At 39.3% G+C, this 139,194-nt stretch overlaps 1 protein-coding gene, 1 long non-coding RNA gene and 67 other non-coding genes across 69 annotated transcripts; 23 read left to right on the top strand and 46 right to left on the bottom strand.

The window, feature by feature from the left end:
- Window positions 1–29,653: 29,653 nt before the first annotated feature.
- On the top strand, window positions 29,654–55,037 carry LOC116714062 (uncharacterized). Its single transcript, XR_004337990.1, has 4 exons — window positions 29,654–29,796; window positions 31,967–31,972; window positions 45,840–45,847; window positions 55,027–55,037. It is a non-coding gene; the product is annotated as an uncharacterized LOC116714062 (long non-coding RNA).
- A 7,171-nt stretch (window positions 55,038–62,208) lies between these two features.
- Window positions 62,209–62,281, bottom strand: trnaa-agc (transfer RNA alanine (anticodon AGC)). Its single transcript has one exon. It is a non-coding gene; the product is annotated as a tRNA-Ala (tRNA).
- Window positions 62,282–62,651: 370 nt separating this feature from the next.
- Window positions 62,652–62,724, bottom strand: trnaa-ugc (transfer RNA alanine (anticodon UGC)). The gene has a single exon. It is a non-coding gene; the product is annotated as a tRNA-Ala (tRNA).
- Window positions 62,725–62,851: 127 nt separating this feature from the next.
- On the top strand, window positions 62,852–62,933 carry trnas-gcu (transfer RNA serine (anticodon GCU)). The gene has a single exon. It is a non-coding gene; the product is annotated as a tRNA-Ser (tRNA).
- A 317-nt stretch (window positions 62,934–63,250) lies between these two features.
- On the bottom strand, window positions 63,251–63,323 carry trnaa-cgc (transfer RNA alanine (anticodon CGC)). The gene has a single exon. It is a non-coding gene; the product is annotated as a tRNA-Ala (tRNA).
- A 143-nt stretch (window positions 63,324–63,466) lies between these two features.
- On the bottom strand, window positions 63,467–63,539 carry trnaa-agc (transfer RNA alanine (anticodon AGC)). The gene has a single exon. It is a non-coding gene; the product is annotated as a tRNA-Ala (tRNA).
- Window positions 63,540–63,910: 371 nt separating this feature from the next.
- Window positions 63,911–63,983, bottom strand: trnaa-ugc (transfer RNA alanine (anticodon UGC)). The gene has a single exon. It is a non-coding gene; the product is annotated as a tRNA-Ala (tRNA).
- Window positions 63,984–64,106: 123 nt separating this feature from the next.
- trnas-gcu (transfer RNA serine (anticodon GCU)) lies at window positions 64,107–64,188 on the top strand. The gene has a single exon. It is a non-coding gene; the product is annotated as a tRNA-Ser (tRNA).
- Window positions 64,189–64,504: 316 nt separating this feature from the next.
- trnaa-cgc (transfer RNA alanine (anticodon CGC)) lies at window positions 64,505–64,577 on the bottom strand. Its single transcript has one exon. It is a non-coding gene; the product is annotated as a tRNA-Ala (tRNA).
- A 143-nt stretch (window positions 64,578–64,720) lies between these two features.
- On the bottom strand, window positions 64,721–64,793 carry trnaa-agc (transfer RNA alanine (anticodon AGC)). The gene has a single exon. It is a non-coding gene; the product is annotated as a tRNA-Ala (tRNA).
- Window positions 64,794–65,378: 585 nt separating this feature from the next.
- trnaa-ugc (transfer RNA alanine (anticodon UGC)) lies at window positions 65,379–65,451 on the bottom strand. Its single transcript has one exon. It is a non-coding gene; the product is annotated as a tRNA-Ala (tRNA).
- Window positions 65,452–65,573: 122 nt separating this feature from the next.
- trnas-gcu (transfer RNA serine (anticodon GCU)) lies at window positions 65,574–65,655 on the top strand. Its single transcript has one exon. It is a non-coding gene; the product is annotated as a tRNA-Ser (tRNA).
- Window positions 65,656–65,971: 316 nt separating this feature from the next.
- trnaa-agc (transfer RNA alanine (anticodon AGC)) lies at window positions 65,972–66,044 on the bottom strand. Its single transcript has one exon. It is a non-coding gene; the product is annotated as a tRNA-Ala (tRNA).
- Window positions 66,045–66,415: 371 nt separating this feature from the next.
- trnaa-ugc (transfer RNA alanine (anticodon UGC)) lies at window positions 66,416–66,488 on the bottom strand. The gene has a single exon. It is a non-coding gene; the product is annotated as a tRNA-Ala (tRNA).
- A 124-nt stretch (window positions 66,489–66,612) lies between these two features.
- On the top strand, window positions 66,613–66,694 carry trnas-gcu (transfer RNA serine (anticodon GCU)). The gene has a single exon. It is a non-coding gene; the product is annotated as a tRNA-Ser (tRNA).
- A 319-nt stretch (window positions 66,695–67,013) lies between these two features.
- On the bottom strand, window positions 67,014–67,086 carry trnaa-cgc (transfer RNA alanine (anticodon CGC)). Its single transcript has one exon. It is a non-coding gene; the product is annotated as a tRNA-Ala (tRNA).
- Window positions 67,087–67,229: 143 nt separating this feature from the next.
- Window positions 67,230–67,302, bottom strand: trnaa-agc (transfer RNA alanine (anticodon AGC)). Its single transcript has one exon. It is a non-coding gene; the product is annotated as a tRNA-Ala (tRNA).
- A 598-nt stretch (window positions 67,303–67,900) lies between these two features.
- On the top strand, window positions 67,901–67,982 carry trnas-gcu (transfer RNA serine (anticodon GCU)). The gene has a single exon. It is a non-coding gene; the product is annotated as a tRNA-Ser (tRNA).
- Window positions 67,983–68,938: 956 nt separating this feature from the next.
- trnas-gcu (transfer RNA serine (anticodon GCU)) lies at window positions 68,939–69,020 on the top strand. Its single transcript has one exon. It is a non-coding gene; the product is annotated as a tRNA-Ser (tRNA).
- A 972-nt stretch (window positions 69,021–69,992) lies between these two features.
- Window positions 69,993–70,065, bottom strand: trnaa-ugc (transfer RNA alanine (anticodon UGC)). Its single transcript has one exon. It is a non-coding gene; the product is annotated as a tRNA-Ala (tRNA).
- A 122-nt stretch (window positions 70,066–70,187) lies between these two features.
- Window positions 70,188–70,269, top strand: trnas-gcu (transfer RNA serine (anticodon GCU)). Its single transcript has one exon. It is a non-coding gene; the product is annotated as a tRNA-Ser (tRNA).
- Window positions 70,270–70,585: 316 nt separating this feature from the next.
- Window positions 70,586–70,658, bottom strand: trnaa-agc (transfer RNA alanine (anticodon AGC)). The gene has a single exon. It is a non-coding gene; the product is annotated as a tRNA-Ala (tRNA).
- A 371-nt stretch (window positions 70,659–71,029) lies between these two features.
- Window positions 71,030–71,102, bottom strand: trnaa-ugc (transfer RNA alanine (anticodon UGC)). Its single transcript has one exon. It is a non-coding gene; the product is annotated as a tRNA-Ala (tRNA).
- A 123-nt stretch (window positions 71,103–71,225) lies between these two features.
- Window positions 71,226–71,307, top strand: trnas-gcu (transfer RNA serine (anticodon GCU)). Its single transcript has one exon. It is a non-coding gene; the product is annotated as a tRNA-Ser (tRNA).
- A 319-nt stretch (window positions 71,308–71,626) lies between these two features.
- trnaa-cgc (transfer RNA alanine (anticodon CGC)) lies at window positions 71,627–71,699 on the bottom strand. Its single transcript has one exon. It is a non-coding gene; the product is annotated as a tRNA-Ala (tRNA).
- Window positions 71,700–71,842: 143 nt separating this feature from the next.
- Window positions 71,843–71,915, bottom strand: trnaa-agc (transfer RNA alanine (anticodon AGC)). Its single transcript has one exon. It is a non-coding gene; the product is annotated as a tRNA-Ala (tRNA).
- Window positions 71,916–72,286: 371 nt separating this feature from the next.
- trnaa-ugc (transfer RNA alanine (anticodon UGC)) lies at window positions 72,287–72,359 on the bottom strand. Its single transcript has one exon. It is a non-coding gene; the product is annotated as a tRNA-Ala (tRNA).
- Window positions 72,360–72,481: 122 nt separating this feature from the next.
- trnas-gcu (transfer RNA serine (anticodon GCU)) lies at window positions 72,482–72,563 on the top strand. Its single transcript has one exon. It is a non-coding gene; the product is annotated as a tRNA-Ser (tRNA).
- A 532-nt stretch (window positions 72,564–73,095) lies between these two features.
- On the bottom strand, window positions 73,096–73,168 carry trnaa-agc (transfer RNA alanine (anticodon AGC)). Its single transcript has one exon. It is a non-coding gene; the product is annotated as a tRNA-Ala (tRNA).
- A 371-nt stretch (window positions 73,169–73,539) lies between these two features.
- Window positions 73,540–73,612, bottom strand: trnaa-agc (transfer RNA alanine (anticodon AGC)). The gene has a single exon. It is a non-coding gene; the product is annotated as a tRNA-Ala (tRNA).
- A 139-nt stretch (window positions 73,613–73,751) lies between these two features.
- Window positions 73,752–73,824, bottom strand: trnaa-ugc (transfer RNA alanine (anticodon UGC)). The gene has a single exon. It is a non-coding gene; the product is annotated as a tRNA-Ala (tRNA).
- Window positions 73,825–73,946: 122 nt separating this feature from the next.
- trnas-gcu (transfer RNA serine (anticodon GCU)) lies at window positions 73,947–74,028 on the top strand. The gene has a single exon. It is a non-coding gene; the product is annotated as a tRNA-Ser (tRNA).
- A 319-nt stretch (window positions 74,029–74,347) lies between these two features.
- Window positions 74,348–74,420, bottom strand: trnaa-cgc (transfer RNA alanine (anticodon CGC)). Its single transcript has one exon. It is a non-coding gene; the product is annotated as a tRNA-Ala (tRNA).
- A 143-nt stretch (window positions 74,421–74,563) lies between these two features.
- trnaa-agc (transfer RNA alanine (anticodon AGC)) lies at window positions 74,564–74,636 on the bottom strand. Its single transcript has one exon. It is a non-coding gene; the product is annotated as a tRNA-Ala (tRNA).
- Window positions 74,637–75,007: 371 nt separating this feature from the next.
- Window positions 75,008–75,080, bottom strand: trnaa-ugc (transfer RNA alanine (anticodon UGC)). Its single transcript has one exon. It is a non-coding gene; the product is annotated as a tRNA-Ala (tRNA).
- Window positions 75,081–75,202: 122 nt separating this feature from the next.
- Window positions 75,203–75,284, top strand: trnas-gcu (transfer RNA serine (anticodon GCU)). The gene has a single exon. It is a non-coding gene; the product is annotated as a tRNA-Ser (tRNA).
- Window positions 75,285–76,047: 763 nt separating this feature from the next.
- trnaa-ugc (transfer RNA alanine (anticodon UGC)) lies at window positions 76,048–76,120 on the bottom strand. Its single transcript has one exon. It is a non-coding gene; the product is annotated as a tRNA-Ala (tRNA).
- A 123-nt stretch (window positions 76,121–76,243) lies between these two features.
- Window positions 76,244–76,325, top strand: trnas-gcu (transfer RNA serine (anticodon GCU)). Its single transcript has one exon. It is a non-coding gene; the product is annotated as a tRNA-Ser (tRNA).
- A 319-nt stretch (window positions 76,326–76,644) lies between these two features.
- On the bottom strand, window positions 76,645–76,717 carry trnaa-cgc (transfer RNA alanine (anticodon CGC)). Its single transcript has one exon. It is a non-coding gene; the product is annotated as a tRNA-Ala (tRNA).
- Window positions 76,718–76,860: 143 nt separating this feature from the next.
- On the bottom strand, window positions 76,861–76,933 carry trnaa-agc (transfer RNA alanine (anticodon AGC)). Its single transcript has one exon. It is a non-coding gene; the product is annotated as a tRNA-Ala (tRNA).
- A 371-nt stretch (window positions 76,934–77,304) lies between these two features.
- On the bottom strand, window positions 77,305–77,377 carry trnaa-ugc (transfer RNA alanine (anticodon UGC)). Its single transcript has one exon. It is a non-coding gene; the product is annotated as a tRNA-Ala (tRNA).
- A 123-nt stretch (window positions 77,378–77,500) lies between these two features.
- Window positions 77,501–77,582, top strand: trnas-gcu (transfer RNA serine (anticodon GCU)). Its single transcript has one exon. It is a non-coding gene; the product is annotated as a tRNA-Ser (tRNA).
- Window positions 77,583–77,901: 319 nt separating this feature from the next.
- Window positions 77,902–77,974, bottom strand: trnaa-cgc (transfer RNA alanine (anticodon CGC)). Its single transcript has one exon. It is a non-coding gene; the product is annotated as a tRNA-Ala (tRNA).
- A 143-nt stretch (window positions 77,975–78,117) lies between these two features.
- On the bottom strand, window positions 78,118–78,190 carry trnaa-agc (transfer RNA alanine (anticodon AGC)). The gene has a single exon. It is a non-coding gene; the product is annotated as a tRNA-Ala (tRNA).
- Window positions 78,191–78,561: 371 nt separating this feature from the next.
- On the bottom strand, window positions 78,562–78,634 carry trnaa-ugc (transfer RNA alanine (anticodon UGC)). Its single transcript has one exon. It is a non-coding gene; the product is annotated as a tRNA-Ala (tRNA).
- Window positions 78,635–78,757: 123 nt separating this feature from the next.
- On the top strand, window positions 78,758–78,839 carry trnas-gcu (transfer RNA serine (anticodon GCU)). The gene has a single exon. It is a non-coding gene; the product is annotated as a tRNA-Ser (tRNA).
- Window positions 78,840–79,158: 319 nt separating this feature from the next.
- trnaa-cgc (transfer RNA alanine (anticodon CGC)) lies at window positions 79,159–79,231 on the bottom strand. The gene has a single exon. It is a non-coding gene; the product is annotated as a tRNA-Ala (tRNA).
- Window positions 79,232–79,374: 143 nt separating this feature from the next.
- On the bottom strand, window positions 79,375–79,447 carry trnaa-agc (transfer RNA alanine (anticodon AGC)). The gene has a single exon. It is a non-coding gene; the product is annotated as a tRNA-Ala (tRNA).
- A 371-nt stretch (window positions 79,448–79,818) lies between these two features.
- Window positions 79,819–79,891, bottom strand: trnaa-ugc (transfer RNA alanine (anticodon UGC)). Its single transcript has one exon. It is a non-coding gene; the product is annotated as a tRNA-Ala (tRNA).
- A 123-nt stretch (window positions 79,892–80,014) lies between these two features.
- trnas-gcu (transfer RNA serine (anticodon GCU)) lies at window positions 80,015–80,096 on the top strand. The gene has a single exon. It is a non-coding gene; the product is annotated as a tRNA-Ser (tRNA).
- A 532-nt stretch (window positions 80,097–80,628) lies between these two features.
- trnaa-agc (transfer RNA alanine (anticodon AGC)) lies at window positions 80,629–80,701 on the bottom strand. Its single transcript has one exon. It is a non-coding gene; the product is annotated as a tRNA-Ala (tRNA).
- A 368-nt stretch (window positions 80,702–81,069) lies between these two features.
- On the bottom strand, window positions 81,070–81,142 carry trnaa-ugc (transfer RNA alanine (anticodon UGC)). Its single transcript has one exon. It is a non-coding gene; the product is annotated as a tRNA-Ala (tRNA).
- A 123-nt stretch (window positions 81,143–81,265) lies between these two features.
- Window positions 81,266–81,347, top strand: trnas-gcu (transfer RNA serine (anticodon GCU)). Its single transcript has one exon. It is a non-coding gene; the product is annotated as a tRNA-Ser (tRNA).
- A 316-nt stretch (window positions 81,348–81,663) lies between these two features.
- trnaa-cgc (transfer RNA alanine (anticodon CGC)) lies at window positions 81,664–81,736 on the bottom strand. Its single transcript has one exon. It is a non-coding gene; the product is annotated as a tRNA-Ala (tRNA).
- A 355-nt stretch (window positions 81,737–82,091) lies between these two features.
- Window positions 82,092–82,164, bottom strand: trnaa-ugc (transfer RNA alanine (anticodon UGC)). The gene has a single exon. It is a non-coding gene; the product is annotated as a tRNA-Ala (tRNA).
- Window positions 82,165–82,303: 139 nt separating this feature from the next.
- On the bottom strand, window positions 82,304–82,376 carry trnaa-ugc (transfer RNA alanine (anticodon UGC)). Its single transcript has one exon. It is a non-coding gene; the product is annotated as a tRNA-Ala (tRNA).
- Window positions 82,377–82,498: 122 nt separating this feature from the next.
- Window positions 82,499–82,580, top strand: trnas-gcu (transfer RNA serine (anticodon GCU)). Its single transcript has one exon. It is a non-coding gene; the product is annotated as a tRNA-Ser (tRNA).
- A 316-nt stretch (window positions 82,581–82,896) lies between these two features.
- On the bottom strand, window positions 82,897–82,969 carry trnaa-agc (transfer RNA alanine (anticodon AGC)). Its single transcript has one exon. It is a non-coding gene; the product is annotated as a tRNA-Ala (tRNA).
- A 371-nt stretch (window positions 82,970–83,340) lies between these two features.
- Window positions 83,341–83,413, bottom strand: trnaa-ugc (transfer RNA alanine (anticodon UGC)). The gene has a single exon. It is a non-coding gene; the product is annotated as a tRNA-Ala (tRNA).
- Window positions 83,414–83,536: 123 nt separating this feature from the next.
- Window positions 83,537–83,618, top strand: trnas-gcu (transfer RNA serine (anticodon GCU)). The gene has a single exon. It is a non-coding gene; the product is annotated as a tRNA-Ser (tRNA).
- A 316-nt stretch (window positions 83,619–83,934) lies between these two features.
- trnaa-cgc (transfer RNA alanine (anticodon CGC)) lies at window positions 83,935–84,007 on the bottom strand. The gene has a single exon. It is a non-coding gene; the product is annotated as a tRNA-Ala (tRNA).
- Window positions 84,008–84,150: 143 nt separating this feature from the next.
- On the bottom strand, window positions 84,151–84,223 carry trnaa-agc (transfer RNA alanine (anticodon AGC)). Its single transcript has one exon. It is a non-coding gene; the product is annotated as a tRNA-Ala (tRNA).
- A 139-nt stretch (window positions 84,224–84,362) lies between these two features.
- On the bottom strand, window positions 84,363–84,435 carry trnaa-ugc (transfer RNA alanine (anticodon UGC)). The gene has a single exon. It is a non-coding gene; the product is annotated as a tRNA-Ala (tRNA).
- A 122-nt stretch (window positions 84,436–84,557) lies between these two features.
- trnas-gcu (transfer RNA serine (anticodon GCU)) lies at window positions 84,558–84,639 on the top strand. The gene has a single exon. It is a non-coding gene; the product is annotated as a tRNA-Ser (tRNA).
- A 316-nt stretch (window positions 84,640–84,955) lies between these two features.
- Window positions 84,956–85,028, bottom strand: trnaa-agc (transfer RNA alanine (anticodon AGC)). The gene has a single exon. It is a non-coding gene; the product is annotated as a tRNA-Ala (tRNA).
- A 584-nt stretch (window positions 85,029–85,612) lies between these two features.
- trnaa-ugc (transfer RNA alanine (anticodon UGC)) lies at window positions 85,613–85,685 on the bottom strand. The gene has a single exon. It is a non-coding gene; the product is annotated as a tRNA-Ala (tRNA).
- A 122-nt stretch (window positions 85,686–85,807) lies between these two features.
- On the top strand, window positions 85,808–85,889 carry trnas-gcu (transfer RNA serine (anticodon GCU)). Its single transcript has one exon. It is a non-coding gene; the product is annotated as a tRNA-Ser (tRNA).
- Window positions 85,890–86,869: 980 nt separating this feature from the next.
- On the top strand, window positions 86,870–86,951 carry trnas-gcu (transfer RNA serine (anticodon GCU)). The gene has a single exon. It is a non-coding gene; the product is annotated as a tRNA-Ser (tRNA).
- Window positions 86,952–131,806: 44,855 nt separating this feature from the next.
- LOC116713888 (tripartite motif-containing protein 16-like) lies at window positions 131,807–134,199 on the top strand. The gene has a single exon (XM_032554162.1). It carries the CDS (start codon window positions 131,865–131,867, stop codon window positions 133,518–133,520), a length of 1,656 nt encoding a protein of 551 aa, XP_032410053.1. The 5' UTR covers window positions 131,807–131,864; the 3' UTR covers window positions 133,521–134,199.
- Window positions 134,200–139,194: the final 4,995 nt, after the last annotated feature.

Genomic DNA, 139,194 nt, shown 5'->3' with positions numbered 1-139,194 from the left:
AGCAGCGTGTTATAAATGTTGTGTTTGCTTTTGAAGGAGACAGCGGTGTAAATAAATCACTGACCGGAGAACTTCAGAAGTACCGTCCGCACCTTCTTCAAAGACAGCCAGAAGTCTCTGGAGCTGAGACATTTCTGCTGGCCGTGATATTAAATCTAAAATGTTCCAGATGCAACACATGGTCTGGTGTTGCGTGTTGTACAAAAGTAAAAATATGTCTTGCTGAAATTTGCTGAAGGTTTTGTACTAGTCTTTTTGCCACAAAAAGACAAAGGCAACATATTCCACAACCTGAGGGTTGTAGAAGATTTATCCCCTCTTGCCTTCAAATGTGTATGTGGACCCATCTACAGCCTTTAACTAGAAGACCTCAGACGTTTAGAAGGGTCGAAAAGGTCAGCGATATATAGGCCGCAGCTTAACAACACAGAGCTCTGAATGGGAGGACTAAGATTTCTGAAACAGCCCAGTGGCCAATGCAGAGGGATTAAAACAGGAGTAATGTGTGTATGTTTTGCTTGTTAGTTAAAAGCCTGGCTTGCTGGTTGCCGGGCAATGTAATGGTTCGATAAATTCACCTTTTTTCTGTGTGCTGTGATTCTGAGTCTCACCGATAACATTTTTTTTCTTCTGAGCTGTTTTCTTCTCTCCCTTTTTCTCTCTTTTCTGAAACGTCTGCAGCTGTTCCTTGTGTTCAGCCAGTGCTTCTGATAACAAGCCGTCTAAATGACAATGACTTGTTGTGATTCTGCTCGACATTTTATTTAAAATTACAATTAAACCTGATTTTTAGTTTTCAATAAATATTTAATAAGGCACTGATGAGGACAGCTAAGCTTTCTCCAATTAGCATGAGGCATGGCATCTATGATGGCTGTCCCTGATTCACACAAAACAACATATAAAGTCTAAATATTCTAAATATTCTTGCAACCTTTTGCTCTTTCAAATGGCTCAATTATCTCCTCAGCATGTGACTGAGTTTTACAGAATCCTAGAAATGACCTAATAATTTTACTCAAGTCTTTGGAAAAATAATAAAAGTCGCAGTACTTCCTTCAAGGGCACCTATGTCTTAGAAAAAGAATCAGTCTGAGACAGAAGAGTTTCAAATACCTTAAAAGGATAAAATTAGCTAAGTGGTTATAGCGCAGATGTTTTTTCAATAGTACAAATTAGTGTCCTGACCCACTCAGTTCCAGCTGTTGTTGGTAAATCCAGATGGATGAAAGACTCGGATCAATGAAAAGCTAAAACAAACTGAGTAAGAAGTGGATGTCTGTTTATTTTGTCTATTTTGTCGACCAGTTCCAATTTAAGTTTAATTTCTCCTTTTATGTTTGTTGTGTGCGAAATCGTCCATGCCAAAGGTTGAGCTTTCATTAAATCCCAAACTATAAGGCAGGAAGCATCTCTATCTGGAGTCGTTTGATCGTCAGATGCCATAGATCAGTGCCTATCATTTGTGCCTGGGTTCCTCTGAGCGGTATGGTACGGTTCATTATGGTCCGGCATATTCAGGAGAGCATTTCCACCGCTGGTGTGACTGTCACTGGAACCCAAATGCCTACCATATCTTCTATTATTTCTCATGCTTGTTGAGAGCAGTGGCATTTTTCTGTACTCCAAAGGACTGTGTCATGTGAAGCCAGTAACTCCACCCTATGGACCAACAAGGACTATTTTATTTTGTTGGTCCATAGTCCAACAAGGTCCCATAGGACACCTTCACATTCCTGGGATGGTCAGTTGAATTGGCTGCTTTCGCAATAGAAACAGACGAAATAGCGATACCAAACCGCACCAACCCTCAGCAGAAGCATTATTCAAGACAAAATAACAATTCATCCATTTGATGTGACATTATGCTATACAAGCATACCATTAGAACATAGATTGTTTAAGTTAAACAAAAACCTTCTTTCTCTTCTCTAGTCCATTGAAAGGTTAAGGCCCTTAGTAATGGTGAAATCCTATAAAAACAGTCTATTGTTGCTGGTCTCAGTCCTGATGTATTCTGGGAAATCTGTGGTTTTGATACACTCCCATCTTCTACCAAGATTGAAAGAGAGTTCAAAGAAAGACTTCAGTGAGTTAGCTGCTTTTTTAGACATACAGCTCTGGAAACAATGAAGTGACCACTGCACCGAACTGCATTGATAGCCTTCTGCTTCTTCCACTAAATATTGATTTCTGAACTCTTCCTGAGTTCAAACATTTATGTTGTTGTTTCTGAATGAATATGAAATTGTTTTCTTTGCATTATTTGAGGTCTGAAAGCACTGCACCGTTTTTTTGTTAATTTCACCATTTCTCATTTTCTAATAAATTTTTGCTTGGAGTTTCAGAGACATGTTGTCAGCAATTCATAGAATAAAAAAACAATGGTCATTTTACTCAAACATATATCTATAAAAAGTAAAGATCATTTTACGTGGTCTCTTATTTGTTTCCAGAGGTATACATTGCATTCTCTTATAACAACAGAAGGCAACATAGATACTTTATTCTATAAGTGGCACAACGTGCCTGGAAAATACTTCATACTGTCCCTTAAGACACTACATCAAAACAAAGCTTTTGTGCTCTACAATGGTATTTATAGACTTGATGCCACGTTTACATGACCAGTTATAGTTTTCAGAGTTATTCTTCTCCCTCTCAGTTCTTGTTAGGATACTTTTTACTTCAGTGAGTCTGTTTAGAAGACCTTGGACGTGGCGACAAACAGGATAATGAAACAGCTCACCTGATTATGTAGCGGAATTCAAAATGTTGTAGAAATACATTAACTGAAGCGCAGCTGAAGAGAAGCGAGAGCAAACACACAATTTAAGTGTTAATTCAGGAGTCCGTCGAGGAGACTGTTAATTAGAGTTTGATTAAATCCAATAGGAAACACAGATTTTGTCCACATTAAACATGCAGAGGGTTGCCATGGAAATCTGTTAACATCCACCAGAGGGGAATATCCAGATGCAAATGAGTCTCAAAGGTGGATGGGGGATTTTTTTCTTCCAATTCCACTTAAAAGGGGTTTGTGTGAAGTTGACTTGAGATAATAACATAAAGTTCCACTGCAAGAGTCCCTGAGGATCTCGTAATCTGAGCAAACCGTTCAGATGATTCCAGGCAGAAAGCACGATCACGTACCGGAAATGGATTACATCAATTATCAGGCAGAAGCAACATTAATCAGATTAAAGGAGTGGAGTTTTGACTCCTTTTAAATCGTAACAGGGTGACTTTTAATTGGACGTTACAGAGCCAACTTTGAAGAGCAGACAAACCACTCATTTAATACGAGCACGATTTAAAAACTACGCTACCAACATGCTGTTCGTGTTTCCTGTGAGGATGGAGATTTCAAGGTCATTTCGTCTGACCAGAGAAAGACTTTCAACACGTTTACCCCAAAAAGATCTATGCAGCTGTTAAAGTTTTATTCTTTACATGGTTTAAAGTTAAAACATACATTAAGACAAAATGCAACCAGAACGTTTTCACTTTTTCCATATTTTGCCATGTTACAGCCGTATTCCAAACTGTATTAAGTTAAGCTCTTTCCACAATTTTACACATTAATACCTCATTATACCAATGTGGAAAATAAAGGTTTTTGAGACTTTTGCAAATTTATTAAAAATAGAAAAATAACAACAAAAAACATTTCCATCTACATAAGTATTCACAGCCTTTGGCAGCTTTTGAAGTGTGTGTTTGTATCATGCCACGATGCAAAAAGGTTCAATTTGTGTGAGTAGACTGAGATTTCACGTTGCATGGGATCATTCTGAAGCTCTACTGCACCCACACTCATTTCACCTGCTAATTTATTTTTATCAAACAAAAGTCGTTTTCGTAAAACTCTTTCACTCTGATGCGTCCTGCTTTTGTCATTAGACTCCAAACGTTTTCTGTGTGCAGTGTTTAAACACAACAGGAAGCTTGGTCTTCGCTGTATCGAGGGTGAGCGCCGGGAATAATTAGCAGCAGAACTAAATGCAGGGAAATGATCTGGATATTTAAACAGTCAATGCCCCGACTACGCAGGGGGACTGCACTGCATTACCTTCCTACACTCCCTTAATGCAACGTAAATTTTACACTCAGTGGAATCCCTAAATCACAGTTCAGTGTAAGGCCTGACAAATAAAAAAGTTATATTATTGCTCTATTTTATATATATATTTACTCATCCGCAACAAACTTTTCCATCATTGTTGAAGTAAGACTAGATTTTTTGTTGTTGTTGAAAAGGGAAAATATGGCATGTTTGAGCAAAGAACTTAAGAGCAAGTTAAATAATTTACTCCCTACAAATCTGTTTACCCAAGCTGGATGTGTCTTCCATTCCAGGGAGCCTCGAGGCTCTAAAATGTTAATTTGGCAAAACGTGGCAGAAAAAAAATCTGATTAGTGCTGGTTTGTGTTTGAAGATGAGGATCCAAGTAGACGCTGCAGCGAGGGAAGAGGACGTTAGGTTTATTTCAGAAACCTGAGCTGACTGAGGAAGACCGAGGCAGTAAGGTTATTATTCACATATAAAGTCACACCACTGGTTATAGAGCTTTGAAGTTTAATGAGTTTCTTTATTTGTTTTTTTTGTTTTTTCAAATTCTCTGCTGAGCAGAGCACAAGTTCTGCACTGAAGTTTTTGTGAAAACTGTGTCTCAGCAAATTACTACACGTCATCAGATAAATGGAAAAAAACGCAATTTTATTTTAAACATGACTGTCAGGCCTCTTAAAAGCATGCTCATTTGTCTGCAGTCAGTACTCGGTCTGGGCTCCTTTTGCATGAATTACTGCATTAATGCGGCGTGGCATGGAGGGAATCAGCCTGTGGTTCTGCTGAAGTGCAATAAAAATACGACTAAAAAACAAAAACAAGCCTTACATCCAGATTTGTAAGGCTGGATACAGTCATATTTATTCACATTTGCATACAGATGACAAAACACTTTTTACACATTTTAATAATCTTAATTTTTTTTTTTTTTTTGGGTGTATAACAGTTTCTATTATAGTAAAGGTTTGACAACTATCTGTAACGTTTCTGCAGAAAAAGTAAAATGTGTTGAGAGGAACCAAGTCATTGTGACCTGACAGTGAAGATAAAACTGCCTTCATTATTATTTTTTTACATCCGCAAATGAGAATTTATGTATCAGTTATTTTTAACCTTTTCATACACAGGTAAAAAAAACACACACACACACACACCCACACACACACACCCCAACACACGCACACACATCCCCCCCCCCCCCCCCCACACACACACAAGGCCAAAAACAACAAAGCGAAAGAAGCAAATTGAAAAAAAAAAGAAGACAAAACTAGTGCAGAAATAGATGAACAATATTTCAATTCCTGTCAATGACAAGAACACAAAGTGTAGGTGGAAGCATTAGCGTATCACAACTTCGTTGTTTTATACATACAGCATCATCAAAAACAAAACAGCAACATTTTTCCTGGTTATTTTTCTAAAACTTTCTTAATATCTGGGATTATAGTTGTGCCCACAGTCAGGATGATATCTGAAGTAAGTGGGGAAAAACAGGTTGTGAACAAGTACACAACTTCTAGTCCTGGATTCATTTTTTTGCAGTCCAGTGGATCAACATGAACGGGAGGGGAAGATCCAATCCTGTTGTGAGAATGAATCTGTGAAGAGTGGCCGTTCTTAACCCTGGCAGGTTTATGGTAGTTTGTCCGGTTTCCTGATGGCTAATGGTTCAGCTTGAAGGGACAGACAGTGGATGACATCAGCTGCCTTTCCATTGACCATATAATAGTGGAAATTGGAATTATGAAAAAAAATCCTATAAATGGAAACACTGCAATTTTGAAAAAGAAAAAAAGTCACATTTTTCAATAAAAAGCTTTTGTGCTAGGATGAGCAGATTTTTCGGCCGAATCAAAACTATTTTCGAATCACAAAGGTAAACATGACCTCAGCAACTACAACAGCATGGACTGTCTAGTAAAGCTTACTGATGTTTTGTTTCAAGATTCAAGAGTTTAAAAAAAAAGATGCAGATGGGAAGGACTGAAACTGAAATGATTTTGAGCTTTAGACAATGGAGCTAGGAAGACTAAGGAGAAAAGACAAACTGTGTGTTCATATAGTACAAAATGCATCTGCTGGTTTGACAGTTAAGTTTGTCTGTAGAAAACAAAGTTATGTTTTGTTTTGTTGTCATTTAAAATTCTAAAACAAACACAGATCATCTGCATATGACAAAAAAAAAAACACTGAAACCTTTCCGCATAGCTCAGGCAACATCTGTATGTCTGTCTTCGTATGTGCCTGCATAAAAATATAAAGAACTTCCAAACCAAAAGCGCCCGGGAAATAAAAAGAAGCATGTGAGGGCTTACATTCTATTGCGAAATGCGGGCAGCATCCATGGATTAGATCCACATTTGAGAGTGTCGCAGGTTGATGTAATTTCCTCATTAAAGCCCATCTTTGATTTAAGAAAAGCCTCAGGCGCAGGGTTGAACATCAGGTGCATTCCTAAATTGGCCCCTGGAGCACTCGTCTGCTCTGGCACCACTTTAAACCTTTTTTATTATCTCAGAGCGGCGCCTCAAGCTGCTTTCAATGCGCTCATTCGAAGCCAGCAGAATTGGACCTACACCCATCCTCACCCGTTTGATGAAGCCGATTACCATTGCCATGATCTCTTAGCGTGGCAATCGGCCAGCTAAGAGATCAACAATATGAAGAAATGTACAGGTAGAAGAATACAAGATGTTTTTAAGGATTATTAATCAGGCATCAATGCTTTAGCAAAAACATCTGGACACATAACTTTAAATAAATATTCCTATGAGGAACCTGTATACTCATCTTTATAGCCCCTAATGAGATAGGGGAAATAAAGATGTTTAGCTACAAAAAAAAAAACCCCATCAACGTCACTACATCAACTACTAGTCAGATCTGATACAGGATGTTTAAGAGAGGAGAATTCATTCAATTAGTAATCTGAAGGCAGAGTAAAGGAGGGAGGTAGCAGAAGTATTCCCTCTCCATGTTGGTAGCTGGTCAGCCTGGGGGCATAACCGGTCTTCCTTCTGAAAGAACATAAATCGCTTTATATAATGTTTATTCTTTGGGTTTACTCACTACATCCAAAGAGAACAAGGCTCAGTTTAATGGATTCCAGTAATTTCAGACTTCCCCCACTCCCGACATTGCTGTCAAAAAAGAAAATCCTAGATGATCAAAACAATGTAAAAATCTATAAGTTCAAACTTTCTGTTAAAGTTTAATCACAGGGGTTGCCTCAGCTTATACACTTCAAAGAAAACTTTACAGAAATCCATTAATTATTCACCTCCTGACAAACTTTGTTTTTGATTTTTAAAACAAGGAAAAGTCAATGGTAAAGAAAAGCTTACAAAAAACTATTTCTATCCACCTGTAGTTGAAAGGTAGAATCTGAGGCTAGATCTTTAGCTAGGTCATATCGCCTGCCTGGACAAAAGGTAATGTTGTATCCAGTAGGGAGCTGGTGTTTGGCCTGCTAGATCCTTTTGTAGAAGTGCCTCTCCAAAGCTTCTTGATCTTGATTGACACATTTTCTTGAAGATCCGGTGGGATGTGGTTGGAGGGTCACTGCAAAACAGACTGGATTAGATATCAAAGTCTGGCTTGTTGTTTCACCTCCAGGTCTTCTGAGTCAATGCCTGACTCCGGTTCGTTCAGTGCTTTTTGTTCATGCTTGGTAGCTTTATCACTCCGTCTCTACTCCTCTGTCTCTTACTGGAACACACCCGATCAGCTGCCTACTCTCTTCTGGGCTTCCCAAAGTACGAGTCTTGTGTGAGTTTCCATTCCAGCTTGTCCGACTGGTACAGAAAAACTAAGACATTGTGCCTCATCCTGTCTTTTGTGTGTGCAGCTTTCTCCTGAGCCTGCCACTCCTCGTGTCTTCACAACCCTAACAACGCAAGAAAACACACAGTCTCTCTGAAGAAGCAATCCCCTGACTGTCGCAACTTTGTTTGGAAAATGGAGCTTGTTGGTCTGCCTATAAATTGCAACACAGCTGAGAATATTAGGCAGACCAAGGTACCTATGATGGTACCTATGATGGCCTCCTACATATAATGTTGTTTTTAAGTTATTTAAGTGCCCAAAGGTCTGTATTATTATTATTATTATTATTATTGTTGTTGTTTTCATTTCCATGATGGCCTATGATTTAGGCCATCATGGATGATGTAATATTACATCATCCATGATGGCCTAAATCCAACCTGGTGAAATCCAGATCTAGTGCAGGGCACTCAAAATGTCACCTCAGTTGTCTTGACAATAAATAACTGTTCATTTCTACAGTTATCAGTATAACTCAAATGTTACAACTATTGATAAGACCTTTCTACAGGAGACGATGTGACATAAGAAAATCTCAAAATGAAACTACAGTTGCAGTTCCTAATAGGGCCAAAGACATTCCCAGGTACATGGTGTTTCGCAAAGGCTGACCAGTGCAACAGTTTCTAAGGAGATACTCTGTGAGTTGATTGGTCATGACCTTGGAAAAGATTGTTCCTCCTACAAGAGATGGTATTGTGTGATGTGATTCACATTGTCCTCCTTTAGAATTTAAACACCTTCTACATTGTACTGCTGCTTCGTTACCCTGATAATTATTCAGAGCTTCTGCAGCATTCACTGAAACTTTTTGTAGACATCGTTTGACATTCCACCTGGTATTGGAGCAGCCCTAGCTCATGAAGTTTTAACTTCTCCAACTCCAGTTGAGGCGGGCTCATCGATGTTGATTTGGGTGGAGGTTTTTGATGAAGTCACATGTTCTGAGATGAGGTCAGATCTTCTCTCTGCCTGAGGGTTGGAGAAGATCTGACACCAGATCTTCAGGGGGAGATTAAATTCTGTAAAACAGAATTACAAACATATTCCTAAGAGTTTTAATAACTCTAAAAATTCAATTTGATCATGTACTTGATCATTCTAATGTGATTTTCAGCAATACTGAGCTGCCGCAGATAAAATCTGTGTCAAAAACACAATCCCTTAAGTGTAGCAATGTAAGAGTCTCTTTTAGGTCTGCACAGATGTCAAGATGTCTAATGCCCACCTTTTATATATGAAAGGTTTTCAACCCCATCTAGAGGCACAAAAACGGCATAGTGTTGAACTTTCATGCTCAGATGGTCAGAATTCCATGTATCTGTTCAGGAATAGGTTCTGAATAGTCCTTCCTTCTTCAAACTCCAACATTCTGGGTTGGATCAAAGCCAAACACCACAAAATCTCAAAACAACAACAACAAAAAAAACAGAAACAAAATCAAGACAAGCAAACCGGGTGACACCCGATGGACATACAATATGGAAGACATAGATGTAATGTGAATGGTACTTATGCATCACAGACACGACAAGTCTTGATGTTTCACTAAATGTGTTTCATTTCCACACATTTAGAGGACTGTAAAGAACCTCTTAAAGATAAGCCAACAAATATGGCAAGAAAACAGAGAGCGTGAGCCGCCTTAAGCTGAAAACACTGGGACGTCTGTGCTGTGGAGCCAGATGCCTCCAGCGTGTGGTATCTATGAAATTAAAACAAACACCATTTTCGGAGAACAGTATGCACACCGATGTGTTTTGCCCTTAAGTCGTCCACCTCCACAATGAGATAAAATCGATCCACACTAGTGATAAGATGGGAGCTGTACCAGAAACACAACCAGCTTCACTCTGTTCTATTCTGAGTCTTTTCACACCAGATTTGGTTCTAAAATAAACTCCTCTAATTGGCAATCCTTTGTATACTCGAGCAGGAGGCAAATGGATTTCTTTCCTAATTACTTAAAGACATTTCACCGCTCATCAGGAAGACGTGTTCTGTTCTGGTTTGGTTACATGAGTCACTCCGAAACCTCAAGACTCACTCCAACACAGCAGGTTGTCTACATCTTAGACAAACGGGACTTTCTTCTGGGAACAAATAGCTACATTAAACAGACAAGACACCTTTGAGAGGGGAGAGAAGAAAGTCAATTTCTACAAAAAGAAGAAAACTAAATGAATTTGAGGAAGTGGCATCAAGTTCCATCTACCAAACATTTTTCATTCATTAACATAATACTGTATATAAAAGTAATATAAAACCTTTTACTCAACTTACCACATCTGCTGTCAGTCGTCTCCAGTTGGTCCAGAATGCCGCAGAGAGGCTTTTAATGGAAATAACAGAAGGTCACACAATACGTCAGATTTATATTCACTATTATAATCTGAAAGTTACATTTAAAATACATAGCAGTATGTCACCACCACATTTGAAAAAAAGTTATAATAAAAGAGAGAGTAACAGATAAAACAACAACAGAAAACAAAGTCAGAACTAGGCAAACCGAATGCTGTATTTCTGTTTATGGAACAAATCTGTCCAAAGAAACCAAGGATCAATTTTTAAGTTTAAGAAAAATAATAAAATCCAACAATTAAAGCATTGTGAGGTATATGGATTCAGAAGAGTGTTGTGTCATTACAAAGATCTATATGGATGGTTGATTGATGCTTATTTGCTTATAGTAAAATAACTTTTGAGAGAGTAGGTAGACTATAGAAAACTGTTCTTCTACCTGCTCCTCATTCAAAACTTTTAAGTCAAAAGTTTTGACACATTCACTTTATACTAAAAATGAACAAAATATTAGCTGCTGTCACCGATTCTGTTTAATTTATGCCTGATAAAAATCACCATATTTTATCTGTATAATACAGATAAAATATGGTGAAGGTACTATATATATTGCAGTATCCCCTGTTAGTTGATCACATAAAACCTCATCATAATACATTAAAATTTGTGTTTGTAAATTGCCACTAATATATCATCAGTTCTCTGAAGTACACTTTGTTTTATTATTAATATTCTTGACCAGACCAACAGTGCGTCTTTACATAGATCAACCTATTTAAAGACAGGGTTCATTCAATATTTCCTGGTGACCTTTCATCTGAAAAATGAATAACAAGAGCAGATGCATGTTTTTATTCGGATCAAATCAGGAGCCTCTGGAAAATCAGGGGCTTCAAGGTTTAAGATTTTCTTCGTGAAACCAGGCTCCAAGGTTTATCCGTTGGGATCCGGTGCTACCATGACTGCCAAATGAGTCGATCAAAGCTGACTGGGATTTCTCTGAATGATCTCTGAGCTAATTTTAGTCAGTGCCTTAAGTCTTTACACCTGCTGGTGCAGACATCCGGGTTTTTTTTTTTTTACATGTACCACTGTCAGCTGTCTGGATATGCAAAGATGGCGTAATGAGATGTTTTGTTCATTGTCAAGCTGAGGCACCCAGTGAATAGAACACTAGCCAGAGTCCATCTAAACTGAGACGAGTTTGGGAAGAGAAACAACTGACCAATATCCCCACGATGTCCTGAACAGAATGTGTACGTCTGAATGAATGCTATGTTACAGAAAACGAATGAAATCATCATTACTCAGTTCCTGAGAGTTAAAATTAGAAAAATGAGATGACAAGCAATAATAAATAGAATTCAAAGTGTTTCAGGACTCTCTACCTGTGTTTCCTTCCAAGTTTGAGCACATTTGCAATGGAAAAGTAGCTTATGTTGATGGTGATAAACTGATAGTTGGAAGAACTAAATGGTTAATACAGTCCCAGTGTTAGAAAACCTACCTCTGAAGAGTTGGCCTTTTTTGCTGGTTAACATGCTACAAGCCATCTGCTCTAAAGAAGGTGTCATAGTTTTTACTGATTTTTTGCTACACCTCCTTTATTGACCAAGAAAACAATAGTTGAATCAGTAGGCAATCTTTGCATAAATTCAGAAAAAATATCAGGTACCAACAACTTCACAGCTGTGAACGCTTCACAATGGTTTGAAGCGGACTGGGCTTCCAAAACACACTGATACTTTGTTTTGGTTTCGCAATCCAGTGAATGACCAAATTAACTAAGCACTTAGCATTTGAGAGTAGAATTTGTGCACAGCCCACTGTCATATAAATGGTTACCTTAGTTTGTTAAAGAATCCAATCATGTAGAATAGAACTGCTGAGTTGCTTTCCCTGGAGCCAAATAGAGCTTTAATTGCGAACGAGCAACCTATTGTCCGTAAAGAAGTATTTATCCATTCAGCTAGCTCTCTAAGGTTTCATTGACCAAGTGAGTGGGTTTGTATTGAGCCAACTGGATATATAACACACTTCCACAGTCATGAGCATTGCCTTGTAATTAGCACAGATCCAAATGGCTTTGAGAGGGTGTTTCCTCACCTGAAAGCTTTCTACATGGCTTCCTAATGGGAACCATAAACCTGTAGATGCTGTCGGCATACACTCCTTCTGAAAAACCCGGGACTGTCACTGATGTGTCAAAGATGTACTTCCAGGTGTGTGAGGCACGAGCCGTATTGATCCAGGCCTTTTATGGAATCATTAAAGCAAAACAAACATGTCAATACCAATACCTGTGGAAGTGGAAAGAGCAGTCAATAATCTCAGCAGTGCTCTTAGCTGCTTGTTTAGACAGAGCTTCACTGCTTTTTTATGGAGTTTTTTTTTTTTTTTTTTACATGGCTCCTATAGTTGTGGAGCATGGTGAGACCTTAGAGATGAATTTCTAAGGTCAACTGTATCGATGTGGAAGGAAAAGAGAATAAAAGCAATAGCTTTTTGTCACACAAAGCGCACAATCAAAATCATGTCTACTTTTTCATTCTCTTTTACTGCCTATTTTCAAATTCAATATCCACTTCTGTTAATGTGTCAATCTTTATGACCTTTCAAAAAAAAAGATCCTTTTCCATGACCTAATCATGGAACTTCCATGATCTAATAACTGTGATGTTGTAGCTGTAGCATAGCTATGCTACAGCTACAACATCACAGTTATTTTAGTGAGATTTTTATGTGATATGTCCAAGCAGAAGAGAAATGATACATATCATGCACGTTTCCAAAAAATTGATTAAGTAAATAGAGACGAACCGTTCAACATAAATATTTGTTGTAATTAAACTGTTATTCAGGTTCTTTAACCATCAGGTAAGAGAAAGTGCTATTTTAGTCATTCAGTTTCCCAGTGTTTCAGGAAGCCCTGATTATTCATGGAACATTTTTGAACAAATCCTTAAATAATGTGGACTGTGAACGCTGGCATTAGCATTTAGGTGCTAAACTTCTCAATGTTTAGCATCATGATAGGCTAACTCCTTTTAGCACAACTTGAACACAACAATATTTTTTCCAGCATCCCAGCAGATCTTTTTTTTTTTTTTGGAAGAAAAAATTAACCCTCAGTGGTCCAATAGAGTCAGCTGATGTTGTTTAGGTCCTTGGTTCTTCATCCCAGTAGCTACGGCTACACATAGCTCATATACTGTATCTCTAGCTAGGTGAGATTATAGCTATCATATTTTCGGATTGTGGCAAATATCAAAGCTCAGTTTGTCATGAGAGGCATTAACAGTGACATTTGTTATATAAGTAACTCTCTCGGTCAACTTAAGGTTTTCAGCCGCAGCAAGCTCATGTGTTAGCCAGGAACACTCATGGTTCACAAGTTAGGTTGGATAACATGCAAGATCATTTCAGTAAAAAGACCTGGTCTCTCCTGTACTCAGTACCTGTCAATGGATCGGTACTGAAATGTGTCACTACACTGCGCATTACCTGAAATATTCTGGAAGAAATTCCATGTTACCGTAATGCCCTTTAGCAAGTTCTCCTCCATCAAACACATCATCAGAAGCAAGAGGTGAGTTCATGACAAAACTTTGTAGTTGCCTTGTGGAGTCACTGACTTTAATCTGTCAAAAAATAATGAAGCTTTGTCATTTTAGGAAAAGCTTTCCCAGAAAACAACAGCCACAGTCAAATTGTGTGCCTTTATAAAACGGAAAGCAAGCCAAGAATATTTTTTATATTTTAAAAGAAAGGCATTGTGGTGTTTTCTTTAATCAGTTTATGCAGTTGTCTTATTTATATTCCGATTTATCTGAATAATGCCTTCAAATTACAATTTTCTCTTTCAATTCATACAGTTCTGAAAAAAACACCTCTACTCTCTCCCTTGCCTGTATTAAAATAAATATAAAATCTTTCACTCCGACTGATGAAATAAGGAACATCCGGCAAGCCCTGTCCCGGCGTCTTTCTACCAAACCCTTCTATTGTTGCGGCTGCCTTTTAGCCATGCTGCCACTCCATCAATGGAAGCAGAGCTGGGAAGTTTTGCCTGCCAAGGTTTCTTAAAGTGGTTGGGAATTTGAAAGTGTGAAATGACGCTGCTAATCACAGCACCATCTGGGCTTTGACAATGACAAATGGAATGGCATTCTCCTCAGGCAGAACGCGACCGGCTTGTGTTCTACAGACCAGGACTGCTCTTGGGTTTTTTGTGGTATTTTGAAAAACTCTTTTTTGATTTTTACTTCAGTTTTGAAGGGAAGGACTGTAGCCTTTTGGTGCTCACGTAGCAGTGAATTCATGTACATCGGTATCTTACTGTAAGCCTGACAATACAATTATGAAGAACCTCGTCTCTATAGAGGAAGATAGTTGTGTTTCCTATACTAAACACTAGAAGTCATGATGAAGTGATGAAAACCTTTAGAGGAACATCGTCTACCACAGAAGGTCCACAGAGACTCTGTGCTTTCCCATGGATCAACGCATCCACACCAGTTAGCTAGCAGCTGAATTCTTAAAGGGGCCGGATTCTGTTATCTAGGTACAATGTGCCACTTTATAGGTTAATCGAGTAATTACGTTACCTTCAATTACAAGGTAATTGATTTACATTTTAGATATAAAAATGTTTTCTATCTATCTATCTATCTATCTATCTATCTATCTATCTATCTATCTATCTATCTATCTATCTATCTATGTGTGTGTGTGTGTGTGTAAAATATAACTTAAATGAAATTTGACTGAAATTTAATGCCTTGAAATTGTGCCTCTGTCTTTTTAAAAACCTCCTGCTCTTTCTGAAACTCAGCCTTCAGGAAGTCATCACAAAATGGCTCCTCTATTAACCTTTTAACAATGTTTTCACCAGTGTTTAACTGAGAAATACCTAGTACAATAAAATCAGTAGATGCGCAGTTCCATTGGGTGTTTGCTAATTACTGCTGGCTAGTCTGAAGGAGTTGAGTGGGGGAGTCCCCGGGAAAGGTTGCTTTTTGAGGCGGAAGATTGGAACTGGCGCTCTGTTCACACAGTTGAACGGTTTCCATGGTGATTAAATAATTTCTGAAACATGAATGAACGGATCAAAGCAACACTCCAGGTGTGTTTTTGATGAGGGAATAACATTAAAATAATGATGTGAAGCTCAGAAAAGTGACAGAAATATTGAACTTTTCCACAATATTGAAATTTCATGAGCTGTACTTTTACTTCAAACACTTTCTGGTAGAATAGCTGTGGCTTTGTAAACACAACATCACCAAGGTGTCGTCCACAACGAAAGGGTGGAAAACTTCACCAGCCGACAGGTGAAAAACTCTATTAACCTAAACAGACTGTTGCTTAAAACACCATCAGGCTGATAATGACAGCAGCTCTTCTGCTTTAGTCTCCTCCCCTTCTGCCACATTGCTATTTGATCAACTTGATGCCTCCTGGCTTCAGAGTGGAAAAATGCTAAGGATGGAGAGCTCACCAATGAGTTTCTAGACACTGGGCGACACGGTTCCAGGGTTAAATTCCTCGTGCTTAGCAGAAAGTGTGCCTACAGACAGGTCTTTAAGAATGCACTCATCCTCATAAATGGTAATCTTAACCTCTCATTAGTGGGTGGCATTTTTAGAGACCCGCCAGACTTGGGCAGCACCTCTGCTATTGTAATTGGCATGCGGCGAGCTCAGTGGTGGCCGACTTTATGCGGGTGACAGCTGACAGTAAATCATTCGCTAAACTGGAAACACTGATTTGCCCATTTCTCACTAAATATGGAGCTAAGTTTGGGGCCCCGTTAATGATGGCAGGTCAGTCTAATGAGAGCAGGGGCCGTTTTCTCGGCGCTGTGTTTCCATGGAGGTATGAACGCCGCTGCCCGTGCCTACAGCATGCTGTCAAAGCAAAAAAAAACAAAAGAAAACTGTGAAAACTCATTACTTTCACGCAGAAAAGACGCTTTGATCACAGTTTGGATTTTTGTTTGACGTGTTGAGCTGCGCGGGGAACAACGTCCCGCGTTGGCTGTAGCTGAGCGCCACGGCTCGGAGCTGGACGCATGGCCGTCATCACGGGGAGCCCGGTCCCTCACGTAGAGGCGCCATCTGCTACAAAAAGGGAATTATGTTAATTATTGGCTGTGACATGACAGGAGTTTGGAAGGGAGAGGTTGAGATCAGATGGACGGAGAAACCGAGGAGTGTTCACGAAGAATGACAGAAGCAAAGAGAAAGCCAAGTTTAAGCAGGTGATTGTGAAATGCTGCTTAATTTTAGACCCCAGAACTGCCAGAATTATACTGCCTGAACATCTTTAGCTCTTTGTAGTTGTTTTAAATTGATCACCTTGAATCTCATGGCTTTTTTTTTTTAAGGGTTTATACAACACTCATGTACAGTTCTCACCTTATACTCACACAAGGACTAGAACATGGAAGTTTCTGTCTATTGAAAATCATCAATCTTCAAAAGCTGCAGTAAAGAAGAAAAGCAGCTATTTGAATGTGTGCGATCATCTGATCATCTGAAAGTTGCTCAGATGTTGTCCTGGTGTTGTGCTGTGGTAATACGTAGCATCCACGATGCCTCCAGAGAAGCAACTGTTGCTATCCATCAGTCTTGATGACGATTGTAATAAAAGCATGAAAAGGAGGAAGGGTGCTGCTGTCTGCAGGAAGGATTAGCATTGGGAACAGATTAAGATACAGAAAAAATGATTTTCAAGAACCAGTAATCTTCCACCAAAATACTGAAGATTCTGTGCTAAAGTGAATGAACATTTCAGTTCTAAATGTTGACGATTACAAAGTCAGGAAATTTTAGATTGCTGTGGAAACTACTGAAACATGGAATCCAGCTCTGTAGATTAGAACACCCTTGAACGAGATTGTGTTCTCTACAATTCTTAAAAAACACATTTTTTCTTATTTTATGGATTGACATGTTCTTTTTTTATCACTTCTCAACTTATTCGACCAGCGAAGGAAAAGAACTACCAGTCCTGACCTTGATGCATTGAATTTCTTTATCTTCCCACTGCTAATATCTTACAGGAGAATAAATGTCATCATAGTTTTGGGGTTTCTTCATGTTGGTTAATTGACTATTTTGTTGAACAAATAAAACGTTTTATTTGTTCAACAAATCTAGGGGTTAATCAGTTTAACCCCTAAAGGCTGATTCTGGAACAACCTGAAAACTCAATACTTTGATACTGTTACAATGTTGACAGTAAACATGAAAAAACAACAAAAAAGTACATTTAAAATGTTTGTATTTAGGTTTACAGTAAAATTAGTTTTTTGACTCATATGCACAATGATTTATTTCTCGCATTGAATTCAATTCATTTTGTTTATTAAGGCTTACAAGCTAACAAAAACTAAAAAGTTTATCAGAAAATAAGAACATTACATAAGAGCAGTAAAAAAGGTAAATGCTTTTGCCCCGAGGCACATTCTAGAGACATCTGGAGGCTCTTGAAAAACACCAAATCTAGTCCCAGTTTTCTCACTCCCTGCTACTTTTTTCCTTCCACTCAACTTTAATTAAAATAAGTGGAAACAACCCTCTGTATATAACCCTCATTTTGGAAATTAACAGCCTTCCCCATGATGTGTAGGCAAAAATAATGCCATAAGATTTCTGTTTTAAAAATCAGTTTTACTGGTCTTATACATGATCCACATTTAGAAACTGAGTTTGTTCATAAGCTGTAAGTCATAATCACAGCAATATTCAGAAATGACTGAATTATGTTGCTCCGTGCGGAAATGAATGTATTTAATAAGCACTTTTCACCTGTGCTGCTGAATTACAGGATTTAACGACGACATGATTTTAACCTACTGATGTTTCTGCACATTAAAACCTGATTTTTATTGGACGACAACACAAATATCAGGATGTCATAAACAAAGGCACATTTACAGCAACCTGAAATATTCATGAATACTTTTGCGAGTTACAAAATAAAAATAAAATTGAAAAAAATCATGAGACTCAAACAAATAGTAAAAGTGTTCTCCGCTGTGGCCTGTATTATACAGCGAGGATAACCATCTGTCATAGCGCTGCTCCTTAAAACCTGCTGGAGACGACGTTCCAGCCACACGTTATTTTCCAAAGCTCACATGTTCCCCGCAGACACAACTCCTGCTCATCACATCCACTTTCTCTACTGAATCATTTCTGCTGCTTCAAAATTTTTCCGTCATAACCTGACACAGATGAGTCTATAGGTATGAGGCGTATGAGGATATTTTTCTTTTTCTCGGTGCCATTGGTTTCATACGTCCCTAAATGGGCCTTGAAGATCCCCCTCCCCACCCTCCCTCCTCCAAGCCTCTGCATGCAGTAAGATACGGGGGACAGAATGCACAGCCCTCATTAAACGCACAGATGTACTCGGCAGTCTGGCTGAGGCTCATGTGAAGCTCCACCGGTCCCACTAAAGCTAAACTAGGTCAGGAAAGTTACAGTAAGTTATTTACTTCAAAGTTCAGTGTGTAGTTTTCACAAGCAACTTGCTGTGGGTGTAGTCTGTGTCATACTCTTGGCATTTTTAGTGACAGTGTGTGGGTGGAACCAATCAGGGCAGGGAGAGCAATCACACTGGAAACATTTGACATGGCACAAGAAAGGAAGATGGAAGGTGGGGATAGCACACTTCATCTTGCTCTACCGCTCCATCTCTGCTGTACGTTTACGTCAGTTTTGATGTTTGTGGATTTGATGGTAGCAACTTGCAAGTAAAAAACATATATATATATAGCGGAACGTCTTTTTGACCATCAAGGATGGTCAAAACGACGGAAAGTTTTTAAAGACGGATGAGGGATAAGACGGATCTGTGGCAGCATGGAGGACAAACTGAACTGGCTTGAGATGTCGTAACACTCCAGCTGCCAGATCTTTACAGAGCAGCTCAGTTCAAAAGTGAGTAAGTACTGCGATATTGTTTCTTAATGACTTAATCAAGCTAATAGAAAGATTTGCAACAATTGAACATTAGATCCTGATGTGCCCCAGCCAGACGACTACATTCTGAGATCCTGTTCACAAACAATCCTAGTCTAGTAAGAACAAATCCCGTCTTCTACACTTTGCTTCGTTCACAGGCTCTGGAACCTTGGTTTAGAAACGTTTGCTTGCTGGAGGTGTGGACTGTGTTGAAGTAAAATTTGGGTAAAAAAAATTGGGTAAAATTTGATCAGATTTTACCCAATCACTAACGTTTGGCCATGATGTAATACACCAGCTTGACCGCTAAGGAAGCTAGGTTATGAAGTTAAGGCATGCGCCTTAAACACCCATCCCAATGTAATGTCTTAAACATTCCTGTTGCTGTGAATTTAATTGCGTAATATTTGGAAGCCTGGCCAACACGGACTGAACAGCTGAATTCACCTCCTCTGTTGACACTGCCAACGACCCTAGACAGGCAGACTACAATGCTGAAACAGCTCTGAAACTTTTGAAAGGTCAAGATGAGAACTAAAACCGAACCATTTGAGACTGAGGCAGAATATTTAGAGTTTGACAAAAATTTCAGGACTTTGTTGTTTTTGTACAACACAAAATACAAAAATTAACAGTTATAATACAATCTAACCTGAATACATCAGCTTACTCTGCATGATATTGTATAGTACATTTAAAATATGGCTAAATGTTTAATGGCCTGTACTTGCACAGCGCTTTACCAAGCCCAGAGGACTCCAAAGCGTTTCACATTACATTCAGCCATTAACACAAATTCATACTATCAGGAACTCTAACCTCAACCAGCAGGCAAGGCAGGTGAAGAGTCTTGTGCAAAAACACAACAAATGAGGTGGATGGAGTGAGAAACGAACCAGCAACACACCAACTGAGGAACAAACTCCTACAATGGTTGCCACCAATGTGATGAAAAACATTAAGAAAGTAATAAAGACTTTTCATGCGTCTCCTGAGACCAAGAAAGAGACGGCACACTCCAAGGCCAAGACCAGGAAAAACAGCTGGAGGCCTCCATCCCTGGTCACCATTCCCAACCTGAAGAAAACCCACTTGGATCAAAACCACCATCGATTCCCACGTTCATTGTGCATAAAGGTTTTGATCTTGTATGACTGTCTCCTCAGAGTGTCTTGAAGTTTAGTGAAAGCTACCACAGCTGCATGCAATCCTTTTCATGTTTAGCCTATGTTTTCTCCACTTAAAAAAACTGGAGAAAGTTGAAGCATAAATAAATAGTTTTATAAAAGTCTATCAAATCCAACATGCAGAACATTATACTTTTTCTATAATAGATGACGCTGCTGTTTCTAAAGGTCTCTAACTTAACTCCTGGTCACGAGGTGTTAAATATCCGGGTCAGACAGCAGGTAGAAAGCATATAAAAACCATCTCTGGGAACCTCATTTCTTTGAAACTACTAAAACATCCATTTCAAACCGAGATCCCTCTGAAGGTTGAAATATTCTGAGCTAACTTTGAGCAGCCCCGACTCTGAAAGCATTGCAAAAAGTCCTACCTTTGCAGCAAAAGAGTCCGCAATCCTAATAATGACAGAGGGAAGAAGAAGGGCTAACTCCCCCGTGGATCCTCCAGCCTTTGAGCGAGAGAGGAAGAAGGAAGAAGACGGAATGCGTGAGGAGAAGGAGGCATGCAGGAGACAAATGAGCGGCGAGGAAGAAGGGAACGAAATTTATGGGAAAGGAAAAACAAATAGCGGGGGTTAAATTGGAGGCTTTGCTGCGCGCCGGGGAGCCGGACAAGATGGATGGAGCGACTGGAGGATAAAATGGCACTTGGGCAGCTAAGGGTGACTCAGCAGGGAAGTTGGAGTCTCACTTCTACTGCATGGCAGGTGTGGAAAACAAATTACACAGCGGTGAAGAAGAACTTCGACACCGTAATCTATGGCAGCTGTTGGTAACACGGTAAAAATAACTAAACAAATGTTTCATTTACTACTGCGGAGGCAGGAACTGGAAATGCAATTCATAGTTAACATTATATCACTGAAATTAAGACTTTTATTGCTAGATTTTAAAAGGCTAATAAATAAATAAAAATGCTGCATTACAGATGAGTGGCAAAATCTTGTGGCAGAAATATTTGGACATTTTAATATGGCTATATTTTCAGGACTACAAACCACTGACAACTTTAGAGTAGCACATTATACCAGGAAGTAAAGTAACAGTATGAGCTATTAATATGGAAACACAAACTGGAACTAAAATGGAACTACAAAGCTAAAACCAAGAGAGAAAGTTCTACTGAATCACTTTGTAGCATATTTGTAAGAATAACAATATTCTATATTGTTACTCAATATAATTGGATTTTGACCAATAAGGTTAACGGCTAGTTTTTTCCTCAGAAGATAAGTACGACTCAAAAAGAGCAGGTAGGCTGGAAATTGTAGTTGCGAGTTGTTTATATTTGCAATGTGAATAATATATATACATATTTACAATAGCATTGGGAACATCCAAATGGCCAATAACAAAACATAAGGGAAAAAAAATAAAAAACCCAACAACAAAACAACAAAGGAAACTAAATCAATCAATTGTTTCCAAAGTTCCACAATTAAGAGGCCACACCTGTTAGTCCATTCATCCCAAATTGGGATTAATTAGGGCTCTCAACAAGATAATTATCCTTTGCTTGGTTCAAGTCCTGGGTTAACAAAAAGTCAGATCAAAATAGGAACAGAATCATTCATTGGCTGCAAGATTTCTCCTACCAGCCTGGTAGGAAACAGAAGTCTTCAATCACCCAAAAAGTGAATTCTTTCCTTGGCTCTATGCCTGGTCTTCTACCTCGCCATCAACCTGGCCTGAATAACAAAACAGGACCATTTCTTTTATATATGCAGTACAGACCAAAAGTTTGGACACACCTTTGTGTCCAAACTTTTGGTCTGTACTGCATATATATATACTAAACATTCCTAGTGTATACACAATTCAATAAATAGCACTCTTTATACTATAAATAATTCTAAACAATCATGTTTAGTCAATTGCAATAAATCTAAAATTCAGTTTACATTCATGAAATATTCAATAAATATACACAATATAACCAATAAACATGAAATGTAAAAATCTAATTTAAACCAGTGCTTAATAAATATTTAAGCCACCTTTCTGCTTATCAAAAGGAGTGTACAATCAATAATTTAGCGGCTACACAATAGCAGTGATTATAAGCCAACGCTAAGTCACTGACGAAAACACTCACCAGTCCCTCAGTTTTATCTCACACTACTGGGTTTTTTTCATCTCCCTTCTGGCTCACACCAGTTGGCTCCTATGGTTTAGCACATTAAGTGAGCATCGCACTTCGCGGGAAATGAATAACAAACGCTTAACTGACCTCTGCTCCTTCCAACATGTTCTAACCTTCATGCCTCCCCGCTCCAGCTAATATACCTAGCAAGTAACACTGCGGCGGTACACGTGACCCCAATACTCAATTGCAATTGGCTAATTAATAGTCTCGCGAGAATCGCTAATCATTCTATTAAAAGCATTGCGAGGTTTGAGATATAAAAGGTTAAAAGACTGGAAAATCGGAGAAGGAGGAAATAAAGGTTAAAATTTATACCTGGGTTACAACTTTCTCAAGGGCCAACCGTACTAGTAGGTGTCCAATAAAAGAACTGACCCTGTTTGAGGTCAGTGTAGTTTGTTGTAACACATTTTGTGTCATTGGTTAGTGCTTTAGCATTAGCTTCTGGTTAATAGCATGTTGGTGTAGTTCTTTAGCATTAGCTAATGTTTATGATTATTGTTTCAAGGTTACCGAAACTAATTTATTTAGTTAGCGACACCCATTTACTTCATTCATACGTTGGTGACCCTTTGTGAATTACCGTATTTTCCGCACGATAAGGCGCCCCTAAAAACCTTCAATTTTCTCAAAAGCCAAGAGTGCGCCTTATAATCCGGTACGCTTTATATATGGACCAACATTGAGCCACAACAGGTCTCGCAACTACGGTAAGCAGCCGCCGACTTCATTTTCTCCTGTAGAAGAAGAAGCGTGCGGTGCATGCTGGGATATATGACTGTGCGAAGCGTGTCGTTTCATTTCCATTTGTGTGTTTGTGTAAAGACCCCAAAATGGCTCCTATTAAGAGACACGCTTACGACTCAAAGTTTAAGCTCAAGGCGATCAGTCACGCAGTAGAACACGGGAATAGAGCAGCAGCGAGAGAATTTAACATGAACGAATCAATGGTGCAGAAGTGGAGGAAGCAACAGCTGTTTATTCATTTTGGGAATGAACGGAGTTTTCAGAACGCTGGTTTGTAATCTATTAATAAAGTTTGACTGACCTATCCGACTGTTTTGTTGACATTCCCTTTAGCGCAGTTCCATCTAATGGATGCATAACGTAACCCCAGCCTCTACTGTAGCGTCTATTCTATGCGCCTTATACATGAAAAAAGTTTTAAAATAGGCCATTCATTGAAGGTGCGCCTTATGATGTGGTGCGCCTTATAGTGCGGAAAATACGGTAGCTGTCAGCTGAAAGCAAATTTATTGAAAGTAAACAGCTTCTAGTCATGAAGAGTATTAGAAAAGCTTGGAGACCTGTCAGTGTTTCAAGCACTATGAGTTTAAATTATCGTGAGGTGGTTTAGGTCTAATTGATGGGCTATAAAAATCTTTATCATTACAAAGGCATCAAGGAAGTTTCTCATGATGGATAAAAGAAAAAAAACACCTCTGTAGCACAACCTTATTGTTGAAAACCCAATGACAGAATTGGTTATAGATGTATTCTGAACTTGTGAATGTTAAAGTGAGAGCCGCTGGGTTTATTGAACCAGCCACCACTGAGCGCTTCTCAAAGGATTTCTGACAAAAGAGACAGAAAGCTAAATGATTGGAAGAATTGTCCAAGAGCCAAGGACCACTTACAGAGAGCTTCACGAGGATTTGAAGTTACAGCTCCAGTTTTTTTTTTCTTTTTTCTTTTCCCCCCTCAATGCTATCGACCCTATGACCTCTCTACAAACTCACAGTTAAGGAATTCTCAGCTGAAAAAAAAATTATGGCAAGCCTATATAGTTGGTTCAGACAGGACCAAAAGTAACCAAATCAGTATCATATATGTTTCATTACTGGGGGGAAAAAATCTCTAAGTATGTAATAAGTTTCAGTTACTGGATCCCATATTTACCCCGTGTCATTCCAACTCAATTTATGACAAATTGTTCAGGTTGTGTGAATGTAAATATTCCCTGTTAATGATCTTGTGACACCGATCCCTAAGTTCTTAAAACCAGAGGAGCTCAACTTGAACGGAGAGCTTTAATGCAGTGCGTTGATAGGATAGCATTCACTTTTAGCAATATTTACTCTATAGCCTGAAAAAAATCAAAATCTCTGAAAACCAGATAAAATTAACAAAATGGAGAGAGTGGGATTTGAGACATAAAGCAATAAATCTTTAGCATAAAGTGATAGTTTGAATTCTGTGCCTAATCGGGAAATTCCAGTAAAAGTGTTGGAGGACCTTAGAAAGATTGATAAAGGCTCTATGGCCAGTGCAAACAATATGTTCTTGTTATAATGAGAACTTTCTCATTAAACAAAGTTTCTCGTTTTGACGTTCTTATTGTATTAACTTTGTCCAGCTTATGAGGCGAGTTTTAAATCTTATTTAACGAGACGAAATCATTCTCAGTGAAGCAAATAACTTTAGTTGTAACAATATAAAAAATATGCTCTTCTGTAAACAACTCTATTCTTTACTGTTATGACCTTTCTTATTTAAAAGATAAGATATTTTGGTTTTAATGAGATGTAAGTCTCGATATAATAAGAACTTTATATTGAGATGCCGCTCCTGAGTTTATTTCCAAGTTCTGTCAGATAAACGCTTCCAATATTTTTGGAAAACTGCTGATGAACTCAGATTTTCATTCAGAATGCTTTCTTAAAGTAAAGGTTCCCTGTTGAGCCTATTCTTTGAAGAATTAAGACAGTTCTGAAGACATAAAGTAGTCTAACCCAGTACTAGCAAGGTGTAGGTAATAAAGTGATTGTTGAGGGTGAATATGTGGATATTAGGGTGCTCTGATCAGGTTTTTTGCTGAAGATTCCAATCATCCATGAGGGTTGATCACCGATCACTGCCGATCACCTGGACTGGCTGTTCATTTATCACTTTAGGTTTAAAGGCTAGTGATCTGGCAAAATGGACAAATGATCTGGCAATGAATTCACCTAATTTAAGACATAAAAAATGCAAAATACTTGCAGGTACAATGCAGCAGCTATTCAGTCAAAAGGACAACTGAAAACCTTCAGTCAGTAAAATAATATTTAACAGTAAGGCTCTCAGCCTAAATTATACATAAAACAAATAAATCTCATAACACTGCCTACATCAAATAATATCAAGTAAAAAGGAGACATTCAAAGTCAAATGCAGGTGGCATCAAAATAAACAATCCTGAGTTACTGAATCAAAACTTCCTGAGAGCATGGCTAGCTAATGAATGCTGGTTCTGATTGGCTAGCTGATGAATGCTGGTTCTGATTGGTTAGCTGATGAATGCTGGTTCTGATTGGTTAGCTGATGAATGCTGGTTCTGATTGGCCGTTTCTGACTGAGCTGAAAATTCTGCCGAATGCCAGGAGGAGGCAGAGGAGATTGATTATTTTTCAGACATTATCTGTCTTATTGTCTTATGTCAGGAGGACAGCGAAAGTTTTAATACATATGTAAAAAATATTTTTTTTTTAAGTTACATTCTGCAGCTTTAAGCAGACATTCGGTGTGAGATTTGACTGTCAGGTGGAGGTTGAGCGGCGCTACGTCTGTGAAATATTACCACAGCAGCGCAGCGCGTCTTTCCCACCGCTAGCCCGAAGACTTAAATTGTTTTTTTGGTTTATTTGTTTAGCTTTCTGACCGTCAAACTCATCCGAGTGGGTGTTGGTAGTTGTGCGCTGCTTTACCTGCTATCTGGCTGCTCTGGATGTCTTTTTTTTTCCTGCAGTGAGCCTTGATATAGTCATACTCCGTTTGGTGCTTGTTCTTTAAATGTCATATTAGGTTTGTTGTGTTTATGCATTTTGACGTGGTATGAGGTATTTCTCCGTCGCAACACGCAAACTTCCCCATTCACCCTCAGAGCGTTAAAGTTCCTCACCACTTTGCTTTGGATTTGTTGCCACGCGCTTGCGCAGTGTGAAGGAAAGAGGAGATGAGCTGCACATGTGAGATAAATGTGATCAGTTTCGGTGATCGGCAATAAGAGACAGTGATTTGCGATCACTGATCAAACACTTTTTCACGGAAATCGGTCGATTATGATCGGTGGCCGATTGATCGCCACAGTGGATATAGCTGTTTATGTGTTAATATTTTTCTCTGCTGTGTATCTGCTACTGTACATTTAATTTATCATAGCTGTGAGGTGGTGAAGAATCATGTCTTACACGCTGGAATGTGTAAAAAGATTGTAAAACTGATTAAAAACATGCTTGACAATAAAAAGGTCAACGAAAGACAACCATTTCAACATAGTTTGTTTCCCGAGTACAGAAAAATCACTGAATGTCTTAAAGCAACGTACTGCTATAAATACTAATTTAATTATTTTATTCTTAGAGGCTACAATTAAAAACCTGTAACTGTGGGTTTCACATAACCAAAAAATAAAACAACAAAAGATCTTTGAAACTTTAATTATGAAAGCCACCGAGTTAAAAAAAATAAATAAATCTTTCCATCTCTTAGCTCTGTTTCTGTTAGCCTTAATGAATAGTTTCTGTGCGGAGCGTTGTGTTCGGGTAAACGAAGGAGTCACTTCAGGTTCACGTTCCATCTCACACAAAAGTGTTTGGAAGCACTTGAAGTAATACCCAGCTCTTTGCTAAATTGCAGAGAAGGATGGAGAGCGCTCTCACAGGAGGCTGGTCAACTCAGGATTTAATCAGGTAAAGAATCCACCTGTGAGGGTCCACACTTTTCAGACACAGTCTGATGAAAGCAACGAACAGCAAACACGGTGTGATGACACAAAATGTCTACTAGCAAAACACTGATGTGTAAAACTAGCACTACAATGTGTGCACAATTACGCGAGTCTACGGCTTGGGAGATGGAAAATATGAATAAAAATTATGATATAATCAAAACTGAAACTTGCCTAATAATCATGCACACGGTGTACATTAGCTTGGTAGCAACAGACCTGTTGTTCTACGCTTCACTTCGTTCAGAGGTTGTAGACCTTCGGCTATTGAGAAACGATTGTTTCCTTTAGGCGCTGAGTCTGTTGAAGTTTGGTCTGATTTTACCCCATCGCTAACGTCTAGCTGTGATGTATGTAATATGTTTACATACTGTATGTGCTTTGTAAGCAACCATCCTCTAAGAAGAGAGGCAAACAACATCCTTGCCTGCAATAAAATCTATTCCTCTTACTTCGACTTTAATTGTTCAGTATTTTGAACCATAAAGGTTCAAAATGCAAAACCTTGAACCATTTATTCAATTTGAACCTTGAGTAAAGGTCAACTTCGTTCACCTTTATTCTTCATTCCAGTCTTCAACTCTAGACAGACCACAATTCTCTATATATATTTATACAGTATATATATATGTGTGTTTCTTAATAACACGTTACTAATGTAAAATATTATAGTTTCTTGATTGTGTTATAAAGTGCCACTATGTGCCTTTATAGCAACTCAGGATTTAATCAGGTAAAGAAGAGTATCGCCCATTTAAAAGCGACTGCTTACCAAAGCTCTCCCTCTGATCTGACTGAACCAACATTTTACATCCTACTTCACAATTTTCTCTGACCCTAAATAACAGCAAAATGCATCAGATGCTGTCGATGCATTGAGACAAAGTGCAATAAAAATAAATTAATGCAATATTCAAAATGTCCAGTTAAAACACCGTGCTGGTTTTTCGGGAAAGCGTCTCATCTTTGGTGTTTACTGGCGCACACAGATTTCCTTACATTTCCCTGCCTGACTTCAGGCGGCGTGAATGCCTCGTTAAAACCGGCAGCGACTTCTTACGCCCCTTCAGTTCTTCAGAACGCCTTTCATCCACAGGAGCCCCAAGGTTGTTAATATTGGCTTCCCAGTTGTGGAGCAGCTGCTGGCAGAATGTGGGGGAGGCTTCCTGCGGCGGAGGACACAAACCGAGAGGCTGCCTTCGCTCGCCGACCGCACGCTCATCCAGACGGTCCAATACACAACCCCGGACGGGGACTTGTGTGTTTGTGGCACGCTAATGCGCCCGGCTGTTGCACGTTTGCCTGCATGTGCGCTCAGGTCAAACTGTGTGCGTGTGTGCGTGTGTGAGGCAGAGATTGTAGGACCGGGAGTCCAGGTGGAGCTATAACTCTGGAAACTAGGCTCTCAAAAGAACAATAATCGTTTATAAACGCTACATGTGCCCGACTGTGAGAGAGGGTGTGTGTGGGGGTGTGTGTGTGTGTGTGTGCCCCATTCCCATCCATGGATCTGATTTATGAACTGTACCGTATTGTGTGTGCATCTGCAGTTGGCTTCAACATCATCATTTATCCAGCACCATTCTTTGTGTCTCTGGCATTGGTATTTAAACCATTTTGGCTGGGTGTGCTGGGGTGTGTGTGTGTGTGTGTCCAGATTATGTAGCATCTGCCTTCCTCCAAAGGCCACTCTGCAGGAGCTGTTCCGTTTGAAATGAAGACAAGCGGTTTGCACTCTCGTGAACTTTATAAAACAATCCCCCTCCCCTCCGCCGTCACACAGTGGGAAAATGTCACATCCTTGAGAAGGTGGCTTTGCAATAAATCATATTTCCGTATCAAAAGATTTAAAAGCAGAGTAGATCTGAAGATAGAATAAAGAATTAAACACCTGCTGCTAAACACTAGATGATATTGATAGTAGTGGCGATAAAGTTTATACAGTGGCACGTCGCGCCACAAGGACACTACGTGAAAATTAATATCAAGTCAAAGGGAAAAGGGTTAGAACAGCAGCAGTGATTTAAAAATGAAAACAAAACAAAAAAACACCAAAGAGACAATAAAATATACAGGTGCACTGATACGTTAGTCGGCCAATAAATCAGCCCCAATTTCATTTATTTTGGAATGAATGAGGTATCTGAAACTGATATATTTTTATTAACTGAACTAAATAAAAATGAAAATTAATGAGGGAGAGCTATAACTAACTGCAACTATATTGTGAGTTTATAAACTAAAATACTGAAATCATAGATATAATTGTATTTGTGTTTATGAATCTATTTACTAGCATTTCAAACTGATGTGAAATTGATTTTTTTTTTTTTCTTCCCCCACACGAGAAGTTTATGTCAGCTGTCAGCAAATTGTGGCACTTCATTTTCCTCCTGGGGGCGCTAGAATCTTTTTTTTTTTAAACTCCTGCTCTTTCTGAAATTTCGCCTTCAGGAAGTCATCACAACATGGCTCCTCTATTGACCCTTTAAAAACGTTTTTCCCGCCCTTTCACAGAGAAGTAGCTCCTATAATGAGCTCAACAGATGCGCAGCTCCACCAGGTATTTGCTATTTGTAGCTTTGAGGCAGAGCTGCGTCTTAAAGGCGGAGCTAGGTCCACCCAGGTGTTTAGCACAGCAGAATGGAGTTTAAAAGATTTTTCAAACATGGATGAAAGAGTCAAAGCAACACCCCAGGTGTGTTTTCAATGAGGGACATAACACTTTGACACGATGAAAAGGTGAACAAAATAGAATTTACGTAATACTGCCTCTTTAATGAAAGGGATCATTTGTTTTAAACATAACTGTATGATGGTGGATGGGATGAAAGACTATATTAAACAGGCCTTTAACTCATTAAATAAGTTCTTTACGACCCTTTAAGATTTGTATTGAGGACCCCTGATTTACTGTCTCCCGTACCAACAGAAGTTGAGGAACTGCACGAGATAACAGAAACTCCACAGCGTTTTACTATAGGTAGGCCGGTTTTATTTTTATAGGCTTCATTTCATTGCCTATAAACAAACTGAAGCACTCCTCCACGCGCTCCACATTCATACTGGTCAGCCCAAAGCTCTTCTTTTTTTCATTCAATCAGCACTACAAGTTTCTTTTATTTTCTTCTGGGCGCGCTAACAGTTTTATCACCTTGTTTACAACATTATCGCAAGAAAACAGGCCTTCATGATTTCTGTGTTTAGCTTGCAGCCTTTTGGCATTTTATTTCTTTTGTATCAGGTCTGCTGTTCACTCTGTCATTGTATGAAGAATGTCAAATAAACAAGAGCCAGATAGTTTTTAGTCAAGCAAATCTTACAATTTAATATGACCATAAGATAATCTGAAATATTTACAAGGAATCCTGCTTATATATATTTATGAGAAATAAACAATTTGTTAAAAATAGCTGTACGTTGGGGGGGGGGGAAAGCACTTCAAAACTATGTTCCTGTGACCACAATGTTAATAAAAAGGCAGTGGGTTCATTAGACTGCAGCCAGTCTCCCATCACCTGAATGCAATAGGAAATGCAACCCCAGGTCAATCAGATGTGCACTGTGGATGGCAGCAAATTAGTCAAGGAAACCATTCAGGCTGAACTCAGAGGTCAAGGTACATAACTTTTCTGATTGCACCATCCGTCACATTTTGAATCCTGATGGAAGAAGACCCAGGAAGGTTTCACTGTTGGTGGATAAAAACAGACTGGAATTCATCAAAATGCATGTCCACATGGCCGAAAGTTTCTGGAAAAAGTTCCGTCGGAGAAACAAACTGTGGATTGTGGTCAGTCACGTACAGACTGTTTGACCTTACGGTGGATTATGACCGTTGCAGGAGGAAGCCTCCATCAGCAATTTTCTGATTTACAACATTTAAACAAAAATGAAGTAGCATCAGATTTTAATGGTTGTAGGATTTCTCTTTTGTCTTTGGTAAAAGACCACTGCTAGTGCTAGACTTGCGCGTTTGTTGTATTTACCCAGAATGCTCTGCGTTGCTGCCCACTTCCTGTGTTTGGAACTGACTCCTGTCCGCTTGGCATTCGCACTCGAACTGCACCAGAGTTCACTTCAACTGAACCGAGACCGAAGTTTGTAGATGCACCACAGATCAAATCTTTGGCCCTTGTCAGAGTTGAATTACGCATTCACACCTCCCTAATCAAACCAGACTTAATGCATAAACAAACTAGAGTTCAATTAAAGCGGACTAAACAGGGCTGGTGTGAATGCACACTTAGTGTCAGTTAATGTGTGCCTCGTTTCTACAGTAAGAAACTCCACATGGTTTAAATGGAGTTAACTGGCTAGCTTCAGGAGGACGCATATAGTACAAAACTAAACTCAATTTCAAATTAAGTACTACTTCTCATTGATTTTCCATGAGCGATCCACTTTTGCTCTGTGTACATTTATATCAATTTAATCCACCATCCTCCCATGTCTCCAAGTCTCATTGTGAGCTTTCCTTTACTTTCTTAAGGTCTTTCCATTACCAACTAATCTTCTCAGTCTAAACACCAACATTGCTCATTTTCAAATCTAAAAATGAGCAACAAATCCAGGGACGAGAGGCTTCCGAATGTTGGGCTCCATCTTTATTTATTTATTTATTATCTTGAAAAGTGTGTGGAGATTAATCTGCACAATTTCAAAGTTTCTCTGCTGTTATTTGTTCGGTATTTGTAGACATCTAGGTCATGCAGGACATCCTGAAATGCGGAAAAGGCAGCACAGGGTTCTGTCTCTGGGTAATGAGGGGAGGCACAAGACAGGGACATTATTAGATAGAAGATGAAAGCAGCACTGCTGATTTAGTAAACATCCATATCATAAATAAACACAAAGAGAGATTAGGCTGAATGCAAACAGATCAAAACCAACAGCAGCAGGTACATCACTGCAGTGCAAAGTAGAAAACAAAAGTGGAGCAGGAGTTACTTCCTGAGAGCCTGAAGGCAACAACAAATCACCTCCATCAGAGTGCTTCTACTGAGGGTGTGTGCGTGTGTTGGTTTGTGTGACTAAGAAAAAGGAGTGAGTTGCACAGAAAGCAGGTTTATCGAGTTCAGACTGCAAGAACATATTTATCATCCCGCTGCCCAGACCAGAAATTAAAAAGGTTGAGGTGGCAGAATAGAAACGCTCATTAACCACAGGAACCCCTTCTGCTTCTTGGCCAATTAAAATGGTTCCAGTCCGAGCTGGCCCAGCATTGAAAGGGGCCCAGAGCAGAACTTAATTTGGGGCCCCTCTTCCTGTTTGGAACATCAACCACTACTAATGGTCTTTACAGGACAGAGTTGGAGGAATCTGGAAGAGGAGGGACGATTTTGATTGCCTGGGTGTAAACGCCATGATTTGCTAACCCAACAATCAATGGAAATTATTGCTTGCATTTTCTAAAGTAAACTTGCTAATGCATTACATTAAATATCTGCTGTTGTTGTATCAACTTTGCAGGCCTCTCAGATCTTGTGCTGGTCTGCTCTGCATCCCCAGAACCAAACCAAATTCAGCTTCTATGCACCACGAATCTGGAACAGAGTTCTGGAAAACTGTCGAAACACTGAATTCCTTTAAATCAAGACTAGAAACACACCTGTTTAGAGCTGCTTAATAAACAATATAAATAAAACATTAGTCAACATATTGATGTGATGGCACTTGACAAATGTAAGGCTTCAATTGTTGACAGTGTGTTTATATGACTTTGTATTTTTTGTGTTTTTATGATGTAAACCACTTTGACTGGCTCTGGTTCCAGTTGGCTGGTCTTCAAAACCTGAGATACCACACACATGGCAATTATAAAAACCTTAGGTATTACAGGTTTGGTTGTGTAGTATGTGATGTCAACCCATCCTGTGTGCAGGAGCAATGCAACACACATGAACCGATTTTACTCAACATTCATATGTTGGATGGGAAATTTTGTAAAACCTCTGGAGAACCAATGGGAGTTCAGAGTAAACAAACATGGCAGACTAGGAAGAAGCAATGGAGACAGTTTGTAGCCCATGTTTGACAGAGAAAAAAATGATTCTAAGATAACGTCTGTGACGTCCGTCTGACTTTCTGGTGCGCCATGACAGTTATTTTGTCTTCTTTGTTTAAAATTTCCCTCAGTATTTCTGTCAACTAGCTTTCTGATTGGCTATACATCATATTCAACAGGCCATGTTGTCATTTGTCCTCAGGGGAAGACCACACATTCTACAATATCATGCCAAGACAATCAAACATGTGGAATATCCCACTCCAAAGCGCTCCAGATGTCTTTCCTAGTGGACCAGATCTCTTCACGCACCGCACATGGCAGAAATATCTCGTCTCTTTATGTTAAGAGCCGTCATAATATTTGGAGCATTCTTAAGATTGTCAGAAGGGGAACCACCATATCCCCAAAGACACCAAACGCTGTTTCATGTTTGTCATACAGTAGGTCGCCTTTGGTTGAACTGGCTGTTGTTGCAAACAACCAAAAACCAAGGCGCCAGATTTTCTTTTGGTTGTTTCATAACAAGCAATTTTGCCGAAGCTGGCTGATACTCATACAGCCTGAACCTGTGTGGCAGCTTGAGTTCTAATCTAAAACATGCAGAAGTGGAGACGCATTCTTAAACACTTCCTGCTGTTGGATGTAGGGAATTATTTAAAAGTAACTCCAAATAAGAATTCTTATTTATTGGACTTCATTAACTTACTAAGACTATTGGTCAATAAAATATTGCTAGCCACAACCTTTTAATGTTGGTAAAGAGAAAATACTATGAGTCGATAACAGGCATTGGCCTCATGAAGATGACAGACTTTAGCATTCCTTTTGTAACACTTTTTTTTAGATATTTGCAAATCTACACATTTATGTCTGAGTCTGCATGTACCTGTGGATTATAGAAAATCTATAATAATTTTAAAACTCGTGCAACTCAAATTCTTGTTTTGTCACATCGCTGCAGCCGCATGTTCCATAGCTACTTCACCCTACAAGAGGAATGGCTCTAACAAACCCCAAAAAAGTTCCTAAAGAATGACAGGTCAAGAGCGCGCAACATAAATAAGTTCTGTCTGGGATTCAGCACTACTGAAGACAAATGAAAGCAACTAGGAGCTGTACTGGGCCAGGTTTGGTCATTTCTGCAACTTCTTAATGACAAAACAAAGAAGCAGTTTAGCTGGGCAGCACTTCTGAACGGCAACAGCAATTAAAGCAGTGATGGTGAAATAACTACCTAAACCAGAGGGACTGTGTGTGAGCTCTCCAGGGTAGATGTTCAGTTTTTACTCTGATTGGTTGCACTTTCCTGCCGGACCTTTAAAAGACCCCAAAGTACCGTCTGTTAGCATGCTTGCTTCTTTCTCTGCTGGAATTCATATATATATATATATTTATATATATACTGTATGTGTGTGTGTGTGGTGTGTGTGAGTGTGTGTTTATGCTGCTCTCCAGTGCAGAGAGCAGCCAGCAATCCAGGCTAAAGATCCCTGGCTTTGAGGATCGATCTGTCCCTTTGCCTCCATCGGTCTGCCTTTAATACTTAATGAGAAAAGCTGTTTGATGAATGTGAGCCACCGTGCTCCCAGAGTGATCTATTAATGCTGCTTTACATTCTTCTATAGGGCTCACAGCAAACCACACACACACACACACCTTATCTCTCCCTTTGCATCATATGTGGAGTTATGTAAGTCGTCATTATTAAAGGCTGCTTGGTTGGATCTTATTCTGTCGCACTACCAGGACTACAGAAATGTCCAGCTGCTAGATCTTCAAGACTCCAGGTTATAGTAACTAATTGTGACTTTGTTGGAAATTTTTTCCCACTCAGAAAAGACAAACAAACCAAAAAATTACCTCTCTCTTTCTAATTAGCATGCCAACTTTGCATTGGAAATGACTGTTTCAGTAAGGTGCACGGCGTCTGGGTTCATTCCCGACTGTCTCACATCTGACTGGTCAGCCGACAGCAAAGGGGTGGGGGGCGCACGTCCATGTCATCAACTTTTCAGAAGATGTCAAGGCTGTCACGGCTCATATTATCATAATTGGTAGTTCCCACTCAGAGGAAAGAAGGGACAAAGAGGCTAAGGGCGCAAGAGGAGACAGACAGCCCAGGGAGCTGGGGAGTGTTAGACAGGAGAGGACAGGCAGAGGGGGGAAGAAAGAAAGCCAAAAGGAGAACAGGAGCGAGGCTTTTTCCTCCGCACTGAGAAAGTGAGGAGAAAAAAAAAAGATTCTTAAGACAACACGAGAAGAGTTGGCCTGACATTTAGATTGTCAGTTTTCTAAAAGATTTATAAGGGGTCTCACATTAGAGAGGAGGATCACATCCCACTGCAGAGTGCCCCCAGCCCGAACATTCTGCCCTGAGGGGCAAATACCAGGTTAGACATATTTATATGGCGGCCCCCGTTCATACTGTAGGACTCACTGAGAATTCTGCAGTGATTACATTTCAGATTTGCTCTTGGAAAATGTCAGGTGACTTTTGACAGGATGTGTAGAAGAAATCAGAGCACTATGAGGAAACAATCTGCAGACATTCCTAATGGTTTTTATGGTTGGCACAAACAAACAAAAACTGAATTAACCACTTAACACTAACAGCTAAGGGCAAAGATTTCTATCACTTGACATATTACAATTTACATTTACATATTTTATTTACAATACAGGTTTCCACAAGAATTAGAATCTTCATTTGCAAACATCAGCAGGAATGTCGTTCATTTTGTATTTAAACAAATACTTTCAGTAGCTCTTTTCTCCTTCATCACTCTTCACAAACAAGAATGTGGTTCACAATTTTCAATGTATTATGGTTTTTGCAGTCAGAATTATGCATGACATACGCCACACAAATATTACCAATCCTAGCCCACTAGCTTTAAAGCAAATGTTATTTTGCTTTAATAATGGTCATATGTTAGTAGAATTTCTGCCAGTTTAACAGAGATGAGGATTTGGGTCATGTGATTTCGAGTCAAATGAGCCTCGTGTCACAAACGTGATGACTCAATAAAATCCCAAGCGATTTGGACTTTCACACCAATGATTCAGGATTTCAGTTAAACTTGACTTGATAAGAAAAGAAAACTTGTGCACAACGATAGAACCGTGCAGGGCGTTCAATCCAAGACGACATTTGCCCTCCTCCAGTCAACGAACCGGTGAAATTTGCAAATGTGAAATATTGAGCTTAAATAAAAAGCTTTAAAGGTAGGCATGCGCACATAGAATAGCAACGCAACACAAGAAAGTGGAAATAAAATTAAACTTTTGTCACTGTCTTCGCTGTTGCATCCTGTGTGTTGGGTTTGGGCCAGAAGTTTTCGCCTGTTTGGTTCATCATTCCCTGTGTAGTGAGGCCATAAGACCAATTCTCAATTGCCAGCTTGGAAACAGTAGCTGTGTTTTGATTGACCATATAATTGCACAATTTGACATTTAAAAAATAAATCTGCTTAATGGAAAAATGGCAATTTTGAAAAAACAAACAAACAAAGAAAACATGTTTTTCAATGCGCTAGGCTGAGGTGGTTTTTTGGTTGTATCAAAATTGGTTTATTTTGCAAAACTGCAATGGAAACACATTTCTGTCACATGATCAACAATTAGATGTTTCCATGGTGCAAACCATGAAGAAGAAGATGGCAAGATGTAGTTGGAGGATGATGGCATAGTTTGTTTTTAATGACTTATTCTTGTGTGATTTTAGTTGCATTTCCTATGCATTGGAAACACCTCAATCGTAAAATTGTGCTCATCGACAAAGTTTTGTGCACATTTGTAAAGGAAGCACAGCTGGTGAGTGAGCATTGCCAGAGGTCTCATCAGCATCATGTCAATGTTGTGAGAATGTGTGGATGTTGTGTTGGGTGAAGGCCTGGCACATAGGGAGCACCCCATGTTCTCCCACACAGAAACACTTATTAATTAAAAATAAACGTTTTATTGTCTCCTCTTCATCAATCTGCTGGGTCACCATCAGAAAATGCTTTGTTAATATTTTGTCACAAATTCATTTCTATTTTGTTTCAGGTTGAATTAAAATGTTTTTAACTACTTATACATTTTTGAACATGCAAATTTATAAGAAATGAGTTTCACAAGTGTTCCTTAAACATTTACTGAATCATTATTGATTTTTGAGCATTTTATTGTAACTTGTCATAATCCCCAGACTTAGCAAAGAAGAAAAGAATATATTGTTAAATCTGTTTTCATAGTATACAAGTAGATCAAGAAGAAATGAAATTTAGTTGGTAACATATGGCTAAAAGAAAACTCCAGCAGAGAGGCAGCAACATTTAGCCTTATTTAGACAAAGAATGAAGAGTCAACGCTAATAAAGCAGCTAATACATGGTTAGCCTCAGCTTAACATCTAAGTTTGTCTTTTCATTGCTCTCTAATTTAATCATTAAGCCTGGAAAGTCACATGTTCTAACTCTAAAGTAAATACTAAAAAGATTGGAAGCTGGCTTTAAAATCAAATACTTGGTTAATGCAGTCTGCTAAGCTTGTGATAGACTTTTAAATCACAGAGTTGCTATAGTTTACAATAACAAAACTCGTTATGCTACGTGCTAACATTATGTTATGATCTCTGATTGTTTGTGGTTCCGACTCAAAGCACAGAGACTTTGGCCTGCATACATAATAAGAAGCAGAGCATCTAAGCTGCACCATAATCACATCCAACAAAACAAACGTCATTACAAAATTAACTTCTGTGCAGGAATGCAAATAATTTCATTTGTCATTCTAATGCTCTGATTTTACCCTATTTACACCTTAAAAGCAGGTTGGGACTGTTGCAGGTTTTTTTTTATTGTGGAGATAAGTTTCAATTTGCTTACAGATACTTTTTGTTTCAGGTTTTGTTTCACTTTGCTGATTATTTTCCTCATTTACTGTTTAGTTTTGTTACTGCAAAAAGCAACATTTTCACATGATTTTTATTCTGTAATGATTCTACAACATGTGGGAAGTTAAAGACACAATGTAATAATACATTGTCTGGCAGTTCATATATATTTTTCATTGGAATGTAATCACTGTTACTTTTAGGTACAAGAAACACAGACTGTTTCAGAAGGCGTAACTGGCTGTATGTCTAAAACGAACATATCACACGTATGTATTGAACTCGGGTTTATCCGGGTTGATTCTGACACGCAGGCGGCCCTGAAGGACCAGAGCATTGGGCTTCAGTCGAGTCTTGGACTGATTGCTGCTGCTGGTTTTGATCTCCATGCAGGTTCTCTCCTCCGTCCTCCTCCTCCTCTCCTAGCAGAATGTTATCTGCCGTCACACAGACGTGATGGAGGACTCAGCAGGCCTTGAGTGCCTGCAGAAACAGAGCGCCAGCATATTCTGTGCATGCCAAAGGTTTTGCTTCAGGCCTTTGCATGGCACCTGCTAAACATTTGTTCCATGTGGCCTACATACGAACTAGAATGAAGGAGTCACAGGGAATTATGTAACAGTGTCTGATTGTTGGTGAAGTAGGTTGAAAAGGGCTCTATAGATAAGAGTTTGCAGTGGTTGTGCAGGAAGGAGAACGTTAGGAAACAGCAAGGTGTGGAAAACAACGTGGAAGAGTTAAACTAGGAGTAGATACAAATCAAAAAGTATTTCACACTAGAATCGAGAATCTAATTTATTTCTAATCAACCAATATCTACGACTGATTAAGTAAAGCAAACACCAAAGGAAAAAAAAAAACAATTAATGAACTAAGCAAACGCATAAATGCAAATTCACACACTTTGGATTAAAGAGGGATTAATACCCAGTAAACAAGCACTCAGAGCTGCAATGTTTAAACTGATTAAAAGTCTGAGATCTACAAGCTCCTGATCGGGTTCACAAGAAAACATGACCTCACTCAGAACTCTGGTACTGAACTTCCCTTTATCCAATAAATATTCAAATTTAGTGAATAAAGGGAAAAGGAGACAAATCCTGCTGTCAGGAACGTTTTGATAAATAAGAAAGTGATGGAGCTGAAACTGTAATAAAATTCTTAGTGTATAGCCGTACTACCATCATGTAAAATTGATTTTATGAGCTTTACATCATGTTATAAAGTTATTCAATCATCAAAAACATCTGAGTGGACCTAGCCCCGCCTTCGAGGAGGAAGCTCCTCCTCAGAGCTGAATCTTCACAGTTTTTTCAAAATTCACTTGACAGCTGATTGGAAACATCTGATATCTTACAGTATTACAGGCTGATTATGACTTTAATCATTTCAAAATGCTGTAAATGTTCTCAGCTGCTATTATGTTTATTGTGACCATGTTTGTTGATCAGACCTCACTGAGTCTTTGATCGTTCATGGACATTGAGTTAGCATTAACACGTTGATCCAACAGTTGCATTAATTCACTGGAAACAGACATGAATCAATGAAAACAATTTGAAATTCTGCTCATCGTTTATGTTTCACTCCAACATGGGGACGTGCTCACCGAATGTGTTTCCATCTCCCCTTTAGCACATTAACACACTTGTTAATGTGCTAAAGACCATTAAGCAAACACCACGGTAAGAAAGGCCAACCTTTTTGCAAAGTTAAGGAAATTATTTCAAATATTACCGGTCCAGTCAACTGTTTGTAATATAATACTTCAAAAAGTGCATATAAAATAATGGAAATGTGTGCTTAAACATCGGCAAGCTAAAATATGAGTCACAGACAGTAAACTGAAACTAAAAAAAGACTAAATTTTACCTTCTTTCAAAATACAATATTTTAATGTTTCTGTCAAACTGAATCTTCCTGGTAGCAAACCAGGAAATGTGTAAAGGGAACAAAATATTCTGTTAGTGTGTGATGGGAGTTATCTCTAGTGAGTTTCATTTGATTTCACATGAATGGATTCTTAAGAGGCCTTAAGCAAAGACAGCAGGAGCCAGAGAGACGAGGGGGAACAGAGACATGGGACAGACAGAGGACAAATAGACACTTCGGTCCCACAGCAGATGGTTACAGAACTCAACATGATGTCACAATGTTCCCAACAGCCACTCACTCAGAGGAGTAATATGTGGAGTTATTGTTCCCACAGCGGCTAACTGTACAAATTAAATATGTGTCGGCCTCTATAGAGGCTCACCACACAGGGCGTCAGGGGCCGGGGGCGTTCAGATGTAGTTTATATTGTTTGCTTGTAATGTAAAACAAAACATATTTTAGCCTTACTTTCAACAACTGTTTTTCCATTGATAATATAGTAGAGTAATTTTTAATGGAAACACGGCAATTTTGAAAAAACTCACTTTTTTCAATAAAAACTTTTGGCACTAGGATGAGTTTGTTATTTTTGACCATACCAAAACGGATTTATTTTTGCTAAACTGCAATGGGAACATTCAGGAGTCACATGATCAACAACAGAATGTTGCCACTGGCGCAAACAACGAAGAAGAAGACGACAGGAAGTGGCGGGGGGATAATGGATTATTGAGATCTGGATTAAACGGTTCTAACATGTGAGATATTTCAGAACCAGACACAACTTCTCATTCCTTCTCTGTTTCGCCATATTTCAGGATGTTTCAATTGGCTGATTCTTCTGATTCTGTTGTTAAATACTTTGAGAAAACTCACAGTCTCCATTAGGGTTTAGCAACATGTTGCCAGCTGTAGCAAATTAATCACTGCAGAACTCCTCCAAAGGGATTCTCTGACCTATTTGCTTAGTTAAATCCAGGTGGCAATTTTATTTTTTATTTTTTGGCTCAGCAGCGCAAATGTGTTTCTGTCACAGTTTTACATTTGGTCCATTTCTGCACAAGAAAACAAGAGTTGTCAATGTTTTCTGGCTGGAATCTAACGGGGTGAATATATTGATTACAAACTGTTAATTGCAAAACTAAAAGTAAGTAAGTATTAAATGAATAAAATATACATCAAATTAAAAGAACAGCCTGTAAATAATTACGGAGCAGCGTTAGAAAGCCAACAATGTTTAGAACAAACATCTGGAATGATCTCACTTAGGATGTATTTCAGTCACTTGGGATGTAAAAGGTTGAAAGGGTCATTATAACATCTTGTGTCTCAAAAATATACATAAATATAGTTATAAAAATATATCTATCTCCCGACATATGTGTTCTAGTTTTTCTGTTTTTTTATCAGTTTTGTGCAGAAACAATCAAATTAACTGGTTTTACCATTTTTGGACGGAACAACAGTCATTCGGATAGCTAGGATTAGTATTTTGCATCAGTGTGGAGCAACAATCTTCTCAGCAAGTTTATCATACATTTTGCTCATTGGAAGATTATCAAGCATATTTACCACAAAGAAACTCAATTTAAACTCCAAACTTTGACTTGGCCACTCCACAAGGTTCTTCTTACATTTTGAGGGCTTATGGATTTGCTCAAGTCAGTTTTAGGCTTGCAGTCACAAACTGAAGTATTGCAAGGAGTTCTGGTGGAGAGCAAAACTCAGTTCTGTCAGGGAGACCAGTTGGTCCAGTTCCTCTAGTGGGAAATGAACCTCCAGATTTCCTTCTCTGCTTCTATGGTTTCTCTGGGATTTTTGTGTCTTTTCTCTCTTTCTGCAGGTGTAGAAGCAGACTTCTACAATGTTGTCTTGTATTCTCTCTATCCTTCTCTTCTTTTCCTTTAAATATCTAAGACAAAACAAAGGAAAGCATTCCAGACTATCACCCTACCACTGTCTGACGTTAGTTTTTTGGATTGGAAGAAGATATACATTGTCACTTTGTCAAACTGAAGTATGACAAAGTGACAACAGAAGAACATGTGAAGATAAACTGCAAAATTTTACAAAGCTCAAAGTTTGTAAAATTCTGCTGAGCTTGAAAGTCAATATCTAGTCTGACCACCTTTAGTTCTTCACACTGAAAAGTTTTGTTTTTTTTATCAGACATTTTTAGGACAATTTCTCCAAACTTCTTGATGAATACTCCAAAGCTTTTTGGACGGTAGCCACTATTCGTTCCGTTCTGTGTTGTAAATGATCCCAAGGCGCTTGAAGGAAGTTTAACGTTCAGACTCGCTGGAGAGGACAATCCATGACAGATGGGCTTCCACAGTGGATTTTTCGATCCAGTTATGCTTTCACATCACTGGCAGCAGGTTAGGGAGCAGTCGCGCTGGAAAATGAAGCCGTTGCCAATCGGTGCTGCACGGTGTTTTCTGTCTGATTGTGCTTTTCTCCGAACTAATCCCATTGATTTTGACAAGATTTCAAGCACAACTGGATGAAATGCATTCATTAACAGTAAGTTGCTTCATTTCTGTGGAGAATCAGATCCCTTTGGCAAAAAAAAAAGTTATAAAAAAATCCATCTAACTATGGTTAGTTTCAAAACAGTCTTTAAAATGGTTGCATTAGTCAATAAATGACAGTTAAAGTGAATACTTTTCATGAGTTTCAGGTGGATCAGTCGGAAGGATCATCACTTTTATAAACAAATGCTGTTGAATTATTTGAGAAGAATGAAATTTGGCCGCTCCAGTCTGCCTCAGTCCTCTTCATGACCTGCTTCAATCAGTTCTCAAGTACAGAAATACAAGAAATTACGTCTGAAAGATGAATCTCACTAAAACAGCAGCAATGAATACCGATGAAGAGACTCAGTGCTCTGATCAGTTAATATTCGCCTGTTGCCTGTTTTGGAAAAGGAGATTTCCTCCAAATAAATAAGCTCCGATAACATCATACAGCAAAACTAATGGAAAATAATGAGTTGAGACCAGAAGTTTGCATATACCAAAGTTCTGGTCTCAGACAGACATCGTTGTCTGAAGTTAAACCAGACCAGCGAAGGTTGGTTGGAATTACCAAAATAATTTCTCTTTGTACTGTTGTCTTTGGGTTGTTGGGTCAACCTCGGTTTCCTTCCACAAGCTTCTAACAAGAGCTGCATTTCCATCAACAATAGAGTTGCTCAAATTGCAACACACCATTTCAAAAACTTGCAATATTCAAAAAAAATGTTTTTTGGGGCTAGGAAGAGATGGTTTTTCCAACCGTATCCAAATATATTTATGTCACAAAACTGCAATGGAAACACTTTTTCACAATACATGAGTCAGATGATCAACAGCAGGATGTTACTGCTGATGGAATCAGTGAAGAAGGCGACAGGTTTGATTTTGTTTCTTTCTAACAATGAGCAGCTGACTACCACAGCGTCACAGTTCATAAAAAGTTGCATTACTCTGCTGTGTTGAATCCATAGCTAATTTGTAAAATCACCAACTACGATGCCAGATATGTAGCTGCTCCTAAGTAGGCGTGGCATATTGATTAACTCAAATATGTCAGCCTATCAGAAGATTTCTAAGCCATAACATCATCATCTGGGTTATTTTAAATCCCTCACATATTCTTCCTCTTGTGACATTTGATATTGAAAAAATAGAAATAACTTTAGTAATTCTAACTGACCTAAAACATGAGACGTTAGGAAAAAATGTGTTTGTGTCTTTTTATTGGGTGTATGTAAACTTATTGTTTCCACTGTGTACATCTAAAGTGACTTTGATTGTATTCCACAGAAAATTGATTTAGTTTATTAAAGAGAAAAGATTAATGAAACTCCAGCGTCACCAAGGCTCACTGCCAACAGTAACATTATTGATATTTAGCAGCAGCGATACATCTGGGGCCCGTAATCAAAAAAGACCAATGAGTGGATGAGATTGGAAAAAGAAATAGATTGTCAAAAGTTTATATGATGTTTTCCAGGCTAGCAACGGGACAGGATGAAGTGAGCCCAGATAATTAACCATAGTCTGACTTGGGAGGAAAATATATGTTTTCCTCCTGATCCAAAAGCTGAATAAAACCAGATAAAGACTCTAAACTGTCTAGTTAAAGATGGTAAATGATGCCAAAAAAGGCTTGAAGGCAGAAGGTTGGTCGAAGCCGAGGGGCTTTTCTGGAACACGCTAATTATATTTTCTGTTATTATGACAGATTGTCACGCTTGAATTGTTTATAAATGCTTGTTTTTAAAGAGATGAAATCTCTGTGCTGATTTTTTTGTTTTTGTCAAACATCATGAGGAACAAATTATTTAAATGACACTAAATTAAAAAATTGACATTTAATAAAATTTCAGTGATTGTCTTTTTCTTTTTAAATGAATGCTAGAGAAACATTGTGATTTTCCTTTAATTTCATAAAAATAAAAACATTTTTAGGAACATAACACGTTGTAACAAAGGTGGCCTTCCCTAATCACGCCTATTATGTCTAACAAATGTCAGGTTAGAAGCTGAGGACATGTTTTTGTTTGATTGTGAAAATGTCAGCCCGCTAATTTGTGACACTGCTCATCAATCAACACGCTGATGGGAGGTCAACAGTCACAAAGTTAGTCGTACGTGTTTTGTTTTTTAGTTTCTTTCTTCTCTGAAGGTACCCTTCTTAAAGAAAATTTTAAAAAACACGTTTTCGTGTAAAATCGTTCCCAGCAGGACTTCTTTGGCTCACTTGTGTCCAAATTGCTCAGACAAAGGGCCGTATTTCACTCTGAACGACCAGAACATCTACAACCACTTGCCTTTTTGCTCGTATGCAAATGAGAACAAATGAGAGGCACATTTGAAACGTCCTGGAACACCCAGTCCATCACGAGCAGACCACACAGACGCAATACCGCCGCTGTTCTGCTGATTGATGGAGCATAAGCTGCGTCGCTGAATAATTCAATCCCTGGTAGTTGGTGGAAAACTGGATTTACCGAGCGTGTTGGACGTACTCTGTGGCTTCGGGATGAAGGGAAACATCCGGCGTGACGTTCAAGTCTCCTGGGTTTCCTACCGCCTCAGAAGATGTTTTTCTCCTTTCGGTACGGTTTGAAGCCCCATTGTTTGGTAATAAAATATACTGTGCTGACTTGCACAAAAAGGAAGGCTTAGCTTTGAAAGAGATTATGTACTCTGACTATAATGAAGACTAATGAATCTGTCAGCTCAGAAACACATCATGGTGTAGTTCTGCTTTCCAACTGGCCCAGACTTCTTTCCACTGGAAGGCAAAGCCTCATCAGTCTTACTCCTTTACAGCTCGAAGCTACTTCATGATAATTAATGGACGGAGGCTTGACCAATGTCTGTCTGTTAACTGTAATGTGCCATTATAATTCTTCACAGTAAAAAAAAGCGTCATTAAGCACGGAGAGCCGGGCCTGGACGCTGTCAGAGTCGCTCAACGTCTGGTTCAGTTCGTTTGCTGTTGGGGGGCCGCTCCGCTCTTCAGGCTGAGATCGTAGATCAGGAAATGACATGCTGGTCGTCCTTTCTCACATAATGGGGAGTGTTAAATTAAAATGTATCATTTTAGGCAAAGAAGTAAAATTTTAGAGAAACGTCAACTATATTAGTTACTGTCGATGAAAGATCTTGAAGTAGTGGGCTGGGGTTATTTTTCTAGAACCGGAAACCCGGCATAGATTTCAAAAGATGATGTTTAAGTTTAATTTTCTCACATTTACTTTGAAGCTGTAATATGACTTTTATTATATATATATACTGTATATATCAGGGGTCACCAACCTTTTTGAGACTGGGAGCTACTTCACGGGTACAGAGTAACACGAAGGGCTACTTGTTTAATGCAGACATACATTTTCTTGGCTCAGCCATTATAATAAGAGTATATAGACACATACATATGATTGCATGCTGCCTGATCATATTAATGTTAGGGACTACTGACAATAGTTAGCAGTAATAATTTACCATGCAGCTATGGTTAATTGCTATTATGTGATCAGAAATTCTTAGTTCAGAGTTTTCAGTTTGATTCCCTTTTGGAGCTTTTCTGTGTGATTCTAAATCGCCCACAAGTGACTGAAGAGTCTGGATTGGTGCAGCTGTACAGATTTTCCTTTAAATAAAAAAAAGAAACGTTATTGTATTTTTTTTATTATCCAACCCTCTTTACTATTAACAAAATTGTGGAGAGAAGAAAAAGTTATTTTGTGCCAAAACATCTTGTATGTAGCCACATCAGTGTGAGTCTGTGGGGGTCAAAGGGCACGCGAAAACTTAAATCTGATTGGTCAGTTTGCTTTTCCAGTGAGCTAAAAATGATGAGTGGAGTTTGAATCTCCCATAGTTCTAAGATCCCGCCTGAACTTTTTACAGTGTGCGGTTCTGGCGAGTCGCCGATTTATTAGCTTTTTTTGTGGTTTCACAAACTTAAACACTGACGGGTCACCAGCTGGCTGACACCAGCAGATGTCGGAAAAAAAGACTGTCCGACAGATTGGAAGGTACATACAAAACTATCACTGCACCTGACCTGCAAGAGCACAACCACCTCTCCAACGCGCATCATGTGTGCGTCGCACAAAAACCGCACAAACCTAAACCACTAAAGCAGCGCACCCTTTTTTTCGTTTTACACAAACGATGCTAAATAATAAAGACATGGAAGCGAAGCCGACCCGTGTGATCCACGGAAAGAGGAGGATGTTGATTCCCAGGTTCAGGTGGCGTCAGACGTCCAAAGGAGGAGAAGGTGAAGCAACAATGTTTGCTTAATTTCTACTCTTTTGGGGAACGTTTCGACTAGATTAAATTGTTTAACTCGCAGTCTTAGCGCGACGCTCAGGAAGAGCGGCAGATGTCCAGTTCGGAAAACATCAAAGAAGCTCAGAGACCGACGACCCGCCAGAACCGACACTGTAAAAAGCTCCGCCGGGATCCAAACGACCGCTCTTAGAACTACGGGAGGTTCAAACTCCTGTCATTCATTTTTATCTTACAGAAAAAGCGCCAAGCCGCAAAATAAACGAAAGCAAACTGACCAATCAGATTTAAGCTTTGGCGTGCCCTTCCCCTCCCCCCACAAACTCAGACGTGCGCTACGTACAAGATGTTTTGACACATAAGATCTTTTTTTTTTCTCCACAATTTTGTTAATTGTAAAGAGGGTTCGATAATAAAACTTTCAGAAATTATTATTTTCTTTTTTTACTTTAAGGAAAATCTTAAGGTAGGCAGAGTGGGTACAGCCGTACAGCTGCAGGCGCTGCTGCCCTCCGATAATATCCTGCAGGCGTCTGCGCATAGTTCTGAACTTTAACCATAGAAAAAAAATTTATGCATAAAGCAATTAATTTAAAAAATTTTTGTAATTTGCTTTAAAAAAAATTCAAATATAAACAAATGTTATTAATTCAATGTAAAAACATTAAATTAAATAATTTCGTTGGCAGTGCTCCCTAATGACAATGGCTATTTTTAGAACTTGCTCTGCGGGCGACTGACAAGGTCTCGTCGGGCGACCGGGTGCCCGCGGGCACCGTGTTGGTGACCCCTGGTATATATATATAGATATAGATAGATGTCTATATCTATCTATATCTACTGTATATATATATATATATATATATATATATATATATATATATTTTATTATTTTTTTTTTTATGGCCTGTCGTTTTTTTTCAGCTGAAACTCGGTGACAGACAGTGTGGAAATTTGCCTAATGAAAGAAGAAAAAAAGGGGGAATGTGATGTAGTTTTGAAAAAGAACAAAATGAGAATGAAGAATAAGAAGACAAGAAGGTAAGAAATGGGAACGGTTTTTTTTTAAAGAAAGATTTGACCCATGTTTTACAGTTTAAACAACAAAAGTCTCTGATATTGGCAAAATTTATATGTAAACTTTTGAATTTGAAGAGCGATACAAAAAAGTGTTCTGACTACGTTATCTAGCATTTAGCAAATAAAAAATATTTTGATAATACTACCTGACCTAAAACAAAAGGTTTTTGGTCTGAATAACTTGACCTGGTGAGGAAATAAATATATGTATGTGTCTTTTTATTTTTTGTATTTACATATCTGGTTTTAACTGTATCGTATTTTGTTACTTATTGTTTCTACAAACTCCTGAAGCGTTCCAAAAGTAATGTTTCCAACGGAGAAGTCAGAAGTCAAACAATACAGAAAGCTCCGGTAAATGAGTTTGTGTAATTAACAATATAAAGATTCCCAAGCAGCAAACGCTATTTAATAAGTACAGCACAATAATGTAAAATGAGTGTTATGAATATCCTTCCGTTTCTACTGTCCATCCGATTTATTCTAAACATGACAGTCGCCTCCAAGATTCTGAAGATAAATCAGAGAGCGGAGCCGTGATGTCACTGCAGCTTCTGTGCTGTCCAGCTGCTGCCCATTGCTCAATTGGATTTAAAATGAAAAGCCTATTCGTTCTATTTACTTACTGTCCAGAGTTATTCTGTCTAATAGAGAGAACAGATAATAAGAACATCAATCTTTTGAGGAACATTACTGGGGAGCACTGAATTTGTTCTTATTAAATTAGCAAGAACTCCAAAACAAGTTGTACTTTTCATTAAATGTCATGGCTAACTCTTAAGGTAAAGGTCTATCGTTCTGGATCGTCTCCTGTACGGCGTACTGTAGAGGTTGCTGGCTTCACACAAACTGGTTTGGTTTATTTTGCTTTCTCCAGTTTCCTTTCACCATCTAAAATTAGCATGTTTATCAAGCCAACTTTATTTGTTAACATTGTTAACTTAATCAATCAGTGTACCTTATCCATGAGTGTGACATGTGGGTTCATACGTATCAAATGGTCACATGACCTGATCTTGTGTCGATGACCTGGCACTGTGTTCTAAGTCAAGCCTTCATCAACCTGAGACGCTCCAAAACCCTGGGGTTCCTCAAGGTTGTGTGCCCGGCCCACTGTGGTTCAGCATTGCAAAAACAGGAATCTGAGTAAATACGTCTGTCCTGACACCACAGCAGTGTCACTCATGAAAGTGAATGATGAGTCGGCAAAACGGAGAGGAAGCCAAAACAGCTTAGAGGTCTGGAGTAAAGACCACAACATGCTGCTCAATAAAAAACAACCAAGGAGATGATTACTGAGAAACTTAGAAAATAGAAAATAAAGCCTGAATTTCTTAGATCTGTATTTTTCCATTTTTCTTTTTTTTTTTAGATGCAACTTTTCCTTTCAGTGACATTTTAACAGTTTGCTCAAAATTTACGGACAGTTTCAAGGAAGCGTAGCGGGTGAAGAGCAGGCAGCATCATATTGTGCAGCTGTTTTGTTGCAGGAAGGACTGGTGCATTTTATAAAACACATAACATGAGGACAGAAGTTTTTCAAGAGGATGTTTTATTGTGAAAGGCTTTTCCACATGATGTGGGAACCATGAGGCGAGATTTCAAAACATCCGACAGGAATGCAAAGGTTGAGCAGAAATGGACCATAAACAGCAATAACTTAGTGACAAAATAACCTCAGAACGATAAAGTCAGTGATTTGGAGCAGCCATCACAAAGCACTGACCTCTGACCTCAGGCTCACAGAAAAATGATCCAACATTAAGTTAAAACTTTTATAGAGTGTATGTGAATATCTAGCTATAACAATATTAATGATTAAACTAATAAAATGACAAAAAAAACAAAACATAACATTTATTACAATAGTTTGAATGAAAGACAAATCTCTACAAACTGAGGTAGAAAATATTACATTACCCATTTTTTAAAATTAATTTTTCTTTGTTTTAACCAAACATTAGAAATGTTACTAGAAGGAACAGAACACTGTTTAATGTATACAGTGACTTTAGAGTTAGCTGAGCATTGTTGATGTTCCTCTTTGAAGCTGATTTTTCTTCATTCTTTTTCTCTGACATAGAAATACTTGATGCAAAACAAAGTTCTGCAAGATTTCTTTGAAGGTTTTTTTTTCTTGACTACATGCGTAAGCCTCGGTCGGGATCAATATAATCTGAAATTCTGTTTTGAGATGTTTCATTCTGTAGATCGAAGATCTAATCTCTCATCTGGTTTCTTTCATCTTTCAGACTTTTTCTTTTTTTTGTTCACTGCTCTTTCCTCCTCCCCGCCCACTGGCTTCAGTTTACCTTCATAAAAGATGAATGGCTCTTCATGAAAGGCCCTGAATAAAAACCTGCTAGTACTTTTCACGTTTGACTCGTATGGTTTAACCCTCATACATGATTCATAAATGACGCGGCCAATGCTCAATGGAGTGAGCGAAGTGTGGAATGATCTTCGGCTCTCCAACGCCACAGTGACGTGGAGGAGACGTTGTACTAGTGGAACCTGATGGACAGAGATGTAGCATTACCAGAAAAATAAATAAATTGGGAATCCTTTAACTTTTTTAAAATGAGTCAGAGTGAAGCAAATTTCATGACATCTAGTTCCTAAAAGATATGAGATGGATGGAAAAAGGCAGCCATGTTGTAAATGAGATGGAAGTCTTTTTTCCTGTGAATTGAACACCTTGTTCCTCTCAGCGTAGTGTCTGAATATGTAGCAATGTGGTTCGGTGGCGCTGACACAAGGACAGTCTGGCTGTCTAAACTCAAACTTTGCCAGAGAGGATCCACAGAAAACTTAAGTGCAGATTTAACACTATTAAAAAATAGCTTCAACCTGCACTTTTTCAATTTATATAATGCATTATTTTCATTTAACTTTGTTTTGAATTTCTTTGATTTGCAGTTGGAGTGTTGACTGACTAACAATTATTATTATTACGAGTGTTTAAAGTGAATAAACCATAAGCTAACCTGACAACCGGTTGCCGGTTCGAACCAGCAACCCACCGGTTACAGGATGAACTCCCAACACCGTCACCACGACTCCCCTTGTAAATCAGATGCTCCTCTGATGCTCAGAATGCATTTGGTGTGAACACACAGTTATACTTTTGTACTGCCCCTTTAAGTGAAATCAAATAACCTATTTCCAGAGCTAAAAAAAAAAATAGACATGAGAACTGAATGGGGTTTTCTAATTTTTCTTAAACTCTTCATGTGATGCTGGACAGCACTGATGCCTTGCAGCAGGACGGTCTTGGGTTTGAATCCTGGTCAGGGGTCTTTCTGCATGAAGACTGCATGTTCTGTGTGTGACTGTTAGGTCGATTGGTCTCTCTAGATTGAACTTATCTATGAGTGTGCGTGTGTGCATGGTTGTGTGTCTTTGTGTGATGGACTGGCAGTCTGTCCAGGGCGGGCCCCGCCTCTCACCCAGTGACAGCGTGAGACAGGCTCCGGCTCGCCCACGACCCTGCAAGACTGAATAGGCTTAGACAATGGATGGACATGCGATGTTTCAGAACTGTCACGCTGCATCACGTTTCTGACAGAAATCAGTGACAGAGGAGCATTAGTCAGAGATATTTATATAAAAAGACGTAATCTTGTTTCTGGCAGACTTAATTCTGCATCTTAGTCCTGAAATAGTTCATTAGACGCCTATAGAGAATGCAGAGATTCTGTCTCAATCAATGAAAATCTTTAACTTAGACACTTGTTTACATTTTTGTTTGTATTTTTGTATATTTTACCTTTAACTTTTATGTTTTATTTCTATTACTAGTTTTACCATAAGGCTCATCCTGCCTGGAGAGGCAAAGTTCACTGGAGCAGAACTCTACTTCCTTACGTAGACGTAGAGACATTCACAAGTATTCAGGTGAGAACAAACACATGGAGGTAACCAAAGGAAGAAAGGACAGATGGAAAACACTACAGTTTTCTTAAGTTTTTTTTTTTTTTTGGAATATTTCTTTTCTTCAACATAAAGATTGTAATGTTGAGGTAATGTCTTGTCTTTTCTGTTAGTCACTTGACCAACATTAAATGATGAAGGGACCCAAGAGACTTCATTTAACTGCATGTATTTGTTCAGAAAACTTCACTCCTAAAGTCTACCCCAACTTCTTTAACTCTTTATGACTGAAGTTTCAAATCTCCACCTGGATATTTTTGCTTATTTTAATTGTACGAAGTTCTTTAAATGTCCTGTGAGTAACTATATTTGACAAATTTATCCATAACAACAGGAACTTTCAATATATCTAGCAAGTAATTTTAGCAATTTATCGCATATTAAAAGAGAGCCCCTCAGATTAATTTCACTCCCTGCTACGGCGGCGGTGAAATTACCGTAATAACCCGACAATTGGCTGGAAAGCGCAACGTCTCCCTTTTCAGAAACCGTTGGATTTTTTTCAGATCACGCAAAGTGTGGTGGAATTACGGTACTGCAAATATGGCTGGATCGTCGCCACTGACCCACACAGTTTTAAAGGTGTGTCTTTTGCCACTTGGCTATGATAAACGTCTCAACGAAGCTACTCTGCAGGCCGTGCATTTGTGAGACTCAAGAGGAAATCCATCTTATTGTTTTGGTTTCTCCATTTATTATGTGGGGTGAAATGAAATTTTAAATATTTCCACAGCTCATTAACTCCTGTCTGATCTCAGAGGAAAATGAGAAATCAATGTTCATCTTGAGTCGTAATGCTTGCCGGAGCTTCATAATCACAATTCTAATCACCTCGTGTTGTTAAATTAATGGAGCTTGCAGAATCATATGTGCGCACTCGATATGTCTGCGCACACTTGTGTTTGTTCTTGTTCCAGTTATTCCAAAATCACCTAAATGACACGAATGTAGTGGAGGAATGGTACTGCTCGTTAATGTGCATATATGCCTATATGTCAAATCAATATGTAGTGGCAGTAATTTCCTGGGTTTTTGTCAAAAGGTTAATGACTCCATGCGTCATTAAGCCACAATGAGGTTTTTCTGCAACATGCCTCGACTGTTACGCATGGCCTTTCCATGTTGGGCTGTGTGCCGAGTGCTAAATTAGAGCTGTGTACTTTAGGAATTCAGATGGTTGATTTTTGGACTTTTCTGTTGTTATTTGCCATTAATTAGCATATTTAGTTGCACTTTATTTGAAGGGGTGTGAATAAGACATGACAAACATGACTTAACACCGGTCATGAACATGAAGGAGTCTTCATGAAGTGTCATTCGGTAAATAATGACATTTTATTGCAACTTTGCTTTAAAACTTGTGTAATTAATGCAAAGTTGACACTTTTAATGCAGGTTTTAATCCAATTTTGCTTGTAGTGAAGTGTTACTGCACTGTAACCGTCAACAACACTTTGATGTCCAAGCAATGTCAAAGACAGAGGAGCATCAGATCAGTTGAAATACAGCTTTGATTTTCACAAGCTTGTTAGCGCTTGACCTAGCAGTCAGCACTGCTAACATGTGTGATCCTGTTCACCTACATTACCAGAGCATGATAAGAGGACATGTGACCTAAACTGCTTACATTTAGCTCAGCAGTGCCTGACAGCAGGTCCATCATGCCCTGGTTGCAGTGGTGGTCACCGCTAACTAAGAAGTTAGTTGCTAATTAACCAATTAGTCGGTCTCATTCTACACTCCTCTCACAGAGACCAGATACTCTCATCACAGGTAGTTTTTGAAGTTTTACCTTTCAGAAAATGCGACACTCCTCTCCAAAAAGCTAATATGAAAGCAGTTTACAGCGTAATGTGTTTCATAAGGCTGCATCTCAGGTGTTCTTTTGAAAAATCACCCTTATTCTGCCTTCCTCTCCCTCGGTAAAGTGTGACACACTACCCTGTTTGTGCGCACATCAAAAGCAGAGGGATTGTGTTATCTGTTTGGGGCACGGGGTGAAATGAGATTTGGCCTTGGTTTGTCCTGCATCTGGGTTCTCCTTTCTGAGTCACAGCTCAGTGTTTAACCAGGCTCGGGGTGGGGGGGGGGGTCAGTGCTTCCGGCCTCTGAGGTGATCAATGCGGCTTCCTCGGTCCCCTGGAGAGGTGACGATGCTGCAGCACAGGGTTTGTTCCTGAACGGTGCTGCTGCAGGTCGAGTTGTTTCGCTGCAGAATTTGGTGTCTGAAAATGAGCCGCCATTCTGGCTACAAAGAAAAAATTATACTGATAGATGACAAAAGATAAGGAGTGTATGCTTGGTAGATTACATTGTACCTGCCGGATTTCTGTCTAAATACCATGCGTCTCCTTTTATAGTTTTAAAAGGTCTGCTATCAGATTCATCACTGTCAAACTACTTACTTTTCCATTACAAATGTGCACAAATCTTTGTCAATATTCTGCTAATGTAGAAAGAGAAAGTACAATTCCGCAATTGTGGTGTTTCCGTTAAATAAGAAATTAAAATAAAATAAAATCCCACGTGAATAAGTTTGTCCACATGATGTCATTAAAAATCATGAAGTGACAGATGTACACCGTTATATGAGATATATTCATAATTCAGCCTTATCATCCATCAGCCAATCAGAGGAGACGTTTGTGTCTTATTCAGGTGTTGGAGCAACAAGCCCCGCCTACTTGCTTGGAAAAACCACCTCGTCCTATCGCAAAGATTTTCATTGGAAAACTTGTTTGTTTTTTTCCCGAAACAGCCGTGTTTCCATTAAGCTAATTTATTTTTGTAATTCAAATTTTGGACTGACTGCGTGATTTTACAGTCAGTGGAAAACAGTCTAGAGTAGTAGAAAGCGCCCAAGACAAATCTTTTTCTACATAATTTTAAAATCAAGACATTTTGTCATCTGTGTGTGAGTGGAGTCCCCTGGTGGAACCGGAAGGCTATGGTTATGGAAAATTTACTATAATAATTTCTTCTATTTTAACCCTCTGATGCGTAACTGGGGGTGTCTACTTGGGTCTCCTTGTGTGTCTCTGTGTGTCTGACACCCTGGATAGGAAAACCAAGAGAGAGAAAATGTATTGCATGACATCCAAAACCTGTTGATCAATGTGTTCAAGGTTCTTTCTTTTATTATCTCAATAAATAAAATAAAAACTCATAGCTACATAAATAAATGAGCCAGAATACAATAGAGTGCCTTCTCCGGGTCAGGGAGGATGTCCTGCCACAAGTGGAGGAGTTTCCCTCATTGTTCACCAATGAGAGAAAAATGGAGCAGGAGATCGACAGGCGGATTGGTGTAGCTTCTGCAGTGAAGCGGGCGCTGTACCGGTCTGTCGTGGTGAAGAGAGAGCTGAGTTAAAAAGCGAAGCTCTCAATTTACCGGTCCATCTACGTTCCCACCCTCATCTATGGTCATGAGCTTTGGGTCATGACCGAAAGAACGAGATTGCGGATACAAGCGGCCGAAATGGGTTTTCTCCGTAGGGTGTCTTGGCTCTCCCTCAGAGATAGGATGAGAAGCTCAGATATCCAGGAGGGACACAGAGTAGAGCAGCTGCTCCTTCACGTCGAGAGGAGCATCTGGCCAGGATGCTTCCTGGACGCCTCCCTGGTGAGGTGTTCCAGGCACGTCCCACCAGGAGGAGGCCCCGGGGAAGAAACAGGACACGCTGGGACTATGTTTCGTGGCTGGCCTGGGAAAGCCTTGGGATTCCCCCGGAAAAGCTGGAACAAGTGGCTGGGGAGAGGGAAGTCTGAGTCTCCCTTCTGAAGCTGCTACCCCCGTGACCCGACCTTGGATAAGAGGAAGAAGACGGATGGATGGATAAATAAATGCACACACACACATACACTCACATGCATGATAAGCATAGCATAATAATAGAGTACAGACAGTAATGTTAGCTAGCATGGTTAGCTAGCTAGTTTCAAGAAACGTGCTCTTTTGCACTCCCCCCATGCCCACGCCCACACACACACCCACACACACATAATGGATGATGACTTTGTCCATTATTGACATCTCATCATTGCTCTTGTAAAATTGCTGTTGTCGTCATTTTGTTTTAAAAATGTTCTACAAAGTGTCACAAATGTTCTACAGATTGTTCTAAAAACATTTAAAAAAGTGAAAAATGAAACATGAAATGATTCTTGTGTGAAATAAAACACAGAAGAAATACAAAACATTATTTTGAATCAAAATCACAAACGTAGCAGAAAAACACATTGATTGTAACCCGGGTCAAAAAAGAACCACTTACGGAAGACTGTATAGTCAGTCACTCACGCATCAGAGGCTTAACTGGGGAGGAGCTACTTTCCTATGAGAAACACCACTAGATATCAGACTCTTTTTTTATTTAAGTAAAAAATAACTTAATATTTTTTATTAAGCTATTTAATGAAATAACTTATTTTATTAAATAAAATAAGTTATTTTATTTTATTTAAAATAAAATAAGTTATTTTATTTTATTTTATAAAATAAAATAAAATTTTATAATTTTATATAAAAATTAAAAGATATATGTTTTTATTGGTCTGATGTAATATTCTCATTCTAAAGATCACGTTTCCATTAATTGTGAGTGGAAAATCATCATAATAAAGGCTTCCAAACATCCATGTATGTGTAGTTAATATACTGTATATGTAAATATATAATGTGTTTCACTTGGTGACAAAGTTTCTAAAGTAAATGAACTTTTCAAAAATATTTGAATTTATTGAATGGGTCTGTATTTCTGAAATAAAACAATGAGCTAGATCTGGGTTGCACAGACACAGTTTTCCCATTTAAATGTGGTTTGAACCATGAATTAACAAGAAGTCATATACAAAAGGTAGAGACAGAGGGGGCCATAGTACAGTACATGAACCAAAAAGAATAGAAAAGCACATATGCCATACATGGTGTTTTTGTTTTATAGAAAATCCCAGTAAAACTCTTTGTGGTTTGTGGCTGTAATGTGACAAAAACAGCTTAACGACACTGAGACCTTTACAAGACGCCGCTTCCCAGAGGTTTAGTTATTACTTTCCACCTGACTGACTTTTCACTGACAGACTGCTTAAAATTTACAAAGAGTAGAAGTTGTTTCCTTCCAACCTGGCTCTCTTTTCGTTGAGCTGTCAGTCAGCAACCCCAGAGTCTCAGTGGGTTAGCTGGCAACATGTTCCTGCCTACATGAGCAACACGTGTTGCCGGGCGTTGCACAGGGGCAGTTTTATTCCTCAAAGTTGAGATATTGTCAAAGAGCAGTAAAAAAACAAAAACGAACAAACAAAAAAAAAAACCTTAGCTTACTTTCTCAGTATGAAATGACAACTAGTTTCTAACGTAGGACAGGAGAAAACAGGTGTATAATAAGACAAGAACGAATTGCTAACACTGCAGCCTTCACCCTGCTAGCGATGGCTAAAGACACCATTTGGGCAGCAGCCCCATTCATTCAAAACTCTTGGTATCGATGATACGTTTTTAGACAAACTGAGAGAATCCAAATCCAAATGATTTGCTGAGGGTTGAAATTAGCATCAGCTGGCTAACCAGCTAAAATGTCTAAAAATGTGTCAGTCTCGAATAGCATCTCTTAAGGTTCAAACAGATTTAGTTTAAGTTTACAGTGTACCATTCTGATGGTTGCTTCCAGCAGGGAAATCATCTCAAATTGCAATCCGTTCTCTGTCATCAAGTGACCTTCACACTCACAAGACCCCATGATGCTACCATGTCAACATGGCCCAAAATCTCAGACTTTGTTGAATCTGTACCATAAACTATCAAGTTCTGAAGCTGGCAGCGATGAAACGCAGCAGCTGTTCCAGTATTTAACTGTTTGGGATAAATCCTTGTTTCTACAAACCAGACTTGACTTCTAAGTCCCGTCACCTTCCCTCATTAGATGATATCTGTGGATGTGTAAATGTTCTTCCCATTAAAGAACCCAAATGATTTACTGGGAGTGGTGGTGAGCGGGGAGGTCATTAACTAGATCCGAATGGGCAGGAAACACGAACTAGAGGCTATTAAGAATCTCCAGCAGGAGTTTGTGCTGCTCTGGCACATATGGCTCATTATTAATGTATATGAATCCATGGAGAGAAGGTGAAAACATGCAGTACCATGCAGGCTGCGTGTGTTTTCTGCTCTCCCAGCATTCAGATTCAGACGGCGCGGCGGAGGCAGAGGCTTAAGGCTTTCATCCGGTTCAGGCTGTCAAACAAAAGGAAGCGGGGCGATTAATCTACTTAAAAGCAAAGAGACTGAAACAGTGATATGTGTTTTATCTGGCTTGAACTCTGAACTACAGTAACATCAATTCGTTCTTGTCTTTTTTTCTCTTCTCTCAGACTTCGGTCCCGACCGGAGTGGGCGCCTCTCACCGCCGCAGGTTGTCCCGACGAAGGCCGGCTGCATGCGCACGGCGAAGAATTCCTGTTTAACCGGCCGCCTGCTGCGCTCACTAGGTTGTGAAAATCTCTCTTTGTGGCAGTAATTGACAGGGTGATATAGAGCATAGTGATTAGGCTGTTTGCTGTCACTAAACATGTCTGTGTGTCATAGGAGAAAAAGAGAAAAAAAAACCCACAAAGGCATCGCTGCAGAGATTTCCAGCCGGTTGAATGGATTCTGTTGAACAAACATTCTTGGACCCCCTGCTGTCATCAGCTGTAGGTGTGTTTATTTATTTATTTATTTTATTTTTTTTAATACAAAATGGTATTGAGTGCTGCCAGCTTGAAGGCTGAATGTAAAGCTGCGGTTCCATTGTGCCGCAGGTGAAGATCCAGATGGAGGTTTGAACGCATCGACAGCACCGGAGGGAAGATGGGAACACTTAGGCTTTCCGACGCCATAACACATTCTAATATTACATATCCTGCCATTAGCCAGTGTGTGTCTTTGTGTAATAAAGCTAACGAATGTGCTACCACTGAACGTGGCCAGAGTAGCGTCCTGTAGATATGTTAGAGCCTAACAGAAACCGAAACGCCACCATACCTCTGATTCATATTCAGATTTAAGTCTTTGCTGCATTCTTATTGCATGTACAGTAAAACTGTTCAGACAGCTTAAACATTTCTACATATTTAAACATTAAACATATTTGAATTAGAGGTTGGACTCGACGAAAATGTTTAATTGAGGTAACTGCAATGAACGAATCACATTTTAATTGTAAACCATGCAGATCTGGAAACATCAATTTCTCTGAAACTTTATAGTTACATGTTTGAGTAAAATGAACATTGTTATTTAATTCTATGAGCTACTGACAACATGTCTCTGAAACTCCAAGCAAAAATTTTGTATTAATATCCAGAAAATGAGAAATGGTCAAAATAACAAGCATGAAAAAGACGCAGTGCTTTCAGACCTCAAATAATGCAAACAAAAAAAAGTAGATTTTCATTTAGAAACAAGGACACTAATGTTCAGAAATTAATATTTGGTGGAATAACCAGGAGGTTTTCTGTGGGGTTCACTGCAGTAGGCTCTTCATTTTTTTCCAGAGCTGTTTGTCAACAAAATAAGCAGCGTTTTCAATTCAGAAACCCTTTTTGTTGCTGAATTATTGAATAAACAGACGCCCAAGCTCAACAACAGAGATATTTATTGTTTTGAATGTGTTATCGTTGCTCTTCTAATACGTAATCAGCTTTCCAGTGTTTCAGGAAGTGTCCAGGGACGCGTTGTGCTGCTGCTACATGTTTAGCATTCAGATGCTAAATTAGACTTGAATTTCTTCACTGATAGGCTCACTCCTTTTAGCACAACTTGAACACAGCAATAGTGTTTTCCGGTGTGGCATCAAATAACATGTGCATGCCACACTTTTCAGAGTTTTAGCTATAATACCATTGAAAATCATGCATCACTTTCCTTCCACAAGTATGTGCAGTTTTTAGATAAAAATCCCACTAAGTAAAGTCTGAAGTTTGTTTGGTTATTGATACTTTTGCAAGACTCAACCAGTTTGGCTTTGATTTGACTAAATAATTGTATTGTTTCATAAAGTAGCAGTCAGGCATGTTGAGCTCGGAGCGACCTGCAGCCAGACAGAACTAAAAGCACCGATGAGCAGCAGTGATTGAGGCTAGCAGCAGGAGCCACCTGTTAGGTAACCAGCTCTAGGCAGCACACACACACACACGCACACACTCCAAAAGCCAGATCGTCCCCTTTCTAAAATAATGGCTTAAGTCATTTTATACCAAAAGTTATTTTTGAAAAAAATTAAATGAAATCACTATCTATTTATTTCTACACTTAAATCTATACTTGCACAAGGAGAACATGCAAATTCCAACAACCAAGGCCTTCACCTATGAAATAATCATGAGATCAGTTATAAAAAAAAATACAACAATGAAACTTGCGTCAAATGGAAAATATCACTGCCTCCAGCATTCAGCACAAATGTATAAACATTGAGAACATTTAAAGTGTTTGACAGCACAGGTTTCTCTGAGTCTCTCCATGAGCTGAGCTGAAGTTGTGTTGTCTGGACAACACCAGTCATTCACCCGGCCACTCTCTGCCGCTGGTGATGTTTGAACAAGTTAATTGGTGGAGATTGATTTTTATTTTTTTTATCCTCTTGGAGATCCACACACATCTTCACAGATGGGCCTAATCTGGATATAAAACAGATATTTGTTTGATTGGTGTGTTTGAGGTTTGGGGGATCAAGCTGTTCGTTAAAGCCCGTGTTCACGCTGTAGTGCCGCTGTTTGTTGTTTGCTGCTGTGATTGTCATCTTACAAACCTTTTTATTTTGCAGCAGTCAATAATCGCAGACAGCTTTCCGATAACAAGCTTGCCTTCTCATACAGTGTATCAAGAAAGTGTCTGGAAAAAGAGGAATTAAATGTCACGTTAGGAATTTCTGGGTAAATAATGTAATGAGAAAATGTGATCTGAGCATCGTAGCTTATGTATGGATGTTTCCCTCTAGCGTTTTTATAAGCCTGCTTTATGAGATGTGGGGATGTTGAGTGATTTGAAATGTTTGTTGCATAGATTTTACCATAAACCAAGGAAATACTTAAAATTTAACAGTGTGCATTTTCAAATTACAAACATCATTCCTCATCTAAAGCTTTTGTCCCTGCTCACAGATTTAATATCTCTTGCACAAATGTGGTTTGATTCAAACATCTTACAGATAAAGCAACCTGCTCTCTCATGTGTGTTCCCTCTAAATGTAGATTATGTCTTCTCTCTCCTACGCTCCATCAACACGGAGATGAGCAAGATTTATTTTAGTGAACAATTAAGAAAAAATGCTCGTCCACACTAGAAATGTTGTAGTAGTACTGCCTGGCCAGTCGGTGGCGCTGTAAAACTGCCAGAGAATGACATAAAAAACACAGAAAGTCGTTAGTGAGAATGAGCTGCATGGATAAAGAGAGAGAAGGAAATACGAAGTTGTCGTTTAAAAAAAGAAACACGTCTCGCATGGCCTCACGGAAACATGGAACCGACATTTTGAAATTTAGCCATTCTGGAACCCGCTTTCAGAAATGATCTTACCTGCTTTCCCAAGTCGCTTGATGCGTGTGAGCGAACAGCAAAAACAACAAAAATCTTTTGCGGAAATACCTGAAATCGTCTTATTGTGAACGCGACTTGACTAACGTGGAAATCCTGCCTAAAAGCAAGTTCTCATAAGTTCGCATTACTATGTAGGTACATATTGTGACTGTGATTTTGTTTAAATATGCGTTTTGCACTGATACATATTAACCTGATACATACTATAAAATATACATAACAAATAATCAGTAAAATGTTTGAAAAGGTGGAAAAAAAATAAATAATCCACGACGCAAAATTCCAGCGTAGTTTCTGCACTTCTGTGAGCGGCTTCACAAAGTGGAAGAGGAACGCCGCGACACCACAAGGTGGTGTGTTCGAGACCCAACTTAGAGACCTTGAGCTAAACAATTTCAAACCTATAAACTACAATAACACGCTAAAGAGCGATCTAAGCATCCTCCATTCACTACTCCGTGAAAACTCTGCCACTGTTGCAACAAAGATTGGGAGACTGCCTCTCAAATGCGTAGAGAGCGCTCGTCGGATACTTTAATTTGGGAAATAATGTGGCCTCAAACAGATGTCAACACTGTTGTCAGTGTTAGGGGTCTACTTTGGATAGTTTATAGAGGATCACCTGGATGTACACTTCCAGACAAGTTGCCACGTTGCTTGTTCCTTTAATTATTTCATCAAGTGTTATAATCTCAAGAAAAGAGAAAAGAACCCAAATTATATAACATCTGTTGCGGCAACTTGTTCATGAGTATAGACTCTTGAGGCATACCCCAGTACTTCACAAGATACTCTATCTTCATTGATGGGACAGATAAAAATCAGAAGAGTATAATGAATGACTTTCTGGAGAATGTGGGCATCGATCCCACTACCTCTCACATGCTAAGCGAGCGCTCTACCACTTGAGCTAATTCCCCACACAGTTACTAAAAAAAGAATCAGAAAATCTCATTCAATACAAAATCAAAGAGCTTGTTGTAAAGCCTTGAGCAATTCTACACTAGATTGTGGTACTTGATCTTAATTGAAAAGACAAAGTTGCTGAGAAGGACATTCTTCAGAATGCGGGCATCGATCCCGCTACCTCTCACATGCTAAGCGAGCACTCTACCACTTGAGCTTATTCCCCACACTGTTACAAAAAAAAGAATCAGAAAATCTCAATATTATCAGTATTTTTCATTCAATACAAAATCAAAGAGCTTGTTGTAAACCCTTGAGCAATTCTACACCAGATTGTGGTACTTGATCTTAATTGAAAAGACAAAGTTGCTGAGAAGGACATTCTGGAGAATGCGGGCATCGATCCCACTACCTCTCACATGCAAAGCGAGCGCTCTACCACTTGAGCTAATTCCCCACACGCTCACAAAAAAAAAGGATCAGAAAATCTCAGGACTTTAACTACGGTCCATTCCAACAAACATCGAAAGACTTCTGTGCAAAACTTGATCATCTCCTCCCCTTCAGTCCATGATAAAAGCAAAGGCGAGGTGGCCGAGTGGTTAAGGCGATGGACTGCTAATCCATTGTGCTAAGCACGCGTGGGTTCAAATCCCATCCTCGTCGGATACTTTAATTTGGGAAATAATATGGCCTCAAACAGATGTCAACACTGTTGTCAGTGTTAGGGGTCTACTTTGGATAGTTTATAGAGGATCACCTGGATGTACACTTCCAGACAAGGCCACGTTGCTTGTTCCTTTAATTCTTTCATCAAGTGTTATCATCTCAAGAAAAGAGAAAAGAACCCAAATTATATAACATCTGTTGCGGCAACTTGTTCATGAGTATAGACTCTTGAGGCATACCCCAGTACGTCACGAGATACTCTATCTTCATTGATGGGACAGATAAAAATCAGAAGAGTATAATGAATGACTTTCTGGAGAATGTGGGCATCGATCCCACTACCTCTCACATGCGAAGCGAGCGCTCTACCACTTGAGCTAATTCCCCACACTGCTCCTAAAAGAAGAATCAGAAAATCTCATTCAATACAAAATCATAGGAGCTTGTTGCAAACCCTTGAGCAATTCTATGTAAGATTGGGGTTACTTGACCTTAAGTGAAAAGATGAAGCTGCTTAGAGAAGGACGTTCTGGAGAATGCGGGTATCGATCCCGCTACCTCTCACATGCTAAGCGAGCGCTCTACCACTTGAGCTAATTCCCCACACAGTTACTAAAAAAAGAATCAGAAAATCTCATTCAATACAAAATCAAAGAGTTTGTTGTAAAGCCTTGAGCAATTCTACACCAGATTGTGGTACTTGATCTTAATTGAAAAGACAAAGTTGCTGGGAAGGACATTCTTCAGAATGCGGGCATCGATCCCGCTACCTCTCACATGCTAAGCGAGCACTCTACCACTTGAGCTTATTCCCCACACTGTTACAAAAAAAAGAATCAGAAAATCTCAATATTATCAGTATTTTTCATTCAATACAAAATCAAAAGAGCTTGTGGTAAACCCTTGAGCAATTCTATGCCAGATTGTGGTACTTGATCTTAAATGAAAAGACAAAGTTGCTGAGAAGGACATTCTGGAGAATGCGGGCATCGATCCCGCTACCTCTCACATGCAAAGCGAGCGCTCTACCACTTGAGCTAATTCCCCACACACTCACAAAAAAAAGGATCAGAAAATCTCCGGACTTTAACTACGGTCCATTCCAACAAACATCGAAAGACTTCTGTGCAAAACTTGATCATCTCCCCTTCAGTCTGTGATAAAAGCAAAGGCGAGGTGGCCGAGTGGTTTAGGCGATGGACTGCTAATCCATTGTGCTAAGCACGCGTGGGTTCAAATCCCATCCTCGTCGGATACTTTAATTTGGGAAATAATATGGCCTCAAACAGATGTCAACACTGTTGTCATTTTAGGGGTCTACTTTGGGTAGTTTATAGAGGATCACCTGGATGTACACTTCCAGACAAGGCCACGTTGCTTGTTCCTTTAATTCTTTCATCAAGTGTTATCATCTCAAGAAAAGAGAAAAGAACCCAAATTATATAACATCTGTTGCGGCAACTTGTTCATGAGTATATACTCTTGAGGCATACCCCAGTAAGTCACGAGATACTCTATCTTCATTGATGGGACAGATAAAAATCAGAAGTGTATAATGAATGACTTTCTGGAGAATGTGGGCATCGATCCCACTACCTCTCACATGCGAAGCGAGCGCTCTACCACTTGAGCTAATTCCCCACACTGCTCCTAAAACAAGAATCAGAAAATCTCATTCAATACAAAATCACAGGAGCTTGTTGCAAACCCTTTAGCAATTCTATGTAAGACTGGGGTTACTTGATCTTAAGTGAAAAGATGAAGCTGCTTAGAGAAGGACGTTCTGGAGAATGCGGGTATCGATCCCGCTACCTCTCACATGCTAAGCGAGCGCTCTACCACTTGAGCTAATTCCCCACACAGTTACTAAAAAAAGAATCAGAAAATCTCATTCAATACAAAATCAAAGAGCTTGTTGTAAAGCCTTGAGCAATTCTACACCAGATTGTGGTACTTGATCTTAATTGAAAAGACAAAGTTGCTGGGAAGGACATTCTTCAGAATGCGGGCATCGATCCCGCTACCTCTCACATGCTAAGCGAGCACTCTACCACTTGAACTTATTCCCCACACTGTTACAAAAAAAAAGAATCAGAAAATCTCAATATTATCAGTATTTTTCATTCAATACAAAATCAAAAGAGCTTGTTGTAAACCCTTGAGCAATTCTACGCCAGAGTGGGGTACTTGATCTTAATTGAAAAGACAAAGGTGCTGAGAAGGACTTTCTGGAGAATGCGGGTATCGATACCGCTACCTCTCACATGCTAAGCGAGCACTCTACCACTTGAGCTAATTCCCCACACAGTTACTAAAAAAAGAATCAGAAAATCTCATTCAATACAAAATCAAAGGAGCTTGTCGTAAAGCCTTGAGCAATTCTACGCCAGATTGTGGTACTTGATCTTAATTGAAAAGACAAACTTGCTGAGAAGGACATTCTGGAGAATGCGGGCATCGATCCCGCTACCTCTCACATGCAAAGCGAGCGCTCTACCACTTGAGCTAATTCCCCACACGCTCACTAAAAAAGGATCAGAAAATCTCAGGACTTTAACAACGGTCCATTCCAACAAACATCGAAAGACTTCTGAGCAAAACTTGATCATCTCCCCTTCAGTCCGTGACAAAAGCAAAGGCGAGGTGGCCGAGTGGTTAAGGCGATGGACTGCTAATCCATTGTGCTAAGCACGCGTGGGTTCACATCCCATCCTCGTCGGATACTTTAATTTGGGAAATAATATGGCCTCAAACAGATGTCAACACTGTTGTCATTTTAGGGGTCTACTTTGGATACTTTATAGAGCATCACCTGGATGTACACTTCCAGACAAGGCCACGTTGCTTGTTCCTTTAAGTCTTTCATCAAGTGTTATCATCTCAAGAAAAGAGAAAAGAACCCAAATTATATAACATCTGTTGCGGCAACTTGTTCATGAGTATAGACTGTTGAGGCATACCCCAGTACGTCACGAGATACTCTATCTTCATTGATGGGACAGATAAAAATCAGAAGTGTATAATGAAATACTTTCTGGAGAATGTGGGCATCGATCCCACTACCTCTCACATGCTAAGCGAGCGCTCTACCACTTGAGCTAATTCCCCACACAGTTACTAAAAAAAGAATCAGAAAATCTCATTCAATACAAAATCAAAGAGCTTGTTGTAAAGCCTTGAGCAATTCTACACCAGATTGTGGTACTTGATCTTAATTGAAAAGACAAAGTTGCTGGGAAGGACATTCTTCAGAATGCGGGCATCGATCCCGCTACCTCTCACATGCTAAGCGAGCACTCTACCACTTGAGCTTATTCCCCACACTGTTACAAAAAAAAGAATCAGAAAATCTCAATATTATCAGTATGTTTCATTCAATACAAAATCAAAAGAGCTTGTTGTAAACCCTTGAGCAATTCTACGCCAGATTGTGGTACTTGATCTTAATTGAAAAGACAAAGTTGCTGAGAAGGACATTCTGGAGAATGCGGGCATCGATCCCGCTACCTCTCACATGCAAAGCGAGCGCTCTACCACTTGAGCTAATTCCCCACAAACTCACAAAAAAAAGAATCAGAAAATCTCAGGACTTTTAACTACGGTCCATTCCAACAAACATCGAAAGACTTCTGTGCAAAACTTGATCATCTCCCCTTCAGTCTGTGATAAAAGCAAAGGCGAGGTGGATGAGTGGTTAAGGCGATGGACTGCTAATCCATTGTGCTAAGCACGCGTGGGTTCAAATCCCATCCTCGTCGGATACTTTAATTTGGGAAACTATGTGGCCTCAAACAGATGTCAACACTGTTGTCAGTGTTAGGGGTCTACTTTGGATAGTTTATAGAGGATCACCTGGATGTACACTTCCAGACAAGTTGCCACGTTGCTTGTTCCTTTAATTATTTCATCAAGTGTTATAATCTCAAGAAAAGAGAAAAGAACCCAAATTATATAACATCTGTTGCGGCAACTTGTTCATGAGTATAGACTCTTGAGGCATACCCCAGTACTTCACGAGATACTCTATCTTCATTGATGGGACAGATAAAAATCAGAAGAGTATAATGAATGACTTTCTGGAGAATGTGGGCATCGATCCCACTACCTCTCACATGCGAAGCGAGCGCTCTACCACTTGAGCTAATTCCCCACACTGCTCCTAAAAGAAGAATCAGAAAATCTCATTCAATACAAAATCAAAGGAGCTTGTTGCAAACCCTTGAGCAATTCTATGTAAGATTGGGGTTACTTGACCTTAAGTGAAAAGATGAAGCTGCTTAGAGAAGGACGTTCTGGAGAATGCGGGTATCGATCCCGCTACCTCTCACATGCTAAGCGAGCGCTCTACCACTTGAGCTAATTCCCCACACAGTTACTGAAAAAAGAATCAGAAAATCTCATTCAATACAAAATCAAAGAGCTTGTTGTAAAGCCTTGAGCAATTCTACACCAGATTGTGGTACTTGATCTTAATTGAAAAGACAAAGTTGCTGGGAAGGACATTCTTCAGAATGCGGGCATCGATCCCGCTACCTCTCACATGCTAAGCGAGCACTCTACCACTTGAGCTTATTCCCCACACTGTTACAAAAAAAAGAATCAGAAAATCTCAATATTATCAGTATTTTTCATTCAATACAAAATCAAAAGAGCTTGATTTTGATTTTGTATTGAATCAAAATCAATACAGTAAACCCTTGAGCAATTCTACGCCAGATTGTGGTACTTGATCTTAATTGAAAAGACAAAGTTGCTGAGAAGGACATTCTGGAGAATGCGGGCATCGATCCCGCTACCTCTCACATGCAAAGCGAGCGCTCTACCACTTGAGCTACTTCCCCACACACTCACAAAAAAAAGGATCAGAAAATCTCAGGACTTTAATTACGGTCCATTCCAACAAACATCGAAAGACTTCTGTGCAAAACTTGATCATCTCCCCTTCAGTCTGTGATAAGAGCAAAGGCGAGGTGGCCGAGTGGTTAAGGCGATGGACTGCTAATCCATTGTGCTAAGCACGCGTGGGTTCAAATCCCATCCTCGTCGGATACTTTAATTTGGGAAATAATATGGCCTCAAACAGATGTCAACACTGTTGTCATTTTAGGGGTCTACTTTGGGTAGTTTATAGAGGATCACCTGGATGTACACTTCCAGACAAGGCCACGTTGCTTGTTCCTTTAATTCTTTCATCAAGTGTTATCATCTCAAGAAAAGAGAAAAGAACCCAAATTATATAACATCTGTTGCGGCAACTTGTTCATGAGTATAGACTCTTGAGGCATACCCCAGTACGTCACGAGATACTCTATCTTCATTGATGGGACAGATAAAAATCAGAAGAGTATAATGAATGACTTTCTGGAGAATGTGGGCATCGATCCCACTACCTCTCACATGCGAAGCGAGCCCTCTACCACTTGAGCTAATTCCCCACACAGTTACTAAAGAAAGAATCAGAAAATCTCATTCAATACAAAATCAAAGAGCTTGTTGTAAAGCCTTGAGCAATTCTACACCAGATTGTGGTACTTGATCTTAATTGAAAAGACAAAGTTGCTGGGAAGGACATTCTTCAGAATGCGGGCATCGATCCCGCTACCTCTCACATGCTAAGCGAGCACTCTACCACTTGAGCTTATTCCCCACACTGTTACAAAAAAAAGAATCAGAAAATCTCAATATTATCAGTATTTTTCATTCAATACAAAATCAAAGAGCTTGTTGTAAAGCCTTGAGCAATTCTACACCAGATTGTGGTACTTGATCTTAATTGAAAAGACAAAGTTGCTGAGAAGGACATTCTGGAGAATGCGGGCATCGATCCCACCACCTCTCACATGCAAAGCGAGCGCTCTACCACTTGAGCTAATTCCCCACACGCTCACAAAAAAAAAGGATCAGAAAATCTCAGGACTTTAACTACGGTCCATTCCAACAAACATCGAAAGACTTCTGTGCAAAACTTGATCATCTCCCCTTCAGTCTGTGATAAAAGCAAAGGCGAGGTGGCTGAGTGGTTAAGGCGATGGACTGCTAATCCATTGTGCTAAGCACGCGTGGGTTCAAATCCCATCCTCGTCGGATACTTTAATTTGGGAAATAATATGGCCTCAAACAGATGTCAACACTGTTGTCAGTGTTAGGGTTCTACTTTGGATAGTTTATAGAGGATCACCTGGATGTACACTTCCAGACAAGGCCACGTTGCTTGTTCCTTTAATTCTTTCATCAAGTGTTATCATCTCAAGAAAAGAGAAAAGAACCCAAATTATATAACATCTGTTGCGGCAACTTGTTCATGAGTATAGACTCTTCAGGCATACCCCAGTACGTCACGAGATACTCTATCTTCATTGATGGGACAGATAAAAATCAGAAGTGTATAATGAAAAACTTTCTGGAGAATGTGGGCATCGATCCCACTACCTCTCACATGCTAAGCAAGCGCTCTACCACTTGAGCTAATTCCCCACACAGTTACTAAAAAAAGAATCAGAAAATCTCATTCAATACAAAATCAAAGAGCTTGTTGTAAAGCCTTGAGCAATTCTACACCAGATTGTGGTACTTGATCTTAATTGAAAAGACAAAGTTGCTGGGAAGGACATTCTTCAGAATGCGGGCATCGATCCCGCTACCTCTCACATGCTAAGCGAGCACTCTACCACTTGAGCTTATTCCCCACACTGTTACAAAAAAAAGAATCAGAAAATCTCAATATTATCAGTATTTTTCATTCAATACAAAATCAAAAGAGCTTGTTGTAAACCCTTGAGCAATTCTACGCCAGATTGTGGTACTTGATCTTAATTGAAAAGACAAAGTTGCTGAGAAGGACATTCTGGAGAATGCGGGCATCGATCCCACCACCTCTCACATGCAAAGCGAGCGCTCTACCACTTGAGCTAATTCCCCACACGCTCACTAAAAAAGGATCAGAAAATCTCATTCAATACAAAATCAAAGAGCTTGTTGTAAAGCCTTGAGCAATTCTACACCAGATTGTGGTAGTTGATCTTAATTGAAAAGACAAACTTGCTGAGAAGGACATTCTGGAGAATGCGGGCATCGATCCCGCTACCTCTCACATGCAAAGCGAGCGCTCTACCACTTGAGCTAATTCCCCACACGCTCACTAAAAAAGGATCAGAAAATCTCAGGACTTTAACAACGGTCCATTCCAACAAACATCGAAAGACTTCTGAGCAAAACTTGATCATCTCCCCTTCAGTCCGTGACAAAAGCAAAGGCGAGGTGGCCGAGTGGTTAAGGCGATGGACTGCTAATCCATTGTGCTAAGCACGCGTGGGTTCACATCCCATCCTCGTCGGATACTTTAATTTGGGAAATAATATGGCCTCAAACAGATGTCAACACTGTTGTCATTTTAGGGGTCTACTTTGGATAGTTTATAGAGCATCACCTGGATGTACACTTCCAGACAAGGCCACGTTGCTTGTTCCTTTAAGTCTTTCATCAAGTGTTATCATCTCAAGAAAAGAGAAAAGAACCCAAATTATATAACATCTGTTGCGGCAACTTGTTCATGAGTATAGACTCTTGAGGCATACCCCAGTACGTCACGAGATACTCTATCTTCATTGATGGGACAGATAAAAATCAGAAGTGTATAATGAAATACTTTCTGGAGAATGTGGGCATCGATCCCACTACCTCTCACATGCTAAGCGAGCGCTCTACCACTTGAGCTAATTCCCCACACAGTTACTAAAAAAAGAATCAGAAAATCTCATTCAATACAAAATCAAAGAGCTTGTTGTAAAGCCTTGAGCAATTCTACACCAGATTGTGGTACTTGATCTTAATTGAAAAGACAAAGTTGCTGGGAAGGACATTCTTCAGAATGCGGGCATCGATCCCGCTACCTCTCACATGCTAAGCGAGCACTCTACCACTTGAGCTTATTCCCCACACTGTTACAAAAAAAAGAATCAGAAAATCTCAATATTATCAGTATGTTTCATTCAATACAAAATCAAAAGAGCTTGTTGTAAACCCTTGAGCAATTCTACGCCAGATTGTGGTACTTGATCTTAATTGAAAAGACAAAGTTGCTGAGAAGGACATTCTGGAGAATGCGGGCATCGATCCCGCTACCTCTCACATGCAAAGCGAGCGCTCTACCACTTGAGCTAATTCCCCACACACTCACAAAAAAAAGAATCAGAAAATCTCAGGACTTTAACTACGGTCCATTCCAACAAACATCGAAAGACTTCTGTGCAAAACTTGATCATCTCCCCTTCAGTCTGTGATAAAAGCAAAGGCGAGGTGGATGAGTGGTTAAGGCGATGGACTGCTAATCCATTGTGCTAAGCACGCGTGGGTTCAAATCCCTTCCTCGTCGGATACTTTAATTTGGGAAACAATGTGGCCTCAAACAGATGTCAACACTGTTGTCAGTGTTAGGGGTCTACTTTGGATAGTTTATAGAGGATCACCTGGATGTACACTTCCAGACAAGTTGCCACGTTGCTTGTTCCTTTAATTATTTCATCAAGTGTTATAATCTCAAGAAAAGAGAAAAGAACCTAAATTATATAACATCTGTTGCGGCAACTTGTTCATGAGTATAGACTCTTGAGGCATACCCCAGTACTTCACGAGATACTCTATCTTCATCGATGGGACAGATAAAAATCAGAAGAGTATAATGAATGACTTTCTGGAGAATGTGGGCATCGATCCCACTACCTCTCACATGCGAAGCGAGCGCTCTACCACTTGAGCTAATTCCCCACACTGCTCCTAAAAGAAGAATCAGAAAATCTCATTCAATACAAAATCAAAGGAGCTTGTTGCAAACCCTTGAGCAATTCTATGTAAGATTGGGGTTACTTGACCTTAAGTGAAAAGATGAAACTGCTTAGAGAAGGACGTTCTGGAGAATGCGGGTATCGATCCCGCTACCTCTCACATGCTAAGCGAGCGCTCTACCACTTGAGCTAATTCCCCACACAGTTACTAAAAAAAGAATCAGAAAATCTCATTCAATACAAAATCAAAGAGCTTGTTGTAAAGCCTTGAGCAATTCTACACCAGATTGTGGTACTTGATCTTAATTGAAAAGACAAAGTTGCTGGGAAGGACATTCTTCAGAATGCGGGCATCGATCCCGCTACCTCTCACATGCTAAGCGAGCACTCTACCACTTGAGCTTATTCCCCACACTGTTACAAAAAAAAGAATCAGAAAATCTCAATATTATCAGTATTTTTCATTCAATACAAAATCAAAAGAGCTTGTTGTAAACCCTTGAGCAATTCTACGCCAGATTGTGGTACTTGATCTTAATTGAAAAGACAAAGTTGCTGAGAAGGACATTCTGGAGAATGCGGGCATCGATCCCGCTACCTCTCACATGCAAAGCGAGCGCTCTACCACTTGAGCTAATTCCCCACACACTCACAAAAAAAAGGATCAGAAAATCTCAGGACTTTAACTACGGTCCATTCCAACAAACATCGAAAGACTTCTGTGCAAAACTTGATCATCTCCCCTTCAGTTTGTGATAAAACAAAGGCGAGGTGGCCGAGTGGTTAAGGCGATGGACTGCTAATCCATTGTGCTAAGCACGCGTGGGTTCAAATCCCATCCTCGTCGGATACTTTAATTTGGGAAATAATATGGCCTCAAACAGATGTCAACACTGTTGTCATTTTAGGGGTCTACTTTGGGTAGTTTATAGAGGATCACCTGGATGTACACTTCCAGACAAGGCCACGTTGCTTGTTCCTTTAATTCTTTCATCAAGTGTTATCATCTCAAGAAAAGAGAAAAGAACCCAAATTATATAACATCTGTTGCGGCAACTTGTTCATGAGTATAGACTCTTGAGGCATACCCCAGTACGTCACGAGATACTCTATCTTCATTGATGGGACAGATAAAAATCAGAAGAGTATAATGAATGACTTTCTGGAGAATGTGGGCATCGATCCCACTACCTCTCACATGCAAAGCGAGCCCTCTACCACTTGAGCTAATTCCCCACACTGCTCCTAAAAGAAGAATCAGAAAATCTCATTCAATACAAAATCAAAGGAGCTTGTTGCAAACCCTTGAGCAATTCTATGTAAGATTGGGGTTACTTGACCTTAAGTGAAAAGATGAAGCTGCTTAGAGAAGGACGTTCTGGAGAATGCGGGTATCGATCCCGCTACCTCTCACATGCTAAGCGAGCGCTCTACCACTTGAGCTAATTCCCCACACAGTTACTAAAAAAAGAATCAGAAAATCTCATTCAATACAAAATCAAAGAGTTTGTTGTAAAGCCTTGAGCAATTCTACACCAGATTGTGGTACTTGATCTTAATTGAAAAGACAAAGTTGCTGGGAAGGACATTCTTCAGAATGCGGGCATCGATCCCGCTACCTCTCACATGCTAAGCGAGCACTCTACCACTTGAGCTTATTCCCCACACTGTTACAAACAAAAGAATCAGAAAATCTCAATATTATCAGTATTTTTCATTCAATACAAAATCAAAAGAGCTTGTTGTAAACCCTTGAGCAATTCTACGCCAGATTGTGGTACTTGATCTTAATTGAAAAGACAAAGTTGCTGAGAAGGACATTCTGGAGAATGCGGGCATCGATCCCGCTACCTCTCACATGCTAAGCGAGCGCTCTACCACTTGAGCTAATTCCCCACACAGTTACTAAAAAAAGAATCAGAAAATCTCATTCAGTACAAAATCAAAGAGCTTGTCGTAAAGCCTTGAGCAATTCTACGCCAGATTGTGGTACTTGATCTTAATTGAAAAGACAAAGTTGCTGAGAAGGACATTCTGGAGAATGCGGGCATCGATCCCGCTACCTCTCACATGCAAAGCGAGCGCTCTACCACTTGAGCTAATTCCCCACACGCTCACTAAAAAAGGATCAGAAAATCTCAGGACTTTAACAACGGTCCATTCCAACAAACATCGAAAGACTTCTGAGCAAAACTTGATCATCTCCCCTTCAGTCCGTGACAAAAGCAAAGGCGAGGTGGCCGAGTGGTTAAGGCGATGCACTGCTAATCCATTGTGCTAAGCACGCGTGGGTTCAAATCCCATCCTCGTCGGATACTTTAATTTGGGAAACAATGTGGCCTCAAACAGATGTCAACACTGTTGTCAGTGTTAGGGGTCTACTTTGGATAGTTTATAGAGGATCACCTGGATGTACACTTCCAGACAAGTTGCCACGTTGCTTGTTCCTTTAATTATTTCATCAAGTGTTATAATCTCAAGAAAAGAGAAAAGAACCCAAATTATATAACATCTGTTGCGGCAACTTGTTCATGAGTATAGACTCTTGAGGCATACCCCAGTACTTCACGAGATACTCTATCTTCATTGATGGGACAGATAAAAATCAGAAGAGTATAATGAATGACTTTCTGGAGAATGTGGGCATCGATCCCACTACCTCTCACATGCGAAGCGAGCGCTCTACCACTTGAGCTAATTCCCCACACTGCTCCTAAAAGAAGAATCAGAAAATCTCATTCAATACAAAATCAAAGGAGCTTGTTGCAAACCCTTGAGCAATTCTATGTAAGATTGGGGTTACTTGACCTTAAGTGAAAAGATGAAACTGCTTAGAGAAGGACGTTCTGGAGAATGCGGGTATCGATCCCGCTACCTCTCACATGCTAAGCGAGCGCTCTACCACTTGAGCTAATTCCCCACACAGTTACTAAAAAAAGAATCAGAAAATCTCATTCAATACAAAATCAAAGAGCTTGTAGTAAAGCCTTGAGCAATTCTACACCAGATTGTGGTACTTGATCTTAATTGAAAAGACAAAGTTGCTGGGAAGGACATTCTTCAGAATGCGGGCATCGATCCCGCTACCTCTCACATGCTAAGCGAGCACTCTACCACTTGAGCTTATTCCCCACACTGTTACAAAAAAAAGAATCAGAAAATCTCAATATTATCAGTATTTTTCATTCAATACAAAATCAAAAGAGCTTGTTGTAAACCCTTGAGCAATTCTACGCCAGAGTGGGGTACTTGATCTTAATTGAAAAGACAAAGTTGCTGAGAAGGACATTCTGGAGAATGCGGGCATCGATCCCGCTACCTCTCACATGCAAAGCGAGCGCTCTACCACTTGAGCTAATTCCCCACACGCTCACTAAAAAAGGATCAGAAAATCTCAGGACTTTAACAACGGTCCATTCCAACAAACATCGAAAGACTTCTGAGCAAAACTTGATCATCTCCCCTTCAGTCCGTGACAAAAGCAAAGGCGAGGTGGCCGAGTGGTTAAGGCGATGGACTGCTAATCCATTGTGCTAAGCACGCGTGGGTTCAAATCCCATCCTCGTCGGATACTTTAATTTGGGAAACAATGTGGCCTCAAACAGATGTCAACACTGTTGTCAGTGTTAGGGGTCTACTTTGGATAGTTTATAGAGGATCACCTGGATGTACACTTCCAGACAAGTTGCCACGTTGCTTGTTCCTTTAAGTCTTTCATCAAGTGTTATCATCTCAAGAAAAGAGAAAAGAACCCAAATTATATAACATCTGTTGCGGCAACTTGTTCATGAGTATAGACTCTTGAGGCATACCCCAGTACGTCACGAGATACTCTATCTTCATTGATGGGACAGATAAAAATCAGAAGTGTATAATGAAATACTTTCTGGAGAATGTGGGCACCGATCCCACTACCTCTCACATGCTAAGCGAGCGCTCTACCACTTGAGCTAATTCCCCACACAGTTACTAAAAAAAGAATCAGAAAATTTCATTCAATACAAAATCAAAGAGCTTGTTGTAAAGCCTTGAGCAATTCTACACCAGATTGTGGTACTTGATCTTAATTGAAAAGACAAAGTTGCTGGGAAGGACATTCTTCAGAATGCGGGCATCGATCCCGCTACCTCTCACATGCTAAGCGAGCACTCTACCACTTGAGCTTATTCCCCACACTGTTACAAAAAAAAGAATCAGAAAATCTCAATATTATCAGTGTGTTTCATTCAATACAAAATCAAAATAGCTTGTTGTAAACCCTTGAGCAATTCTACGCCAGATTGTGGTACTTGATCTTAATTGAAAAGACAAAGTTGCTGAGAAGGACATTCTGGAGAATGCGGGCATCGATCCCGCTACCTCTCACATGCAAAGCGAGCGCTCTACCACTTGAGCTAATTCCCCACACACTCACAAAAAAAAGAATCAGAAAATCTCAGGACTTTAACTACGGTCCATTCCAACAAACATCGAAAGACTTCTGTGCAAAACTTGATCATCTCCCCTTCAGTCTGTGATAAAAGCAAAGGCGAGGTGGATGAGTGGTTAAGGCGATGGACTGCTAATCCATTGTGCTAAGCACGCGTGGGTTCAAATCCCATCCTCGTCGGATACTTTAATTTGGGAAACAATGTGGCCTCAAACAGATGTCAACACTGTTGTCAGTGTTAGGGGTCTACTTTGGATAGTTTATAGAGGATCACCTGGATGTACACTTCCAGACAAGTTGCCACGTTGCTTGTTCCTTTAATTATTTCATCAAGTGTTATAATCTCAAGAAAAGAGAAAAGAACCCAAATTATATAACATCTGTTGCGGCAACTTGTTCATGAGTATAGACTCTTGAGGCATACCCCAGTACTTCACGAGATACTCTATCTTCATTGATGGGACAGATAAAAATCAGAAGAGTATAATGAATGACTTTCTGGAGAATGTGGGCATCGATCCCACTACCTCTCACATGCGAAGCGAGCGCTCTACCACTTGAGCTAATTCCCCACACTGCTCCTAAAAGAAGAATCAGAAAATCTCATTCAATACAAAATCAAAGGAGCTTGTTGCAAACCCTTGAGCAATTCTATGTAAGATTGGGGTTACTTGACCTTAAGTGAAAAGATGAAACTGCTTAGAGAAGGACGTTCTGGAGAATGCGGGTATCGATCCCGCTACCTCTCACATGCTAAGCGAGCGCTCTACCACTTGAGCTAATTCCCCACACAGTTACTAAAAAAAGAATCAGAAAATCTCATTCAATACAAAATCAAAGAGCTTGTAGTAAAGCCTTGAGCAATTCTACACCAGATTGTGGTACTTGATCTTAATTGAAAAGACAAAGTTGCTGGGAAGGACATTCTTCAGAATGCGGGCATCGATCCCGCTACCTCTCACATGCTAAGCGAGCACTCTACCACTTGAGCTTATTCCCCACACTGTTACAAAAAAAAGAATCAGAAAATCTCAATATTATCAGTATTTTTCATTCAATACAAAATCAAAAGAGCTTGTTGTAAACCCTTGAGCAATTCTACGCCAGATTGTGGTACTTGATCTTAATTGAAAAGACAAAGTTGCTGAGAAGGACATTCTGGAGAATGCGGGCATCGATCCCGCTACCTCTCACATGCAAAGCGAGCGCTCTACCACTTGAGCTAATTCCCCACACACTCACAAAAAAAAGAATCAGAAAATCTCAGGACTTTAACTACGGTCCATTCCAACAAACATCGAAAGACTTCTGTGCAAAACTTGATCATCTCCCCTTCAGTCTGTGATAAAAGCAAAGGCGAGGTGGATGAGTGGTTAAGGCGATGGACTGCTAATCCATTGTGCTAAGCACGCGTGGGTTCAAATCCCATCCTCGTCGGATACTTTAATTTGGGAAACAATGTGGCCTCAAACAGATGTCAACACTGTTGTCAGTGTTAGGGGTCTACTTTGGATAGTTTATAGAGGATCACCTGGATGTACACTTCCAGACAAGTTGCCACGTTGCTTGTTCCTTTAATTATTTCATCAAGTGTTATAATCTCAAGAAAAGAGAAAAGAACCCAAATTATATAACATCTGTTGCGGCAACTTGTTCATGAGTATAGACTCTTGAGGCATACCCCAGTACTTCACGAGATACTCTATCTTCATTGATGGGACAGATAAAAATCAGAAGAGTATAATGAATGACTTTCTGGAGAATGTGGGCATCGATCCCACTACCTCTCACATGCGAAGCGAGCGCTCTACCACTTGAGCTAATTCCCCACACTGCTCCTAAAAGAAGAATCAGAAAATCTCATTCAATACAAAATCAAAGGAGCTTGTTGCAAACCCTTGAGCAATTCTATGTAAGATTGGGGTTACTTGACCTTAAGTGAAAAGATGAAACTGCTTAGAGAAGGACGTTCTGGAGAATGCGGGTATCGATCCCGCTACCTCTCACATGCTAAGCGAGCGCTCTACCACTTGAGCTAATTCCCCACACAGTTACTAAAAAAAGAATCAGAAAATCTCATTCAATACAAAATCAAAGAGCTTGTAGTAAAGCCTTGAGCAATTCTACACCAGATTGTGGTACTTGATCTTAATTGAAAAGACAAAGTTGCTGGGAAGGACATTCTTCAGAATGCGGGCATCGATCCCGCTACCTCTCACATGCTAAGCGAGCACTCTACCACTTGAGCTTATTCCCCACACTGTTACAAAAAAAAGAATCAGAAAATCTCAATATTATCAGTATTTTTCATTCAATACAAAATCAAAAGAGCTTGTTGTAAACCCTTGAGCAATTCTACACCAGATTGTGGTACTTGATCTTAATTGAAAAGACAAAGTTGCTGAGAAGGACATTCTGGAGAATGCGGGCATCGATCCCGCTACCTCTCACATGCAAAGCGAGCGCTCTACCACTTGAGCTAATTCCCCACACACTCACAAAAAAAAGAATCAGAAAATCTCAGGACTTTAACTACGGTCCATTCCAACAAACATCGAAAGACTTCTGTGCAAAACTTGATCATCTCCCCTTCAGTCTGTGATAAAAGCAAAGGCGAGGTGGATGAGTGGTTAAGGCGATGGACTGCTAATCCATTGTGCTAAGCACGCGTGGGTTCAAATCCCATCCTCGTCGGATACTTTAATTTGGGAAACAATGTGGCCTCAAACAGATGTCAACACTGTTGTCAGTGTTAGGGGTCTACTTTGGATAGTTTATAGAGGATCACCTGGATGTACACTTCCAGACAAGTTGCCACGTTGCTTGTTCCTTTAATTCTTTCATCAAGTGTTATCATCTCAAGAAAAGAGAAAAGAACCCAAATTATATAACATCTGTTGCGGCAACTTGTTCATGAGTATAGACTCTTGAGGCATACCCCAGTACTTCACGAGATACTCTATCTTCATTGATGGGACAGATAAAAATCAGAAGAGTATAATGAATGACTTTCTGGAGAATGTGGGCATCGATCCCACTACCTCTCACATGCGAAGCGAGCGCTCTACCACTTGAGCTAATTCCCCACACTGCTCCTAAAAGAAGAATCAGAAAATCTCATTCAATACAAAATCAAAGGAGCTTGTTGCAAACCCTTGAGCAATTCTATGTAAGATTGGGGTTACTTGACCTTAAGTGAAAAGATGAAACTGCTTAGAGAAGGACGTTCTGGAGAATGCGGGTATCGATCCCGCTACCTCTCACATGCTAAGCGAGCGCTCTACCACTTGAGCTAATTCCCCACACAGTTACTAAAAAAAGAATCAGAAAATCTCATTCAATACAAAATCAAAGAGCTTGTAGTAAAGCCTTGAGCAATTCTACACCAGATTGTGGTACTTGATCTTAATTGAAAAGACAAAGTTGCTGGGAAGGACATTCTTCAGAATGCGGGCATCGATCCCGCTACCTCTCACATGCTAAGCGAGCACTCTACCACTTGAGCTTATTCCCCACACTGTTACAAAAAAAAGAATCAGAAAATCTCAATATTATCAGTATTTTTCATTCAATACAAAATCAAAAGAGCTTGTTGTAAACCCTTGAGCAATTCTACGCCAGATTGTGGTACTTGATCTTAATTGAAAAGACAAAGTTGCTGAGAAGGACATTCTGGAGAATGCGGGCATCGATCCCGCTACCTCTCACATGCAAAGCGAGCGCTCTACCACTTGAGCTAATTCCCCACACACTCACAAAAAAAAGGATCAGAAAATCTCAGGACTTTAACTACGGTCCATTCCAACAAACATCGAAAGACATCTGTGCAAAACTTGATCATCTCCCCTTCAGTCTGTGATAAAAGCAAAGGCGAGGTGGCCGAGTGGTTAAGGCGATGGACTGCTAATCCATTGTGCTAAGCACGCGTGGGTTCAAATCCCATCCTCGTCGGATACTTTAATTTGGGAAATAATATGGCCTCAAACAGATGTCAACACTGTTGTCATTTTAGGGGTCTACTTTGGGTTGTTTATAGAGGATCACCTGGATGTACACTTCCAGACAAGGCCACGTTGCTTGTTCCTTTAATTCTTTCATCAAGTGTTATCATCTCAAGAAAAGAGAAAAGAACCCAAATTATATAACATCTGTTGCGGCAACTTGTTCATGAGTATAGACTCTTGAGGCATACCCCAGTACGTCACGAGATACTCTATCTTCATTGATGGGACAGATAAAAATCAGAAGAGTATAATGAATGACTTTCTGGAGAATGTGGGCATCGATCCCACTACCTCTCACATGCAAAGCGAGCCCTCTACCACTTGAGCTAATTCCCCACACTGCTCCTAAAAGAAGAATCAGAAAATCTCATTCAATACAAAATCAAAGGAGCTTGATGCAAAACCTTGAGCAATTCTATGTAAGACTGGGGTTACTTGACCTTGAGTGAAAAGATGAAGCTGCTTAGAGAAGGACGTTCTGGAGAATGCGGGTATCGATCCCGCTACCTCTCACATGCTAAGCGAGCGCTCTACCACTTGAGCTAATTCCCCACACAGTTACTAAAAAAAGAATCAGAAAATCTCATTCAATACAAAATCAAAGAGCTTGTAAAGCCTTGAGCAATTCTACACCAGATTGTGGTACTTGATCTTAATTGAAAAGACAAAGTTGCTGGGAAGGACATTCTTCAGAATGCGGGCATCGATCCCGCTACCTCTCACATGCTAAGCGAGCACTCTACCACTTGAGCTTATTCCCCACACTGTTACAAAAAAAAGAATCAGAAAATCTCAATATTATCAGTATTTTTCATTCAATACAAAATCAAAAGAGCTTGTTGTAAACCCTTGAGCAATTCTACGCCAGATTGTGGTACTTGATCTTAATTGAAAAGACAAAGTTGCTGAGAAGGACATTCTGGAGAATGCGGGCATCGATCCCGCTACCTCTCACATGCAAAGCGAGCGCTCTACCACTTGAGCTAATTCCCCACACACTCACAAAAAAAAGGATCAGAAAATCTCAGGACTTTAACTACGGTCCATTCCAACAAACATCGAAAGACTTCTGTGCAAAACTTGATCATCTCCCCTTCAGTCTGTGATAAAAGCAAAGGCGAGGTGGCCGAGTGGTTAAGGCGATGGACTGCTAATCCATTGTGCTAAGCACGCGTGGGTTCAAATCCCATCCTCGTCGGATACTTTAATTTGGGAAATAATATGGCCTCAAACAGATGTCAACACTGTTGTCATTTTAGGGGTCTACTTTGGGTAGTTTATAGAGGATCACCTGGATGTACACTTCCAGACAAGGCCACGTTGCTTGTTCCTTTAATTCTTTCATCAAGTGTTATCATCTCAAGAAAAGAGAAAAGAACCCAAATTATATAACATCTGTTGCGGCAACTTGTTCATGAGTATATACTCTTGAGGCATACCCCAGTACTTCACGAGATACTCTATCTTCATTGATGGGACAGATAAAAATCAGAAGTGTATAATGAATGACTTTCTGGAGAATGTGGGCATCGATCCCACTACCTCTCACATGCGAAGCGAGCGCTCTACCACTTGAGCTAATTCCCCACACTGCTCCTAAAACAAGAATCAGAAAATCTCATTCAATACAAAATCACAGGAGCTTGTTGCAAACCCTTTAGCAATTCTATGTAAGACTGGGGTTACTTGATCTTAAGTGAAAAGATGAAGCTGCTTAGAGAAGGACGTTCTGGAGAATGCGGGTATCGATACCGCTACCTCTCACATGCTAAACGAGCACTCTACCACTTGAGCTAATTCCCCACACAGTTACTAAAAAAAGAATCAGAAAATCTCATTCAGTACAAAATCAAAGAGCTTGTCGTAAAGCCTTGAGCAATTCTACGCCAGATTGTGGTACTTGATCTTAATTGAAAAGACAAAGTTGCTGAGAAGGACATTCTGGAGAATGCGGGCATCGATCCCGCTACCTCTCACATGCAAAGCGAGCACTCTACCACTTGAGCTAATTCCCCACACGCTCACTAAAAAAAGAATCAGAAAATCTCATTCAGTACAAAATCAAAGAGCTTGTCGTAAAGCCTTGAGCAATTCTACGCCAGATTGTGGTACTTGATCTTAATTGAAAAGACAAAGTTGCTGAGAAGGACATTCTGGAGAATGCGGGCATCGATCCCGCTACCTCTCACATGCAAAGCGAGCGCTCTACCACTTGAGCTAATTCCCCACACGCTCACTAAAAAAGGATCAGAAAATCTCAGGACTTTAACAACGGTCCATTCCAACAAACATCGAAAGACTTCTGAGCAAAACTTGATCATCTCCCCTTCAGTCCGTGACAAAAGCAAAGGCGAGGTGGCCGAGTGGTTAAGGCGATGGACTGCTAATCCATTGTGCTAAGCACGCGTGGGTTCACATCCCATCCTCGTCGGATACTTTAATTTGGGAAATAATATGGCCTCAAACAGATGTCAACACTGTTGTCATTTTAGGGGTCTACTTTGGATAGTTTATAGAGCATCACCTGGATGTACACTTCCAGACAAGGCCACGTTGCTTGTTCCTTTAAGTCTTTCATCAAGTGTTATCATCTCAAGAAAAGAGAAAAGAACCCAAATTATATAACATCTGTTGCGGCAACTTGTTCATGAGTATAGACTCTTGAGGCATACCCCAGTACGTCACGAGATACTCTATCTTCATTGATGGGACAGATAAAAATCAGAAGTGTATAATGAAATACTTTCTGGAGAATGCAGGTATCGATCCCGCTACCTCTCACATGCTAAGCGAGCGCTCTACCACTTGAGCTAATTCCCCACACAGTTACTAAAAAAAGAATCAGAAAATCTCATTCAATACAAAATCAAAGAGCTTGTTGTAAAGCCTTGAGCAATTCTACACCAGATTGTGGTACTTGATCTTAATTGAAAAGACAAAGTTGCTGGGAAGGACATTCTTCAGAATGCGGGCATCGATCCCGCTACCTCTCACATGCTAAGCGAGCACTCTACCACTTGAGCTTATTCCCCACACTGTTACAAAAAAAAGAATCAGAAAATCTCAATATTATCAGTATTTTTCATTCAATACAAAATCAAAAGGGTTTGTTGTAAACCCTTGAGCAATTCTACGCCAGATTGTGGTACTTGATCTTAATTGAAAAGACAAAGTTGCTGAGAAGGACATTCTGGAGAATGCGGGCATCGATCCCGCTACCTCTCACATGCAAAGCGAGCGCTCTACCACTTGAGCTAATTCCCCACACACTCACAAAAAAAAGGATCAGAAAATCTCAGGACTTTAACTACGGTCCATTCCAACAAACATCGAAAGACTTCTGTGCAAAACTTGATCATCTCCCCTTCAGTCTGTGATAAAAGCAAAGGCGAGGTGGCCGAGTGGTTAAGGCGATGGACTGCTAATCCATTGTGCTAAGCACGCGTGGGTTCAAATCCCATCCTCGTCGGATACTTTAATTTGGGAAATAATATGGCCTCAAACAGATGTCAACACTGTTGTCATTTTAGGGGTCTACTTTGGGTAGTTTATAGAGGATCACCTGGATGTACACTTCCAGACAAGGCCACGTTGCTTGTTCCTTTAATTCTTTCATCAAGTGTTATCATCTCAAGAAAAGAGAAAAGAACCCAAATTATATAACATCTGTTGCGGCAACTTGTTCATGAGTATATACTCTTGAGGCATACACCAGTAAGTCACGAGATACTCTATCTTCATTGATGGGACAGATAAAAATCAGAAGTGTATAATGAATGACTTTCTGGAGAATGTGGGCATCGATCCCACTACCTCTCACATGCGAAGCGAGCGCTCTACCACTTGAGCTAATTCCCCACACTGCTGCTAAAACAAGAATCAGAAAATCTCATTCAATACAAAATCACAGGAGCTTGTTGCAAACCCTTTAGCAATTCTATGTAAGACTGGGGTTACTTGACCTTAAGTGAAAAGATGAAGCTGCTTAGAGAAGGACGTTCTGGAGAATGCGGGTATCGATCCCGCTACCTCTCACATGCTACGCGAGCGCTCTACCACTTGAGCTAATTCCCCACACAGTTACTAAAAAAAGAATCAGAAAATCTCATTCAGTACAAAATCAAAGAGCTTGTCGTAAAGCCTTGAGCAATTCTACGCCAGATTGTGGTACTTGATCTTAATTGAAAAGACAAAGTTGCTGAGAAGGACATTCTGGAGAATGCGGGCATCGATCCCGCTACCTCTCACATGCAAAGCGAGCGCTCTACCACTTGAGCTAATTCCCCACACGCTCACTAAAAAAGGATCAGAAAATCTCAGGACTTTAACAACGGTCCATTCCAACAAACATCGAAAGACTTCTGAGCAAAACTTGATCATCTCCCCTTCAGTCCGTGACAAAAGCAAAGGCGAGGTGGCCGAGTGGTTAAGGCGATGGACTGCTAATCCATTGTGCTAAGCACGCGTGGGTTCACATCCCATCCTCGTCGGATACTTTAATTTGGGAAATAATATGGCCTCAAACAGATGTCAACACTGTTGTCATTTTAGGGGTCTACTTTGGATAGTTTATAGAGCATCACCTGGATGTACACTTCCAGACAAGGCCACGTTGCTTGTTCCTTTAAGTCTTTCATCAAGTGTTATCATCTCAAGAAAAGAGAAAAGAACCCAAATTATATAACATCTGTTGCGGCAACTTGTTCATGAGTATAGACTCTTGAGGCATACCCCAGTACGTCACGAGATACTCTATCTTCATTGATGGGACAGATAAAAATCAGAAGTGTATAATGAAATACTTTCTGGAGAATGCAGGTATCGATCCCGCTACCTCTCACATGCTAAGCGAGCGCTCTACCACTTGAGCTAATTCCCCACACAGTTACTAAAAAAAGAATCAGAAAATCTCATTCAATACAAAATCAAAGAGCTTGTTGTAAAGCCTTGAGCAATTCTACACCAGATTGTGGTACTTGATCTTAATTGAAAAGACAAAGTTGCTGGGAAGGACATTCTTCAGAATGCGGGCATCGATCCCGCTACCTCTCACATGCTAAGCGAGCACTCTACCACTTGAGCTTATTCCCCACACTGTTACAAAAAAAAGAATCAGAAAATCTCAATATTATCAGTATTTTTCATTCAATACAAAATCAAAAGAGCTTGTTGTAAACCCTTGAGCAATTCTACGCCAGAGTGGGGTACTTGATCTTAATTGAAAAGACAAAGGTGCTGAGAAGGACTTTCTGGAGAATGCGGGTATCGATACCGCTACCTCTCACATGCTAAGCGAGCACTCTACCACTTGAGCTAATTCCCCACACAGTTACTAAAAAAAGAATCAGAAAATCTCATTCAATACAAAATCAAAGGAGCTTGTCGTAAAGCCTTGAGCAATTCTACGCCAGATTGTGGTACTTGATCTTAATTGAAAAGACAAAGTTGCTGAGAAGGACTTTCTGGAGAATGCGGGCATCGATCCCGCTACCTCTCACATGCAAAGCGAGCGCTCTACCACTTGAGCTAATTCCCCACACACTCACAAAAAAAAGGATCAGAAAATCTCAGGACTTTAACTACGGTCCATTCCAACAAACATCGAAAGACTTCTGTGCAAAACTTGATCATCTCCCCTTCAGTTTGTGATAAAACAAAGGCGAGGTGGCCGAGTGGTTAAGGCGATGGACTGCTAATCCATTGTGCTAAGCACACGTGGGTTCAAATCCCATCCTCGTCGGATACTTTAATTTGGGAAATAATATGGCCTCAAACAGATGTCAACACTGTTGTCATTTTAGGGGTCTACTTTGGGTAGTTTATAGAGGATCACCTGGATGTACACTTCCAGACAAGGCCACGTTGCTTGTTCCTTTAATTCTTTCATCAAGTGTTATCATCTCAAGAAAAGAGAAAAGAACCCAAATTATATAACATCTGTTGCGGCAACTTGTTCATGAGTATAGACTCTTGAGGCATACCCCAGTACGTCACGAGATACTCTATCTTCATTGATGGGACAGATAAAAATCAGAAGAGTATAATGAATGACTTTCTGGAGAATGTGGGCATCGATCCCACTACCTCTCACATGCAAAGCGAGCCCTCTACCACTTGAGCTAATTCCCCACACTGTTACAAAAAAAAAGAATCAGAAAATCTCAATATTATCAGTATTTTTCATTCAATACAAAATCAAAAGAGCTTGTTGTAAACCCTTGAGCAATTCTACGCCAGAGTGGGGTACTTGATCTTAATTGAAAAGACAAAGGTGCTGAGAAGGACTTTCTGGAGAATGCGGGTATCGATACCGCTACCTCTCACATGCTAAGCGAGCACTCTACCACTTGAGCTAATTCCCCACACACTCACAGAAAAATAGATCAGAAAATCTCAGGATTATCAGTATTTTTCATTCAATACAAAATCAAAGTAGCTTGTTGTAAAGCCTTGAGCAATTCTATGTAAGATTGGGGTTACTTGACCTTAAGTGAAAAGATTAAGCTGCTTAGAGAAGGACATTCTGGAGAATGCGGGCATCGATCCCGCTACCTCTCACATGCAAAGCGCGCGCTCTACCACTTGAGCTAATTCCCCACACACTCACAAAAAAAAGGATCAGAAAATCTCAGGACTTTAACTACGGTCCATTCCAACAAACATCGAAAGACTTCTGTGCAAAACTTGATCATCTCCCCTTCAGTCTGTGATAAAAGCAAAGGCGAGGTGGCCGAGTGGTTAAGGCGATGGACTGCTAATCCGTTGTGCAACGCACGCGTGGGTTCAAATCCCATCCTCATGGGATACTTTAGTTTGGGAAATAATATGGCCTCAAACAGCTGACAACGGTCAGTTGTCAGTGGACAACTGCTCTCCTTATGCATTGCTATGGGCAGGCCCCAATAATATACTTATGACAAATCACTTTCCAAATCTATCACTAGGCCTGTCACGATAGCAAATTTTGCTGAGCGATTAATTGTCTCAAAAAATTATTGCGATAAACGATAATATTGTCTGAAGACCTTTTTACACTGATTTAATGGAAATGACGTAATAATGCATGTGATTTCCTACCAAAGATAAATACACTTTATTTTCAAAAGAATATTTAACACTGCAACTGATAAACAAAACAACCAAAAACAAAATGGATTCTCAGTCTCCATTAACAAAAAATGTACTTGATAAAAACTAAACATAAAGCCAAAGTGGAAATAAATACTGCATTCAACCTAAAGACTGCAGATTATGAAGTGTGTATACTATGTTGCCCTTCAGTAATAATTAGATTTAAATAGAGAAGATGGGCACATTGACTACCTGATGCAATAGTTCACACTACATGATTTTTTGCTCCTATTTTTCCCCATACAACAATCTTAAAACGTTGATCTTTCTAAGATTGTGTGGTGTGTTACGTTAGATCCTCGCTGCCGCTCCGATCTAAATCAGGGGTTTTTCTCCGACTTGAAGCTTAACGCAGCCTGTTGAATGTGACAGGCAGCCAATCAGAAAGCGCGGATTCTCCTCTGTTTTCTGAGGGGAAATTACGTCGGGGAATCCCAAACAGCTGACACAGCGCAACCTGAAGTCCAGCCGACGTGGAAACAACATTAATGTTTATTCAACATGCAAAGAATATAGAAATGACAAGAGGAGGAGTTGGAGCGAAATTGCTACTGCAGTTGATAAACCCAGTAACTTTTCAGCTGTTCTTCGTTAACGTGACATTAATAGGTTCTAATGATTTTCATTCAGTCAGGACTTTACGCTGACACTAGCCACATGCATTGCAGGTAGATTGTAGTAAAGCATTGATTAATGCCTGGTTTTAAAATTAGTTCACTGAACTTGCAGCCATTATTTTGTGCCCATTGTTGGACACCACACGGCAGGAATGAACCCGATCGAACCGTTATACCTAGGATTTCTGTCGGCTAATGTGTGATCTGTCAGGTTTTAAAAATGGGCCGACAATCGGCTGACAGCTCTAAAATCGTGTCGTCTGCGCTGGGCTTTACACTAAGGAAATGAGGAAGGGAGGAGTCAGTGGAGAGCACCGGAGTTGAGCCTTTTTTCATTCGGTGTCATTAACAGAAAGAGAAAAAGGCCGAAGAGACGATAATGCCGATAATTGAAATGACGTCGATAGTTTTAATTTATCGTACGATTAATCGATTTATCGTTTATCGCGACAGGCCTATCTATCACAATGATTTTTTTCATGTAAAGAATTCTTTTGCACCACCATTTGATTATATTAATATTTTTATTCCCCGCTGATGACAGCAGTTTCAGCTTAGATCACAACCGGCTCTGAAGTGAACGATCATCTTGGAAATAAGACAAAATATGACATTGCTAGAACATCTAAAACTAGTCGCCACTTCCCACATGCTGAGCCTGAATTGTCTTTTAATAGAACATGGAAATGGGATAATTTCAGTATAATGTGGATGTAAAACTTACTTAATACAACTGTTATCAGTTAGAATGGATCTAATTGTAAGCAGGTGGTTTGATTTTGACCTGTTGGACATTTTGTCACTGCAAATGAACTCAATTGAACTAAACTGACCGATGCAACCTGTCATGGGTTTGGCTGCTCAGACAACATCAATAGACCACCAGTTGTATTCCATATTCAGCAGATGATCATCATTATGTTTAAGTCCCCATTCTGGGTCAGAAGCACTAGGAAAATGTTTAAAATCACAGATTTTAACCAACAGGACACTAGTACAGAAATTGTACACTCAAAAAAAAGGAATACCACAATTGTACATAGTGTTATGTTTTAATAACTCAAAAATCCTGAGTTATTTGCATCAACTTAAGTTAGATGTATGGTCTGAAGGCCAAAATGCGCTACATCAGGTTTACTTTTCTATTTTAGGTTTTCTTGACTTCACTCCTGCTGAACCCAAGTGTCAAAAGTCATGTCGATCATTTTACAAGCTTTGCCCTCTGAAATAATGAAATACACAGCAGGATGCCTTACTGGTGAACAGTTGGATGATGTTGCAGAGTTGTTGATCATAAAATATCCATGCTTAAAGGGGCAGGGCTCTCTTACTGGACTCAACGGTTGGATATTCAGCCTAAGGTATAAAATGTGTCAACTATCGTTTCATGCTTAAGGGGTTCGGGATGTCCAGAAATTAGCATGAAAAACAAATAGTCTGGTAGCTCATCTAGTCCTAAGCAAGTGAAGAAACTGAAGAGACCAGAAGTCAATTTTTGCCCCCATTACCTGCCTGGAGAAGATGGATAAACACTTCAACAGGAGCGAGAGGAAATGTTAAATGGGACTTTATGAATGACCTATACACATTAAAGAAGTTTAAATCTGTCACGGATCATTTTTAGGGACTTTTCCACATTCCAGATGTCAGTGACTTGTTTATTCAATATACTGTATTTATTTTCTGTCTTGTTTTGCAGAACAACTCCATTACAGCAAAGAGATCTTGCAGCCTCCAAGCAAGCTCTCCTGCTTGGAGGCCTTGCTCAGAGTCTTTGTATTTCAATGAAAACCCTGAGAAGCTCATGAAGTGAGTACAAAGTAAGTGCCAGTTGTTTTAAGATGGATATTCTCATTCAAAGTTGTGGCAAATGAGCTCTCATAAAGGTGTTTAAAGAAAATTTTGTCATTCCCTCACCAACAATCTATGCCTTTCTAAACAGTTAGGTTTTAGGTTTGACCATCATACTCCTTTTCATTGGGCCTACAAATATCAGATAGTATATGATTTACAAACTTTGATGAACTTACCCATTACCAGTTTAAATAAAGTGTTGTTTTGAGAAGTGATTGTTTGTTTCTTCCTGTTAACAGTTCTTTTCTATTTAACATGACTTTAATTTGACACAATAGACTCAATTAGGACTAACTTAGCCATATCAAGTTGATCTTACTCAATAATTCTGTATTGCTTTAATGTGTATTAATTCTGTTAATTCTGTGAACTACATTTAACATAGGATTCATACATGAAATGAACATAACCACATTAAGTTTAAGTCACTTTTGTACAGTGTGCTTAAATTTAATGAGTAAATAATACAAAAACATGTTGCTTACCATCAATTTAAAAAAGTTATGTGGAACCACTCGAAATAACACTTTTAAGTGAGTCCAGTATATATTTTTTTAAGTATATAGAAACACTACTACTGATAGTCTGTTTCATGTCGGATTCTTTTGGTCTTTGTTAGTACACTGTGTCATAAACCATGAGCGTATCGCTCTTCTAAAGTAAATATGAGCAGCTTTAGTGAATGTTTAATGAAGATCATTGCATGAAAGGCTGTTCTGGGTTTTAAAAACAGAAAAACAAAACTAAAATATGCAAAAAAACAAAAATGACATTTGCTTTTCCAACTGGAAATGGACAGTTAGCAGATAACCTCCATTTCCTCTTAGCTGGAAGATCCAGACCAGCATGTTAGCTAGCATAGCATGTTAGCTTAGTAACTGAGTACTCTGGTCAGTAATCAACTGTAAATGTACAGAACTATTGACTTCAAAGTCAGTGACTCAATGTGGTTTTCTAGGTTTCTTTAGAGGTCGATGTTTTTTTTTTGTTTTTTTTTTAAAACCCCTAGTTTAATTAAGTAAATACATGGACCAACATGGGACACTCAAACTGAAGCTTGACACCTTGTTCTAATTGTAAGCAGCGTAAACTGAAAAAACATGTCAAGACTGCAACGTTGCAGTGGTAGATTACTCTTTGATCTTAAACGCTCGTCATGCCTAATCACGTTCCTCTAGGGAGATCTTTTTGAAACGCAATCCGAAAAGCCGGACAGCACAACTAGCCCAGACCAGCCCAGAGCTCGAGTTCATGACGAGGGGCTGCACAGAATGGTCATGTGACGTTGTTTTTGTGCAGGCCCCGCTGCTTTTATCCACAAGAGGGCTTTAGGGTCCGTTTGATGTTCTGGGACTTACCTTGACGTTTAAAACTTCATTTTGGAGCAAGTTTATTTTTCTGAGAGCAGCCGTCCTAAACTTATTCTCATTTCTGTTCAGTGGCCAGCCATTGGATCTTTGGGTTCAGTAGCTGAGAAGGATTTGAAGTTGCCGCCAGAGGTTTATCAACTCTTTGAAGTGGATCTTAGCGTACCCAAGCCTGTAATTTCATTTGACTGTCAGAATACAGTAAGGGAATAAAGAGGCAGGATTTACCTTTTATTTCTCTCTCCATGTATATTTGCTCCAGATTCTTTCTGGTCTCTGATCTCTCTTTAGTTCCCTCTCTGGTTATTGTCTCTTTCCATCTGTTTGCTTCCATCCATCTTCCTCTGTTTTTCCTGTCTTCTTCTGCTCCTGTTACTTAACTTTTGATCTCATTCCAGCGTTCTCCATCTGTCTCTTGGTTGCACAGTTTTCTCTCGCTCTTATTTTGTGCTTTTGCCTTTCCTTTAACAATGTGTGGTAAATGCCTTTTCTTCTTATTCTGGCCAGAAAGTCTGTTTCCTCTGTTCACTTATTTAATTCTCCAAGGTGGAAATAAATATCAAACAGCATTGCATAAACTAATGTGGTCTACAGAACGGCAGTTAGTCATTATTTCTCTATCATGTTCAAATAAGAAAAAAGCTTTTGAACGTTTTCATGGGTTCTGTCTGTTTTTCCATTTGCTCACATCTCAACATTTTGAGTTTTTTTTTTAGCTTTTCCTTTTTTATATTTCATCTTAAGCTGATTATTTCTGACTTTCTTGCCTGTCAGGGCTTTGGAGCCTCTGAAGTTATGAAATTCTAAATGATATAAACAGCTTAACATTAACATATATACACGTTGTGTGGAGTTATGTTTATGGTTTAACATAAGTCCATAAGTCCCTCTTATGGTTAAGATATAAACGGTTTCATGAATCATCTACAAATTCCTTTGTTTTGGGGTTTTAATCATAACTACTGTTTAGTAGTTTCAACAAAAAATTGAACTGATATGAATCATATGTATCATATCCAGCGTCACCACAGCAATAGAGAATAAACACATTTATATTTGCATAATTTAGTGAGAATTTAAATTCTTTTGCTTTTTTTTGGCAATTCTTATGGACTCAATTTTGCATTTTATTGAATTAAGGAAGTAAATGTGTACATCAATTACCTGTTTTTTCCTCATTCGGTTTGAGAAACGATCAGACAACCAGGTTTTTTACGTTTCAACCTACAGCACTTCGGAGATCAACAAAGTCGTGGTAAAAAGCTCAACATCATCAGCATAGCAGATACAGGAGAAATCTAAGAACAAGACTGGAAGATGTCAAAGGAGGATTGTAGTTCATAAATAAAACAGGGCCAAGAACAGAACCCTGTGGAACACCACGTTTAAGAGTATAAATGTACAGTGACATATTTTAAGGTGTTTTAGCTCAGTGTTTGTTTGCTCAGTCATTCTTTCAGTTTTTTGTCATTTGTTCTTGGATAATGAATGTGTTTACTCTTTCATTCCTTCCATTAACTCAAATTACCCTGAGACTTTGTGAACCTTTTAGAGGAAAACTGACAGTCACAAAAATAACGTACGTTTCATTAAAACATATTCCAAACCCATTGCAGATTACTTCTGTGTCCTGATTATTAACAAAATTCAATTTGTTACAGGCTTTAAAAAACAACAGCCACTGCTTTCATTGGTTACCAAACTGGTCTTAGTGACCCACAGTTTTTCATGTTTTAGGTTTTTATATTTTTCTTCTGCTAGAACACATTTTATTCAGATGAATAAATCACTTTCTCAGCATGTCACCAAAGTCTACAGAAGCCTGTTAATGACCCATTAAGTGTAATCAGGGTTAATGCAGACATGAAGCTAAAACATGCTGGGCAGGGTTGAGGAACATTGCTTTTAAAAAAGAAAAATTATCAGCTACATGAGAAACGCTTAAAACATAAATTAAACGTTGATATGTTGGTACTTCAAGAAACGCAAAGTATGTAACCAAAAATGGTTATGACACATGTTGCACTAACCATGAATCACTTTTACGGTAGCAATTATAATTAATATTTTTGTACACGACAAAACGCAAAAATTAATCCAAAGACTGTTAATTACTCAATCTATATTAATAATTGTCATAATAAACTAATACATACTTACAGCCATACATTGATGCACATTCTCTAAGCTGAATTCATCAGAATTAATAATAGTTGTGTAACCATTGTTCTAGTTTTCCCTATGAACAGCACCCAGATTCTCTGACCTACACTTTATCAAATACTTCACAATAAGAAAATTGTGTCTTAATTGGCCACAGTGTATGTTGTAAATAGAGTGCGTAACTGAGATCTAAATGCAGCAAGTTGTTTCTATGTAAACATGACTTGATTAGTGCATCATTTCTACCAGATTTTCACAATATATCAGCTACTAAATGGACAGAGGAACTAACAAGTTCATGTCATCATCTGGGAGGAGGTTACTGGTTTCTCAGTCACAAGCTGGTTGCAAACCTGAGGCCAGCAGGTGTCAGTCAGTTATGGTAGATCTGAAATTTGGTTTGATGACGTCAATATGAGAAGCTACAGACTGATAGGAGGAACCAAAGAGCTCTGTAAAGGTAAAGGCAAATCTTCTGAAGTTGGGATATAATTAATTTAATTTTACATAATTATTGCGGAAGAAGCCATTTGTTTGTTAAAATTTTATGAAATATATTTGTTCTATTTGATGTTTGTTGTGAATGACGTAAACTCACAAATGAATGAGGAAATTAGTCCAACGTTTAGAAACTACAGCGGCTGTAATGAGCCACAGCAAAGGGAAACAAAGGTAAAATAACCTGAACAGGTGATCAACTCAAAACCACTCCTACCTTTTTACTCTCTCTTTGTAGTTTAAGCACACCTGTTACTGTGGCAACCGCTTGCGTGAGCAAAGATTACATTAAAAACATAACATTCAGTCCGTTACGATATCAAGTTTCCAGGCTTGATATTTATTTCTCGATTATTAATCAGCGCTTCCCTGAACACAGCGATGGTTGATTGACTAGCTGTACTTGGTGCTAACGTGGCTAACATGAGTAACAGTTTAGTCCAAAGCCTTTTCTGCTAAAATAAAATCTTTAGTGTATGTCAGTTACAGACACATTGAATATTGATCTTTTTAGCTAACGTAAGACTGTGTAGCAGACAGGCTTCAAGGTGTAGAAGTTGTATCATTTCTGCCATTATGCTGTACTTAGCTAACGGGAAGCTAAGTGTGTTTATGAGACGGCCACGCACGGGACCACGTAGAATGGGCATCAGCCAATGAAAAGCGGCCCCTCTGGTAAGGTCCATGATGATGCACATTAACAGAGCACAGTTAACTTTCAGCACAGTAGAACAATAGCACAGAATGTATCCCACCTGTTAATGAGGTATTAATCACAGGAAGTGCTACAACTCAATATTACAACCCCAAAAGATTAGTAATAAGATTTTAAGCACACTTAGTGCAACCGTTCTGTCTCATAACTGTTCAAAACAACCCTTTAAACAAGTTGTATACATAAAAAACAACAAACAAGGCTGAATGTATCAAACTGGCTGTATCAACCACACTATTCAGTTTCTTGAACAGAGCTTTGGAACTGACTGCGTGTTTCGTTTACGTCTCGCGCAGTCGCTCGGCGCCATCTTTTGAGGCCACAGACCAAAACAAACTTTATTCCGGCGTCTTCATTGCGTTACCGACCGCATCGAAGTTGTTTTCAAGTTGGATATTGGATTTTCGCGCTCCGTGGAGTAAGGGGCGTTTGTTCAAGGTCGATCCGATTTATGAACGCCAATTCTGGCCAGCTGTTTTCTATTGCTCCCTCCTCAAGCGCTCAGAGGTTCAGGGACCGTCAGTTTCCGAACCAAACACTCCTGTAAATAAATACCTTGCCTTGTGACCAACTGATACAAAAAAGTGATAATTCATGCTATTACACGAGGCACACTATCCTCTATTAAAATTTTAAGTCATATTCAATATTTTAAATTTAATATTAAATGTTTTCTTCAATAGCTTCCAAATCGTGTGCCCCATTAACTCAAAATCAGCGTGGAATTGTTCTATTAGACTGTATAGATGAAGCACACTCATCTTTATTACATTTTGACCCCTTTTTTATTTTTTAACAAATTTTATATTTTAAAAAATTTTTACTTTTTTTTTCCAGAAAATGTATTACATCAGATGATCATCACATTTGTTACCTGTAATGTTCAATTACATAAAATTCTAGCACAGGATCCATTTCATTACATGTTCACTTCTTACCTGAAATATGTTAAATTAGGCCTGTCGCGATAAACGATAAATCGATTAATCGTACGATAAATTAAAACTATCGACGTCATTTCAATTATCGGCATTATCGTCTCTTCTGGCCTTTTTCTCTTTCTGTTGATGACACCGAATGAAAAAAGGCTTAACTCCGGTGCTCTCCACTGACTCCTCCCTTCCTCATTTCCTTAGTGTAAAGCCCAGCGCACACGACACGATCTTAGAGCTGTCGGCCCATTTTTAAAACCTGACAGACCACACATTAGTCGACAGAAATCCTTGGTATAACGGTTCGATCGGGTTCATTCCTGCCATGTGGTGTCCAACAATGGGCACAAAATAATGGCTACAAGTTCAGTGAACTAATTTTAAAACCAGGCATTAATCAATGCTTTACTACAATCTACCTGCAATGCATGTGGCTAGTGTCAGCGTAAAGTCCTGACCGAATGAAAATCATTAGAACCTATTAATGTCACGTTAAGGAAGAACAGCTGAAAAGTTACCGGGTTTATCAACTGCGGTAGCAATTTCGCTCCAACTCCTCCTCTTGTCATTTCTATATTCTTTGCATGTTGAATAAACATTAATGTTGTTTCCACGTATCATCTCCAATGTCCGCTGGACTTCGGGTTGCGTCGTGTCAGCTGTTTGGGATTCCCCGACGTAATTTCCCCTCAGAAAACACAGAGGAGAATCCGCGCTTTCTGATTGGCTGCCTGTCACATTCAACAGGCTGCTTAAGCGCCCAGTCGGAAAACCCCTGATTTAGATCGGAGCGGCAACGACGATCTACCTTAACACACCACACAATCTTAGAAATACCAACGTTCTAAGATTGTCATAAGGGGAAAAATAGGAGCAAAAAATCGTGTAGTGTGAATTATTGCATCAGGTAGTCGATGTGCCCATTTTCTCTATTTAAATCTAATTATTACTGAAGGGCAACATAGTATACAGACTTCATAATCTGCACTCTTTTGGTTGAATGCAGTATTTATTTCCACTTTGGCTTTATGTTGTTTAGTTTTTATCAAGTACATTTTTTGTTAATGGAGACTGAGAATCCATTTTGTTTTTGGTTGTTTTGTTTATTTTGTTTATCAGTTCCAGTGTTAAATATTCTTTTGAAATTAAAGTGTATCTATCTTTGGCAGGAAATCGCATGCATTATTACGTCATTTCCATTACATCAGTGTAAAAAGGTCTTCAGACAATATTATCGTTTATCGCAATAATTTTTTGAGACAATTAATCGCTCAGCAAAATTTGCTATCGTGACAGGCCTATGTTAAATACAACAAATATTTACTTAAAGTGTGATCTTTTCATAACATTTACTTGTCACCTTTATTGTTCACTCTGAACTGTTTAATTACACATTAAACATTTAAAGATGGGCTCTTTCATCTGGTTTGCTTGTTTACATTAAATGTTTACTGCAAAATGTCTGATTATATAATTGTTTACTATAATCACATAAAATGTTTATATTAAAATATAATCTTTCATTACATGCATGTTTATTACCTGAAATATTTTAAATATCAAATTGTTACTTAAAATGTGATTCATTTCATCACCTGTTTACATGCAACTTGAAGTGCTTGAATCAAACGTTTCATGAATGTTTTACCACATTAAATTATTAAATGAGAGAAAACAGCCACTTCCAACTGAACACATATTTCAACACAAATGGTTCATGTTCCTCTTCAGAGTCTGCAGCCTTGCTGAGCTTCTCTCCTGGTGTTTCCTCCTCAGCCTCTTCAACTCGCTCCTCTTCTATAGCCTCCGCTGCTCTGTTGTCATTATTTACCTCTTCTGGGGTAAATAATGAAAACAGTCTGTAACTTGTTGATCCACCATGGTTTTGCTGTATCGCCTCTTTAATTGACGCGCATGTCGGTCCGATGTTGTGGCGTTTACCTCACAGTGACCCAGATTCAGTCTGGATTGAGCTCATCCATTTCATACGTCGGTTTGCCTTGAAGAGGACATATCGGAACACACGTCAGTATTAATGCTGTAAATTTGATAACACTAGTAAAATAGTTTACTTCACAATAATGGAATAACCTCGATGTCCACTGACAAAACTCGGACTGTGCTACATGAAAAATAGAAGCCCGACCTAAACAAGGTTGGCCCACTTATTATTAAATTAACTCAACGTTAATTTAACATGAGTACACCCGGACAAAATCATAGCAAAAAATTATGACACAACACCAACAAAGCGAATTTAGACAGTCACCAGAATGGACATGTCTGGAGCAAAGTCGTAGATAACTTGGGATGTTGGAGGACGTGATATCAGGACGTCTCACCGCTGATACCCGGGATATTCCTCTCCTCTTCGTTAGCTCCGATAGCTTAGCCTCCTCGCGTTGTTTACAGACAGTAAAACAGTGAAACGAAAGTCCGTTTTCCATCGTTTTGGTCGTGTGATCGGGCATTACATCCAATAACACAGCAAGTTCGAACCATTGCTAAATAATTTTAAGTAACTTAGATTCAAAAATTCAAAATATCTGTGAGACAGTCGTTTTGTCTGTTATGTATATAGCCTCACAAGATGGCGCTCATATCCCTACGCCTAGAGCAGTGACGTCACGTTCCAAAGCTCTATTAGTAAAGCAGTCAAACGTTGCAGGCCTGAGGGACTCGGTTAGCTTTTTCCTCGGAATAGCAGTTCCAATGATGGCGGCTCCCAGAATAACCACGAGGACTGGGTTACTCACCCCACCATGGATTACCAGTTTTAAACGAACGGCAATAAAACTGCTCCAACTCCGGTCCAACAGTCCGTTCCGGCTCACGAGCGTGGTTCGGATCTGCAGCTCCAAAACCCAAGCAAAACGTTGAGCGTGGTCCGGTTCTGTGGCTCCGAAAATCAGGCAAAACGTTCAGGAAAAGTTTGTAGCTCCAACTGGTTAGCAATAAAAAATAGTCCACAGCGGCATAGGTCTAACCTCGTCCATGAACGACTGCGTACACCCCAGTCCTGTTCTTACCCCACTCCATCACAACCAATCAAATTGCTTAAACTTGATTTTGCCCTTGACTGACCAGTAAGGTAGAGACAAGTAAAACTGATGCATTTACTGGCGGTAGTAAATAACAGTTATTAACAAACGCTACATTTACTGTGTGTTTTAAGCCAGCAGAAAATACCTGTGTGTACTATATTATTATGGACTTTTACAGTGTGTAAAACCTCCAATATGTGAGTGTAAAACATTAACCAAGTTAAGTAAAAGGTGATTATTACTGTTTAAGGTAAAAAGGTCTACAATGCATTGTATTTAAGAAAATGTTTAAGGGGTGTAGGAGAAAAGAGTAATATATATAACCTGAGGGGTTACAGTTGCATGATACATTTATGACAGTAGAAGAGAAGGCTGATAAAGATTTGTCGTATTTTAAAAAGTCGTTTTAAAATGATCATCTAAATAAAAGCAATTCAACACAGGACCATATGCTAAAATGTTTGCTGTTCTAAAAATCCCATTGTGGATATACCAATAAATTAATAGGCATTTTGATATCATCGGTCCATGGAGGCAAAGGGGAAATTTCCAAAGCCAGCAGCACCAATGATGCAGGGACAAAAAGAAATGGATTTGGGTCTCAATGGCCTAAAGAAACAACTGTCCACTGAAGGAGGAGGTGAGGTTAACTGAAGGTTGAAAGAGTGTGAATGTGAAAGACTGTCCACTGGTTGCAGAACCTCTGTCTACATTGATATAACCTCTAATGATGCCGATTAGGGCTGCACGATATGTCAGCACAAACATTGGTATCGGCCGATAAATAAAACTGAGCCAAAATCCATCCATCCATTTTCTGTTCACCCTTTGTCCCTAATGGGGTCGGGAGGGTTGCTGGTGCCTATCTCCAGCTACGTTCCGGGCGAGAGGCGGGGTTACACCCTGGACAGGTCGCCAGTCTGTCGCAGGGCAACACAGAGACATACAACCATGCACACGCACACCTAGGGAGAATTTTAAAGAGACCAATTAACCTGACAGTCATGTTTTCGGACTGTGGGAGGAAGCCGGAGTACCCAGAGAGAACCCATGCATGCACAGGGAGAACATGCAAACTCCATGCAGAAAGACCCCAGCCGGGAATCGAACCCAGGACCTTCTTGCTGCAAGGCAACAGTGCTACCAACTGCGCCACTGTGCTCATTTCCACATTGTTGTCTTCTGGTCACTTTCATCTCCAAAGATGTCATAAAGGTACAGAAAAAAATATATATGTAAGAATTGGTTATTGGTCATAACATCGATATTAATATTGGATCTCGATATCGGCCCAAATGGTCATATTGTTGCATCCCTAAAGTCGAGCCTTGTTTTTCCAGCAAGGGCGATGCCGTTACATTTCCTCCACCAAAAGCTGTTTTGCACCAAAAGAGAGAATTTAGACAGATTTTCATGGGGACAGTCCACATACTAAACTCTGCCCAACCAACAAGGTCATTCTCCCTACAAATGAGGAACCATATGATAGAAAACAAACAAGCTTTGAAATGTAATGCCAAGAGCACATTTTCTGACATGCTGTACTAAATGTACACATTTCTTTAATTCTACTCCGCTTCCTGCTCTTCCTCTCTTTCAACCTTCAGTTAACCTCTCCTCCTCCTTCAGTGGACAGTTGTTTCTTTAGGCTACAGAGTCTCTATCTCTGGACTGAAGCCTGGCGTTTTCAATCAGCAAACATTTAATAGCTACAATAAAACCACAGAAAAGAAGGACAAGACTGTCCTCAGTCCTATAATGGGGTTTTCCAGGGTCAATAGACATATTGGATTTCTGCATCAGTACGAGGTAAGATGGCAGGTGGACTGCTATATCATTGCTTGTTAGCGAGTGGAATGCAGTCGTGAAGTCTACTGTATAGACTTGGTGTTGTGGCCTAAAAGTGCCAGAAACAACAGAGTGCATGGCGCCGTGTTATGGGACTGCCTGCTTGAACTCTCTCGTTAAAATGACTTTGAAAAGGACAGGTGAAAATAAGTGTGAGACTCAGACAGGAAGGAGCGCGTGGCAACAAGACGGGCCTGTGGGAGGAGGAAGGATCGGAATTAGAGGTGAAAAAGACAGAGCTGCTCTGGAGAAAAGGCAGAAGAACATTATCCAGAGAGATGGAGGGTGAGAATACTTTATTTAGCCAGTAATATCAGGGGTTTTTAAAGTCGTACAGGAAATAAGTCAGGCTTTTTACCTGCTTATCAGGCAGGCTTGTTCCATGAGATTTAGAGGAGCTTGGTTGTTTTTCTCCCCCTGTTGACAGAGTGGGTGAATTCCTGAGAGAAATGGATTCAGCAGACAGGCATCAGGGTAAAGCCTCAGTAATTGTCCCTGACTTGAAAGTGAATGGAGCGCATCATAATCACGTTATATCAGGTTTGATCATCTCCCATGTGTCAGCTTGAAACTAATAGTGTGCTCCATTTTCCACTCAAAAGTCAAACTCTTCCTTCGTAGAGAAATCAACAATTCAGCTGGAACTGCAAGGTAAAGGCTAGACATGCTGTCATGTTGTGATGTCGGACCTAAATGGAGACATGGAGGCGGCGAATGAATTTGGAGATTTAATGAGAAATAATGAAAAACAAATGACAATAATCAACGTAAGCTGTGGCACAAACACGAAACCAAAAATATCCATAGGAAGGAAACCAGCAGGGGAACACGAGGAGAACACGGGGCAGAACGAGACGAAACGAACAGGCGAGGAGTGACTGAGAACAAGGTGCTTAAGTACTGGGGAGGTTGAATGGTGAACAAAAGTTCTGGGTTGATGAGATCACTGACTGCAGGTGTGAGTGGAAGGGACTGAGGAGAGGGAGAGAGAAAGTGGCGCAAAAATAGCAAAGCCAAATTCAAACAACCCGAGATCCTCACAGTTATTTGTACTTTTAATTACTTTTAAGGTAATTAAAAGTGCTTCCCAGGAAAATAAAGGAACTAATGTATGAAAGCTACATTACACAATGTAATAAACATATCTAAGTGTTTTGTATAAAGAAAAGAGTGATAAAAATAATACCTGACCTTCACATCCTAAATGAAGGCCCAACATCATTCAGTGCCTTTTGAACGATCAGCCACATTTTTAATATTCTTTTACAAACAGCCAGTCAGTGTAGTGATTTAAGGACTTTTTTTTTAATGTGTTCTGTCATTGCAAAGGAATGTTAGAATTCTTTTCACGATTGTTGTATTGATGCTTTGGGTTTATTTCAAACGTAGTGGACGTATGGAGGTGGAGATAAAGGTTTAGAAAAAGGTTTAGGAGGGAGAAAAGAGGAAAGAAAGAATGCAGAGAATACAAGTCAACACTCCAGAAGTCTGCCTCTACACCTGCAGAAAGAAAGAAAAATGGAGTGACTTCTAATTATAACCAGTTTCATTACCAAAGTAACCAAGCTAACACTATTAAAATATCCTCCCACAGTCCTGAAACATGACTGTTAGGTTAATTAGTCATCTGAAACTGGAGATAAGCCCAAACCACAACCCTGCAAACAGGGTGATGACCTCATCATTTAACCTGATGGTTTCTGTCCCTGACCCCATTCTCAGCCAAAAGATCAACAGAAAATGACCAACAACCATCAGATATACTGGTTTACCGGTATTTAAAAGTATTGAAAATGTCAAATCAATAAGTAATTAAGTGTTTTAACCTTCTTTTTTCATTCAAATCCAGGCAAAGCTCCATGGCCAGCAGGAATAAGGATACTAAAGCTATAATATATTCACATTCGCAGCTTATCTCAGCTGAATGTTTCTGTCTCAGCACTTTTCAAAGAACCCAAAATAAATTCTGACCATTTTTGTCTAAAATGTCATAGAAAAAACCAGAACAGTGGATGGGAAGAAAAGAGTAGAGAAAATATAAGTAAGAATGGAGAACGTTTCTTTTTTTTGGACAATGCATCATGATGGTGTGTAGTGCCGGCAGATTGAGGTAAAGCAAAAGGTGGAGGAAACGGAAAATAAGACAAGGAGGGAGGAAGAGATTTTCCAAAGCCACTCTTTGTAGTTTGTGCTATATAAAGAGTAGCTTATCTTTCCTAGTGTTTATTGTTGTGTTCCATTGGCCCAGTTGCCAGGAGACCGTGATGTTTTATGGTGCTGGACACAAAGACTTTGTATCTCACTGTTTGTACATGAATAAGTTGCAAAGAAAGTTCAGAGTATCCAAGTAAAGTAGATGGAAAGCAATTCCATGCATTTCTCCTCAAGCCTCCTTATAGAGTTTTTATTACTGTATTAATTCATTAACATCCCAAACCTAACCAAGAGGCTATTGGGTGAAAGAAGCTAAAAGTTAAAACAGTAAAAGGGGAAAAAGTTGTGCCACTTGCTATCATTTGAAACTTGAACTCGGTGTTTCGGCAGTTTTACAAATTTCTTGAAGTTGGGTCCAGATTTGTGGTACATAGAAGGTGAATCTATTAATCTCTTTCATTCTTATATCGTAACCGTGTTGACTTAAAACAAAATCTGCTTTACAAATTGATTGCACACATTTATTTATTTACGTATTTATTTTGATTTTAATACCAATGTAGTCATAAAAAAACCTCTTATTTCAATTTCTTTAACTAAATCTCTTGACAAATTAGATCAGTCTTAGCATAATAATATTTATATTTTACCATAAGATAAATACTTCCTGCTCAGGTTTTTAACTGTGTTTGCAAATGGAGAAAATGTCCTAATTTTTGTATTTATTAGAAAAATAAATCTTTTTTTTAATCTGTAATATAATTCCTGTTGAAAAACAATATCACATTTAATGCTTATTAGTGTCTACTCATTAATAATGCACTCAAGTAATAATGGTGGAAACCACAGAGGGACATGAGGGAATTGCTTTCTTTTGTGTCAATTGGGGACCAAAATTAGCATCGTGGCTAACTGGCTGTTAGCCATTTGTTTAATTATCATCTGCTGTGGTTCTCATTTGATCTGCACTGTGTCAAACAATTCCAACCCTTTGAAAAACCTGTTCCCCTCCTCGCCTGTGGTGGCGCTGCACCAAGAACCACTGAAGGAAACAACATGAAAACCTCTGAAGAAGACACTGAACGCAACTTCCTTCTTCAAAAAAGGTGAACAAAAATAGAGTGGCGTCAGATTTTAGAGTTTATATGAATTCTCTTTTGTCTTTGGCAAAACGCAACAAGCCATTTCTCCTGCTATAGCGAGACACACACTTGAATTTACCCATAATGCCCTGTGCTTCAGTCTGCTTCCTGCTTTTGGAGCAGTCTCCAGTCTGCATGGCGTTCCCATACGCATGCAAACTGCACCAGAGTTCACTTCAACCAAACTGAGATCTAGGTTTGTATTTGAACCCAAATACAAACTTAGATCAAACCTGATGTGAACTATTTTGGTTCACATCAGAATTCGATTAGCATTCACACCTCTACAATTGAACCAGACTTTCTAGGCAAACAAGCTGGAGTTTGATTAAAGTGGTCTAAACATGGCTGTTGTAAATTCACCCTGAGATTGTTATTAGCTATTAGCTTTGCCTTGAAAGGCTTTGTTTTTAAACTGAGTGAGATGCTGCCCACACCATCACACTTCCTCCACCAAAAGCTGTTTGGTATTGGCAGCTTTTCACGGACTCAACCCACAATCTCAATTTTACAAATATGCCACCATTTACAAGGAAATCAACAGACGTTCCAACAATATCTTACCTATTGCCAAGAAGCATAGATGCAATTAAAGGAAAACCAAACAAACTAATGTTCTTCCTTTTCAAGCTTAGTTTATATTTACTGAGACAAAGCTTGATGTGTTTGATTCCTGCTGATACTGCTGTGGAAACCGAGGTATCTTCAGGCTCCTTCAGGAAATGGCTGGCAGTCAACAGGAAAGTTTAATTGTTTTCATCTTCTCTGCCTTTTTGGTGTATTGTAGTTAGCTTCCAGTTCCTTCCACTGACTTATGCAGGTTGGAAATAGAACCATACAGGAGGAATTATATTTAGGCCGGGCAGAGTTTCTTCACGTTTAGGTATGAGCGCCAATAAATCTGCAGGAGAGAACGAGTACAGCTGCTTTCCAGCCGAAAAAAGCCCAAATTGATTATTTTCCTAAGGCAGAGAGAGGATAACGGCTAAGCTGGCGACCTCACTGAGGAATCTAACAGAGCTCTTTCTTTTCCACTTCACCGTCTCTCTCCTCCGCTCCCAATAATTCATTGATGGGCTACTCCACTTTGATGCCTTCGGATCAGAATAAATAGAAAAGCAAGGCGGGAACAGTATGGGAACGGGGATTGGACAGCCGGTTCCCAGCTGCGCATACGGCTCTCAATTGTTCCTGGAGAGCCAAGCCAAACATCTCATTAAATCGGAGCTGGAGCCATCTAGACAGAAAAACTCAATTCTAGCCATCTAACTTTAAGATGAAACACTCGCTCTTTATTGCACCAACACAGCATAATGAATCAGAGCGCCCCACTTCATTACTGGATTCACTAAAAAAAAAAAAAACTCCCACAATGCAGTTCATCTGCTGTTGGAAGCCCATTTGTAGCTGTTGCTTTTAATGGAAAGTGGGCAGCGGTAATGCTGTGTTATATGTTTCTACATGAATGAAAGTAACAGGTTTTTTAGATTTTTTTTATTTATTCAACACATGCAGATGAAAAAGATGTGTCAGAAAGACTGTGTTGAAGGGAAGGTGTTGTGAATTATACCGTAGATCTAGTTACATTAGTACATGTCTAAAAAAAGTACTCACTCTGTTGGATGTTATAGTCTTTTTATTGTTTTTATGAATAAATCATGACCTTAGCATCTTTGCAGAAATGCTGGAATACAATTCTTATTTGTTTTAGGGTTTTTATTTTTGCTGTGTATTGTGCCTTTTTTTGTCGTTGTTTGTTTTGTTATATGCTAAGTAAAAACAAATCAATCAAAAATCAATCATGAGCAACAGAATTTTGCTTTTTGACAAAAGCACTTACAAAAAATCCCTTTAATGTCAAAGTGAAAACTGATTAATGTAAAAATGATGACAAATAATAAAAAAAAGCAATAAAATGTATTCCATTCATTGTGTGACTACCAGCAACCGAATGACTGGGCCTCTTTTAAATTAGGTCACTCAATCCTAATTTAACAGGGTTGAAATATTTACGTTCACTCATTTTATGTTATGTGTTACTTAATTGTAATTTATTTTCAAATGGCAAATTTTGTTGATCAAAATTTATTTTTAAAAGCAATGACAATCCTAAGTCATCCAAGGGGTTGAATACTTGTTGAAGTGGTTTTGAATTTTGTAAAAAAAAAGTAACCTTTATTCCAAAGAAGTGTGCCTAATAAAGTGGCCGGTGAGAGTCTGTAGTTTTAGTGTGACCTAAAGTTCAGTGACGACGGGAAGGAAACTGTTCGCCTCCCGCTGTCTCTGCTGTTGTTGACGAAGCGCTGAGGATCCCGTTTGAACAAGTCGTGACATTTCATCGTAGTCTCCGCTTTTGGGTAAAATTGCAACAGTGAAGCTTGTTTGTTGTGTCTGTCAAAAGAAGCTCTTTATTTTCTTGTTCCTCACCTGGGTATGGCGAGCGCAGAGTGCGAGAACGCCACCGGTTCCCCACGGGACACGGTTCCATGCAGCAAGCTTTCTCTGCAATTTCAAATGGATGCTGCGAACGCTTACTGCCAAGCTGTGATCTGTTTTTTGGGAGACGACAAAAAATGTCAACAGAACAACTTTGACCCGACTCAGAGGATGGCACATTTCTCGTTTTAAATCCCTGATAGCAGAAACTTTTTAAATTAGAAATAAATTATGTTTTGATTGAATACCTACTTCTTAATGTAGTAACACTGACCTATCATTGTAGATAGGATGGAATGTTGGGGGAAACTTCAAAAGTTGTGGTTTAAAACTCATAAAATGGCAGCTCAAAACACATGTAAAGAAACTTTAGATTGCTAAAGTAGCGCTGTGGTGCTACTTTAGCAATCCAGGATTGTAAATGCTAATATCAGTAGTTTATGAGAGCCAGCGGTGACCACCATCAGTAACATGAATAGAAAAAGACTTTGTTTTAAACATTGTAGCGCGGTGACTACCTCTAGCATTAGCAGCATTAAAGATAATGGACACAATTTAGCCTATTTTAAGGAACAATGCAGACCTTTATTAGGCTTTTTAGAGAAATTAGTGACAAAAGAAAAATGAAGGAAGGCGTTGAGAAGAAAGCCGAGCTAAATCAGTTACCGTTCATACGAAGCGTTGTGCCATGTCCAGCAGCTAGCCGCATCGTCAGGCCTGTTGAAAGCTGCGGCTCCTGTACTTCCTCTTCTGATAGGGAAAACTTTTGTCAACAAGATGAGACAAAGACAACGACTTCTTTTGGGAAATCTAGAACTCTTTTTGATTCCTCGTCTACATTGAGTCAGAGCCAGGCTCCGATTTGATTTCTGGTTAGAATACAGCCACCAGTAAAGGAATCAACAATGTATTTACAGGAATACCAACTCTTTAAAAGGAGAGGGGCACAACTATCTGCATTTTTATTCCTCCTGGATCTGTCACTGGCCACATCCACTCAGGGCTGCTCTATTTTTCACACATCATAGAATGATATTTACATTTCAGCTCTGATTTCTTTGTTTTTCATAACTGTGGCATTTCCCTTGTCCCAATGTGACATACAGAATAAAATAATACAGCGAGAATAACAGGAAGCCTGCATGACCGCTGCGTTAGTCTGAAATATCTAAAGGGCTTCTGCAGATATTGTTATTCAAATTTCAGAGGCAAACAATAAAAAAAAAAGTACTTTTAAAATGTTACTTTTGTGCTGTGGTTTCTAGATTTGAATAGTTTCATCTTCTTAGTATCCAATATCTGTTTTAACAGCACAAGGAGTAACTTCGTTTATTTGCTTCACACTTTAAGGAAAGTAAGATGGGAACTCAACTCTCTTTGTGTCTGCTGCTGTTAACTATTAGTGTGCAAACAACAAATCTTCAAGCTATAAATAACTTCAGCTATTCATCAGTGGAATAAGTTTCACAATTTTACGCCACATATCAGCAAGAGATACTCTGTCAGCATGGGAAAAAAGTAAATAAATAAATAAAAGTTACGGACCGCGGATAAGTCACGGAATAAATTGTACACATTTCATAAAGATTTGCTAAAGTGAAGCTGTAAGATTGTGGATGTGGGAGCTGCCATCCTGGGTCTGTGCAGTAATGAGAGAGGAGAGCAGCGTCGATATTTCACTTCCACATCCCGACATGAAACACAAATACTTCAATCTTTTTTTCCCCCCCTCAACATCATCGCATGACACTCATAATTCTCGGTTTTCACAGATCAGGCCGTCCCTGAATAGTGTGTGAAGACTAAGGTAGATCCTCTTGCTCTGTGTGTGTGTCGTGTGCTTGCCTGTGTGTGGACATGGCTTTAGGTGGGTATTCATGTGTGCAGCAGATGGTTGCTAAGCTACAGCACAGGGCATATAGCTCCTCTGTCAAAACCAATTTAACCCAAAGTTGGACTGCTGTCCCAAGAGAAAACAAACCCCGGATTTTTTTCAGCCGTCCTATGAAAATAAGACATAAAAACAAGAGTGAAATGTTGGAAAATGCTCACAAGGGAACAAGAGAGTTTCATTTGATGTTGGGATTAATCTGGAATTTGTTTCTTCCTCTAATAATCCCTCAGAGTCCCTCAGGTTGGAAGCAACCTAAAATTTATTGAGAATATGCCTTTGAAATATTCAATTTAATGCAAAAATCTGATTCAAAAATTTATGTCTTGGTCTTCTTTTTTTATTTTGATGATTCTAAATGATTTCTTGAACTTGACTCTACATACATATTTAAACAACAAGGTTGGAGTTATTAAGAATAGCTGGTTTTTAGTGAGACACTTCAACTGTTGTTTTGTGAGGGTGGAAACATTTACTGTAGATTTTTTCTATTTCAGACAAAAATCCCTAAATATCTTGATGGACAGGATTGGTAGTTCCTGGATTGGTCTTGAGGTTCCCAAACAATTTCCTTTTCTGTGAGGGTGAAACTTTGGGCGTGTTCTGGAAAAAGAACCAATAAAAATAAATGAAATCAAGCTGAAGTGTTTAGTTTCTTCGTTGAAGGAAACTTAACCAAACAATGACAGTAATAGACTGGAACTTGTATATGTTGCAGTGATTTGGTGTGGATTAAAGAAAGTTGGCAAGACAAACCTGTGGACCCAATTCTGGATTTTGTGTTACTTAAAGGTGTAATTAAAAGCCCAACTTTATTAAGAAATGTAATATCTAGAAGCCATCACTAGTCATAGAATGAGCTATGAAAACTAAAGAGGTACTCCTGAACACCAGTAAGTGAAGAGTGGGTTATGAGTTAGATTTAACTGTAGCAACGTGTTCCAGCACCAAATATATCATTTCCCCCCCACATTTTGACACAGTTAGAAATGATTCCTGAGAATCCAATAATTCAGGGCCATCTGAAAACCTAACAGAGAAACATTTTGATCCTGCAAAAATCTCTCCTTTAATGTTGAAGTGTGAAATCATTTGTCAGGCTGTGTTTTCGTGTTCATCATGTGTGACGGCAATAACTCTCGGCTCTTGACATTTTCATCGCTACTCTCCTGTAGTAAAGACGTCAGAAGCACCCCTGGTCTTTTTTTTCAGAATTTATTTCCTCCATTGTAACAAAACATGTTCCAGGAGCCTTAAGAAACTCTTGTCTCCTAAGTTAAACGGCTGCTGACAGAACCTGAAAGACTCACTCTGTAAAAATGACTGATACGCTTAGCAACACTGAGCGTAAAAACAACCCATAATGCAATGCTCTCAACTGCCAAAACAGCAGACAAATGGCAGTTAAGTCATGTTTCTTTTTTTTTCTCTTATGTTCACAACAATCACACAAACTTTATGCTGCTTAGAGTGGAGATCTCTCCTTCACCGCTTCTAGGCAGTAGGGTTGGTGTGATTCTTATACTCCCAATACACTTTACCCACAATGCAAGAGGACGGACCAGAGAAGTACTACTGAACTCCAACATTTGAACATGTAACCAGGTCAGACAGAAACATTAAAGCTGTGTTTTGTCGTATCAGTTTGTTGTGGTCAGCTTGCTTTGCCTCAACAAAACACAGCAATGGAGTAAGCTAAGGTCAGTGGGGAGTTTTTATGTTTTCTCTGGATGTAGGCCTGTCACAATAGGCAATAAATCAATTATGATAATGATCATGATGAATGAAAACAAGCTCAATAATTTCCCTGATTCATCGTTATCTTTTCTCTCTACCAATAACTGGATGACTAAAGTCTTCTGTCTGGAGCTTTGGTCTCAACTAGGAAAATGTTGTTTAGAGAGCCTCCATAATTCATTTTATTTGTTGTTTTTCTTGTTTTGTTTTGGATATTTAGAATGTCTTCCAGTTCCAGTTCATTTGAATTTAAACTTTATTGATCTTTGAGAATGTATTCCTGCATTATTATGCCATTACCATTATATTTGATATATGATGATATAACAACAATATCATCGCTTATCGCAAAACCTTCTGGGACGATTTATCGTCCAGCAAGATTCCGTAACAGGCCTTATCTGGATGATATAAACATTGATCCTGAGGGTAACGCTGCTAAGATTGTAGCAACAGTGATGGTTTAAACTGTTTTTTCCTTTCTGGTTCTTGGTCATCTTCCACAAGATCTGGCTGTGGACAAAGATGAAGATGAGCCAGATTTGCTGGACGAGGATTCAGTATTCGTCCAGATGGAGCACTGAAGGGAGAACGAAGACAACGAGCGGCCGGCCTAACGGAGGACACACCTGCTAACGTCCAGGATGTGAAGGATCTGCTGCTGACATCCAGGTACCACAGCCGTCCTCCACAGCTTTACTCCATTAGGAGTAATGTTATCCCTGATCCGATGTCACCGGTCTGTATCCATAACGGCTGTTTTCTATCTGTAAACACATGTTACTCATGTGTTTACCGCCTCATGATTCACCGCCGACCCGTGCGTTACCTTTCTCTGAGCCGGGCCGCAGCCCCCTGCAGCCCTCCGCTGAAGGCTTTTACAGCTAATGGACAGACGGATTGATGTGGTTTAAAGAGTTTTTCGCATCAGCGTTCTGCTATTGATCTGTGCTTTGCCTTTTAGCAGCTATTCATCGAAACGTGGGTGAAAATTTGTTTGAAGCACTAACACATAATCTCCTGACTCTTTCGGGTCTTTCATCTGTCGGGCCGCCGTTAATGAGGTAGGACGGCCAGTCGCAGTTTTGAATAATAATCACTTGTTTGTCTATGAACCTCCAAGCGGGCGGAGAAGAATACAAGAAGCAATAAACTGCTGCGTGACTCCAGTCATTTAGCGGGGCGGCTGAAATCGCTCTCCGTGTTCTCATTCATTTAATTATCCATGTATTGGAAAACTTGTGTGTGTGTACCCACTGGAGCCCCAAACTGCAGATGGAAAGAAAAAAAAAATTGTTTGCTGAAAATCTAAATATAGGAACTAATTAAAAGAAAGAAAGAAAAACAAACCTGTCATGGAAAATCGTGAGACTTTCCAGACAGAAAACTGAGATTACCATCCAAGCAGGTGTACAGAAATTGCATTTCCTCCCCACCCGCCACATTATACAGAGCACAATTTTACACATAATTTATTTAAGCGGAAGGTTTCTTTCATGCTAACTCCACATTTGTGATGCGGAGCAAGACTAATCTCCCCAGCAAGCTAGAAAAATGAGATTTGTAACATACAGGTGACGCTGTGAGAGCGTCTGTTTGAAGTGAAGCCGTCACTCCAGACTGAGGCTGAGCTTCCTGTTAGCAGCTAACAGCAGCAAGCTAGCAACACACATCAGAGAAGCCCGTCCTGGCCGTGGTGATCGTTTATTTTAATGATGCATTTCAGTCACTTTTTTTTAACAGTTGCATGATTCTGCAGCAAACAGTGTCGGTGAATCTGAAAGCTGCAGTATTTAACTTTTCTAAAAAAAATGATGCTTTTCACACATTTGCTAAAATGATCATGTTGTGACAGCATAAAGTAAGATAGATAAGTGAGCTCCTCTGCCTTCTGCTTTGATGATTTTAACAACAAAAGCGCCTGATAAAATATAATGTCTGTTGCACTGTAGAAAGAAATCTGTTGAGCCAACTTAATTACTTCAATTGGTAACAAGTAATTCAATTAAGCTTATCCAACTCAACATGTTATGATCATCTAACTCAATTCATTACTTTTTTTTTTTTTTTTACTGAATTCATTGTGTGTTTAAAATGACAAGTTTAAGTCAGTCTTACTCAAATCAGTTTACTACAAATATGGAAGAAAACTAATAAATAATTTCTTCTTTTTGGTCCAGGCAACCTTTATTTGGGAGCAGTTAGACAGGAAAGAGGGAAAAGGCAGAGAGAGAAGACTTGCAGCAAAGGTCATCAGACTGGACTCAAACTTCCCAACGGCCTCATCAAGGACTGAGGTTTCCTTATGTGAGTTGTTCTTAAGCCCTGCTCCACCACAACACACTGGTTGATACAAGATCTGTCCCTGGTGAAGCTTGAGTCATGACATCACACGTAGGATACGAACTGAATTGTTTCAAGTAAAGTCAAAGTAAAAAGTTCCTTTAAGTTAATTAAGTTAAGTTAGCAACTTTTAAATTAATTGAACACAAAAAGTAAGTAGTCATCACTAAACCAACTGAATTAAGTGAGATTAATGTAAATAAGTCCATAAAATGAACTACAGTCAAAAACACTTTTTAGAGCATCTTGGTTTTTACAACTGTTGTTGTTATGTGTTTATATTGTTTTTTTTGTTTGTTTTAACGAGTAAGTGTGCTATTCAAATAAACATGATTGATTGATTGATTGATTGATTGATTGATTGATTGATTGATTGATTGATTGATTGATTGACTGATTGATTGATCCGTTCAGAGAACGTCTCTCCACTGTTCTTCAGTCCAGTGGCTTTACATCATAAATTCAACACTTTGCGTTTCATTCGCTCACTTTTCTGCCCTCTGTCCTCAGACTGACCTGAAGGTCACCTGGACATTTGGAGGTCTGTAACTATTGGCTGTGTGGAAAGCGGGTGACCTCTGTTCTGTACGCCTCAGCACCGGCTGACCCTGCTCTGAAGATGGAAGCCGTCCATTTTAAAGGAAATGGATTCATTCTGCCGAAACAAATGATGGACAAATGGGCAGCGTGAGAACTGTGTTGAAGTTAAAGAAAAAACTGTGACCTGATAAGAGACATTTATTCAAATATCAGTTACAGTGCAAGTATATATGTAAATATTTAGCAACAAAAATCTGAGTTTTTCCTCAAATTTTTGTTACAAGTCAATGGTGCTGTATTATTATTCCACCCTGGAAAATAATTATTCATATATTTTTGATGATGATGAGGGCTGTATGTAAACGTCTGACCAGGTTTATATTATACAATAAAGTTGAAGTATTTTGTGTTGCTTTGGACTCGGCCTTTCATCTGCCTAATTAGAAGAAACGTCGCCGATTTATTTCGCCGGCCCTTTGACCCCGACCTTAATCTCAGGTCCGTTTTCATCATTAATAGCAGACCGATTCCCTGCGACTCGAATGTGCTGGCGCATTAATCTGACTGGGCAGAAATGCCAGTTTGAGGTCACATTACTCAGTTTTGTTCTCTCGCCCTCTTAGCTCAGCCCTAAATTAGCTTAAAGGCTCCGTGGAGCCTTCTGCAAAATGAGAGCATTTGTGTGTTACAGTTTTCAATGAAAGGTTTTTGGAGCATTCCCAGTGAGGAGCAGACCTCCTCTTTATTTAGCTGAGATATAAATAGATCGCGGCCTCTGAATTAGCTGCTTCCATCTCAGTCTGGTTGCAGTCTTGTCTCTTTTTTTTTCTTTGCTTCCACCAAATGTTTGCTGACTATTATATTGTTAGTCATGCTGATCTCCTGCAGTCTGGACAATTTAACATGAGTCAAATACTCATGCTCGGGATAGCTGGAGCTAAGTAGAGCAACTCATAATATGATGCCCATAAGAGGAATGTTGGTCCTCCTATGATCTCCTTGATGAATGGAGAATGTGGAGAAACTGTGCAGCACATGGAAAGTTTCAGTGATTTATGGAGCTGAGGAGATGGGGTGTGTGGGGGGACTTGTGTTTGCAACACACAGACAGCCTCATATTTCTGGAACCAGTGTACTTTGTTATGGCTATAGGAGGGCATTAATAATAACAGCAGATTGGTGAGATTGGTTTGGGTGGGGGCTGACTGTTTTTCTCTTTTTTTTTACAGTGACCTGGAAATCAATGACTAGTTCAAAGCAACTCAGCACACCCAAACACACTTTAAAAAAAAGTTTCTAATTGTTACCATGTAAAATACTCAAGTCTTGAGATATGGAGATGTTGGGAGTCTATCAATTCGGCACAAGGAGATGAGTGTATTGAACTTACTCTTGTTATAATGCCATCCACCTATGGAGAGATTTGTCCAATGTATGTTTTTGGGAAATGAATAGGAGTCTATGGCAACTATACCAAGGAAGTGAGCTAAAGAAACCAAACTTGGTGGACATTTGGAGAAGCCCTAATGGAAGCTACACAGCAGATTTGGTCCATTGATGACTTTCGGAGCCTTTACAAGTGACCAATTTTTTTTTCAATCAATGGTAGTCAATGGCAGCTATAACAAATATATTGTTTCCTTTTCAAATTGTTCTTGACTAACGGTCCAAAACTCAACCATCCCAGCTCATCTACCAAAGTTCTGAATAATGTTGTCAACCCTCCATCCGAACCTGTCCTAAACTTGTGAGAATTTATTGAAATTCTTCAATAATGAAATTGGTCCCGTTAGGAACTCCACTAGTCCTCCCTGTCCTGATCAATACAGCTCTTCAGTGGGGATGCGTCCCAGCTGCATTCCAACATGATGTGGTGCAGCCTCTTAGTAAAAAATCTAATCTAAACCCTATTATTGTAACAAATTTCAGAAGGCCAGAAAAGTCCTGATTCTTGAGTCACCTGATGGTTCTTACTGTACATTGCATTTGTCTTTGAGGAACCTTGAGTTTATAATTTTCCACATGGATCATACATTTCAAACTGAAGATTCTGAATCCACCATTGTTTCTCAAAGACTCAGACTTTCCATCAGTATAAAACATGACTATAATCATCTTTAGGCATCAGGGATGAATTCATCAAGTACTGAGGTGTTTGTTCTTCATATTCATTTGTGATAAGACAATGAAATTACTCACACCAGCCAAGCCTGGTGGGAAAGTAGGGAACCTCCCTACAAGTTTGATACACATGGGACTTACAGTTTGTGAGCTAATGCTCATCCTGTTTTTCATCTTATATCCTCTAATCCTAACCAGAATTAACTTGGCTAAACTTTGTCAAAAATCCCAGGCGTCTGGAGAGTCATGGGGAGGTGTTTGTCATCCTCAACATGCTATCAGGAGCTTTCCCTTTATCTCAATATTAGCTAACAGAAATAATATTTGTTAATCAGTGAAAAAAAAAATTCGTAAGTGCCTTTTCATTTGGTGTATGTAAACTTCTGGTTTCACCTGTACAAGCTGAAAATTTCTCCAAACGATCCAAAACGTTGGCTGTGTCTTTTATTAGCCTCATTTACTTTGGAGAATATTTATTATTAGATTTTCTTTATTTAGTCATAGAAATGATTCGTTTGACTGCATCAATGTTTTATCACAGTTAAAGGTTATTAATAACCGTTCGGTTCTGAAGCCTGATATAAAAACCACGTGTTCATGTTAGACGTAGTTCCTGAACATGCGGCTGAATGTTTTTACTTTTAGTAAGGCCAAGACTTCACTAATATTAAAACAAAAGGGTTTTTATTGAGGTTTTTTTGTGTTTGTTGTTTGTTTTTTTTTGAGTTTCAGATCATTTTTTTTTATGTCAGATAGTTTCAAAATAGAGTGTTTATTTCCCCCATTTAAACAACAAACGAGTTCATCTCGGTCTGTGAGCAATATTGAAAAGCTCAACTTCACCGCCGCTTACTTCCTCCCACTCCTCTTATTGCCTTTTCTCTCACCCTGCTGCTCTGACATCCCTTTTTCATTCTCTTTTTTTTATCTCCACCTTTTATCCCATACTATTGTCACCGTCCTCTCTGATTGGCTGTGTTGGCGGCGCTCTCGCTAAGGAGCCAGATGTGTTCCTGTTTTATGATTTATTCAGATGCAGAGATTGGCGCTGAGAGACTGCGCTGCGGGCGGAACCTACTCAGCTTGAATTCAAATGGTTCAGCACACTTCCTGTTATCAACCCGGATGGAAGTGACTCTTAGTCTGTCGTATGAATCATAAGTTGTTTTTTTTTACCTTTTGTGATTTAAGACGTGGCATTGTCAGTGACGACAATATATCATTTTCTACATTTAGATGCAAATGCTAAAAAAAAAGAGTCAAACTTTGCAGCAAAGGATTTTAAATGACCGTTTAGAAATGAGAGTGTGTAAAAATTGGAGTTTGAATTTAATGCCAACTTTACAAGGTTAGCATTGACATGCTATCTGTAGATCACCAAAACATCGTTTTTTAGTCAGCAGTGCCTTAAAAAGAGTGAAGAGTTCAGACTTTCTGAATATTAACAAACAGACAAACATGGAAATATTCCGGCAGTTGAGGAAAAAGTGAGAGTTAGAGCTGATACAGTTAGAGAAAAGTCCAATCTTGATTCAGTTTTTTCTGCCATCTTATTGTGAGGAGTTTTAACCACACAAAATGCATGATGGGAAATTGTACATGTTAGAAACCTTGGTATTCCTGCTCCTTTACGTTCCATTAGGGCTGGTCTAGAGGATATTTAGATGTGCTTAATGTCAAATCAACATGTAGAAAATAAAAAAGTCCTCAGAATGGTGGAAGCTAGCTATTCAAAGGTTTACTGCCTGTTTTAGTCTTACTTTAATCATTTTTTTCATACTTTTAGGACATGACATTAAAGAATATTAGTCAAAATTTTCACAAAAGACATTTTTTATGTTCGGATATTGATCCAGCCGATCAATATCCATGTTTCTAGTTCCGCTGGTTAAACCTTCCAGCTATCAATCCATCAGGTCAACAACTCACTGGTTGTTGCTCTGCATCAGGCATGCAGCAACATTAAAGATGATATGTTCATAAGAATTTAAAGAAACACAGAAGAAGAAGTGTTAGAAATGAGTAAAGAAGGAAAGGAAGGGAGAAAAGAAAGAATGGATGTTGGACAAAATGACAAAAGGGCAGAGATACACAGGAAATGGACACAAAGAGGAATGAAAAGAATAACGGGAACAAGGAATTAGGGCGATGGAGTGAGTGGAAAGGAGGGGAAAAAGCTGTTTCATATACCTACATTTGTTATGTACTCTTCTTTTTGTACACTCATCCAGACCTGGAAAACTCTGAAATCCATGTCCAGGTTTTGTAGGAACCAGGGAATTTGTGTGAGTTTCAAATGTTTACGCTGAACGAGGCTGAGAGTTTGAATCTGCTGATTAGGAATCAGCGCCACGGCAACGTTCGAACATCTTCAACTGAATCATTGAGAAATCTGCGGAGGAGTTTCAAGCAGCGGGACGCGAGATCGGTTCAACCTAAAGCTGAAGTCACGTTACACTGAGCCCAGAGCGTCTTCATGAAGCCAGATGACACACACGTAGAGGCAGAACCAAACAAATCCATGCTGCTGCTGCTGCTGCTGTTTTGTCAGATGTTGAACTGAATACAAATCAACACAACAGTTGGTTGCTTCTGATTATGTCCTATAAATAGCTGCGGCTCCAGACTCTGCACATACAGAAGCATGTCTACTGCTGATGTCTACCAGAGTCAAGTTGGAGGGAAACAAGTGTTTCTGGGTTCATGGTCTGACTGCGGCTTTCGGTTTTCTTCTTTTGTAAAACACGGTGGACCAGAAGCGTCAGAAAAATACAACCACCAGAAGCCACAACACATCTTATGCTAAAACAGAAGTTAATAATAGCTTCTGTTCTGACATACATACCTTTCATTTCAACATAAATTTTGCTTTAGTGTAACTTCCGATGGGACTTTTGTTACATTGTCATTTTTTTTAGTTCTGTTATGACTTGATGTTGTTTTGTAGCTTCGTATTCTTGTGTTGTGATGCTGCTTTTGTTGTTTTTTGGCCTTTTACAGTTTTATTGCTCCTTTTTCCTGTTGTTCTGAAGAGCATCAATATCAAATTGATGTATAAAGCACTTTTAAAATCAGGTTTAAAACTGGACCAAAGTGCTGTACAAAAATGACAACTCAATGGAATAAGTTGATGAGACGACAAAGAGAAAAAAGCAATAATAGTAATACATTCTCCAGTCCAAAACATGAGCACCAGCAGTTATTGTACATCAACTGACAAATTAAACCCTTCAGTCTGCACTGCCGTCCTGCATGGCTGGAGTTCAACGCGCCCGAGTCAAACAACCAGACCAACAGCAGAAATCTGAAGCCCTGACTGCAGCGAGGAGGTAAGTCAGCCATCGATTCAGACAGAATCATTCCAAAACATCTGATGTGTTTTATATTGCAATAGCAGATAATGGAGACAGAGAGCCAATCGTTTCTCACCTATCTTTATCCCTCAGGCCGTGTGCTGGTCTGTTCTGTTCTGGTTCCATTGGCAAATAACAAGCAAATGTAGTGTAAATCTCAGCAAAGGCTTGATGTAAACCTTTATTTGGATTCCAACAGAGCCTGGCATTCATTTACCAGCTGTGCATGAACAGTGAGTCGTTCAAAGAGTGGCACCCAGCAGCTAAATGTTCAATGATTGGAAGAGTCGATTCCTTATAGTTCCTTGGCCTAATTTACCTCTTTTTAGTGTTTCACCTTCAGGTCTGTTTCAGAGGGCAGTTTGACGAGGTCGTCAGGATTCCTTCATGCAGGAGAGAAAAAAGAAAGAAAGAAGTGAAGTCAGTATAAAAGGGCAACTGCAATATAAAGGGAAAATAGTTGCCAGATCAGAAACATGAGATATATTTAATCTAAAGTAGTGTAATGATAAATCCTCAGTGTCCTCAGGAAACGCTTGATAAATTATGGTAATGATTTTTACAAATGCTTAGTGGATTATATTAATATTTGGTGGAATTGCTGCTGAACTGGATGACTTGTTTCCTTCCATGGGTTTCAATTAGAGATAAGAAAGTTACAAAAATTGACTCCTCAAAAACGTTCATGCTAAGATCTCTGGCATTTAGCAATAGAAAAAATGTAAATAACTCTAATAGACCTAAACCAAAAACGTTTCGTCTCATTTAACTTCAGACGGGGAAAAGAAAATGTATATGAGTCTTTTCTCTGTATTTAAACTTCTGGTTTTAATTAACACCTACTCATCCCATGAAACACGCTCTTTCATCATATAATGCGTCATGAAGAGTGTCGAGGCAACTGAGATTTATTTATTTATTTAAATGAGGAAAGCTTCATGAATTTGCCAGTCATCCTTGCTCAGGGCAACAAACAAAGTCCTGAATCTGCATTGAGAAGCTTTGTTGTCAAGTCAAAATACAAAATGAGTCGGAAATTGAGTCTAAGTGTGAATCTCAAGTTATTTTCTGCCTGCGTAAGAAGTTTAGACACATTTGACTGTGTAGGAAAAAAACTCACCAGCTATGATAATAATCAATTTCATTCACGCTAATGCATTTTTTTGCTTGTAAAATGATTAATTACAGGTTGTCAACTTTCCTTGTTGATAAAAATGATTTAAAATCTTACAGAACGAATCGTTACATTTAGTCCTTTGCTACCTTGTCCCTTTACCCTGTGGATTCGTACACATAACTATATTCTGCTTCACTAATGATCACTGTTTAAATATGAATCCATATGTATTTTCCCAGCGGTTACAGAAAAGCGAAAGTACTAAAAAAACCATTAGACGAAAAGTGTTGTCCTGTGAAGCACTTCGTCTTTCTTTATGCACAAATGAACTAGTGGAATAGTAGTGAAAGACAAACATCCTGGCTGTAATTGATGTTTCTGTGACTGTAAATTATGAATTATGAATATTTTCATTATTGAATCCACTGATGATTTTCTCTCTAGGTTGAGTCAGAAAATTATTATTATTTTTTATTATTCAGTGTTTGCTTTCGGCAAACAAACCAAATTGTGGAACGAAATGTTAACAGACTTCTTAATCTGATTCAAAATGTAATTTAGCATGTACCTCTGAGAAGAATAGAATTTTTAATAAAATATCTCCTTTGTTCCAAGTATGCACACTCTTAAACCAACATTGAAATCCCTGTTCAACCTCTGCTTTCTGGTGAAAGTCAACATATTTCAAAACTGAGTGACACTTGGAGCTCTTCATAAGTTCCACCGGTGATAAAAAAAAAAAAATATGTGAGGAAAGTAACCACAGCCTGATGCTGCCACCACCGTGTTTCACTGTGAGAATGGTCTCTTTCCGAATCTCGTTGTTGGAACAAAATAATACTATTAAGTATTGAAATAGTTTCATTTAATCAGATTATAAAACTTTCTCCCATAAGGTGATAGCTTTGATCCAGATTTTAATATTTTCTGATAAGAAAAAAAAAGGTGATCTACCGTGTCAGCATAATGCTGCCAGCACCGTGTTTTAAAGGCGCAGAATGATGTAACATCAACTTTTTGGACTTTTTATTTCATCAATAAAAACATCTGCCGAGGTCATTACCTGAGCTACTTCTCAGTGAGTCGCTGGTAAAAACGCTGTGAAAGGGTTAATACAGGATCCATGTTGTCATGACTTCCTGAAGGCAGAGTTTCGGAAAGAGCGGGAGCTTCTTAAAGAGACAGAGGCCCAATTTCAATGCATGAAATTACCTACTCAAATTTCTTTTAAGTCACATTGGATATACATAACCTTATTTTTAATAACTGAAGGTAACATATTTACTTAATTGTGCTATAAAATGGAAACTATTTGCATGGAAAACACATAATACTGCCTCTTTAAAAGTAACGTGTCCATTTTTAAGAACACAAAGTATCTTTCATGTCGACCGGTTGACTAGTTCAGTTTTGTTTTAATAATAAGAAGGTCTTTCTTCTTTGCTGTGTTTTCAACAATTCCAACAGTGAAGTCCACCATGTGCATAGTACTGAAAATACTGGGTTGTCAAAGTATTTCCACAGAGAAAAAGTAGAACTAAAGTACTCCAAGGTATTTTTTTCTTTTATGTAGGAACAAATGTACCACACATGTGAAGCTAGAAGTGTTATAAAGTGCGAGTTATGTACCAGTTATGCACAAAAACAGATTCAAACATGTACATCTGGATACGTTTGGAAGCAATCGAGTCTCAGCTAGAGAAGTTTAACTCGGTTGTGTTGTTCCACTGAAGCCTAAAACTCCAGTTTGTGTTCTCACTGCACTCCCTGCCTGTGACGGGGCGGCTAAGCACATCTTGTAAACAGAGGCACCTGTACGCTGACATTACATGCAAAAATATCCGATTCGAGCCGCTGGAGTAAATCTGAGCAGGCTTCCCATTTTTCTCTGTCATCCCCTCGCTCCTCTCCCCTCCGGTTCCTGGCTCGTACTGTCAGGCCAGCGCTACCCTATTTTAGGCTTCAGAGCCCCTATGTCTCATCCCACAGGCTGTTAGAGCACATATGGTGCTACAGAAACACGGCTCAGGGCAACATTATCAATTCATTGCTTTGTTTCCGAGGCTTTTCTTTTCAACACATGGCTCCCGTTTTTTTTTATTAAGGCTCATGTTTATGAGAACAAATAAAGGAGGTTCGATTATTAAAACTGCCACCTCGACGTAGAGCAAAGTCCTGCAGAGTTTGAGGTAATGTAATGTATTACTGTCAAACAGACAGCGCACCTGTCAACTTCCTGTCGTGTGCCAGCGAATGACACACAGACGTAATTGTTAAACAGTTAACAGCAGGTCTGCTCAATGGGTTTGTCAACCGGTTGCCTTCCATTGTGGCGGAAACACAAAACGACGGCTGCTCTGGGAGGCCTCGCACTATGTGACTCATGTTGTGTTCAGAAGAGCTGGCTCACAAACGTCCCCCGAGGAGAGGGCTGAGAGAAGGCTAAGGCTGTTAGCGCAGCGTTAGCCGCAGTCATTTGCACTCTGATGGTTCCACTGTGGCTCAGAGACAAAAGATGTTTCCCAAAATGTCCTGAATATGTCGGTTGGTAACCGTCTGTGTGGAGAGTGTCTTGCAAACACATTCACAAACAAATCTTTTTGGCGACATTACAACCACAAACTTCAAACTACAGAGTTACACTGTCAAATATTAACCACAAGAGAACAAATGGGGATTCATTTCTCAGAGTCATATTTTGTCCGTCTTGAATCTCACAGTTTCAAGTCAGAAACTTGAAACTGTTTTCAAGTTTAAATTACTTGAAAACTACTAAATTAATTACTTACTAAATTACTTAGTTTTCAAACTAGGTAATTTAATGAGTAAGCAAAGTAGCTAGTTCACCAAATGTATGAAGTTCCAATTTAAATATTTAGCTAAAGGCTAAAAGCTTAGCTAGCCAGTTAACTATGTAGCTCTAAACTAACTATTTAGCCCTGAGCTAGCTAAATATTTAGCTACAGAAATATTCACTTGTCAATCCATTTAGCTCCAAGCTATGTTTAGCTCTGAGCTAACTAAATAACTATAAGAGTTAGTTCTGAGCTATAAACATGTGGCTAGCTAAATACTTTAATAACTTTTTCTATTTCAGAGCTACATGTTTAGCTAACATGCAAATTCATTGGCCAATAAGCAGAAGTGGAGTGTCAAAATAAAAGCCGGGTGTTTGGAACTTTTATGTAAATGCCTTATTTTCTATAAGTCTGTTGTTGAGAATGTCACCATTTAATTCCCCTGTGGGATCAATAAAGTATTTTTTAATTGAATTATGCACAGCAATGCAAAAATAAAAAATCTAGATGAACATTATAAAGTCATGAATATATATATATATTTTCCAGTGGTTGCATAACACACACAGCAGTAAGCAATAAACCAGAATCCAGTTTAAAAATATTTAACTACGTGTCGTTCAGTGTTAAGTCACCGTGGAAAAACACCAGCAGGGAAGAAAATCCCTCCCTGAAAAACATTAAATGATAAATCTGATGCAAAAACGGAGTGCAGTGATGTTAGACCCTCAGATAGGTTTCCATAGGGGATTACTCAGAGGGTTAACCTCAGTGTGAGTCTGAAAATCCATCAGCTCAGCAGCTTGGGAAAAATAGAGAACTTTTCTTTAAGGCTATTTTTCCTTCAAGACCTTTTTTAAACAACTCTGAATGTGCAGTCACGTCTGGCAGAAGCTGTTAGGTGTCTTACATTAATGTGCAAATGCCCAAATGACTAAAAGTCGTTAACAGATTCATGGTGTTAGAAATGTCACACACTTTTCAGAACGGAGGAAGACTGATATTCCTTAAAGGGTAAATGCCTTTCCCTTTAAATAATGTAGAATTTTATCATCTGCACCCTGACTGGGTAGAATGATTAATGGGGCTGAATAAAGACATTTAAAATGGCCTTAATGTAGGAAATTAAATAACACATAAGCAGGAGCATGAGAAGAATAAAGACGCTTAATCTGCTTCATCGATTAGTTTTCATGTGTTAAAGTGGGATTACATTTGGGAGTCGTCAGTAGTAAATGTCTTACCTGCAGTTTACAACAATCCGAATGTTCAGACCCTAGAAGATATTAGTTAGGACTTAAAATTACTTTATTGTCCTGCAGTGATTAGCTGTGCTACAGTGCTATAAACAACACGTTTGGTTTGTTCTGTGTTATTATTTATTTCCTCCTGCTGTACCATGTGTATCATTACACAAAATCCTTGAACTTAGAATATCCAGAGTACAACTGATAATCTATTCAGATATTATATTGAAATTCAAACTTGGGGCGTGCTGTGGTGGCGCAGGGGGTTAGCACGCCCCACGTTTGGAGGCCTTAGTCCTCGTCGCGGGTTCAACTCCCGGTCTGGACGACCTTTACCGCATGTCTTCCTCCTTCCTGTCTGCCTACTGTTGAAAAAATTACTAGCCACTAGCGCCGCAAAAACTCTTTGGAGAAAAAAAAAAGAAATTCAAACTTACTGTAGTTTAAATGTGTTTCTTAAATAGTCCAGTATAGAATACAGTAATGCAGCATTATTTAACTTTAGCTGTGACTCAACTGGTTTTGTGTCAGATGAGCATATATTTGTAAAACCAAACCAATCAAAAAGCTAATTTTGCCTCCGGCTGCAATTAAAAGTGGATTTTCAGTCATGGATTCTGGTTCTAGTAATAATTAATTCATAGCAGTTTGGCAGAGCTACAAAGGGGGAAAAAATAATCAGAGGAGCCTTTTATGACTCACTCTTTGATTTCCACACAGGTCTCAGGGCATTCAAGTCTCTCAATCCTCAGGTCTACCGTCGTTTTCTAATGAACTGTATTTAAATATTCATTCCTGTTTAAAATGGACTGTTTCAGTATTGCTTTGGTAAATGTGCTTATTGTTCATCAAGCTGTGTGATATCTTGTAGATCTATTCTGTCTATTGTTACCATTTCACATCGGGGTCTTTTTGCTTTCATCTTGATGAATATTTCCCTTTTTTTTCAAACACAACAATGAATATGTAAAAACTTTCACATGAACCTCCCTTCAGCCACGTCCTCATCCACACTATGTGTGGATACTACATAGTGTCCACACACAATGTAGACACTATTAGCTTTCACTTCTGGTCTTGCTAGCTAATACGTCACTGCGACATTTCCTCCCTGTTTTAACTCTGTGATTTAAACTTAGGCCCCGCCCACACCAAATGTGTTTATTTTGTTTGTTTTTTTCTACAACACGAACAACAAGTTGTCAATCATAAAGACTCCTACTGGGCCACACTGGACTGTTTCCAGAAATATTTTCATCCATAATGAAACACAAAAAACATCCCAAGCTGCTGTCTTTACTCCCCCAGGCCAGTAAGTGGTGCTAGCAGTTATCTTTTACATTTTCTAGACTCTGTTTATGTTTTGGAAATGCAGTAAACTTTATTCAGCCCTTTGAATGCTAAATGCTGGCAGAGCGTCTGAGAATTACACGTGACACTGACAATGATTAGCTATTTTTCATTTCACCAAATCTCTGTGAGGCCTGCAGATTTGTAACGATAAACTCCGACAACATTGTTGGAGGGAAGCGGATTCAGTTCCTCTGTTTTAGGACAAATCACAGCTGCTGATTGGTCAGTTGAGGCTTTTCACAACATTTGGTGTTTTTAAGGTTTCAGAAGAAAATTCTTTAGAAATTGCTGTCATTGTGTGGCAGAAAAGCACAAAACCTTATAAAATGCTTTGTTATCTTATTAATTAAATTATGTTGAAATGTCTGGAATTGGGCTGCACAGTGGCGCAGTTGGTAGCACTGTTGCCTTGCAGCAAGAAGGTCCTGGGTTCGATTCCCGGCCGGGGTCTTTCTGCATGGAGTTTGCATGTTCTCCCTGTGCATGCGTGGGTTCTCTCCGGGTACTCCGGCTTCCTCCCACAGTCCAAAAACATGACTGTTAGGTTAATTGGTCTATCTAAATTCTCCCTAGGTGTGTGTGTGAATGGTTGTTTGTCCTGTGTGTCTTTGTGTTGCCCTGTGACAGACTGGCGACCTGTCCAGGGTGTACCCCGCCTCCCGCCTGGAACGTAGCTGGAGATAGGCACCAGCAACCCTCCCGACCCCATTAGGGACAAGGGTGAACAGAAAATGGATGGATGGATGGATGGATGTCTGGAATTGGTCAAAAGTGACATCATCAATGATTAATCATTGGTTAATCAAGTGTCACTATGTAGTAGTATTAGAAAACAGAAATCGAAGGGCAACTTGATGATTTAAAACGACGTAGCGCCACAAAAAACTCAAGTCAGATTGAGTTCAAAGAGTCAAGTCCTTAAAAATGTTGTGAATTCTCACAAGTCTGTGAATGCAGTGGATGACGAATGGGGCACAAGATGTGTTTTATTTGGACTTGGGAAGGTTTTATTTTGTTTTTGGCCTGGAAACTGTCAGTCAGATCTGGTGACCCTGATCAAAGGACCAACCAGATGCAGTCTTGAAGTACCCACTTGTATCTTGCTAACAAACTGACGCATGAGAACTCCGTCTGCAACAACACGGACCTTTATTTAAAACCATCGAGAAGATTCAGGCTCTCAAAGGGTTATCTGCAGCGACTGTAGGAATCCTTGTTTCAGAAGCCGACATCATTCACACGTGAACTATATCTTTTTCTCTTCAGAGGCGCCAGGTGGAAAGGGGGCCATAATCACACATGATTATGTAGTTAACTTAAACCCCTCCAACAGATGTTGAGGGAAATGAGGTTAAGAGCAGGTGCATCTCAGGCATAATCAAGCAGGCTGCCTCCCACACGAGCAGCACCAGAGGCAAGATTATCAAATCCCTGCCTCCATTTCCTCTCCTCTGGGGCAGCGCCTTCTCTTTCAGAGCCATAAATCGCACACCGAAAGAATAGTGATGGGGGGGAAATGGACACATTGTGCTCAGGGTGAGGTTATTAATTCAGAGATTTGTGGAAGCAGGCTCCCTCGGGAGCGACCGGCCGATTTTCAGAAAGCCCCGGAAACGAGGCGCGTTTTGACAGTTAGGACTGCGATGCAAAGCAGCTCTGAGGATACGCTAACGGAAACGTCTCCATTCTCCACCTGATGCCGGCTCAGGAGGACCGGCAAAGCCACGTCATGCGGGGGGATTCAGATAGTATGAGGGGAGTTTCATCAATCCATCAGCGTGTTGGATCGGTTCTCTTTCAGGGCCGACTACTGCGCCGCGGTGGGATCAGATAGGACGGGCAGAAAAAACCCGGTGCTGTCCACTGGTTCAGATCTGTACTCTACTACAGAGATCTAGGGACACTGTAGATAAAACAAAGTATATGTGGGCCTCAAACCTCAATAATTTTGAGATTAATTTTCGGGAAAACAGCACAGAAATTTCTGAGTGTGTAAGTCAAAGAAAATCTGCTAGGAAAAAACTCAGAAATTTCTGACTTTGATAAGTTGAAAATTTGCAAGAAATTTCTTTTTAATTTCTGAGGTTTAAAAGTCAAAAATTTGCCAGACAAAAAAAAAAAGGTTAAATGCAGAGATTTTTGAGAAATAAACTTGAAATTTGAACATTTTAGAGATTTGAAACTCAGAAATTTCCTTGTTTCTTTCTAGAAAATCTCTGATGATCTCACAAGTAGCTCAAAAATGACACAATTTTCAAAATTTTTCACACATTAAAAAAAAATCTGAAGCATAAACTATATGCAATTTTGTTTCAGAAGTCTAAAATTTTCAACTTGAATCTTTTGAAACAGACATTTCCGAGGTTTATCAAATGTTCAACTTTTCAAACCCAGAAATGCATTTTAAATTATTTTGTGCTTGATAATGTTTTTGTCTATTCTCAGCAGTAAGAGCAGGAACTTTGGTCGCTCTCTGAAAACACCTGCTGTTTTTTACCTGTTACTGTAAAAAGTGATTTAAATTTACAGTACTGTCATTTTCACAGCAGGTTAGCAGCAACCTGTGACATTAAATCAATGTCGTGTCTTATTTTCTTTTTTCACAGTTGGTTTAACTTGATCACATTCAGATTGTTTTTCGTAACTGTAAAGGGATTTTTACAGTTCCTGTTTCACATCCAGCACATTTCTCCCATCCTGCTGCCTTCAACTAACGTCTGATCCAGCACAGAAATTATTTTAAGAAGGTTTAGGTGTTAAAAACTAATTGGTTTCCTGATGAAATTGGCTTTGGGAATGTATCATGGAAAGTTACATTTCTCCTCTGATTGGTAAAGAACTCTCGACCCAGTTCTATCTAAAGCTAAAGCTGTTTTACTTTCCAAATTCATTTATGTTTTTAGTTGTTGTTTGCATAGATCATTAAAAAGTAATTGGTTATGCAGAGATGCAGACATGTTTTCTGGCACCTTTGAAGCTTATTGGGGGAAAAAGCTTGTTTTGTATAAGAAATGTCTCTAGTTGGTGATACAGTAAATAAATACAATTGCAAGAAATGACTTTATGTCTGTTTAAAGATTTGATATGATTGTGTTTTTAGACTTGTTGGAGCCTGTAAAGATATTATTAACTCTCGATTCTAGTCGTGTTTCAAACTGTTTGATCTCAATTAGAGTTGCAGGTGCTTTTAAATTCAGAATAAACACTTCAAAATGTCGATTCCTTATTGTTACAAACGGTGCTGGTTTCAAACAGGAAGTTAACTCATGAACTTAGTCAACATACGACAGATGCTGCAACGGGCAAGTTTCACTTGAACTGTCAACATGTCCCATCATTCTGAGACCAGACTGTATCTGGTAATGATGAATAAAATATAATATAATCAATAAATACAAAATGGTTCTTAATATACTGGCCATTAAAACAACTGTCGCTCATTTTAACCTCACATTCCACTTAAACATCACTTCCTGTCTGGAACTACAGCAACCTAAAAGGGACGCTTCTAGTTAAATAAAGCTTAAGGAGAAACAGAAATATGTTTCAAAACTGTATTTTACTACAAATTAAGCTAGCCGTAACAAATGCATTGGACTGAGCAGGACTTACACTCTTAGAAACTTTGCAAGAGCTCGGCAATTCCTATAAGCAAAAAAAACAAGTTGTGAACCTAAAATCAGCACATCCTCACCTTTGATTGGGGTTTGCGTGCTTGTTTACAGGAAGCAAGGCCTTAAATATTTATGGCGGTGCAGCAGAAACACTGGAGCTCTGCACATATTTGCAGTTTAGAGTTATTTTCTATAAAAACACGTAAACCTGAAGCCAAAACAAGCAAGGTCAGCATAGTTTGAACTATCTCAAGCCACTATTAGAAGTTTCACTAGTTTTCGATAAAATTTAAACATATGTGAGAAAGAGGTTTTTAACTATTAAACATACAAGTCTATTGACCTTCAAGGAAAGAGAAAGAGTCACAAATTTAATGACTTTAGACTCGACTTGAAGAAATGATAAAACACTTTGGACTGGGTCCTTCAATACATGTTTACTAGAAGATTATAGTGAAGTGTGATGCTCCAATGTGATTGGCTGATTCACTATGTATTATAAACTTTTTTTTAAACTTGTCCTGTCTGTCAGTGTGTAACTCCGAATTGTTGTCTGAGTGTAAAGATGAAACCCAACAGATTTACTTTCCCCATGATGCTCCACTTGATATATAGATAAACATCAATCTAGATGTGATACATGATAAATATATGCAGGTTTAAATATTGCCACTAAATGCATCTTGTATTTTCATGTACTGTGTGTTTTCCAATGATGTTACAGCTGTTACATGCATGTCCCTCTTGTTTGTTGTTGTGATTTCTCCGTTTTGTTTTTTCTCTTTCTGCAGGTTTATAGGCAGACCTGACTGTCGTTGACTTGTATTCTCTCTCTGCTTCTTTCTCTCCTCTCCTCCTCTCATTTCCCCTCAAATCTTTCCTCCACCTTTCTACCTGTCTTTTTTCCTTTCTGTCTCATCTCTGAGTTTATTGCATTTGAAATAAACACAAAGAAATTTCATAGAAAGTTTTATAGATTAAATCAAATCTACCTCAGTCAAGAATTGTGGAGCTCACTTTAAAATCCAACCATTTCAACGAGATTCACAATTTTACTGTCTTCTTATGTATACAACCTTGGTGTCATATTTTGGTATTTTAAACAGCTCCATAAAGCTCCATAAGGTCTTTCAGGAAAAAGCTCCTCTCCAGAAGCAATGCTCAAACACTCATCCAAACATTTCTCACGTCTCAGTTGGTCCATTCCACTGCCATGACTGCAGGGAGTCCAAATAACTTTCTTCAGAAGCCTTTAGCCCATCTATATTTGTAGATAAACTACTAATGGGTAATACTGGCAGAATACAAGCCTTGCTGTAAAATCCAGGGTGTCTTTATAGCCAAAACAAATCAATATTTATGTTTTTTTTTCTATGTGAAATATCTTCCCTGCAATCTGGTGGAATCCAGTCTGCAATGGGAACCAGTTTCCAGAATATGTTATTGCACTGGGCTGGAGTTTTGAATAGAAACTCAGAGCTCCACACAACTCTTTCAACAAATCAAGCAAAAATCATTCAGTCAAAATATCTGTTGTTAAATTAATGATAGCTGGGGGCGTGCCGTGGTGGCATAGGGGGTTAGCGCGACCCATATTTGGAGGCCTACAGTTCTTGACGCAGCCGTCGCGGGTTCGACTCCCGGACCCGACGACATTTGACGCATGTCTTCCCCCCTCTCCTTCCCCGTTTCCTGTCAGCCTACTGTCATATAAGGGACACTAGAGCCCATAAAAAGACCCCCTGGAGGGGTAAAAAAAAAATTTATGATAGCTTTATCTCCTTTCAGTGTTATGGAGGATTAATATTCTCCATAACACTGAAAGGAGAGAAAAAAGGGAAACATACAAAACCTTTTGTTATTCTTAAACATAAAGAAATGAGAAAAATTAATGGCACAATTTAAAAGGAGAAATTCTTCTAGAGTCCACATTGTGTGCATCTTTTTATTAGTTATGGTTACACATCAGATCATTGCACTTTTGAAGATGTTTCGTCTTTGCGGTATATAGTTGAGGATGTAAATAGAGCCTGTTTCTATTCATCAGTAATGAAGGCCTCTTCTACCTCAATCAATTTCATGCGTTTGTTGGTTTGTTTGACTGTGAATGAGCTTTTGTCCAGTCAGTCTGTTATGCTGATTTAACACATGCCTGCAGCTTAAAAACAGAAAAAGAAGAATTGAGGGTATTTACCTAAATGGGATTTATTTAAGGGGTTGGTTGGGAGACACAATGTGATGTTTCCTTCGTCAAAGAAAAGTCTTCACTGTTCTTAGAGGTTTTCTCTTATTCCATCCACAGGGGCTGTTTAAGTCTGAGTTTGTTGGTGGGGGAAATGCTTTTAGGTGTTTATAGAGTATATTTACTGTGCTAAACAGTCCCAGGATCAGAACACAGAGAAGTCTTTGTTCAAGACCTTCAGAAAGTCAAAACATCCCCTGAAGATTTTATGGGAACTGAGGTATATTCAGTCTATGTGTCAGTTTAATGAATTCCAGGATAATTGCTGTTTGGGTCCAGATAAATGTGGATTTCAGGTCTAAAAATATGAATATTTCTGTTACCAAAATTTGGCCCTATTAACATCTGCCTCCCTGGACAGAAAAAAGATAAATCAGCTTATATTTCTAATATTGTATTAAAGTGTGGTGCATCAGAGCTACTGTCTAATTAAACCTGATAAAAAACAACTGCTTAACCATATACTTAGCATTTTTCAGCCATGGTTGCAATCATAGTTATTGATTGGATCTGAACACATATACCGAAATAAATGTTTTAGAGAGCATCACTACTTTGAGAATTTTCTTCATAACACAAATCACAGTTTTGGTGGGAATTAAAAACACTTCATGGCTCTGTATCCCAACCATTAATCTTTACTGTTTGCAGAAACATTCAGAAAATTTCATTAAAAAATTAGCAGTTCACACTGGAAGGAGAACGGCTCCATTTCCTGTGAACAAAATGCTCCCAGTTGGATTGGAATTTTCTGAGTAGAGAACAGTTTCACTGGTTTTGATTGGATCTTAATAAAAGAGATAGATTTCTTTCTATGTATTTTTTTTTTTTTGGATAAAATTATAAGTGTCCGATTTAATTTTGATTTTATTGTAGCCAACCTGGATAAAAGTGCTATTTAGAGAGGCATCCTTATCTAATCCAGTATTACTTTGTTATTGTCAATTTATTGCATTGTAAAAACAGAAAACACACACACACACCTACCTGTCTCACTGTACTTCTGTAGACTTATATTCAGTTTCTATAGCTTAACTCTGACCGTTTCCCTAAACAAAACCACCTCACATATATACTCAATTCACATCTTAGTCCTAAATCTAACACAAAACCCAAAAATTGTTTTTACATTGAGTGGGCATCACAGAATGTCTTCACAACTACAAATGTGAACATAATGTTGGTTATTTGCCAAGAAAAAGTCCTCACAAAAATAGCTAAACGAGTACAAACACACACACACATGTCAAAGTTCTTCGTGAACTCACCAGTCTACTAACTCCTCCTACTGCTGCTGCTCTTTGTCAACACATTTCTTTGTTCCCTCCTTTCAGATCAGTGGTTGGTCTAACAGATCTCAGGCCTCCCTCCCTGCAGCAACACGTCACATTTAGAGCAGAGTTCAGTTTCATTTATGAGGAAGTGAAACTCACAGACTCATTCTCACTGAGAGGAGAAATGGCGCAGACAGGAGTTCAGACGGACCGAGAAAGATTCTCTTGTTCCATCTGTTTGGATCTATTGAAGGATCCAGTGACTACAGCCTGTGGACACAGCTACTGTATGAACTGTATTACAGACTTCTGGGATGGAGAGGAAAAGAAAGGAACCTATAGCTGCCCTCAATGTAGAGAGACCTTCAGACAGAGGCCTGTCTTGAAGAAACACACCCTGTTAGCAGAGTTAGTGGAGGACCTGAAGAAAAGCAGAGCCAGAGCTGCTCCAGCTGACCACTGCTATGCTGGACCTGGAGATGTGGCCTGTGATGTCTGCACTGGGAGGAAGTTGAAAGCTACAAAGTCCTGTCTGGTTTGTCTGGTTTCTTACTGTGAGAATCATCTCCAACCTCACTACAATGTTCCTGTTTTAAAGAAACATAAGCTGGTGGATCCCTCTGGGAATCTTCAGCAGAACATCTGCTCTCGTCATGATGAGGTGATGAAGATCTTCTGTCGTACTGATCAGCAGTGTATCTGTTATCTCTGCACTATGGATGAACATAAAGGCCATGAAACAGTCCCAGCTGCAGCAGAAAGAGATGAGAAGCAGAAGAAGCTCCAGGAGAGTCGACAACAAATCCAGCAGAGAATCCAGGACAGAGAGGAAGATGTGAAGCTGCTTCAACAAGAGGTGAAGGCCATCAATGTCTCTACTGATAAAACAGTGGAGGACAGTGGGAAGATCTTTACTGAGCTGATCCATCTCCTCCAGAAAAGAAGCTCTGATTTGAAACAGCAGATCAGATCCCAGCAGGAAACTGAAGTGAGTCGAGTCAAAGATGTTCAGGAGAAGCTGGAGCAGGAGATCACTGAGCTGAAGAGGAGAGACGCTGAGCTGGAGCAGCTCTCACACACAGAGGATCACAACCAGTTTCTCCTCAACTACCCCTCAATGCCAGAACTCAGTGGGTCTAAATGCTCACCTAGCATCAATGTCCGTCCTCTGAGACACTTTGAGGATGTGACAGCAGCTGTGTCAAAGCTCAGAGAGAAACTACAGGAAGTCCTGAGTGACTCATGGACAAACATCTCACTGACGGTCACTGAGGTGGATGTTCTACTGTCAGAACCAAAGACCAGACCTGACTTCTTAAAATATTCTGAAGAAATAACTCTGGATGTAAACACAGCAAACATAAAACTGTTATTATCTGAGGGAAACAGGAAAGCAACAACAATGAAAGAAGAACAACTTTATCCTGATCATCCAGACAGATTCACTCTTTCTCAGATCCTGAGCAGAAACAGTCTGACTGGACGCTGTTACTGGGAGGTGAAGTGGGAAGGACAGGTTGATCTAGCAGTTTCATACAAGAATATCAGCAAATCAGGAGATGAAAGTGATTTTCGATACAATGACAAATCCTGGTCTTTATATTGCGATGGAAGCAGTTATACATTTTATCACAACTATGAAGGAACCGATGTGTCAGGTCCAGTTTCATCCATAGTAGGAGTGTACCTGGATCACACAGCAGGTATTCTGTCTTTCTACAGCGTCTCTGAAACCATGACTCTCCTCCACAGAGTCCAGACCACATTCACCCAGCCGCTACATGCTGGACTTGGGTTTTATGATGATGGAAACTCAGCTGAGTTCATTAAGCTGACATAGACAGAAGGGAATTCAAGTCCAGTTGGTTAAAATTTGTTTTGGTTTCAGTCCATCTGGTCTGCATCATTGCAGCTTGACTTCACTATAGGGTCATTTGTTCACTGATCAGAGATCAGTTGTCTCTATGGTGATACTTTGTCATCTGGTTTATTGTTTTGTTGATGGTGCAGTTTGTCTGGGTGATGCCCCTACCTGTTTCTGTCCAGCCATGGAGACTATAGCTGTTTAGGGGAGGAGGGGTTATTCATCTCAACTAATAATGTTTACAATTCATTATTTGTTAGAAGAAAAATGCTGCTGGAACTAATGTTCAGAAAAACTGATGTAAGCTATGATCATAAATCAAAAAATCTGACATTGATTAAAAAATCAAATTCTGTGAATTTATTGAAATTCTCTATTTGTTGTCTGAAAATTCATCCAAAGATTTTTTTTAAGCTTTACTTTAGTTTACCTTTTCTTTTAGACTTATTTGAAAATGAGAAATAACTTCTTTCTAGTTTCCATTTTATATATTCTCCTTGTGGGTAAAATACATTTCAATATTTTCAAATTGAACATGTGCCTGTATATGAATCAGTTTTTATGTACTAACCTTGGATGCTTGATTTCCCAGGTTTTGTTTAGTCTGCTGACATGTAAACATGTTCTTCATGATTAAAATGTGATGGAATGAAGATTTGTGTCTTAAGTCTCTCTACATAATATTTTCAGCTTCCATTCATTTGATGGCACAAACCCAAAAGGTCAGAACAGTCTTGATTCTGACCTAGACTGTTGTAAAGCTCATCGTCGTAACGTCACTTTAAGGTAAAATAATATCAAGAAACAAATAAATGTTCTGCCAGCTAGGTTCTAAAACTTCTATTTAGATTTATATTAATACATGTTAAAGTAATGCTTTTCAAGCCAATGGCCTCATTCTGCTGGGTTAAAACTTATTGAGTGTAAAAAAAATAAATAAATACACCAGACACTGGTGTTTGATGTGAGGAGTAAAATGATTAATCGTGATTCTCTGTACAGTGGTAACAGGCAGAGACCTTTGCTCTCTGACCCCAACAACTGATGGAGAACACAGCCATCAGCAGTGCATCCTGTTTACTGTACAGCGAGAAATAAATCACCACATGAAGTCACTCCCACTGACAGACCGATGACCTTTGATTCCAGAAGGCTTCTGCTGAGGAACACAACAGGTTCCACAATGAGACCAGACTGTGCCCTTTCGCTTCAGTCATCCACACATATTGTGCTCTTCCACATGAGCTTCAAATTATCTCTGCACCAATCCTGTAAGGACCGGGCTGTCTCTCTCTTTGTCATCAACAGATGAGATATGCAGGTTCACATCCAGGAGGGAGGCGACGGCGGCTCGTTTCTGTGCACGGCGGTAAGTCCTGGTGGAAATGTTGAAATGCTTTTAATAACACATGCTGAGCGAACCCACAGCATCTGAGAATCACCTGCTGGTCTGTGCCCTCAGGACATCGACAAGATGTTTCCCTCCCTCCTCAGACTTCCAGGAGCAAAATAAAAAGTTTGTTTTCTTATTCTGCAGAGAAATAGAGACGGAGTTATTTCTAGTTCTGATCACCGGAGAAAGCAGCCTTCCTGTTCCTCTTCTTTCCTCCAGCACTCTTTCTTCTTTAATGTTTCTTTTTTTTGTACTGAGTTTGTACCAGTTTATACAACTTCTTGAAATCCTTCAAACAAATTACCACTGCTTGTATTTTTTAAAGGTGTCTTTAAGGTTTTGAAAGTGCTTGATTTCTTTATAAATTCCTTAAAAGTGTTTGGTGTTCTACCTGCACAAAATACAATCTAACATTTACATTTGGAAAACCATTTATAGGGTCAGTGTCATGTATTTTCCAGGCACAACAAAGTAATTAATGTTATCTCCAGTTGTTAATAAAAATACTGTATAAAACATAGCTTAAAAAAATGTTGACTTTGTAAATGAATGCATTGAAATTAGGCCTTTGTCTCTTTAAAAACTCCCACTCTTTCTGAAACTCCACCTCCAGGAAGTCATCACAACATGGCTCCTCTATTAACCCTTTAGAAACTTTTCATTTGATCAATGTTTCCCTCAGAAGTGGCTCCCATAATGAGCTCAGCAGGTGTTTGCTGATTGCTGCTTTTGGCTTGGACATCTGAACTTCCTGTTCCCAGGTGTTCCCTGGGCACCTTGTGTTTTCTGTGTTTTCAAGAGAGTGGTTCAGTGCCTTAGTGACCAAATTTAGCCCAGCTTCGCCCAGTTTTACTGAATACTTTGCAAACCCAGGAACAAAGAACAGCAAGTCACTTCACTGTACCAATATGCTACAGAAACATTTCCTTCTGCAAGAAATACAGAAAATTGAAATCAACATGGCAATATTCCACTGGTTTAAATATATCAGTACATAAAACTTCAGCCGTTCATCTACGCGTAGCAGTTGCTTAAAGTAAAAGCAGAAGAAATGTATCTTCTTCTATAATTCATGCCACTACTTCGACAGTTAAAAAGCCTGGTTTACTCCCACTGAATGCATGTCTTTGACTGCTTCTCGAAAAGAGCATATCATTTTAAATTTTCATCAGATGTTGTTGAAATTCATTTTTTATTACTTCGGGTTGGTCTCGTATGGCAGTGTTTTCCCTGAAGTTGTCTCTTTGTGTCTGTAGGACGGAGTCGGCCGGACCCTGGGCTGGTGCTGGAGGAGCCTGTTGTTCCGGGGACAACAGAGAACCTTCATCCAACCACTGCTCCACCGATCCGGGAGAAAGGAAGGAAGACCTCAACATCTCTTTGAATCCTGTGTTTGGTTTTATTTTGAGTTCCAGAAGGACAAATCAAGTCTCTACCTGGTATCTTTTACAACCAAAGCAGTCAAAATGTCTCCACCCAGTTTCTGCCTCATGTCTAACACAACGCTACATATGTGTGCAAAACTTTGCCAATACAAACACAATTTCACAATGAAGGTGCTTCTATTAAATTAGAAGCTCAATTAAAATCATACGTGAATAAGTTTGTTCACAACAATAAGTCATGTCACCACGATCCTCCAACTACTTCCTGTGATTCTCTTCTTTGTGGTTTTTTCCAGTTGTTGATCATGCGACAGGTTTGAAGTGAAAAAAAGTTTTGAGACAAACCAATGTCAATGGCCAAAAACCCCATCTCATGCTATAGCCAAAACTTTCCATGGACAAACAAGAGGGGTTTTTTTATTTTTTGAAATTGGATTGTTTTTATTAAGATAATCTATTTTCAAAATGTCAAGTTGCGACATTATTTGGTCAATGGATATGCAGCTACATGCTGTTGTTTAGACTCAAGGTGATTTGGGATTTCAGATCCTGAAGCTCCACTTTTCTCACCTCTCTAAACGACGGACATTTACACCCAACTGATGTTTAATGCTACATTAACCCAGGGGGCCACCTACTGGCTCACTAGATTGCATTTTGTAGCAGTTCTTTACCCACCAAATAAAATAGTAATACCTCTACTCTGTTTTGTATTTGCCCTGTGTTTTAATAGTGGAGGAAAAACTATAGTCTAATATTGGTCAAATATAACCTTCATAAGCGCTCGACACTACAGCATACACTAATGAATCTGTTTCTGTAAAAACTCCTGCTTTTTTCTGAAATAACTTCAGGAAGTCATTGCAACATCTATGAATCTCTTAAAAGTTTTACCAACGTTTCACTGAGAAGTAGCTCCTATAATGAACTCAGCAGATATGCAGTTCCACCAGATGTTTGCTAATTGCTGCTGGCTAGTCTGGAGGAGCGGAGTGGGGAAGTGGTGGGGTTAGTGCTGCTTTGTGAGGCCTAAGTTTGTTAGCTTGGAAATTTCGCAGGTGGATCTAGGTCCACCCAGGTGTTTTGCACAGCTGAATGGTTGCCCCGGGAGATTAAAAGATTTCTCAAAACATGCATGAAAGAATCAAGGCAACACTCCAGGTTTGTTTTTGTCGAGGAAATACCATTATAACATCGTGTAGAGCTCAACAAGGTCAATTTTACATAGTACTGCTTCTTTAAAGTTACAGTGTTCACTTTACAACAGAACAATTAGCAAATCACTTAGCCAGACATCTGGGAGTACTGCCATGGAAAAGCATCTGCACTGAGGGAACAATCAGTCCAAGGACAGCAGTAAAGATAACTGAAAAATAACTAAAGATATCAAGATATTCTGAAGGTCCATAAAGAGTCCAGACAGCAGCTCCACTGATTTACTGCTGTGGGAACTGAAGAAAGCTGTTCGAGAACGAACACCTTTAATTGGCCGTTGCCAATGTGGTTGGAAGCTGGGTCTTCTTTGAGATGTTTAATAACTGACTGTATTAAAAAAATCTATTTCTCACAATCTAGAGTTCATAATACTGGCAGTCCGACAGTATTATGATTCACCTGTTTGGGAGAAAATGCAATTAAACCAAAAATTGTTCATAGACTGAAAATTTAGCTTTTACTTTAATTCCTTTCAGTCAAGAGAATTGATCATGTTAAGAAATGAAGCATCTCTCAAAGAATGTTGATAAAAATGTTGAGAAATGTGTAGATTAATTTATTATTGCTGGAGTATGGATAATTTGGGTCTTATATGTATTTTGCTACATACAAAGTAACCATAGAGGTTCGGAAAATGTTGTTTTGTTTCATTTTTATTGCTTGTTGTGGTGAGACACGCTCAGCATGGGAGGAAGAGCCGAGTTTCACAATAGATGTTCCCTTCTTTCAAAAATCTGGGAAACTACAATTCACCACAGAACGCACAGGGAGCTCAAGGAAAAAGTTGAGCAACATTTTAGCAACTGATGAAAGCACTGATGTTCTCTTTGGGGAGTCACAGGTATTTTGACAGGCAAACCCCAAACACTGAAGTAATTCCACAGTAGACTGAAAAGCATGAATTATGAGGTAGCTACATTTTCTCATACAACAACAAGAAAACATTAAGTATCATAGATCAGGTTTAATTCATTCAAATACTTAGAGAAGACTGACATTATGCTGAACAGGAAATGTTCTTACAGAAATTTCCAGATTATACACAACATGTCTGAATTTATAAAAAGCTCCTATTTTTTGTTACAGTGTTTTCTCACCTAATAGCCTGGAAGACATGTTACATTTCCAGCTGAATTGGTTCTCTTTGACACTACACTGAGTCAAAACTATTTGAAAAAGCTGTTCACCTTCTCGTCTGTGGGGGCGCTACACCAAAAGCCACTAAATGAAGCCAAACAAGAACCTCTGAAGAAGACACTTCTTCATTAAATGTAAACAAAAATGGAGAGGCATCAGATTTTAGCAGTTGTAGGATTTCTCTTTTGTTTTTGTGTCTTAGCTGTATTTTGCTACATGCCAAGTAGCAAAAAGATCACGAGAAATTTCTCCTGCTAACGCTAGACACGCCTGTTTGTTTTGGTTGTATTTACCCAGAATGCCCTGCGCTGTAGTTCATTTCCTGCTTTTGGAGAAGTCTCTGGTCCGCTTCATGTTTTAAAGCCTTCCCTTCCTCTCACTTTTTTATGAAGTGAGAACAAACCTGGTAAATAATTATACAGGTTATGAATTTGTGTGAACGGTGCAGATTTCCAAATGCATTTTGGAAAAATAAAAGCTATTATTTTGAACATAGCTGCACCCTAAATAAACTCAAATT

The sequence above is a fragment of the Xiphophorus hellerii genome, chromosome 23, assembly GCF_003331165.1.
Source record: "Xiphophorus hellerii strain 12219 chromosome 23, Xiphophorus_hellerii-4.1, whole genome shotgun sequence".
NCBI classification, from domain to species: domain Eukaryota; kingdom Metazoa; phylum Chordata; class Actinopteri; order Cyprinodontiformes; family Poeciliidae; genus Xiphophorus; species Xiphophorus hellerii.
This window is presented reverse-complemented; position numbering and strand designations above follow the sequence as displayed.

Excerpts from the sequence above, each read along its gene's own strand:
- LOC116713888 (XM_032554162.1), top strand. The coding sequence starts at position 131,865 with ATGGCGCAGACAGGAGTTCAGACGGACCGAGAAAGATTCTCTTGTTCC.